We start from the raw sequence: 144,179 nt of genomic DNA on the forward strand, positions 1-144,179 counted from the left end.
AAGCAAAAGGTCATGTTTATTAATGTAGACATTTAGGCAAATGCTAACTTACTTATACTTTTTATTGTTTTATGTTATAAATCTGACTTAAGATTTCCCAGTGGCATTGTCTCATCAATAAACATTGGGTCCTGTTTTTTCCATCCTTTGTTCACTGTGTGGTTAAATCATATTATTTTTATGTTATCTTGAAATCAAGACTATATTAGCCTCATAAATAAGTTGGATAGCTTTTGCTTGTTTTGCTTGTTTTACTGTTTCATATAAATTTTTCTAATTAACTAACTATACTTTGGATAGTTGGTAGAATTTCCTAGTGCTGCAGTTTCTTGAGAGATGATGGTCTTTGACTATCACTTCAATTTCTGTATTTCTTTCTCAATTCTTTATTTCTTCTGAGTTTTAATGTTAACGTTTCCTAGGAATACATCTATTTCATCTCAACTTTCAAATATTTTAGTAGTAGTGGTTCATAATAACTATTCTTATCTTTCCTAGGCTTTGTACCATCTATTTTTATTTCTTCTTCATCATTCTGTGCTTTGTACATTCTCTTGTCAAATATGCAGTTTCAACACGAATCTGCTCATTTTTTCCTTTTCAAATAATCAGTTTTGATTTGCTGTTCTTCTCTTGCTTGCTTGCTACTGCAGTGATTATTATTGGTACTGTTCTATCTTTCTTTTGTCAAGCTGTTTTTTCTTTGTTTCTTTGAGTTCTGTATCACTTTATATATATATAATTCTTTAGCTAAATGTTTAACACATTTGATTTCAACCCTTTTTCCCATCTATTTTGGCCAAATCCTCCATGACTTCATTTTTAATCTCTGTGTGAGTATTGGAATTCAGAATATGATGAACAGAAAACCAATTCATGTTAAGAAATAATGAGAGATGATAAGAAAATACCACAGTTCTGCAGCTGGAAAGCTGTTAGGTGCCAAGGCAGTTCCTCCCTGTCCCTCCTTAGGGGACATAGCCTCTCTTTCTCCACACATCTTTGCCTTCTTCTGTTGTGTTTCCCCCTGCCAACCCAAAAGCAAGCTTTCTTATACATATTTCCTTTAGCCACTCTCTTGCCTTAGTTATGTTTAACTTAAGGTCTGCTATACCATTCTCTCTTTTTATATTACACTCTCATCTAGCATCTTCATCCTTATCTTTCCCATTGAAGTTTAAATCCTGATAGTCATAATGGCCTTTGGGCATTTTACAGTCCACATGTCTTAAACTGAATTTATGATCCTATTCTCAACTTTATTGCTCTATTATTTTTTGTTTCATTTGTCGGTACACCATAAAACAGTAAGGTAAACTAGAAGTATGCAAGTATTCATAGTTTCTAGTAAAAACATATGATATACCACCTTTTCCATCTTCCATTTGAGAACAGATATAGGATTCAGAAACAAATATGCTGCCCCTCCCTCATTCCATTCCCATAAAAGACACATGCTTTCCATAACTAAAGAACCAGTAAGATTGAATAGAATCAGAGAATCTCTTTGTACATGATATTTCAGGTAACCATTGTCAGTACATTAAAATTGGTACCCTGCTTACTCTCACCTTGTTGACTGTGCAGTTATTGTTAAGATTGCATGAATAGGCTTTCCTGCCTTCTGACTTTCAGTTGGTTTGTCTGAATGAGAGTCATTCACAGAAAAAAACATTAAGATGTAGGAGGAGTATGAGAGTGGGGTAGTCTTAAAGGGCTGTCAAAGATTAACTATATTCCTCTATTGAAGGGCACAATACCTGTCAGCATTCAAAAATGGTCTTTTCCAAGCAGAAAAGGTCAAAAGCTATGTACATATGACCATGTAAGATGATGTTAAGGGAAATGAACCCCAAGATAGGGACACAAGTGGTTTTTTTCTTTCTTGCTATTGTTTTTAATGTAATTATCATGTACTATGTGATTTTTTTTGTTTCTTTTGTATGTTCTTCCCCCATAGTATAACCCGTTTTCACTGTATTGATTCCAGTGTCCTGCATCTTGTATATACATTTTTCTAATTTGGGGAGGGGAAGAGAAATAATAAAATGCTTAAATATGGGTACAGGATGACCCATTGGAACAATGAGATGTACAAGACACTATGTTGAAAATGAACTTTACATTTTCAGGGTGGGGGAGGAGGAGTTGGGGATGTGGGGAGGGAAGGGATGGTAGGGGAAAACAAAGGAAGAGGTAACAAGGCATGATAGGAAATGTACTCATTACCTTACTCATGTAACTGTAATACCTCTGTACAGTATTTTTACAATAAAAAATATATAAAGATGTTCTTTTCTGGCTTAAGCATAAAAATGGCTTTCTAATTCTTTTTATAGGTGGGGAAATTTTATATTCTTGATTTTTTATTTAATTTTATTTTATTGTGAAGGTGATTTACAGAGGGGTTACATTACATAAGTAAGTTAATGAGTACATTTCTTGTCAAACAGTGTTATCCCCCCCCTCATTTTTCCCCACTTTTCTTCCCCCCCCCCTCCCTACCTCCAGTTCCTCTCCCAAGTTGTAAAGTTCATTTCCAACATAGTGTTTTATAAGTATCACTGTTGCATTGGTTCACCCTTTGGCCTTTGTCTCACCATTTTGTTATTCCCCTTCCCAGATATACATATATACAAGATACAACTTACAGACCTTTAATCATACACTATGACTTATAAATTTACCCAATATTGCCCAAAATATTATAAGCTTTCTGTAGATATTCCTGTTTGAGTATATTAAGTAGTCTTATTTTCTTCCAGGACTCTGACAATATAGCATGAGTCTTCTTCCTAGACGCCTTATGGCATCCACACGTCCTTCATTCCATTACCAGTACTTATGAAATGTTTACCTCCTCTCACTTATTTTCTCTAGCTTTCATTGTACTCCCATCTAGCCTTACAATAAATGAATTGATATGTGCAGAATACTCTCCACTTGACCTTAGCTATAGTACACTAATCATTTTAGCAAAAGAGAGTTTCTCCTGCCACATCCACCAGCAGAGTCAGAAACAGGATATAATGAGATGCTGGCTTCCATTCCATCAGAGCAAGATGGTTTCTGAAGAAAAGTTCTTGTTTCAAAAGCATTTGTAATTTCCATCTGTCATGGAGATTGATTTATTCTCATCTTTTACCCTTGACTTGAAGAAATTTAATCTTACTTTATGGCAAAACATTTAATTCTGTTTTTCATCCATTCTTGTAATAATGTTATTTCATTGTATTCATCCTAGTTAATGGAAAACTATATTTATTTGAGTAGAACTGCACAGAACATCCCTTTATGTGCCAGTAGAGAACTCTCTGTAATAGAAGATTGGTCTTATGTACTGAGTCGTAAATCTGTGAAAGGCCACTCAGTCAATAAAAATATATTTGACTTTTGACTTATTACTAAGCTCTTTCTGGATGGCCAAGTACCTTTGTGAAATCAAAGTTCTATGTCTAGAGCATTTTTCAGAACTAAATAATACTTTCAAAAAAATTGAGAACAGGGTACCAGTGGCTTAGACCTATAATCCTAGCTACTCCAGAAGTTGAAATCTGGAGGCTCATAGTTTGAGGCCAACCTTGGCAGAAAAGTTTTCTAGATTCCCCCCATCTCCAAAATAGCTAATAAAGCAGAGCAAGAGATGGTTTTGTCTCAAGTGATAGAGTATCAGCCTGACAAACATGGAGGTCCTGAGTTCAAACCCCAGTACCACTAAAATGAAAGGAATATGGCAGCCAAAATTGGTCTGACATACTGTTTTTCTGAATCTGAACTAAGTCATAGATGTCATTGCCTCCCTGTCTAAATACATGTAAGTCTGTCCATTAATGCTTCTTAGAAACCTTGGAAAGTTTGGCAGAACAATCTAACACCTATCTGGTTTATGGTCTCCATATTTTTTCCTTAAAGAGAAAACAAATATAACTAGGAATGTAGCTCAGTGATAGAGTGCTTGCCTAAACTGTGCAAAGCCCTAAGTTTTATCCCCAACATCCATACATTCATCCTCTTGTCTTTTATCGTAACTTATGTCTCTATAGTTCTTTGACGATTACCATTATCCATCCATTTTATGTCCAGGATTTCTCATTTCTGTTAGAAAATCATATGAGTTGAAATGCTTGTCCTAATATTTTTAAAGTAAAAAATCTACTATTTCTTCACCTGTCTGAATTTGTTATTTATTCTTAGAAAAATTATAAATAAATAATTTGGGACTTGCAGAAATGTTGCATAAACAGTGTGGTGCAGCCAGGTGCTGGTGGCTCATGTCTATAATCCTAGTTCTCTGGAGGCTGAGATAAGAGGATCACAGTTTAAAGACAGTCCAGGCAGAAGAGTCCATGAGACTATCTCCAATTAATCACCAGAAAACTTGAAGTGAAGTTGTGGCTCAAAGTAGAGTGAACAGAAAAGCTCAGGGACAGCTCCCAGGCTCACAGTTCAAGCCCCATATCTGACCAAAAACAAAAAAATGCAGTGCAGGGGCTGGGAAGGTGGCTCAGTGGTAGAGCGCATGCCTTACATGCCAGAGGCCCTGGGTTCCTTTCCTCAGCACCACATAAGCAAAAAGAAAAAAACGGGAAGTGGCGCTGTAGCTCAGGTGGTAGAGCACTAGCCTTGAGCTGAAGAACTGAGGGACAGCGCCCAGGCCCAGAGTTCAGGCCCCACAACTGGACCCAAAAAAAAAAATGCAGTGCATTTTGATATACTTCTATATGCAACCATCTCCTAATGTTAACATCTTATACAACCATAATCCAACTGTATTAAAAACTAAGCAATTAGTACTGGTACACTGCTATTAACTAATCAATAGACTGTATTCTTATTTTTATCAGTTTTTTAAATTAATGTACTCTCTCTGCACTGCATTATATTTAGTTATATATTCTTACTCTCCTCCAATCATGTAAGATTCTTTAGTCTGTCTACATCTTTCATGACCTTAATGTCAAGGTCATGCATTTTGTAGTCTGTCCCTCAGTTTGGGTCTATTTGATACTTTCTTGTAATAATATTGAGAATATACATTTTTTAAAGACATGAGCAAGTGATATGTGCTTGTCCATGTAGGGATACATGATGCTATTACTGCCATATTAACCTTAATTACTTGTTTTATGGAGTGTCTGTCAGATTTCTATCCTATAGTGTTGCTATTTTCCCTGTGCAGTTAATATTTGGAAGCAAATACCTTGAAACTATGCAAATATGCTCTTGCTTTTGCAGCTTATTATTGATTAGAATTCTTCTGTGAGGAAGAACTACTTCTTTGCTTTCTTTTATGATTTTTTGTGGTGCTGGAGGTCAAATCCAAGGCCTTCAGCATACCAGCAAGGACACTAGTGAGCTTACCAGTGAGCCCTTGGTTTTCTGAGGCAGGGGCTCATACTGTATCTTAAGCTGACCTTGAACTAATTATATAGTCCAGGGTAGCCTCAAATTGGAGATCCTCCTGCCTCATTTATTTATTTAAAATAGCTGTATTGACATATAATTGACATGAAATAAATGCACATTTTAAAGAGTAGGTTTTTTTTTCTAACACAGGTAAAGCTTTTGTCACAGCATAATGAGCATGCATATCCATCAATTACTGTACAGCGCACAAACTGACAGAAGTTTTCTTAGGCATTTTGATACCATCTCACACGTCTACCAACTCCTGTCTGATCTCCCTCTATTTTCCGTCATTATAGATAACTTTGCAGCTTTAAGTATTTTATGTTAATGAAATAAGTTTATACTTTTTCATTTTTCTTTTTTTCGTGCTCTTTTCTCTGCATTTTTCTTATGGATTTAGTGTTTTTTTATGACTGCATTTTTCTCATTTATTGAATCATTAGCTACAGACCTTTCTTTTATTATTTTAGACATTTCAGAGTTTAAAGTATGTATCTTTAACTCTTCACTATTTAGCTTGAAGTGATACTATCTCACGACATTAGACCCTTGGTTTGTGTACTTTCATTATTTATTGTCTACTACTTTTGTAGTTTAGTTCTCATATATTTTACTTTCTCATATTTTACTTTCCCACATACCATTACTAGTAATATTAAAATCGTTGATTATCATTTAAATGATTTATAGACAAAGAAAAAGATCTTATATGTACTACTGCTGGTATTCTTTATTTCTTCATTCCTTTGTCTTAGACCTAAATTTCAAGATACTGTCTTTTTTTTGTCCTTGATGGATTTTTTCCATTTTCAGAAGACTTTTGGTAGTTTTGAAATCTTTCAATTTTCTTATATCTTAAAGAGTCGATATCAACTTTATTTTGAAAAGAAAATGTTATATAATATATATATGCAATTCAAGGATGATAGGGTTTTTATTTCATTTTCTGTGGATTAATGATGGTATCTCACTGTCTCTTCATATACATTATCTTCATTGAGAAGTCTGCTGTGACCTTTAAGTTTATTTTTCTCTCCTACTGTCTTCTCTCCTTTAGAATTCCATTATAATATAGTGAGATAGTTACATTGTCAGATTACAGTTACTTTAGTCATTTTAGTTTTATTTTTAGTTCTTTTAATCTGTTTCCTTTTTTATTTCCTAAACTTCAAGTGGTTGTACAAGGAGGTTAAAATTTAACATGTCCATTTATGTGTCCAATGCTTGACAAGTCATCTTTTCTCTCATCTTCCGCTAGCCTACTTGTTCCTTCCCCCATTTCATGTTTCCTACTTCCTTTATCATGTACGTGCATTGAGTATTGTGACTGTATTTGTTCCTGGTTCCTTTTTCATTCATCCATTCCTCTCTCAATGGTCCCTCCCTAATTCAAATTTGTTTCAGCTTCTTGATATTTAATTTGTTAAATTGTTAATAGTTCAAAACATGTACTCCGTGGAGTTTTGTTCCTGCATAGATTATACTTTAGTCAACTTAATCATGTATATGTGCATATGCCCCTGTATGTGTTCATGTAGGAAGTTGTATTTTTGGTCTAAATATACATGTGAGAGAAAATATGCACCCTTTGTCTGTCTGGGCCTCACTTCCTTTAACCTTCCTAGTAAATACACAAAATTCCTCTGAGTGGGGGAGGGGGACATGTTTCTATCCATTTGTCCATTGTAGGTGATCTAGGCTATTTATGGCATTATTTTCCTCTGTTTCATTTTATTTCTGTTGTTATGTCTTCAACTTCATTAGTCTTTTCTTCTACAACATCTAATCTGTTATTAATCAGTTCTACTGTAATGTTCATCTCAAACCTCATCACTTTCGTCTCTAATTTGGTTCTTCATGAACATGTTAAATACAATTACAGTATTTTTTTGTATTATTGGCTGCTAATTCTACAAACTATTAATTCTGGGTCATTTTCAATTGGTTGGATTTTTTTTAATCTTCAAATGGTTGTACAAGGGAGTTAATTTTTTGCCTTTTTTTGCCTTTTTTATATTTTAATTTGTTGTAAAACTGTTGTACAGAGGAATTACAGTACATAAGTAAAGTAACGAGTATACTTCTTGTCAAACATTGTTACTCCCTCCTTCATTTTTCTCCCATTACCCCACACACACACCTTCCCTTCCCCCCCCACCCCGCCACTCCCGAAGCTGTAAAGTACATTTCCAACCTAGTGTCTTGTGAGTATCACTGTTGCATTGAGTCACCCTTTGTCCTTGTTTCACCATTTTGTTATCCTCCTTCCCTTCCCCAAATCAGATAAACATATATATAAGATGCAAGGTACCAGAATCAAAAACAGTGACTACTGGGGATAAACCAAAGGGAAAAAGGGAAAAAGATAAAAGAAAAAGAAAGAAATTGATACAGGACATTGACAACAACAAGGGCAACAACAACAAAAAAAAGACCTCTTGTTTTCATATCTTGAGTTCATTTTGATTAGCATCATTTTGTGTGGTCATGTGTTCATAGCTATTGAGCTGTTGTTATCCTCTGCTAGGACTATCCTAGACATATGCTGATTATTACAAATGAGGGAAACCATGGAGCCTATGTTTCTTTGAGTCAGGCTTACTTCACTTAATATAATTTTTTTCCAAGTCTTTCCACTTTATTACGAATGGAGCAATGTCATTCTTTCTTTTTTTTATTTTTTTTATTTTATTTTATTTGTGAAGATACTGTACAGGGGGGTTACAATTACATGGGCAGGATAATGCGTACATTTCTTACCAAGCATTGCAGCCTCCTCCTTTTGTTTACCCTTCACATCCCTTCCCAGCCTCCCCCCTCCCCCCCAATCCCAATCTTTCTCCTTCCCCCCCTTCCCCCTCCCCCCCGCACCAACTTGTACTTCTCATTGTTGCAACAGGTCCACCTGTATCTTTAAACAACTGGTTTTTCCCCATCTCCTCCTCAAGTTATACTGACATCAAATATAGTGAAAGCAGGGGTTATACTGTGGGGGAGGGACATACAAAGCAACAAAGAGATAATCTTATAAGTGCATTAGAAACACATGCATGAAAGAAAAAAACATTAAGATACATATCTAAGGGTTCAATTTCCTGACATCACATTATCTGACCTTTTCTGCTTGACTCATAGATATACTAGATATTGCAAATAAGGGAAACCATGGGACCTATGTTTCTTTGGGCCTGGCTTACTTCACTTAATATAATTTTTTCCAAGTTTTTCCATTTCCTAACAAATGGGGCAATGTCATTCTTTCTGATGGAAGCATAGAATTCTATTGTGTATATATACCACATTTTCTTTTTCTTTTTTTTTCTTTTTTTGTCGGTCATGGGGCCTGAACTCTGGGCCTGGGCACTGTCTCTCAGCTCTTCAGCTCACTGGAGCCACAGCGTCACTTCCAGCTTTTTCTGCTTATGTGGTACTGAGGAATCGAACCCAGGGCCTCATGCATACAAGGCAAGCACTCTACCACTGAGCCAACTTCCCAGCCCCATACCACTTTTTCTTGGTCCATTCTTCTATTGAGAGATATCTGGCTTGGTTTTATATCTTAGTTATGGTAAGTAATGATGCAATAAACATATTTGTACTGTTAGCTTTAGTATGGCCTTGCTTGTGATCATTTAGATAAATGCCCAGGAGTGGGATTGCTAGATCATACAGGAGTTCTATGTTTAGCTTTTTGAGGAACCTCCACACTGCTTTCCAGAGTGATTGAACCAGCTTAATGTGTCAATTTTATGTATACAATGCATCTTGATCAGAGTCCCCATTTTTGTCATTCTTCATATACACACCTACCCTCCATCAATTGTCCTTCATCAATCACAAGTTTCTCACTTCCTTTTTCACATATGTACATTAACTAATATGATTGTGTTCACCAATCTTCCCTCTTTCATTTATCCAGACCCTCTCATTAGACCCCGACTCTCATTCAAGAAATGTTCTGGTTTCCTGATACAACTGGTTGATTCTTTTAATTGAGTTCAATGAGGATTTGCTTGCATATGTAAGACATAATACATGGAAATCTTGCATACCCTTTGTCAACATTCTCTCCGTGGTAACATATTGCTGTAAAACTTTAATAAAAACTCACAACCAGAACAAACAGATCTTGTTCAGTTTTCCCAGTTTGATTTATACTTAGGGGTGTGTGTGTGTCTGTGTGTGTGTGTGTCTGTGTGTCTGTGTGTGTGTGTGTGTGTGTGTGTGTGTGAGTTCAGTACCATTCTATTGTCATCATTCACATACCCACTTTTACAATGAAGGTGCAAATTCCTACATTGCTCATTGAAGCCCTTATGTTGCTCTTTCATAAACACACACCTCTATCTTGCACTCACTTTACCCCCATTCCTAAACATTACAACAACTAATCTGTCCTTCATGTCTGAAATTTTTCATTTCAAAAATGTTATGGAAATGAAGTCATTGACTATGTAATCTTTTGAGATTGACTTTCTTTACTCAACATAATCTCTTAGAGATTTACTTAGAGTGAATCTAGATATTTACTAATATTTTTCCTCTTTCTATGTTTTATTTTTCTGCTTCTTTGCATATCTGATCATTCTTATTGTATGTTAGTTCATTTTTCAACAAAACAACTTGTACATCTCATTGTTGCAATGGGTCCACCTGGTATGTTAGATACTGTGGGTTTCTGCTTGGTCTTCCTGGGCATTTTCCAATGCCTTTAAATGTTCTGCAGTTTTGTTCTAGGATATATGTAATTTACCTAGAATAAAACAATCTGATACTTTCAGATCTTGCTTTTAGAATTGATTTACTGAGCCATAATAGTGTTTTGTTTAAGTCTACGTACTCCTCACTACTGAACAAAGCACTTATGAGTGTTCTGCTCTATATCTATCAATCAGTCATGAAGTGGTTTACTCCCTACCCCTGTTTAAGTACCATTCCATCTTTCATCATCCTCATTTCCTTCATATATATGTAGTTATCTGAAGCGTCAAAGGTATCCCTCTTCATTTCTGCATTTCTGCAGAGGTATCCCTCTGCATTTCTCTGTGTGTGTGGTTCTCTTTCCTGTCTTTCTATCCTGTAAATTCATATTAGTTTGGTCCCCTCTGACTTATTAGATGCATTTCTTCAAGCTAGTGGGTGGTTTCTACTGAGCTCCAACCAGGTACACCCTCTCTACATGTAGTTTGGAAACACTCTGAAGGCAATAAACCAGAGAAGTTTCAGGATTCATCTTATTTATGTCCTGTTCCTGAGAGACTATTGCTATTAATTGGTATGTTTGGTATTGTATGTGTTTTTGTGTATGTGTGTGTTTCAGGGAAGAGAGTGTTGTTATTGTTGTGTTGTTGTTGTTCAGGGAAAAAAAAAGGCAAATCTGACCCTATTTCCTTCACTTGACTTAAAGCTAAAGTGTATGATTTTTTTTCTCATCAAATTTAATATATAATATATGAGAATATAAACAAAATTAAGTTTTCCTGTATTTTCACTTTATTACTCAGTGTCAAAGTAAATCTTTCCTCTGTTATTCTTATTGTTTCACTTACATGTTTTTAAGGTTCATATCTTCAAGATTTTTGAGGGGCTGGGAAGGTAGCTCAGTGGTAGAGTGCTTGTCTTGCATGCATGAGGCCCTGTGTTCAATTACTCAGCACCAAATAAGCAGAAAAAGCCAGAAGTGGTGCTATGGCCCAAGTGGTAGAATGCTACCCTTGAGCTGAAGAGCTAAAACACAGCACCCAGGCCCAGAGTTCAGGCCCCACGACCAAAAAAAAAAATTAAAAAAAAAGATTTTTGAAGCTTGCTTTTCCTTCCTTCCTACTTTCCTCCTTTCCTTCCTCCCTCCCTACCTTTCTCCCTTCCTACTGTCCTTTCTTCCTTCCTTCCCTTATTGTGACAGTCCCTTTATTGGGGCTTGATCTCAGAGACTGGGCACCATTGCTGAAGTTTTTTTTTCCTAAGGCTAATGCTCTATCATTGAAGCCACAGATCCACTTCTGGCTTTTTGGTGGAGCTAAAAGTCTCACAGACTTCTCTCCTCCAGCTGGCTTCAAACCACCATCGTCAGATGTCAGCCTCCTGAATAGCTAGGATTACAGGTATGAGCCACATGTGCTCAGCACATTTTAACATTTTTTTCACATATCTTTTTCTTTTTCCCTCTCTTTTTCTACTTTGCTTCCTTCTTTTCATTAAAAAATATATTTTCTGAGATTCTATGCTTTATGCTGAAAATAATGTCATGAAAAGGGTAGATAATATGTTTGATGTCTTTAAAATTTTGTGATAGGAAAAGTAATACATACATAAAATTGTTATAGCTAGTAATTTTGCTGCTATGAAGAAAATGCTATGTATTTTGAGGTGATACTTGAGCTAAAATATTGTATCAGAACAGTATTTCCTCTAGTACTGAACAGGATGTTGCTGAGTATTCTACCCTAGACTGCATGAGCTGTAAAGAAATGAGCAAGATCAGCCATTAGAAAAATTAAAAGGAACAGTGCAGGAAGAGAGAACAGCAATTGCAGAAGCTCCAAGATAAAATATGTTTCACTTGCTCAAGGTCAGAAAGCAGGACAACATGACTGAAAAATAATCTTTGAAGAAAGTAGCACAATATAAACTCAGATGTCAAATCACATAGGCGTAGAGGGCTAAATCTTAGGTTATATCTCTCCTCTTTCCTCTCCTCTTACTTTTGAAATTTTTTCTTTATACCTGACCTACTTAGAAAACTCCCTTTGTTACTGCTTTTGCTGAACCTATATGTCAGTCTCTCTTTTTCTCTCTGTGTCTCTGTCTCTGTTTCTCTCTCCTTCATGGTAGGTTTGTTGCATGTTCAGTCTCTTTTTTTATTTTTTATTTTTGTCAACCATGGGGCTTGAACTCTGGGCCTGGGCATTGTCCCTCAGCTCTTCAGCTCAAAGCTAGCGCTCTACCACTTGAGCCATAACACCACTTCTGGCTTTTTCTGTTTATGTGGTGCTGAGGAATCAAACCCAAGGCCTCATGCATGTGAGGCAAGGACTCTACCACTGAACCACCTTCCCAGCCCTGTCTCTATTTTTTATAACAATTGCTAAATGTTCCTTGTATTCCATGTAGCAGATGCTAGTCATAAACTTGTACTTTACTTGGAAAAGTTTGAAATAAGTATTTTCCAAAATCTAAAACAACTGTGTGGCCACTCTCCATCTGTACTTCCTGGGATCTTATATCTTATAATCTCTAAAAAAGAAAAACATGGGTGCTGTGAATGTGGCTTACTGGTGGAGTGCTTGCCTAACATGCATGACATTCTAGGTTCAATTCCTCAGTACCACATAAACAGGAAAAAAAAAAAAAAAGCCAGAAATGGCCCTGTGGCTCAAGTAGTAGAGTGCTAGCCTTGAGCATAAAGTTCAGGGACAGTGCCCAGGCACTGAGTTGAAGCACCAAGACTGGTAAAAAGAAAAAAAGAAAAAGAAAAACATGGCCCATTATTCCACTTATGCCTGCTATGAATTGTCAAAATTAAATAGAACTAAGAAGCTCTATGAGAAAGTTGTAAGGAAAGTTGTAAAGGATACCAATCAAATTCGTAGCTTTTAGAAGTCACAGTCCATGTTCAACACAGCAGTAAGAAAAGTACCCTCCTAAAGTATAAATAAAGCAAGCTTTGTCACTGTCTACTTACAGTTTTGTGATAGCTACTCATTGCAATTAAAATAGAAATCAGAAGTAACTGTGACTAACATGGTTGACATGATTCCTTCCTTACCTGTTTCTGCAGACTCACCTCCTGCCATCTGCCTCCTCTCATACTCCAGATCCACTCCCTTCCTTTTCATCTGTTCCTTCAGTTTCTGAAGAAACAGCATTTGTCTTGCCTTCAAGTGTTTCATGGGCTGTTTTCTTTCTTTGGAATGCTTCCCTCCCAATTCTCTTCTCAAGGCCAGCTTCTTTCTCGGCATCTTGCTTAAATATCACTTCCTCAGAGAACACTTCTTAAGGAGATCTTCCTACCCCTCATATTTATGCCTCTTGGACCCTTGTTTCTTTCATCACACCTCATATGATTTTCACATTTTTGTTCTTTTTCTTATTTTTTTATTGTGAGAATTCTGTACAGAGGAGTTACAATTACATGGGTAAGATAATGAGTACATTTCTTATCAAGCATTGTTGCCTCCTCTTTGTTTTCCCTTTCCATACTCTCCCCCCTCCCCCCCAACCCCATCCTCTCCCCCACCAAAGTTGTAAAGTTCGTTTTTCGACATAACGACTTGTACATCTCATTGTTGCAATGACTTTTTTGTTCTTGTTATTGTTTGTCACCTATATGTACCCCTACAATATAAGCTTTTAGAGATCAGGATCCTGTTCCTTATACTATCCTTAGAACAATGACTGATTGATAATAGACCCTTTAAAGAAAGATTTAAATAATTTCATTCAAGTTTATACCTAATTTGTATGTTTTGATAGATGAAGAAATAAACAGAAGCAAAATCATAAAACAGAATAAGTTTTATGGCAGTACAGAAGTTTAAACTCAGAACCTAGAGCTTGGTAGGATAGTGTGCTACCACTTGGGCCCATGCCTTCAGCCCCCTTACCTTCTGATGATTATTTTGGAGGTAAAAGCTAGTAAAACTTTCTGCCCAGCAAGGATCCTCCAAATCTCAGCCTACTGAGTAGCTAGGATTGCAGGATGAACCACTGGTTCATTTCATATTTTTGTTGAATATAATTTCAATTTTAATTATTTGTAACAATCTTGTATTTTGTAAAATTAATGAAGACTTGCTAATGTAAAATGTCCCAATGGTTGTATGATATATTCATGTGAAATATACTGAGACTGCCTAGAATTTTCTTAGAAAAATAGAATTTTTGTAGTGGAGAAGTACTCGGAATGTCTGATTTGGCTCTGGTTGAAAATATGAGATAATATAAGATTTTTTTTCTTTATAATGCAGCATTAATCATATAATACTACAAAGTAGAATCACTTTTTCTATAGTATCTAACACTCTTTCTTAAGATTTTTAAAAATTGAAGTGTGTTGTATCCTGTTTTGGAGTGTGTTGTGTTGAAATGTTTGAAGTTAAAAGTATTCAAATTACTACTGCAGTTATCTGTTGAAGTGTTTATCCTTAAAATGCTAGAATTATTTCTAATATATCTTTAAATTTATTTAATGTTTTATTATCAGTAAGAAATAACTTTAATATCTAAATTTGAAGTGTGATGGCTTCAGGATTATCTTCTTACACATTTTGGTGAATTCATTTTATTTGCATCTCTTGTTTTTAGCATGGAAATTTACTGCATGTTTTGTAGTTGTCTGCTGTGTTAATAGATGATTTATCTATAAGCATCTGTCTTTCTGATTTGATAGCCAGCAATACTGTCTAGCCACAAGCTAGAGTGAATATATGCTCCCAAACATTCCATAATCTATTTCAAAGATTATAGATAGTTAGGAACTGGTTTATTACCTGATTCACTAATTGGACTCATCATTATTTATCTTGAGAATTACAAAAATAAAAATATATCCCAAATGATCTTGGAAACAAAATGCTACATTGAAGAGTAAAATGTTCAGTTGGTACCTATATATAGTTAGAAATAAAGAAATCTTTGTCTTTTTATTCTGTGTCAGTTGACATGGGAATGTTTTCATTATCATTAGGTTGATTTACCCAGAGATAACATTACTTGCAGCATTTTATCTCCCAATGTTTAAAGCTTTCTAACCTAACTGTAGTGTTACAACCTCAAATTCATTCCAGATTCCCAAGAGCTTCTCCAGTCTGAGTATTCTTCAAAGTCAGATGTAACACATTAAGTTGTTTAGTGTTAGTGTCGAGGTCATTGCCTTGCTTGTTTTCTCTTCTGGGGCAGAAATAAATGTTTAAGCATTTTAGTCACCAAGGATAAATTATAAGCTAAAGAAGTCCAAGGACATTTACATAATAAAATGAAGTAAAATACTTTCTTAAAATTTTCTGTTTAGTGTTCTAGGCATTTTTGCTATGAAAAAGCAAAAATTCATGTTAGCAAGCACACAAAAACAGTATCTAGTTTGAATACATGGACTTTATATATTTCTAGATTAAATGTTAAAATTTGTGTTTCTGAGTAAATATACAATTATGTAGATTGCCTGGAACAAGCATAATTGTGTCCTTTCTCAGTACTATAATTGCTGCATATTACTTACATGGTGTCTCTCAATAGTGTCCAAAGTTAAGACATTTACATGGTGTCTCTCAATGGTGTCCAAAGTTATGACACAAATTTAAAGTGAACGTGTCACATATTATTTATTTTTGAACACCAGGACATCTAATAGATGTTTTTGAACTAACATGTACTTTTAGTGGCTGAGTATTAAAATACAAAGATATACATAGATAGATGGATATATAGATAGATGGATATAGATATATAAAAACTCAGAACTCACATTCACTCAGCTTACTTACATGGCTGATGCTCTGCCATTTGAGCTATGCTGGTTCTTTGGAGATGGTCTCTCAGATTTTTCTGCCCAGGCTGACTTCAATCCCAGGTCTCAACCTCCTGACAGTCACCAGCTCTCAACTCCTTACATGCAAAGAGTATTTTTTAGATCACCCAAAGAAAATCAACAGTGATATTTTATGTAAAAAGGATCCCAATTTCACCATCTTATAGTCACTAATGTACTACAACCTTATGTGAGATATTCAAATGCCACTTCAATGTCCTTCAAATGTCCTTTAACTCACTTCTCTTCATTAACAGTGAAGTCTTAGAAATCTCTCCACATTGCTGCAGAACTATTTCTGCTTAGTATTAATCTCTTCTATAGTTTAAATGTTTATTTTATTTATTCATTCTGTAATTAACTTAGGCACTTGTCCATTTTTCACTCAAATGGTCAAAGACAATAGTTTTACTTAATCTTACCTAACTTTTTGTGCATAGATAAAAATTTCTTGCTCCAGATATACTGAAAAAAAGGAATTATTGTTTCAAAGAATATACATATTTTAAATTTGGATAGATAATGGTTGTATGAGTAAAAAATTCAGTATTTTTATTCCTTTAGTATTTCTAATTAAAATGTTAAGATAATGCATCATTTTTTATGCTTACTTGCCTTTTTGCATTTCTTCTCATGTGTCATGTAGATAGGATGACTTCTGAGTACTTGCATACCCAGCTGTTCTTTGAGGTAGGGTCTTGCTAACTTTTTTCCCAGACAGGCTTCAAATAATGATTCCCATGATCTCTGCACCATGAATACAAAGATTATGGATTCAAGCCACTAGTATCTGGCTTCAAGTGATTTTTAAGGCTGCTGAGTAGAGTTACTTTTCAGTAAACAGAAATTTTAAATTTTTATAATCATACTTATTCATCTTTTTTAGTGATTTTTGTTGTTGTTGTTTATAGTTTGTTGTTTCTTTTTGTTTTTGTTTTTGCCAGTCCTGGACTTGAACTTAGGGCCTGGGCACTGTCCCTGAGCTAGCACTCTACCACTTGAGCCACAGCGCCACTTCTGGCTTTTTCTTTTTATGTGGTATCTAGGAATCAAGTCCAGGGCTTCATGAATGCTAGGCAAGCACTCTACCACTAAGCCACATTCCCAGCCCAAATGTTTGTTTTATACATTTCTTCTAGAAAGCCATCGTGAACATAGCACAAAGAAATATATTCTTTTATATTCTCAAGATATATTTATATTTTAGTTTTTTATTTTATTTATATCATGAGTTACCTGGAAAGCACTCTTGTGAATTTTGTGACTTATGGAAGTAATTGTTCTTTTTTCTTTTAAATTGGGTAATTGTTCTTTTTTCTAAATCAGTATTCAGTTGTTTTAACACTGTTTATAGAATTTGGCATTGTTTTTCAATTTATTTAAAAATGCTTCCGCTGCTGGGTGCCAGTGACTCATGCCTGTAATCTTGAATACTCAAGAATCTGAGGAGTGAAGGATCACAGTTCCAAACCAGCCCAGGAAGTGTTGAGAGACTCCATCTCAAAAAAAGCCATATATATATACATATATATGTATATATATTATATTTTTATTTATGTACATATGTATAAAAGAACAAAAGTTGGGCTGAAGGTGTGGATCCTGAGCAAGCAAATAAGACAAGCAAATGTGAAGTCCCTAAGTTCAAGTCCTGGTAAATAAATACATGCATACATACTATATATACAAATACACACATAAAGACATATATGTACATGCACACATATCATAAAGATACATATATACACATACATATACAAACCACCATTATTTTGAAGTAAATTATAATATCTGTTTCATTCTTTGTACCTGTTCCCTTTTATACTTTTTGCCAGTATCTATACCAATACTACAGTCCTTAGAATTGGATTGGGCAATTTTCCCTCTTTGTATATTATTTGAAGTCAAACTTTTTCTCATTGGTTATGAATTTTCAGTTTGGGTAAATAATCTTATTGACTTAAAGTACTGTCTCTTATTCTAGTAGATATTCCTTATTTGAGAATTATTTGTCTTTTATGCTTTGAAACAATTTTTCCAAAAAGATTTTGTCTTTCATTTCCAGTTTCTATTCAAATTCAGTTCTTTTGCATGTACTTATACTGAGTTTGAGTTATTTTTTCCAGTTTCTGCTGCTTCCCTCCCTCTGTATTTTAAAAATACATACATAAACAATCTTTTGCCTTAAATTGATTTATTTCAACTCTATTTACTGCCAGGGAAAGCCTTAAAAATAATATAGTTTATTGTAATATTAACCTTTTCTGACCTGATAAAGAAATATTTCCCCTTTACTTAGATAATATTCAGTCACTTAAGTTTTATATGTCATGAGTTTGTGTTTGTCTCCTCAACTTTTTTTAAATTTTATTTTATTGTAAAGATGCTGTACAGAGGAGTTACAGTTACATGAGTAAGGCAATCTGTACTTTTCTTGTCAAGCGTTGTTACCCGCTTTTGGTTTTCCCTACTATCACTTCCCTCTCCCACTCCCCACTCCCCCCAAGTTGTAAAGTTCATTTCCAACATAGTATCTTGTGAGTACCATTGTTGCAATGGGTCATCCTGTGTCCTTGTTTCAGCATTTTGTTATTCTCCTTCCCCTCCCCAAATTAGATAAATGTATATACAAGATGCAGGGTACCAAAATCAAACAACAGAGGATATACCATAGGGGGAAGGATATACAAAAGAAACCAAAAAAAATGCATATTACATTAAAAACAACAACAAAGAAACCTCTTGTGTCTGTATCTTGGGGTTCATTTTGCTCAGCATCATCTTATATGGTCATATGTACATAGCTTTTGAGCTTTTCTGCTCATCTGATAAGATTATCCTAAACATATATTAATTATTGCAAATAAGGGAAACCATAGGACCTATATTTCTTCGGGTCTGGCTTGGGATTGCATTCAACTGAAAGACTTCTGCACAGCAAAGGACATAGTAGCTAGCAAGATCGATAGAAAGCCCATGGATTGGGAGATCTTCACTAGCCATACAACAGACAAGGGCCTCATATCTAAAATATACTTAGAACTCAAAAAATTAAATCCCCCAACAACAAATCCTCAAAAAAACAACTGCTCTATTAATAAGTGGGCTAAAGACTTAAAGAGATACTCATGTAACTGTACCCCTCCGTACAGTATTTTTACAATAAAAATATATTAAAAATGGCTTAAAGAGAGACTGAAGAGGAAATAAGAATGCCAAATAGACACACAAAGAAATGTTCAACTTCTTTAGCCATAAAAGAAATGCGAATCAAAACAACATTGAGATTCCACCTCACCCCAATTAGAATGAAAACTAGTAACAACAGATGCTGGAGGGGATGTGGCCAAAAGGGAACCCTACTGCATTGTTGGTAGGCGTGTAAACTTATTCAACCACTCTAGAAAGCAATATGGAGGTTCCTCAAAAGACTCCACATAGAGCTCCCCTATGACCCAGCAATCCCACTCCTGGGCTTTTACCCAAGTGATCACAAACAAGACCATACTAAAGCTACCAGCACAACCATGTTTATTGCAGCATTATTCACCATAGCTAAGATATGGAACCAACCCAGATGCCCTCAGTAGATGAATGGATCAAGAAAATTTGGTATATATTTACAATGGAATTCTGTGCTTAAATCAGAAAGAATGACACTGCCCCAATTGTTAGTAAATGAAAAGGCTTGTCTCCTCAACATTTTAACTCCTTCAAGTTAGATTATTTCTCCTGTTTCTCATATACTATACTTCTTCCTTCCTTCTTACATATAACACATTCGTTAACTTCATATATATATATCTTTTGTCCATATCTTCCATAACAGCTTCCAAAACTAAAATTTTATTGCCCTCTGTTTTTTGCTTAGTCATTATAAAACCTTGTTTCTGTATCATTTTTGTTTGTATTTTTCTTACAGTTTTAAAACTTATTTTTAAATAATTCCATGCTTATGTAAGTTATAATAGTACAAAGATTTCTCAGTTTCAGTAATTGTTAACATTTGTCACATTTGCTTTGTCATTCTCCTTCTCTGCCACTTTTATGTATTTGTGTATATTTTTAGAAAAAATTGCTGTTAAATTTCAAACATTGTATTGTTTTGTTTGCGCTTTTTCTTGGCTTGTATACTTTAAGTCAGGTCTAACCAACTCTGTCCATACTTGTCTGGTAAACCAAGTTCAGCAGGATAAATTCTCACTTTGAATTCTATGGGGCATTAATAATTACTGGCCCCAAACTGTCTTTCAATACTTTGTGAATGATGTTTTTAAATTTACAAACATCTAGGTATTTGGGTTTATCATTTATAAGGCATTTTATTTTTATGAGACTTTGATCAGATGGTATGTTTTCTGTTATTTTAGTTGTTTGGAAATTAACAATTTTTATAATCATCTGTTTATTTACCAATAATTTATTAAGTGCTTATCATGTGTCAGACACTGAACACTTTACAAATATTAATGCACTTACTTTTTTTTTAACACTGCTGTATGGTAGGCTCTATTATCCTCATTTCACCTATGAAGGAACTGATGGTTAGCAACCTAAATCACACATGAATCAAGTAGCAGAGCTTGGATTTTAGTCCTAGCAGTGTGTATTTAGAATTCATATCCTTAACACACCATGCTAATTTTTCTAATCTCATATCCCACTTTAAAAAAAAGTGTCTCTACCATTCTTATGGATTTATATAGTTACTTATATATAATATTTTGGACATGTTTGTATAATTCAGATCTTACATATCTTTATTAATTTCTTAAATACCTGAAATTAATTTATTTCTGATAAATGCTCACATCAAATAAGGAAATGTCTATTATGGCATGATCAGTTTCTTACTGTAATTTATTTTATGACAACTATTTTAGACTGTTGTTAGCTATATCCATTTTCAGCATTTTTTCCTAGTAATGGATTTTCTATTTCATACCTTTTATCAATATATTTTATATAATAAGGGAAAGTAACAGGAATAAACCGTAAAGTCCAAACAACCTCATTATTTTAACATGAAATGCAGACTCTCAGTCACTGTGTGTGTGTGTGTGTGTGTGTGTGTGTGTATGTGTGTGTGTGTGTATCTTGTATCAGCAAGAGAAAGCTTCACAACAAAATCTCAACCAATAGTTTATCCATTGATGGAAAAGATTTATTAAAAGAATCATTTTTAAAATATTCATAACATTGTGTTTTAATTTATAATATGTAAATGTACATTAATTAAGTCAATAGCTCATAGGTCAAGGCCTTTCTCAATTTGTGTAAATTGTCTTTATGCTGTTAATCTAGTATCAAATATTTCCTTTTCCTTTCTTTTCTTCTTCTTTCTTGTCTTTACAGAGTACTCTTTTTTTTTTTACAACAACAACCCTTGAAAGAATGCAGAATTAATCAAGATTTTATGAGTAGTCCTAAGATTTCCCTCATTGACCTTAGTTTTTTGTTGTTGTTGTTGTTTGAATGGTTTTTTGTTTGGTTTGTTTTGGGGTTTGGAGCTTTTTGTTTTGTTTTGTTTTTGCCTGTCCTGGCACTTGAACTCAGAGCCTGGGCACTGTCCTTGAGCCTCTCTGTGCTCAGGGGAAGCACTCTACCACTTGAGCCACAGCTCCACTTCTGGCATTTTCTGTTTATGTGGTACTGAGGAATCAATCATACCCAGGGCTTCATGCATACCAAGAAAGTACTCTACCACTAAGCCACATTCCCAGCCCCTGACCTTAGTTTTTAAGAGTCTAATGTTAAAGTTTTGTTTTCTTCATAGTTTTCATAGATAGAAGTCATTGACTTTTTATGGGTGAATTAATCATTTTATGAAGTATTTTATTAAATTTCTAAATCAGACCCAAAATATGTCTGGCTCACAACAGAATTGATGTTGGAAATTATATAACTGGTAAGAGCAGAGATAAACATTCCAGCTGTTTTCAAAAGGAAATGCAGTTTTGATTAATTCAGTGATTTGTTTTAGTGGCAGTCAGTTAAGAATTTTTTCTGTAGTTCAAATCAGTTCTTCAAGTAAATAAGGGACAAACCACAGAAAAGCTATTCTACATCTGAAAAATGTCATTATCAGAAAACAACCATATAGGAATGAAATTGCTTTTGCAAGTTCTGATGCCTATATGTCAACAATGGTTTGTTAATGATATCATGGATATTTCTTACTAGATCTGTTCTCACTTTAGATATTTACCTTGTAATGTGAAGATTGTCATTTTTTTAAGTTATATTTTTTGATACTAAAGTTCTCTTCTGTCAGACTACATTGTTTCTTATCTAATTTCAATAAATGTGTGTAAGATTGAAATTAATATTTTGAAGTTATTTTTATAAAGTCTTTCTTGCTTTTCCAGCTTATATAGAAAGAATAGGACCAGGTAACACATCCATTTCAAGGAACTATATGTTTCAACTATTTGAAAATGTTACATAAAACATTCAAAAATTAAAATATATTTTAAAACTGTAAAAAAAAATAACATGCATACTCCAATGTGTTATACCAAATTGTACCACTTTAGAAATCACAAAATATAAACTGCTGTTAGTTTATGTGTTTATGGACACTGGCTTAAGCTTCCCTACTGTTTTTCATGTAGGCATTTGAGCTTCTCATAAGTACTTACCATTCTCATTGATGAATTTAAATTAATATCATTATATTCTGCTCTTATAAAATGATTTTTTATAAATGAATATCTTTTCCTGTTTTATATAATGGAAGCACCATTTAGATTGTGTTTGACAGTAGTGAATAGTGATAAAAAATTAAAATTTTTAAATTAAAATTTTTTAAAAATTAAAATTTAAGGAACCAATCCTATCTATTAATTTTGCAAATAAAGAAACTGATGATCACTCTAAATGTAGTGTTCAGTTATACAACAAAAAATCCGCCATATTTCTCATGCTGAGTTTGCTGATCTTTCTGTGATTTCTCATATCAGCTTAATTCCTTGTTTACATTATGCCATTTATCCTTTAATAACACAGTTTGTATACAGGCATTCATTTATTTAACAAGCCATTGTCTATGTTCCAGGCACTCTTCTAGACACAGGGGATTGTACCTCTTACAGCGAGAAATTTTCCTAAAACAAAACAGAAAAATGTAGATTATATTCAATCTCATTCAATTTTGATTGACTACACACCTGAATTTTGCCATCTTATGTGTATTTGTGTGCTACTCTATGGTTTTTATGTTTGTTTTCTTTTGGGGGGTGCACAAAAAGTTCTTTTCTATTTTGAAAAAATAGTTGAGAAAAACTAATGCAACATAAATCATCTTATTTGTATGCCATGTACCTGACTGTGTATTTGGCAGTGACAAACAGAAAGATAAATAAAAACAAAGACTGCATGTACATTAAAACAGAGTGTAAAAGTGTTGCAGCACTAGGATAAATGAGGAAAGAACCGATAACTCCTAGCAGGAGAACAGAAGATGGCTTCAAGAATGTGTAGGTAATCTATGCCCTGGGAAAACACATGCATAACCAGATAGTTGTGAACATTGAAGTCATTTCCAGTAAACTGTAGTGCAACTGGATACTGTAGTATCTTGGGGGAGAGGGCTGAGGCATTTTTAGTCATCAGCTGCTGATTGAAAAATGGAAGGGAAGTAATAAAATTTGAGGACTTCTTATTTTAAGCCCTAGGTATTTTTCATGCTTCTTCCTCATTCTTGTTCTTAAGTATTTTTTCTATGTAGGGACTGTATTTTATACTTCCATATCTTATGGTGTCTAGCTGCGTTCTGAGCCTGACAAGGGGAAGTGTTTGCTTATTGACCAGTTGTGCTCATCATTCATTCAATAAATATTTCAACTGAAGCATATGTACAGTTCTGTACTACATGGCACAAGAAGTCAAAAAGATTTGTTGCAAGTCTGTTGTAAAAGAGATACCAAACGCAAAGAAAAATCTAGCAAATATTTTTGTCTGTTATGATGACTATACTTATAAAACTTACATTCTTATCAAAGGAGACAGACAACCATAGGATAAACTATGTGTGTATGTATGTGTGTGTGAGAGACAGAGAGAGACTGCGATAACTCCTGTGGAGAAAAATTGTAGGTTAAGTGATATAAATTATTGGGAATGGAAAAAGAAAATAAAGTTACTTAATTTCTCCTGCCTTAGAGTCTTCAACTCTAGAAAAATAAATACTGTACAGAGGAGTTACAGTTACATGAACAAGATAATGAGTACATTTCCTATTGAGCATTGTTGCCTCCTCCTTTGTTTTTCCCCTACCACCCCTTCCTTCCCACCTCCACAACCACACACCCCCCTCCACCTAAATTGTAAAGTTTGTTTTTCAACATAGTGTCTTATACCATTTTTATAAATATTAGATTAGTTAATAAGTATGAAGTAGTCCATGTGGTTCCTAGAAGACAGCATACGTGTTAATACTGTGTATCCATTTAGCTAAAATAACATTAACACCATAGTCATTTTCTTTTCTTTACTTTTAGACCTCTTTTATTATTAAAGATATACTTTCCAGTAGTTTTAAAGTGCCTTATCTAATCTCCCTAACCTATATCTTGCTTCTTTTGACTTTTGCTTTCAATGCACTCACATCTAAAATTCCTTCCTTATTGAAATGAATCATCATCTTTTATAGTATCTTTTCTAGATAACACTATTAGCTTCTCTAGATGCCAAGTCATCATTTTTTATTTTAGGGATCAGGCAGGCATCCATATCTTCCTGTGGAAAATATTTACTAATGCTCCTTCACTTATCACATCTCAAGGTTAAAAGGTCTGACAAAATGAGACATTTATGTTTGCTTATTAGCTAAAAATGAGTACAATAGTGGAAATGTTATTAACAGACAGAAATATACAGTCTTTGACATTAATCTTTTAGAACACAGATTATTTGCATGGACTGGGTGGCATTTTAACTCCCTTGTCAATCTGTGTTTGCCTATCTAACCTTTATGTGTCCCCAGATTCATCTTGCCGCCATCATCATCATCTTTTTTTTCTTTTTTTTTTTTGTCAGTCATGGGGCTTGAATTCTGGGCCTGAGCGCTGTCCCTCAGGTCTTCAGCTCAAGGCTAGCTCTCTACCACTTGAGCCACAGTGCCACTTCCAGTTTTCTGGTAGTTTATTGGAGATAAGAGTCTCATGGACTTTCCTACCCAGGCTGACTTTGAACCACAATCCTCAGATCTCAGCTTCCTGAGTAGCTAGGATTACAGACATGAACTATGACACCTGGCTCACCACCATCTTTAACAGCTAAATTAACTCTTTGTGCTCATTTAGCATCTCACACTTAACTCTGCCATAGCTGGTTCCATTCCATGTTAAACAGACTGCCCTATTCCCAAGCTTCAAATGTCCAGTCAGTAAGTTCCTTGAGATGGGGAAGGACATGGGATATATTTTCCTCATGACAAAGCAAAAACAAACAAACAAACAAAAAGCTAGGAAATCAAAGCTGGCAATCAAAGACTCCCAAGGTGAAGGAAGTACCTTGTGGAAAAACTATCATGTAGGATGTGACCCTTAGTTCCTCCCACTTAAAAACTTGATCCTGCCATTGCTGTCTATAGCCATGTGCCTCTGGGTCTGACATAGCCCATCTGTAATTGCAAAAGAAAAAAAATATATTTGTATATCAAATAACTTAGTTATACGTAGACTTATTTTCTATGACCAAAGGATTTATACCTGCCATCCAGATCAAAATCTAATTATATCAGAGTTTGAAAAACATCAAACATCCATAAAGTTGTCCAGTGACTATAGAAACAGACAAAATAAGGTAAACAATTACAAGAATTATTTTACCTAAACTGAAGAAGAGCCTAGTCACCCAGAAGAGTATGGCAACATCCTCTTGAAGTCCAGGAGAAAACAGGATAAAGAAGTAAAAGGTCTCAAGTCTACCTTTGAAAGACCTTCTGAAAGATTTTTCTTACTTGATAAAAGAAAACAACTTTTTTAATCCTGGGGGAAGGGAATCAGTAGCATTTTTATATATCTTAATAATGAGTAGATTATACAATTTGCTCCCATAATTCTTTTATCCCAAGCCCAGTTCCTGAGATAATGGTAATGTGATATTGCTAATAATGTTGCTAAAGGATTGAAATCGAATGAGTGTTCTCTGTATTCTGTCCTCTAACTCAAGGATCACCACAGTTTCAGGATCAATTCACTAGTATAAATAAGGTACCTGTGTGTTCATGGTTTTAGCTGCCTTACTGGTGTCACATACATACATAATTAATAATGAATGAGAATCTATTGCACATTCAACTTCCACTCTTTTAAAGAAACTATGAAGTATAGATTAAAGATTAGTAAAAAAATTAGTTGTACCTCTGATCAAGGACCACATTGAGTTCTTCCACTCTTATCTCAAGCTCCTTTCTCTTTCAGAAACTGAAAACCCCAATGCCCACAGAGGCCGGACTGGTGGGAATGAAGCAGGCAGCCACTGCAGTGAATTGGAAAGCCAAGTCCTTTGTGGAGGAGCAGCCACTGCTCTGTTTCAGATAATTGTTTCAAAGCAAGAATGTTGGCCTAGTGTTGCCACATTATCGAGTTTCTCAGGTAAAGCCTGCTTTTTCATGTGATATCTCTTGACTTAAATATTGTCAATTAATCCTCCTACATTATTATTTTTAAACCATGTACAAGCCAAACACTTTTGTAAGTGGAATTGGCCATAATTCCTCCTGTTCATACCTCATATGATGCTTTTCTTTATTGGAGACTTTATTTTCTGAAGGATTTGCTTTTGTTTTCATATATCTTCTAAAGTACTCTATGTCTCATTTTGTGATATTAAAGTTCCCTACCTCTTTACTTCGAGGAGTTTACGCATAAATTTTCATTGGTTACTACATTTTCTCTGCCTTTCTCAACATTCCATTGAGCAATCAGTCAGTGGTGTGCTAAATAGAGTCTCCAAAAGATACATATGATTATCACTCAACATCTGGGGTGTTATTGCCCCCTGATTTTCTAATGTGTGAGCTCCATAAACACAATAAAAAGTCACATATCTTGTGGTATACAGAACACTCTTCCTCTTGTTTCTGCAGAGACCTTCTGAGATGTTTCATTCAGATGTTTTATTAGACCACAGCTCTCCTCGAAGTTTAATTGTGTTTGCTGGAGATTGATTGGATTTAAGTGATTCTAGATATTTATATGATTTCAGACACAATGTCTTTGGTGGAGTTTCTCAGTAACTAAGTTGTCTCATTTTTGCTTTAATAGAACCAAGACTTAGTGCCACTGTGGCTCAAGTGGTAGAGCGCTCCACCTTGAGCTGAAGAGCTCAGGGACAGTACCCAGGTCCAGAGTTCAAGCCCCAGGACTGACAATAAATAAATAAATAAAGAGAAGCAAGACTTGCTCACAGTGGCTTAAAGACTTAAATGAAACACCTAAAAATATAGACGACTAGAGGAAAACATAGAGGACAAATGGTCAGGAAAGGTTGTAGGATTTTTTGGTTATTTTTTTTAATAAAACCTCAAAAGCATAGGAAAGAAAAGCAAAAATGGAAATGTAGGATCACATTAGACTGAGAAGTTATTCTACAGCAAAGGAAACAGTCAACAGAGTTAGAGGCAGCTATAGAATGCGAGAAAATACTTGCAAACTTAACATCAGTCAGGGGTTAATATAAAGTAAAAAAGCTCATAACTCAAAAGGAAATAAAATAACCTATCTTAAAAATGATCAAAATCTTCAAAAGACTTTTTCAGAAAAAGCACACATACACATATATACCTATGTATATGTATATATGTATAGGTATAATCACATATACATATATACACACATGTGTATATATTATGATTAGTGATCAGCCTCTAATCAAGAAAATATAATTCAAAAACACAGTGAACTATTGCTTTACCCTAATAAAAGTGTCTGTTATCATGAAGAGAAAATTTAATAAGTGCTAGTACAGATGTACAGAAAACAGAACCTTGAACATTTGCTGGGAATATAAACTAGTATAGTTATTATAGATAACAGAATGGAAACTCCTCAAAAACTAGAATAAAATTGCCATATGTCCAGAAATCCCACATCTAGGTATATATCATAAGGAAATGAATAATATATTGAAGAAACATTTGCACTTCCATACTTTTTGGAACACTATTCACAGCGCTAAGAAATGACATCAACCTAAGTATCAACATATAGAATACAGATAATATGTTATACAGTAGCTCACCTTATTCACCATTTTATTACATGCAGTTTTGACCAAGCTTGGTCAGTAAAGAAATAAAAATCAAAAATTTATGTTAAGTGAAGTAAATCAGCCCCAGAGAAACAAAGGATCCATGTTTTATCTTATTTGTGGAAGGTAAATTTAGCTTATGAACTTATTTTAAAAACAGTGGGTAGGGCAAGGAATGTGCCTTAGTGGCAGAGTGCTTGCCTAGCATGCATGAGGCCCTGAGCTCAATTCCCTGGTACCACATAAACATAAAAAAAAAATTTTAAATAAACTAGAATAAAAATACTGGATGGTATATAGTAGATTCAAGGAACACAAATAAGGTAATTCCTTAGAAAGGCAAGGTCAAAGTTAAGCAACAACAAAATACCACGAAGTAAGTGCTCTAAAAGGGTGGGGTTGGGTCAAGGGTAAAGAGATGGACAAATGAAGAGAAAAGTGGGAGAATGCACTCAAAAATCCCATGTTAATTCTACAAAGTTAAAAGCCATGGGTTTAATTCCTCCGTACCACATAAACAGAAAGAGCCGGAAGAGGCACGGTGGCTTAAGTGATAGATTGCTAGCCTTCAGTGAAAGAAGCTCAGGGACAGTGCTTAGGCCCTGAGTTCAAGCTCCAGGATGGGCAGAGAGAGAGATAGCCAGAGAGAGAGAAAGAAGAGAAACCCTAATTTTCAAGATTTCTAGGTAACAGATTAATTTATCTTTATTTGGTACTGATTACTCCAAATGGTTACTTTCATTCATTGCTAAATTAATTCCAGAGTGGTAAACATTTTTGTAGTAAAATAGTATACTATGCATATTAGCTATTTTGGAATATTGCAAATATAAGCATAAAATTCACAATTATCTTAGTGCAGTTTAGGGAGAAAAGCAATATTGATTTACTTCATTTTTCCACATTGATTTGACCTGCATACATTAAGCTGCATCTTACATAGCCTAAATACTAGTAATATAAAGACAAAAGATGAAAAGCACCCCCTTAAACTTGCTTACTTTACTTTTAATAGTTTATGCAAATACAAGCAAGCATTTTTAATCAATATTCCCCAAAAGAGAAATTTCATGCCACAGGAAAACAAAGATAACAAACTGTGCTGAAATACTTGGAATTATTTCAATTAAACATATAAGTTTTACATTGGAATTATAGTGAGCTTATTATTTTATTGACATTCTAGGAAAACCTATTACTTTTTTGGGGGGGCCAGTTGTGGGGCTTGAACTCTCGGCCTGGGCACTGTCCCTCAGCTCTTCATCACAATGCTAGCACTCTACCACTTGAGCCACCGCATCACTTCCAGTTTTCTGGTGGTTAATTGGACATAAGAGTCTCACAGACTTCCCTTGCCCAGGCTGGCTTTGAACTGGGATCCTCAGATCTTAGCCTCCTGAGTAGCTAAGTTTACAGGCATGAGTCCAGCAAACCTATTATTTTTTAAAATAATTCTCTAAATTGTTTTTGAGATATATATTTGAGACTGGACATTGACTATTCACTTTCTCACTTTTAAGAAAGAAGATATTTTTGGGGCTGGGAAGGTGGCTCAGTGGTAGAGCGCTTGCCTTGCATGCCTGAGGCCCTGGGTTCGATTCCTCACATAAGCAAAAAGAAAAAAGCCAGAAGTGGCGCTGTGGCTCAAGTGGTAAAGCGCTAGCCTTGAGCTGAAGAGCTGAGGGACAGCGTCCAGGCCCAGAGTTCAGGCCCCATGACCGGACCTAAAAAAAAAAAGAAAGAAAAGAAAGAAGACATTTTTTTAACCTATAAACAAAGACTCTCCTTTTCACATCCTTCTGTTTTTAAAGTTACAGAGGGAAATTTTAATTTGAAATTCTGTGTCTCAACTGTTTTTGTTTTTTTATAGTCACATAGAAGGGAAAGGGAAATGGGAAAGCTCAGCCATGTTTTATAATTCATGTGAAAGAAAAGAACTAAATACTAGAGTGGGAAGATGAGAGAAAAAGTGGCATTTAAAATAAAACTAATAGGGACTAGTTTAATAAAGTAAAAGAAGCTAGGCATTCCAAGTAGAAAAGTAAGAGTGACACCAGAGGTATTTTAGAAACAATCAACAGAATAGCCTTAATTTTTCTTTCTAATATTTAGATCATCTACATTGATAGTTTGCAATGCTCTATATCATTTTCTGTAGTTTGCCAAACCAAGAGAAATAATAACAGTACTAAGCACCAAGTTTATGATCATTTCCAATAAAAAGCTCCCCTAGTTCTTTTAAGGGTTTGGAGATTACTCATTAGCTGTTCTATAAATATAACATTTAAGTTCTTAGAAATAATATTCTTCCTATAGAAGTATAACACTTTTTCTGTAAAGAAATTTGAAAATACAAGAAAGCAATCAAAAAAATAATCTTCCTACTTACCAAAGTACATAGAGATGTAACTGGGAGGATAGTGCTATTCTATTCCTATATTGAATAAATAGTGGGGGGTTTTGGGGGGAGGAGGGGGCAGTTGTCTTTATACAAGATTCCTACAGAACAACATCCAGGCTCCAGATACAGCTGCCAAGGAGATCTTGTTATACTGTTGGGACAGGCCGTCACATGGCAGGGGTTCTAGCTTTCCAACCTTCTGTTCTGAGATGGGAGTGCTTTGAAGGATCTCATCTTTGGGCTCTACAATGTTCCTGTGGCAAGAGCTTCTTAGGGCCAGTCTTAACCACTTGGTCCCAGGGCAGCATGATCTTTACTGTGATGTCCAGCCAGTACTCCCTGTCTGAGTGGTACATAAAAATATGAAATGTTTCAGAGATTTGCATGTCATCCTTGTCCAGGGTCCCTCCTAAGCTTCTCCATATCATTTCAATTTTCATATATATGCTGCCAAAATGAGAATAAATAGTAGCATTTCTAAAAGCCAAGCTTATCATTATTATGTTAAGAATATTTTTTCACCTAACAATATCATGGTTCTTCCTAGGTGCTATTAACTATTCTATAATGTGATTTGAACAGTTATTGATAACCAGCCATTTGGAACTATAGCTAGACAATTAAATCTTACCTTATTTTTTTCTAGAACAATACTATTGTAGAAATTGTTGCATAATCTCTATTTTAATGAGGAAAAAGTTTTAAATTTGCCTGGGTTCACAAGATGATAAAGGGTAGGGCAAAATCCAGACAGTCCAACTCTAGAGCTTACACTCAACCAGTAATACTACATAGCTTCCCAGTACTGTAATTAGACTTCATTTTTATTTCCAATACAGTCTTGGGCTGTCATAATAATTTTGATTCTGTGTGTGGCATCTTAGCCTGGACTCATCTGCCTGCTCATCCCTATTCTCCATTGTGCTTGCTTTCATTGGATAGCTGGACTTCCCTTTATTCATATGGTCTTTCCTCAAAGGAGCTAGTTTGGGTATGAATGGCAATGACATTTCAGTAAATAAGGGTGGAACACGGAAGGGCTCTTGAGATTTAGGATCAAAACTTGAGTTGTTTAACATCTATTATATTCCATTGGCCAAAATGGATTACAAATCCAGCTAAAATTCAAAATGAGAATCATAAATCCCGCCTCCTAATGAAAAGAACTGCAAGATTTTTGAGGCCATTTTTAACATTTAGTTCTCTGAAGGCTTCTATGTTATTAGATATTTATCTTTGTGAGCATATATGGTGTACAAGCCTTTATCTTGAGTCTGAGGTCTGGCCTCATTCTTGGGAACCTGTCCTGTATATTCAGAGTTTGAGAAAATATAGACTTCATGCAAATATATCCTCAATCATACATTGTGAACTTCTGCACTTTTTTACTGGACTGAAAGGGCAAGAACATGTGGAACTAGAGAACTTCAGTTACCAAAGAAGAAAGGATGTGCTTATTAAAGGTATGTTTTGGAAGAGGTTACTACCTAGTGATGATACACATTAAGTGAAAATAAAAGCCAGAGTAAAAATGGGCAAGATAAGTATGCTCATAATAAAAGTGGATGACTTGAATAAATAGGTGGAAGATGAAACAGATACGGGAAGATTGAATAGGGAAATGGCTAGATAGAATGAAAGAGATACATGAATATCTGATATAAGAAGAAAAGATAATTAAAGGGAACATGCCATTTTACAGTTAATCTAACAAGCATAACTAAACAATAGCAGAAAGGTTATGGTTATATTTATTTTCTAATCAAGGGGTAATTTTGTTGTGGCCAGTTAAATATTACTCTCCAAAGAGCTAATGGTAAGACTAGTTTTCATCTAATCTTAACTGTTGAATAGATATGAATTGTTTTTGGAATTTAAGTATACAAACAAATTTTACCTGAGCTTTCTCAATTAGAGAATATGAGGTATTCATTCTTTTAGTGTAAAACTGAAAGGACTTTTTGTTTATCTTCAAAACTTTAATGAACAAAGTTTATAATTGCATTATGTAAGTTTATAATTGCAGTTTATAATATTCATGCTTTAAACTCCATTTTCATCATGATAAAGAATCACTAGATGGCAATTCTATTCCGGTGTGTATCTGTGTCCACTGAACACAAGATCAATGTGCATTTTAATAGAATATACTCATATTACCCCCAATTGTCCTACTGTTAAGCAAGTACATTTGACTTGATTCAGATGTTATGACTGATTTTCAGAAAATTTATGAAGCATAGCTATTTATTAATTTTGTTATAATTTTGATATTTAGTCTTCATGATGTTTGAGATATAATTTTAAAATATATAAAGTAGTGAGTTTTTTCATTGGTTGGCAAGATTGTCGGTAAAACAGATTAAGAAAAAGGTCTATTGTATTAATTAGCAATCTGTTGAAATATGTTTAATTTTTGTGTTTTTGCATTTATTTTAGTGATTCCTTTATCAATTTATTTTATATAACCACTTAATAAATAAAGCTGATAGTTTAGCTGAAACTTAAAATTAGCATAGGATATTTCATAGAAACCCTAGCATAATTTTTCTATAATATACAATTTCTGAAAATGAATAAGCACTTAGTATATTCCAGGATTATACTAGAATTGAGAATATATACAGAAAAGGTCCCTGTTCTGAGAGGATCTACATTCCTATGGGGAAAGGTAGTCAATAAATAAACCAGTAAATAATAATAGAAATAACCAGAAAATAGGAAGTATTAGTGAATTAACCAAGTGTGAGAAGGTACCTTAGATTTATATGATAGTTTTCTTGAGGACATTAAATTACCTTTGAATGGCAAGGAGAAGGCACTGCAAAAAAGAAAATCAAGTCATTAAAGTTCAATTCACCAAATGCCAATTTTCAGAAACTAGTTTGTGTATTGAAAAGCATCAGGGAAGATAAAAATATTGGTAGAATTGTGAGACATAACTCTCAGAAAACATGTGCAAAAACATACACACTTTTTGACTGTTATTGTGATTGTTACAGAACTGTTTATGAAGTAAACACAAATTAAGTCCAAAGCATAAGGTCTACCCTAAGACCCGAGAAGTAGTGAGGTAGAGGTAGCTTTCATAACATAATATCTTTTATACGCTAACCTATTTTTGTTGGGCTTTAATGAAACTAAATGATCAAGCAGGTCTCAGGGGAGAAGGGAAGATGTTGTGGAATATGTGGAATATGGTTTTAAGGCAGAGTAATTTTAAAATTTTGAATTTGGAAAACAGAAGAAATTGTTCAGTTTTTATTATAAAAACTATAAAAATAAAACCTAACTGCTACTTTGATGATTAGCCTATTTAAGAGAAGTTAGCTATCAGGATCTTAGAAGCAAATAGAACAAACTTTAATGTTAAGCTAAAGAGAGCCTGGGTTTCAAAAGTTAGAGAAAAAACATGGCCTATATTGCATTCCCAAAATTAGCCTCTGGAACTTTAAGGAATGGAAAATATATCTGGAGCCCTAAAATCCCAAATTCTCTTTTTGAAAATAATTCTGAGTGAATTAAGACAGGCATAGATTTGTGTACAGGGCTTCCTCTCAAATTTATTTGTAATTATGAAAGCTTGTCATAAAACTTAATTCCCATAAAATAAATAAAAATAAATAAGTTTAAACATCTATCAAATAGCCGGGCACTGGTGGCTCACGCCTGTAATCCTAGGTACTCAGGAGGCTGAGATCTGAGGATTCAGGTTCAAAGCCAGCCCAGGCAGGAAAGTCCCTGAGACTCTTATCTCCAATTAACTACTAGAAAACCAGAAGTGGCTCTGTGGCTCAAAGTGGTAGAGTGCTCTCCTTGAGCTGAAGAGCTCAGGAACAGTGCTCAGGGCCAGAGTTCAAGCCCCACAACTGACAAAAAAAAAAAAATCTATCAAATAATTCATCCAACATTAAAAAATCATGTTTTGGGAACATATCTAATGTCACTAGAAACAGCCCCCAAACAAAAAGTTATAAATAGTTGTCAAATATTTTATGGATCACTATCAAATATTGACAAAGAAAAAATACACATTTTATGTATATAAGATATTAGGAATCAGTATGACTCATTTGAAGAGCAATTTCACATGCCTGTACTGTTAAAAATTTGCAACCTCTACAACCCAAAATCAATATCCTCAATATGCCAGTACATAAAAAGTGGTAGAGGAATATATTAGAATACCATTCAGATGTTTAAAATTAATGGAATGGCCTATTTATCTGCAAGAGACATATCTATGTATTTATATAGATATGTTGATATAGTTACATCTCAACAGAAACATCCTTTAAGGAACTGCTGACTCTTTGAAAAGTAAGTTGCAAACGGTCATGCTTTCCCTTGTATGTGGAAGCTAGAACTAAAAAATATACATATACATCTCCATAATATGTGTGTACCTTATACACACACCTATGTAAACATATTTGTAATTGATTTGTAGGACCGTTTCAAGAGATTAGGCGTATCGGGATGAAGAAAAGAGAATAATAGTGGGAAAATAATATCAGGCTACATTACCTCTACATATGAAGATGGTATATGAAAACTCACTGAAAGCCACTGAGTAATAGGGTGGGAGGGAATGGGAAAGAGAAATAAAGGGGTTAATCCGCTCAGTATACAATATTAAAATACAATGTACAATACATGTGTGGGTCTTCTGAAAAATTAGCATCCACTTTTTTAAATGAGTGCTAGGAATAACAGGTCATGTTAAGGGGAAGGTGCAAGTAAGAGAGGAAAGGATGAACAGAGAAGGTGAAAAAAGGTGAAAAAGTTTGAAGTAGTTTATGTATGTGTATGAAAATAAAGCAATGAAACCTATCAAAATTGTTTTAAGATAGGACGGAGGATAAGGAAGAATGATGGAGGGTGAGTTTGATCAGTGTACATTACAAGCATGCATAGGAATGTTACAATGAAACTCCCTTTGTACAACTAATATATATATGCTAGTAAAAAATGTTCTTGGAAGAGTGGAAAAAGTAAGTTGTAGAATTACATAAATTTTTTTAAACACATAACAATTCAATATAAAACTAAAATAAAAACATAGCCTGGGGCTGGGAAGGTGGCTCAGTGGTAGAGCGCTTGCCTTGCATGCTCGAGGCCCTGGGTTCGATTCCTCAGCACCACATAAGTAAAAAGCCAGAAGTGGCGCTGAGGCTCAAGTGGTAGAGCGCTAGCCTTGAGCTGAAGAGCTGAGGGACAGTGCCCAGGCCGAGTTCAGGCCCCACGACCGGACCCAAAAAAAAAAAACATAGCCTGGAAGAATACCAGAATCCTGATGATAGTCATATCTCGTGCAGAAGGGAGGGGAATGGCTCTGAAAAGAAAATGTTTCTCAGTCTTACAAAAGTATTTAATTTAGAGCCAGGCACTAGTGGCTCATATCTGTAATCTTAGCTACTCAGGAGGCTGAGATCTGAAGATCAAGTTTGAAGCCAGCCCAGGCAGAAAAGTCTGTGAGACTCTTATTTCCACTAAACTACTCAAAAGAGCCAGACATGAGTGGCACTGTGGCTAAAGTGGTAGATCATTAGCATTGAGCATAAAGAGGCTCAGGGACAGTGCCCCATGCCCTGAGTTCAAGCTCCAGGACCAGCAAAAAGAAAAACCTGAGAGACTGGGAAGGTGGCTCAGTGGTACAGTAATTGCCTTGCATGCCCTGGGTTCGACTCCTCAGCACCACATAAGCAGAAAAAGCCAGAAGTGGCACTGTGGTTCAAGTGGTAGAGCACTAACCTTGAGCTGAAGAGCTGAAAGACAGAGTTCGGGCCCACAATGGACAGAAGAAAAAAAGCAAGCCTGAAGATGCTTGCATTTTAAGTTTACAGTGGTGATACATCATTGTTGATTATCATTAAAGTCAGTTTATGTGTGCTGTAAAATTTCTAAAAGCAAATGACTAAATTATGTCAACATTTGCAGTAGTTGTTATTCTGCATTCATGTTTCAGTTTAGGGTTTTTTTTAAGTTGTAAAGGTGAGTTTGTAAAGGGTTACAGTTACATAAGTAGGATAATGAGTAGTACATTTCTTTTTGAACAGTGTTACCCACTCCCTCGTTTTCTTTTTTCCTCCACACCTTCCCCCCCTCCCTCAAAGTAGTAAAGTTTATTTCAAACATAGTGTCTAGTATCACTGTTGCATTGGTTCAACCTTTGTCTCACTATTTCTATGATTCTCCTTCCCTTCCACAAATTTGATAAACTTATATATAAGGGTACAGAAATCAAAACAAGGCATAAACCAAAGGGGAAAAAAAAGAAATAAAGAGAGAAATAACTGCAAACAGCACACATTTCTTAGTGTTCATTTTGATAAGCTTCATTTTATATAGTCAAAACCTACTGTTGAGCTATTGCGATCTTCTACTAAGAATATCATAGACATATTCTAGTTATTACAAATGAGAGAAACCATGCAGCCTGTGTTTTTTTGGGTCTGGCTTGCTGTACTTATTATAATTTTTCCAAGTTTGTCCATTTCCTTACAAATGGGACAATGTCATTCTTTCTGATGGAAGCATAAAATTCCATTGTATATATATCATATTTTATTGATCCATTCATTTACTGAAGGGTATCTGTGTTTGTTCCATGTCTTAGCTATGGTAAATAATGCTGCAGTAAACATGGTTGTACTGGTAGCTTTAGTTTGGTCTTGTTGTGGTCATTTGGTAAATGCCCAGGAGTGGGACTGCTGGGTCATAGGGGAGCTGTATGTTTAGTCTTTTGAGGAACCCCTATACTGCTTTCCAGAGTGGTTGAAACTGTTTACAATCCCACCAACAATGTAGTAGTATTCCTTTTGGGCCACATCTCCACTAGCATCTGTTGTTACTAGTTTTCTTCATAATGGCCATTCTAACTGGGGTGAGCTGGAATCTCATAGACACATGAAGAAATGTTCAGTTTTAATTTTTCATCTTAACTTATACACTGAGGGCTCTCTAGGCAAAACATTACAGTATACTGTGGATACAGAAGTACCTTATTCTTCTAGTAAAATACTTTAATCTAAATGGCTTTTATGTAACAGAAAATTACTTCTACAATTCTAGACACTGAGAAATCCAAAATTAAGACATTAGCAAATCTCATGTCTAGTAAGAGCTCATTTTGTGGTTCAAGATGTCTTTTTTTCACTTAAACTCATATTGTAGAAGTGGTCTCTCTCAGGATCTTTTATAAGGGTACTAATCCCATTGATGAGGGTTCTACCCCATTCCCAAATTAGGTACCTCCAAATAAAGGCACTTTGGTGTTAGAATTTTAACGTGAATTTTAAGAAGACATAAACATTCACACTATACCAGTTATCATCTATGTACCTCTAGCCCAGTGCCTAGTACATAGTGTGAATGAGCATGAACAATGGAACCATGGTACAATAAGAGGAATACAGAAATGATGTTAAGCTTGTGACTAGTGGGCCTGGTGATGCAGATCACCACCTTGACACCTCATTGGGACTGTTAACTACTTGGTACCTTTCTTTATATCCTAAATTGTCCCCCAATAAATATCTGCTATTTTTTGTATTGCCTGACAATGTCATACTCATACACACAGTGTTCCAGATTTTCAATTGAGTACAATACTTGCTTTATTGCAGAACCATTAACGTGTCTCAGACCCAAGCTACAAATAAGCCTGAATACATGATGGTCTTTACTGTGAGGCAATATCCATCTTTCCAAATGAAGAGATTGGACAAAAGAGAAAAAAAATATCATGTACAACTTAAATATGTAGTCATTTAGGAAAGCACATTAAATAGCTATGTTTCTGTTTGTCCTATTTAATTTTGTGAAGATATATGTTCATATTTGAAGATACATTAATTTAACATTTAAGTTTTATGAATATAAGACTTCAAAGTCATTTAAGACAGTTTCTAGAGCCTGCATGATTGCTTTCTTTTCAGTTGTTTACAATATAGCAATTTTTGAATCTATGCATGATCTTGTCATTAAAATTTTGTATCACAATCCACAAGTACCACTCATCCAGCACCAGGTATTTTTTATTCATCTTTTAGTGCAGTTTTGTGTGACTACACACTAACTACTAAATTGGTAGTTGAATGACTTGTTTTCAACATAGCACTACCGTAACTACATTTTCCATAGTATTAAGTGCTATATCTTTTTTTCATATACTTACTTTTTTATTTAATATCTCCATTAAGGTGACTTCATTTTTTGGGGGGGTTCCGGTCGTGGGGTCTGAACTCTGGGTCTGGGCGGTGTCCCTCAGCTCTTCAGCTCAAGGCTAGCGCTCTACCACTTGAGCCACAGCACCACTTCCGGCTTTTTTCTTTTTGCTTATGTGGTGCTGAGGAATCGAACCCAGGAGGCATGCAAGGCAAGCGCTCTACCACTGAGCCACCTTTCCAGCCCATAAGGTGACTTCTGTAAATATTCCACAGTGGCATTGATAACTCTTGTCTCAAATGGTATGTCTTCTCCATGAATGAAAGGATAAGAGAAAAGTTTATAACAGAAGGGATTTTGTAAAATATTGATTGTAGAACACCTCTCATTCATATAGTTACTAGTATTGAAGGAAAAATCTTCTTGTATATTTGTGTATATAATACAATGTTTAATATAAATATATAATGGAAAATTTTACTTTAAAAAAAAAAAGCCCAATCTTCTTTAGGCCAATATGAATAGGACCAAATGTTGAATCAAGCCAGGTACCAGTGACTTAGCCCTGTAATACTCACTAACCAGAAGGCTGACTGGAGGTTGAAACCAACCAGGGCAGAAAAAGTCTGTGATACTTCATCTGCAATTAATCAACAAAAAGCTGGGTTGGGTGGCACAGCTCAGGTAGTGAAGTGCCAGACACGAGTAAAAACATGCAGTGCTGACTTCAAGCCCCAGTGTCATCAACACATACACAAAAGAACACTGAATCATAGCTGTATATAGTCTTTAAGAATAATTAGAAGGTGATTGAATTAACGTTTTCTGGATGATATGTCATAAGAGGTGATAGGCACATTTTTATTTCAAGTTATAGAGATGCTCTGTGTGTTTAAATTTCACTGCGTGTGTGTGTGTGTGTGTGTGTGTGTATGACATGTCATAAGAAGTGATAGGCACATTTTTATTTCAAGTTATAGAGATACTGTGTGTGTTTATATTTGACTGTGTATATGTGTGTGTATATAAAATGCCATAATTTGTAGCCTATCCCTAGGAATTAGATGTATGTGTTGAAGACCAAATAAAATGGTTTAACTGTAGTAAAGATATTCATTAGAAGAAAGCAAATCCATATTGACATGTGGTTTTGGTGTCAAAAGATATATCTAAGTGATTGAGTACACATATGTATTTTATCTCTACAGTGTCTCAAATTTCTACATATTTACATATGTTTCAGGCATTATTGGAACTTTGAAGTCATGAAAACATCAGCTCAATCAACCTGCAACACCTTGGATTCAGATTGGAAGATAAATAGAAAGTTTAAAGAAATTGGCCTATGAAGGCGGTAGTACCTGGAAACATTAACTGACTCACACTGTAAAAATGAGACCAGGTTTGAAACAGTAGAGGTTATTTCAGTCCAGCGTCAAGGTTCAAGACAAAATTTACAACTAAAAACTTTACGCTCCTCCCTCCCCCACTCCAGACAGGTACCAGAATCAGTAAAGTATGATTTTCCTTAGTTGGAGGCACTCACTTTTACTCCGGTAGATCATGGCTAGGAATTAAACATTGGTAATTTAATGTAGATTATAATGGGAAACTGATCATTTCACAATGGCAGATTTCAAGGACTTAGTTCCAAACTGAGCCGAAGTTTCCCAATGCATTTTGTACAGGCTGGGAAAAACTGTGCTGCATTGGCCCACTTTTGAAGGCCATCATGTTCTGTAACATAAGGATATCATCTTAGTGCTGATATCTTTGGAGAGTCTCAAGCAGACACAGAAAATGAATGGAGGCAAAGAGTGTGACGGAGGGGACAAGGAAGGAGGTCTTCCAGCTATTCAAGTTCCTGTGGGTTGGCAGCGTCGTGTGGATCAAAATGGAGTGCTTTATGTCAGGTGAGCCCTTATTTATTACTTGAGTCAGAGCCTTGGTTGCAGTCCCAAGATCAAGGAGGTAGAATCTGTTCTTTTTTGAGGGAACAAAATATTGTGACTGACACACATCTCACATGAATTTGAATAAATTACCTCTGTGCTAGAGGTACATAAGGTTCTTTATTCTGTAATGTTTTGCAATGTAAATCGTATAAGATCACAAGGAGGGGTTTTTTTTTGCATTATTTGTGTTTATATAAGGTGTCATTTTGCTTCTCTATACTAAGGAAAATTATGATGACTTCTTAAAAAAACAAATATTTTTACCACATTTACAAGAGACTGTAAAACACTGAAATAGACCTAATATCATGGATAGTATCACCTTGTCCTTAGAGTTCTTTATATCTACTACAGTATTTTAAAATACTAATGTGTTTTTCTTTATAGGCATTCTTAATTATACCACTTAATGCTTGATATTAACTAAAAATAACCTCCTGGGTTTTTGTAGGTTTTAGCTTATTTTTTGCATCTGTTGGCAAAAACAAAAAAGAAAATCATGATGAAATTAGCTCTTCATTCTTACAAGTAAAATCACAAATGCAAATGCTTCCTCTTAAAATTTGATAGCGTATATCTCTTTAGAACAAGTTGGATGAAATAAACTGTTAACAAGACAGTGTCATCTTGTTAAGTAATTGGCATGGCAGTTCATTACTTTGTAGTTGTTTCAATAAATGTATGAAAGGCCAGGATATGTTTAGTTTAAGGTGTGATTTTTAAAATCTATTAAGACCAAAACTTTTTAGAGATACTAAATCATCCCATAAAACTGATGCTATCGGGGCTGGGAAGGTGGCTCAGTGGTAGAGCATTTGCCTTTCATGCCTGACGCCCTGGGTTCGATTCCTCAGCACCACATAAGCAAAAAGAAAAAAGCCAGAAGTGGCGCTGTGGCTCAAGTGGTAGAGCGCTATCCTTGAGCTGAAGAGCTGAGGGACAGCGCCCAGGCCCAGAGTTCAGGCCCCACGACTGAACCAAAAAAAAAAAAAAAAACCTGATGCTATCACCCTCAGTGTGGCTATTTATACCCCAGCATCAGTAGGATTCTCAATCTGCAAAGATAATATTTGTATGAATGAGATTTTCTTTTTATATAAGTAAGTCTAAAGGATTTCAAGCCATAATAACTCAGAAATTTGGTTCAAATTTGAGTTTGTTTTATGTAAGATATTTCTGGAAGCAAATTTAATTACTAGTGGAAATTCTTTTGTGATATATTTCTTCCTTCTGAAATAGTAAGGATGTGCTCTGTATTAACAGGGTAAAGGGATAAGAAAGCAGGAAATATGGGGACATCATCCCATTGTAAATAAGATGGAGGAGGACATGGGGAATAATCTTTTCAAAGTATGCCTATTGTCAGTGTGGTTAATCAACTGCCAAAGATATTGTCTTATAAATACAATACTGAAAGATACCACTGGTTTATATTTATGTTTATATTTATGTTGTTCAGTAAAGATATGTTGTTTGTAAAGATAAAACATATATTCAGCTTGGAGCAAATAACTTTAAGTCTTGAGAGGTTTTTTAACTTCATCTTTGTTCTGATGAAAAATAAATCAACTTTTTACATTGCTTTGAGCAAAAACCACAAACCAAGCTAAAATCCAAGTCTGTCAGTTTTGTTCATCATGTTTTTCCAAGTCTGAAAATGCTTCATCACCCAGTAGTATGTATTCTCCAAATTTACTTTGGAAACTAACTTTGCTAGATAAGATAAAATGGTTTTGAATTAAATTGAGCCAGCATTGGTCTGGTTTGTTTGTATATAGCCAATGAAATTACTGCTTGAACATGTGTGGGAAGCTAACCCACCTTCTGTAATTCCCTTCGCAGTTTGCTTGTAACTTTTACGTTAGTCTCCAGCTGCTCTTGCCTTAGGATGGCATTGAGGCTAACATTAAATTCTACCTGTTTGCAGTCTCCTCTACTTTAAACCTTATCCTCTATACTTTAAACTTGCAACTATTTTGCCTTAACATTTATTCCCAAAAGTTAATTAAGGAGCTCTAACTGAAGGAAAAACTTCAGCTGACTGAGAGGAAGTATTTTGAAGTGATTGGAGTATTCTGATAGATTTAAGAATTTTTATCTCAGGTCTAATACTACAATTCATTCTCTTAGGATTCAGTTCGTACAGTTCTTTTAAGAAAAATGTTAAGCAGTTTCTTTTCTCCAAATTCATTAATTCTTCATGTGGAAAAAAAATCACTAACATGCATGTTTTAATCTTTATCTTGTTTAATTAAGCAGACCTCCAAAAATATCTTGTTTCTTTTCCCTGCTGTTGTAGAACTATGTCATAGAATTATTTTTCTTTGCACATCATCTAAAAATATCCTTAAATCATTTGACCAAATCAAGGATCTTCTTTTAGATTTTGCTTGGTGCCTAATCACTCATGTAGCTGTCCATAAACAAAATATGAATTGTCTTCATATGCACAAAGTTACTACCCCTAACCAGGCACCAGTGGCTCACACCTGTAATCCAAGCTGCTTAGGAGGCTGAGATCTGAGAATCATTCTTCAAAGCCAGCCCAGGCAGAAAAGTCTATGAGACTCTTATCTCCAATAAACTACCAAAAAGCTGGAAGTGGCTCAAGTGGCAGAGAGCTAGCCTTGAGCAAAAGAAACTCAGGGAAAGTGCCCACAACCCTGAGTTCAAACCCCAGGACCAGCACAAAAATAAATAAACAAACATGAAATAGAGAATATTAATTCTGGGTGAATTTGATCAAAGGCTTAACGTTGTACTAATAAAAGGTATCTTCAAATGAAGATTACATAATAGGTCCGATGCCCTGTATTCATATGATTTTAAGTTGTAAAATTACCTGTTAATAAAAGTTCTAAAATGCTAATTACCCATTTTAAGCTAATCCCTATTATCAATTAAAAAAATCAAACACTTGATTTTCTGAAATAGTACCAACTTTGTATATTTGAAGTTAATCAATATTCACTATTTTACTGGTTTGTGATCTGAAGAGTAGTAACATTTTAGTACCTACTCAATTACCAGCTCAGAGACCTGTACTTACCTTTGGCCACCTAAGACTCTATTCCTTCAAAACTTTACCATGGTTTGTCCAGTCTGCTTTATTCCTCCCTTTCTGTAAGATTTGACTGCGCAGTATAATTTGAATTGGACCACATTCATTCTCACTTCACTCCTTATAAACAGGAGAAAGAAACCTGTTTTTACATAGGAAGAGCTACGTTTTAGATTCTGAGAAAATCAGGGAAGAACTTGCTAGCTCATATTTGGTAAACTTTGGTTTAAACTTTAACATGTATCTAAATTTCAGTTTTTCCTCAAATAGCTTGAAGTAAATCTTGTAATTTAGAATAATAGCGATTACTTCTATGCAGTTTTCTTGTTTCTTTCTTGCCTGTTTCTGTCCTTTCTGAACAGTAGTATTTTTCCTGTCCTGATTTTTGAAAAACTGTAGTTTTATTTTCTCTGAAGATCTATATTCTCTGGGAAATATTTTGATTCAAAGAAAGAGCAATGGTGATAAAAGCTGTAATTTAGCAGCTAATACAATATTGACAAAAAAATGTTTTTACCATAATGGGAAAATATTATCTTCTGAAGGACAGTAGGACTGAAAAATGTTCCTTTTTTCATATAATGTGCAGTAAAACTTATTTCCTGACTTTTTAAACTATTTTTACAGTCCCAGTGGATCTTTGTTATCTTGCTTGGAGCAGGTTAAAACATACCTGCTTACGGATGGAACATGCAAGTGTGGCCTGGAGTGTCCTCTTATTCTTCCCAAGGTAACCATTTCCCAATAGAGCTGCAGCAGTTGGCTTTGTTTTGTTTTTTTAATCTTTCAGGTTTTATATATTTGTTTTTCTCATTCGGCATTTTATTTTTATATGAGTTCTACAATCATCTCTTCATTTTAATTATTTAATCCAATGCTCTTTTATATACATTTTGGAATGTTTAAAGATTGTGGAAAGTAATTCCAGTTGTTTTCAAAGGTGAAAAACCTATATTCATATTAGATATTTTGTTAAAACACCAATGTATCTTTTTATTAAAGGTACTTTGTTTATTAAGTCAGTGGGAACCTAATAGAAATGTGGTCATGTAGGGGAGGGGAGGGATAATGGGAGAAAAACAAAGGAGGGGGTAACAATGCCCGAAAAGAAATGTACTCATTACCTTACTGATGTAACTGTAACTTCTCTGTACAGCATCTTTACAAGAAAATAAAATTTAAAAAATAAAGAAATGTGGTTGTAAAAAGAAGCCAAAGGAGAAATGGATATGCAGAGATGTCATAAATTTTGGGAGGGAGGGTTTGTTTTTTGTCGATCATGGGACCTGAACTTTGGGCCTGGGCGATATCCCTCAGCTCTTCAGCTCAAGGTGAGCGCTCTACCACTTGAGCCACAGCACCACTTCCAGTTTTCAGAGTGGTTTTTTAGAGATAAGGGTCTCATGGGAGTTTCCTGCCCAGGCTGGCTTTGAACCGAGATCCTCAAATCTCAGCCTCCTGATTAACTAGGTTTACAGGCATGAGCCACCGACACCTGGTTTTGGTTGTTTTTTTTTAAGCTGTATTGTGACTGTTTATTGTAACATCAAGAAGTACCTAAAATTGGAAACATTACCAGATACTATACTTTTCCACGTATTTATCTTGGCCATCTTAAAATTATTATAATTCTCATTATTTACTTTGCCATTAAAACAATGAGTTTAAGCAGAACCTACTAAGTTATATAAAGTTGCTTTCCTTAAATTTAGAAGCTTGAGAAAGTATAATTCATTTTTTATGTCTTCATCTCTAAAACTTTCTCTTTTTTAAAAAGTCTTTCATTAAATGTTTTCACAGACATATTCTAAACAAAAGCTGTGCTTTTTCCAGGTGTTTAATTTTGATCCTGGAGCTGCTGTGAAACAGAGAACTGCAGAAGATGTTAAGGCAGACGAAGATGTCACAAAATTATGCATACATAAGAGAAAGATCATTGCAGTGGCCACACTTCATAAAAGCATGGAAGCCCCACATCCTTCTCTGGTGCTCACCGGTCCCGGAGGAGGAACAAGTATGTAATATAGCTAAAGGGTTAGGAATTCTCTCCTAATCTGCTCCAAAAGGAGTTGGTAGAACTCACATTGCCAAGTATTTTCCCATTCCACTTTTGAAACACGCACAATACTTTTAAAGTATTTTATTATTTTAGTACAATGAGCAAATTCATTCTGAAAAATTACCACAGGTGACTTCTCAAAATTTCTTATCTAGATTATCTACTTACAAAATCAGGACTAATAAATGCATACAAATACTATACCCATGCATAGACCTGAGCTAACAAAAGTGAAAATGCCATTTTAAAAAACAAATACAACCATTTGCTAAGTCTTCATTGAAATGTGTGGTATCACCTTTATGATACAACTTAGCATGTTGTTAGAAGCTAGCTGTATTAGAAACCAAACCAAATAAAATATTCTCTGGATATTTACTAAAAAGAAATCACCTTACCAAAAATTTTCTTATAAATTTCCACAAAGCATACACACACACACATGCTGCCTTTTTTAAAAAACTTTTCCAAGTTGTGGAAAAATTACAAGTGTAGTTCCTTCACTACTCATATACCTTTCCATTGGATTCATTAATTAAGTTACACGTTTTGTCACAGTTCACATCTAATGTCTCATCACAAACGCTAGCTGTGTTGATATATACCTGAAATCTCAACTGCACAGGAAGTGGAGATAGGAAGATCATGTATCAAAGCCAGCCCAGGCAGAAAAAAAGAAAATAAGGAAAATACTATCTCAAAAAAGTAATCTAGGCATGGTGGGTTATCAGGATGAGTAATCCCAGTCACCAAGGTGTCAAAAGTAGGGGGTTCAGTCCAAGACCCAGGACAAAAAGTACATGACCCTATTTTTTTTGGGGGGGAGGTTCTCAATCATGGGGGCTGAACTCTGGGCCTGGGCACTGTTCCTCAGCTCTTCAGCTCAAGGCTAGCGCTCTACCACTTGAGCCACAGCACCACTTCCAGCTTTTTTTGCTTATGTGGTGCTGAGGAATCGAAACCAGGGCTTCATGCATGCAAGGCAAGCGCTCTACCACTGAGCTAACTTCCCAGCCTCATGACCCTATATTTAAAATACACTAAAACAAAGAGGGCTGGGAATCTATAGTTCAAATGGTAAAGTACTTGTCTAACAAGCCTGAGGCCTTGAGTTCAAATCCAACATTATCCTAAAATTAAAAAAAAAATCATCACACCAGACATTCGCCTTCATGTAATGCAAAATGTAACGATCACATTGAAGAAAGAAAACACTGATAGAACACTGTGGTCCGATATCCTATCTATATTAAATTTCTTCAGTTTTCCTAATAATGACTCTTTTGGTTTTTTAAAAAAGAAAAGTTTAATCCAGGAGGTAATTAGTTATTAGATTTCTCTTTACGCCAATTCCCCATTTTTTTTCCAGTCTTTCATGGTGTTGAAATTTTTGAAGAATTCAGTCCTGCTTTGCAGGATGTTCTTCTACGTGGATATGGCTGATTGCTTTCTTACATTTGTGTTCAGGTTAAACATATTGTCGTAGGCCTAATGTGAATGATGCTAGATCCTTACCAGGAAGCATATATTGTCAGTGATCCCACATTTTTCACATTGTGTCTGCTTGCTTTGCTTACAATTGCATTTATCTGCATTTTCCACTGTTAAATTATCTCAGTGGAATTACACTGAAATGAGGAGCTTCTTTCTTTTCAAAGGCTAGATTGTGAACTCTCTCCAAAATAATGCAGCCTGCTGAACACCTGAACAATAATTTAGAATAAAATACAGCTAAGCACCAAAGCATTTGTTGAAGAAGGACAGTTGATCTATAAAGCACTGAAAAATAGAGATGGCAAGTATAAACCTGTAATAATCATAGGTAGCTTTATGACAGAACTCAGATTTGGGACATCCTTGAAAATAACAATTCAAACATATGAGGGAAATAGGAAATGCATTCTTCAAAATGAGTATAAGATAGCATAATTAGGAATGATAAGCACACTAATCTGACTTAAGTGGAAGATTAAATAGGTGTAAGTAAATTGGGGCCAAGCTATTGAAACACTTGGATGCAAAAAACAGCAGCCATACCATACAGATAATGAAATACTCATACTCAGAATGCATGTGAGGAGGGAAGAGGAAGCAAATGTGACAGTTGTTAACATAGATCTTCTCTCCAATAATCTACTAACCTTTAAACTTCTGAATTTTTTTTTGATCAGTCATAGGGCTTGAACTCTGGGCCTGGGCACTGTGCCTCAGTTCTTCAACTCCAGGTGAGCATGCTACTACTTGAGCCACAGCATCACTTCCAGTTGGTGGTTAATTGGAGATAAGAGTCTCACGGACTTTCCTGTCCTGGCTGACTTTGAACTGCAGTACTCAGATCTCAGCCTCCTGAGTAGCTAGGATTACAGGCAAGAGCCACTGATGCCTGGCTTGATTTTTTTTTAACCATAAGGATATGTAAGAAAAAAAATCTTGTAAGGAAATTTTCTTTCACCCAAGTAGTTTTTCAATTAATCCTAGCTATTCAGGATACAGAGATCTGAGGATCAAGATTTGCAGCCAACCTGGACACTCTTCTCTCTAGGTAACCACCAAACAGCCAGAACTGGAGGTATGACTCAAGTGGTAAAGTGCCAGTCCTGAGCAAAAAAGCCAAGAGAGCATGAGGCCCTGTGTTCAAGCCCCAGTACACTCACACATTTTCTCTCTCTCACACACACCACACACACACACACACACATACATCTGCAAGAATGTAAAGATTACTTGATGGTAACAAATTATTTTAACTTTACCATTATACTGCCACCTTGAAGTAGCTTGGCTTCATTTTTGCACATACCTAGTACAGGTATTTGCACATACTCTTCTCTTCTCTGCTATCCATCGTATAGTATTGCATTATATTGAGTAGTTTTGCCTGTTTCTACAGGGTCTGCTTTGTTGTCTTTCTAAAGACCTTAACATTCCTATACATGCAAGGTTCATTATTTTAGTTCAATAAGTAGGATAAGCAATGATAGATACATCTCCATCCTTTTTAAAAATGCTACATTTTATTGGATTAATTACTGCTGTCTTACTATCTTCAGACATAGCACTTACTTGTTTCCTGACTTTAAATTATGTTACCATAACACCTAGGTTTAAATAATTAAAAATTCAGAAGACTCACGTAATATTTACCTCCCTTTAAATATATACATAAACATTTATTTTGTTTCTATTTATGTTTTTAAATGAAAGTACCTGATGGGGTATTTTAGCATAACACTAACTCTCATATACTTTAATTTCTAACTATCAAATAGTAGCAGACTGCTTTTGTTTGCTTAGTGTTCTTTATTTTAAAAATTATAACTGCTGATCTCCTGGGATGGAATAAATCATTTCTAAATCACCATTTTTGTCTAAATTTGGTCAGTGAAACAAAGAAATGCTAATGTCTATATCTTAATCAATGAACTACAGATAAGTACATACTTTGTCACTCAATAAAAGGTGCAGGCAGGTGGTTTTTGTCACTAAGGACAACACATTCCTGTGAGAGTGTTAGACATGTTTCAGCATATAGCCATGTTCTCACTATATACCAGGCACAGTGCCCCACACATTTTAGTACATTTCTACTTTAACTTAAAAGTTTTAAAATGTCTCTTGCACAAGACAGTAAATTTCAGTTGAATTTATCTTCTGCCTGATGCTATGTTTTTGGTTCTCAACATTTCATACGTTAAAACTCTAAAATTACAAAACACACTCTACAAGGTTAAAATCAGAAAGTTGACATGTTCAAAAAGAATACATGCTCGTTGCTTTCTCTTCCTGTTGGACTGTACCCTTCCTAGACTTTTGCATTGCACAGTTTGAGAGCCAATGTTTTAGACTTTATTATTGTATAATTTCACCTATATACTATCTAGCAAGTAATAGGAGTATATTTATCTGAACGAGGTGGCTATTTTTAATTGAGTATACCTCTGACTGCAAATAAATCTTAAGTGTACTTGCTAATATGCTCTCAGTCTCAAAATAGGTATGATAAATAGACAGTGTGAATGGTCCCACTTTCACCTCTAGTGCCTTAATAGACACATTGCCGTTTTCTTACAGAACTCAGCTACAATCCATCATCCTTTCAAACACAGCTGTCTGAGCAACCACCACAAACTGATAGGCATTGACATATGAAATGAATTTTATTTGCCATGTCTGTTTTAGAAGGCACAACTTCATAAAATAGTTAAACATCCTTGGAGGCCAAAAAAACTTAAACATAGAGTTCTGACACGATAGAATGAAAATTCTGTATGATGAGCCAGCTTGCTTTTGTTGCCTATATTCTGTCTGATCTCCAAAAGAACTGAAAAGATTCCAAAAAGCCAGAGAAGGGAAACGTTCTTCTGTAAAAAGAGAATACTCAATTGGAACTCAGTACTGATTTTAGGAGTCCAACTAAATTTTAGATGAGATTTCTGTCCTAATAAAATAATTGCAATCTTTCCTAACTCACCTGACTATAGCTGATTTTCAGTAAGTGCTGATTAAGAAATTATGGTATTACTGTATTAGAGACATGATATGAAACTACATATGGTTGCAACATCACTACATTTAATTTTGGTATCACTTTCATTACAAAAGATTTAGAATTCCAGTCACTTAATTTACAAAAATGAAGAGCCTAACTCGTATAGGAAAACCATTGAGATAAGGAAATCTTACCATAGTTGTCCTGAGAACATTTTGATAAGACAAAAACAATACCGAGTAACAACTTTTCTTGTAGCACATAGTGATTTGTTTTTATCACAGACAGAAATTTGCCACAGGGGCTGGGAAGGTGGCTCAGTGGTAGAGCGCTTGCCTTGCATGCCTGAGGCCCTGAGTTCGACGCCTCAGCACCATATAAGCAAAAAGAAAAAAGCTGGAAGTGGCGCTGTGGCTCAAGTGGTAGAGCACTAGCCTTGAGCTGAAGAGCTGAGGGACAGCGCCCAGGCCCAAAGTTCAGGCCCCACGACCGGACCCAAAAGAAAAAGAAAAAAGAAATTTGCCACAGGCTGTGGCTCAAGTGGTGGAGCACTAGCCTTGAGCAAAAGAGTTCAGAGACAGCCCTCAGACCCCAAGTTCAAGCCACATGACTGACAAAAATAAAGTAAGGGACAACGTAGTGGTGTTTAGTATATTTAGAGTTGTACAAACATCACATTTATCTCAATTTTAGGGTATTTTCATCACACTATAAAGAAACCTAAACCTACTCACAATCACTCCCTGTTTTCCTCGCTTTCTAAGCTCCAGGCAACCATTAAATTACTTTTGTCTCAAAAAAAAAAGTGCCACACTAATTACAATTTTCCATTGTAACTGTATTCTCAAACATTTTAAATCCAGCAAGATAGTAACATCACCGTTTCTGTCTAGGCTGTCAGTCTGGATTTTGCATGTTTGAAATATTATTAGAATGAATAATATCAGGATTTCTATACCTGTGCTTTCCCAACAGAAAGGTGGTAAACAGCATAACAAACAGTTAATGAAAGCCTTTTGTCATCTATGGGAGACTAATATACATTATTTAAATCATAGTTTAATACTGCTTCCTGGACCTTTTCTATAATTGTATAAACTCACAGCTTTTATTGGCAAGGTTGTATTTCCAGATGCCCTTCTTTCCCACTCCTTTCTCATTTCCTTTCTTCCCTTCCCTTCCTGCCAACAAAACAAAAAAGCAAGAAAAAGAATTGAGGCTATTAACAGATTTTTTTTCTATCTCTTTTACATCTCAGATGCAACTCCAGTAGTACCTTCAAGGGCAGCAACTCCAAGATCAGTAAGAAACAAGTCTCATGAAGGAATTACAAATTCTGTAATGCCCGAATGTAAGAATCCTTTCAAGTTAATGATTGGATCATCAAATGCCATGGGAAGGCTTTATGTACAAGACCTGCCTGGAAGCCAGCAACAAGAACTCCACCCTGTCTACCCCCGGCAGAGATTGGGCAGCAGTGAACATGGACAGAAATCTCCATTCCGTGGCAGCCATGGAGGCCTGCCCAGCCCCGCATCATCAGGTTCCCAAATCTATGGAGATGGCTCAATCTCTCCAAGGACTGACCCACTTGGAAGCCCTGATGTTTTCACAAGAAATAATCCTGGTTTTCATGGAGCTCCCAATTCCAGTCCTATTCACTTGAATAGGACTCCTCTTTCTCCACCTTCAGTAATGCTACATGGTTCTCCTGTACAGTCATCCTGTGCAATGGCTGGAAGGACTAATATACCTCTTTCCCCAACCTTGACTACAAAGAGTCCAGTAATGAAAAAACCAATGTGTAATTTTTCAACTAATATGGAAATACCACGCGCAATGTTCCACCACAAACCACCCCAAGGCCCACCTCCCCCTCCTCCACCTTCTTGTGCTCTTCAGAAAAAGCCATTAACATCTGAGAAAGATCCACTTGGCATTCTTGACCCTATTCCTAGTAAACCAGTGAATCAGAACCCTGTTATCATTAATCCAACCAGTTTCCATTCAAATGTCCACTCTCAGGTACCTGTGATGAATGTAAGCATGCCTCCTGCTGTTGTTCCTTTGCCAAGTAATCTCCCTTTGCCAACCATAAAACCTGGTCACATGAATCATGGGAGTCATGTACAAAGAGTTCAGCATTCAGTTTCAACCTCCCTGTCCCCTTCTCCAGTGACATCCCCAGTGCACATGATGGGGACTGGAATTGGAAGGATTGAGGCATCGCCCCAAAGATCACGCTCATCTTCCACATCATCCGATCACGGAAATTTCATGATGCCACCTGTAGGACCGCAGGCCACTTGCAGTGGTATAAAGGTTCCACCCCGGTCACCAAGGTCAACAATAGGGTCCCCAAGGCCATCAATGCCATCAAGCCCTTCTACCAAGTCCGACGGACATCATCAATACAAGGATATCCCTAACCCATTAATTGCTGGAATGAGTAATGTACTAAATACTCCATGCAGTGCAGCTTTCTCTACTGCATCTGCAGGAAGTGGTTCTGTAAAGAGTCAGCCTGGTTTGCTGGGAATGCCTTTAAATCAGATCCTGAACCAGCACAATGCTGCCTCCTTTCCAGCAAGTAGTTTACTCTCAGCAGCAGCCAAAGCACAGCTAGCAAATCAAAACAAACTTGCTGGTAACAACAGTAGCAGCAGTAGCAATTCTGGAGCTGTTGCCGGTAGCGGCAACACAGAAGGACATAGCACTTTAAACACCATGTTCCCTCCTACTGCCAACATGCTTCTCCCAACAGGTGAAGGGCAAAGTGGTCGAGCAGCACTAAGAGATAAGCTGATGTCTCAGCAAAAAGACTCATTGCGGAAAAGAAAACAGCCACCTACCACAGTGTTGAGTTTGCTCAGACAGTCTCAAATGGAAAACTCCGCAGTTCCTAAACCCAGACCTGACGTGCTAAGGAAGCAGGGTCAGGGTTCATTTCCCATCAGTTCAATGTCTCAGTTACTTCAGTCTATGAGTTGTCAAAGCTCTCACTTGAGTAGCAATAGTACCCCAGGTTGTGGGGGCTCAAATACTGCTTTGCCTTGCTCTGCTAACCAGCTGCATTTTACAGATCCCAGTATGAACTCCAGTGTTCTTCAGAATTCACTGACACAGAACATACCTTTAAGAGGGGAAGCCGTGCACTGCCATAATGCAAACACTAACTTTGCTCACAGTAACAATCCAGTCCCCAACCACCATCTTGCAGGTTTAATAAATCAGATTCAGGCTAGCGGGAACTGTGGGATGCTCAGTCAGTCGGGCATGGCTTTAGGAAATTCATTACATCCCAATCCACCTCAGTCAAGAATTTCAACGTCGTCCACTCCAGTGATACCAAACAGCATTGTTAGCAGCTATAATCAAACAAGTTCTGAAGCAGGTATGGTTTTATTAGAAAAAAGTACCCAAAGGTACTAAACTTTTCTATGTTTTTTAAAAAAAAATTGTACCAAAATATTTATTATGATAAGAAATTATCCTCCCTCCCCTATTGTGAAAATTCTCTTCATTTCTTTAGTATTTATAATTTTATTTACAGAATTCTGGGGATTTTTCTTGGAAAGAATAACAGCGAAGGGGATTCCATGTGTTTCCGTTATTTGTTGTCAATCTGTGTCATTTTGCATATTGTTTGACTTTCATTTGGTTTGATAACTATTGGACTGTAGACTGCAGAAGAAGCCATTAGAAGGCAAGGTTTTCTGATTTGAGAGACATATCCTTGGTCTATGCCATTACAAAAGCCATTCTCCCTAGTTTTTGTTTGTATTCAGGTAAATGAAACTCACTTGGAAAACCCAAAAAGGCAAAAGTAAATGGATATAACTTTTCTTGCTGCTGAACAGAAATAAGGGAATGGATAGGAAAAGGTAATAAGAAGTTGTATGAAGTAGGAAGCTGTCTTCTAATGTGTTTTCTTATCCTAGTATGCTATTCTTTATTATTATTTGCTTGAGAAAATTCAAAAATGGATATTGGCTACTTCCTTTTTTTAAAAAGTAATAATTTAAAGTTTCTAATAAAAAAGGCATGAAAACCTGATTTCCAGAATTTTTGATCTTGAAATTGTTTTAAATTTTCATATGAATCTGAACTATTGCTTTTAGCATTGACATAAGGTTTTGAATCCAAATTTAATGTAAATCTTCATTTACTATTATAGAAACAAGTTTATTTAAGCAGACACATTAGAAAAAGAGCTATTTAGTTCAATACAACCCTCAAACATCATTATAAAAAATGTACAGAAGCCCTGAAAGGTAAATTCATTGAAACATCAAAAAACTTGACTGTGAAAACATCAGAAAACTACTCAAATCAACAACAATGACTTTAAATGACAGGGAGGAATAAAAGAAGATTCCAAAGCCATTTTTTTTTATATTTGAAAACAGAAGGCAAGATTGTTTGAGGATTAGAAGTGTAGCTTAGGAATGGAGTGCTTACTTCACATGCACAGACCCTGGGTTCAGTCCCTAGCAATGCATAATAAATAATAAAACCTTGATTGCTACTGAAAATGAGAAAACTGCTGAAGTCTTTACTGATAAGGTATGGTATCAATATGTGTGGAAGAGGATGAGCTGCATGTCTGTTGCTAATAGTAAAATTGAGTGCTTTCCCTCCTGATGTTGCCAAGTTACACCTGCCATACTTCACAGTTTGTATTCTGTTACATTGTGATGTCAGCACTTAATGAAGAACAGTTCTGTCACCTCCTGTACCAGAAAGAATATAGATTTAGGAGATATTTGAAATGATTTAGTGCCTTCTCAATATAGTTAGTTCAAAATATCTTATAAATTTTGTTTCTAATATATTTAATAGGATGATTGAAAGATGCATAAGGGGCTTCCAGCTTTTCACTAATTCAATTCCATTTTAGATCCTCCAATACAAAATTTATTTTTATTTATTTAGAAGATTAATATTTCATAAACTCCATGACTATTTTTAATTGTACTATATTTGTTGAGCTTACCTTCAGTCATTTTTGGTGAGACATTGTTAGTCTCATATCCTATAGTTTTGAGTACGCCTTACCTAAATTTACTTCATTTCAGGCCTGAATTTATATGTAAAGTATATGTTTTATTAATATTGTATTTTGATGCATCTGTAATGGGAAAGAGCAACTTTACTTATATTCTTTTTTTTCTGATTGTCAAGCACATAGAACCTTATAGTCTTGGTCATTCATTTTCTTTTTTCTTCTTCTTTTTTTTTTCTCTTTTTTTTTTTTTGTCAGTCATGGGGCTTGAACTCTGGGCTTGGGTCCTCTTCAGCTCAAGGTGAGCACTCTACCACTTGAGCCACAGCGCCACTTCCGGTTTTCTATTGGTTTATTGGACATAAGAGTCTCACTGACTTTCCTGCCCAGGCTGGCTTTGAACTGTGATGCTCAGATCTCAGCCTCCTGAGTAGCTAGGATTACAGGCATGAGCCACTTGCGCCCAGCTGGTCATTCATTTTCTTGTTCCATTTTTCAGGGTAAAACATCTGACCTGGATTAGTAGTGCATGGAGTGTCAAAGCACATGGATTAAAAATATTAATATAAGAAAATCATTAGCATTTAAAAGCTAAAAGGAGTCATGATAAATATCTAGGAATGACATGAATGTGACCAATCATGTGTAAGCAAACAGGAAGGATATGCTTGATAAAAATCAAAGTCAGTACGAATGTTTTAAATATTAGACCTAATAAAAGTAAACACTAATTAGTGTATATAGATCTAATGTGCAGTTGGTTGTGAAAATGGGTTGATTTACTAATTAATGTAACTTTTGATGAGGTAAATATTGAGAAAGTCTTTAATGCCACATTTCCTTTTGCTATAAAGTGATTAGCATCTACTGAATATACTGTCAATGTAATTACTTGGCCAGAATATCCAGTTACACTGACATTTATTCATTTATTCTCAGACTGAGACAGCAGATGGTAGCACAGGTATCCTTGTGAGTTTTGTTAGGCATTCCTAACACACAAGTAAACATTAGGAGAAAGACAAATTTATTCTTTACATACTGCATATGGCTATCACTGAGCACCTATTGTGTGCCCTGTAGTATTTGTAAAATGGGTAGTTATCTATAATGTATGGAGTCAGGATGAACTCAGGTCTTTCTGGTTTCACATTCCATTTTCAACTGTGTAAGTTTTTCATCTAAAACAGTTAGTGTTCAAAAATGTTAGCATATTAAGGCATGTTAGGAGTTGTATTTGTGCATTCTTTCCTCGGACTTGGGCATCATAGCGTATAGTTCAGATTAAGTGTCCAGTAACAAAAGAACTGCCCCCTAGGCCATTATTACTTCACTTAGATAGGAGTGAGTTTCCTAATGGATGACATGTCAACATCCTTTTTTTGTTTTTGTTTCGTGTGTGTGTGTGTGTGTGTGTGTGTGTGTGTGTGTGTGTGTGTGTGCGCGCGCGCGCCAGTACTGGGACCTCAGTGCTCAAGCCTCTGCCTCCTGAGTAGCTAGGATAACAGGTGTGAGCCACTTGCATACTGATACCACTGGTTTCAGTATATCATTGAGACATGCATGTATAAATTCTTATCATGTCTTTTCAGTCAACATCATGGAAAACAGTGAAAGAGGCCAACAGACAACATGGCGTATATACAATTGGTGATAGCCAACACACAACAATTAGTCTACTCAATCAGTGCCTTCATGTACTCTCTAAAAAGCAGTTCAAAAGTATTACATTAAGTCAAGCACAAGTGGCTCATGCCTGTAATCCTAGCTACTCTGGAGGCTAAAATCAGGAGAGGAGAAGCACATTTGAGGCCAACCCTAGGCAAAAAAAGATCAAAAGATCCTATCTTATCCAACAAAAAGCTGAGCACAGTGGTTCACACCTGTCACCACAGGTACACAGGAGGCATAAATAGAACAATCATGGTCCAGGCTGGCTTGGGCAAAAAAATGAAACATTATTTCAGTAATAACCAGGGCAAAAGGTTTGGAATCATGACCCAAGTGTAACAGTACCTAACTTAGCAAGTACAGGTCCCTGAAATCAAATCTCCCAATATAAGAAAAAATATTATATTAAGAAAAATGACTTTCCAGGCACCAGTGGCTCACACCTGCAATCCTAGCTACTCAGGAGGCTTGAGATCTGAGGATTGTGGTTCAAAGCCAGCCCAGACAGGAAAGTCACGAGATTCATATTTATAATTAATCACCAGAAAACCAGAAGTGGTACTGTGGCTGAAAGTGGTAGAGTGCTAACCTTGAGCAAAAAGAAGAGCTCAGGTACAGCCCTGAGTTTAAGCCCCATGACCAACCAAAAAAAAAGGGGGGGAGTGGGGAAAGAAAGAACAAGAAAAATGACTTGCTCTGAAAATGCTTCATTCAGCTGATAATTTGCTTTTAAAACTTATTTTAGAATTCTTAGTCCACATACTGATTTTTTTAGGCTTGCCTATGATTTCTGTATGAATCTATATGAGAAACATACTACAAATCAAGTGTAGGAGTTGGAGACAAAGATTGTGACCAAAATTGGCTAAAAGATCCAAAATACTTAACAAATGTTTCTAAAACTTAATATGGTTTTTTAGTCATTCTATTTGGTGTTTTAAAATTCCCTTTTCTGTAAGACTTCTAACATGTACAGTGTCTTCATTTTTTTGAATATTAAATTATAAATTAAGCTTAATGCTTCCCTGTAACAGATTCAGTCTCCAATAGTAGGATGCTTAGAGATGTGCCTCAAGTTGAATGGCAGTACTCTGGCGCATCTGGCAACCAAACCCCAAAGTTCCTAATCCCTAGTCCAAACATTCAGCTCACTGAACATAGGAATGTTCTAGAAATCCATCAGTTCTGTACTTTTAATAAAACCTTCAATTTTGCAGGAGAGACAAATTCAGCATGTACCTGGTGTGTGTCTTATAGTGCTCTGGTATAAGAAGGGATCCAAAATCAAGTGCCCTTGCCTAGCAAACTTCCAAAACGCTCATGCTTTCTAGGCATCTTGGCTACTGCACACCTCAACTTACCACAGAGCAAATCATCTATACCAATAATCCAGTGGCCTTAGCCTGCCCAACATTCACACAATAACCTTTTCACTGGCCCTGTGATTGTTTTTACAATTTTAAGGAGAAAAAAAAAGATTTCAATTACTCTGCTAACATGCTTGACAACACTTCTTTCACTATGATAAAGTAACCAAACACAGCCTTTTTTTTTCTTTAAAATGATTTTATATTCTATTTTTTTCTAATAAAAGACATTTAATTGATTCTACGAAGCACATGAAACTATAATCTGAGGGACCAGAGCATGGGTGTGTGAAAGAAGAGAAAATTATGCAAGTGTTTATTTCCCTTAACTCTTAAATATATACATTGACTAATAAGAATGTAAATAAACCTTTGAATAAATATATGTCATGAGTATTTATATGCATATTCTTAAACTGCAAAAGAAAGTGTTTTCTTTCAGCACAAAATGGATTTGACTGAAATTCAGCACAGCCATTGAAATGGTAGGTATATAAAAAGAAAAACCACAAAGAATACTTTGGGCAAAAGACTACAGGGTGTTTTTTGTTTTGTTAAGTTTTGTTCTATGTATTTATTTATTCTCAGAATGTGCCAGTAAAGAAAATAAAGGGAAATTGTCATCTCCTACCTGTCCTACATGTGGGGACAGGTACAGGAAATTAAGGAATGAAAAAGTTCAAGGGCAGATTGTACTATGTGTTAGCCTCTCAGGGTATAGGAAGTTTATGTAGACATAAGCTTTTAGTCATATACAGACTAATGTAGACCAGAAAAAAAAAGACAGAGGCATCTTGAAATTAATGACTGAATTAATAATAATTACTATCGAAAGTATTTCCACCCAAACTTTAAATGCCTAGATTTTATTCCCATTCTGATGCGTATGGTTATAGGTTAAAATTTTCTCTGTGTTCTTATTCTTGAACCAAAGAACTAATATAAATTTTGGATTGTATGATTAAAATTCTATGCCTATTTTCTTGAATTTTTGCAAAATGAGCCATTTCTTTGCTGTAAGGTTTTTTTTTTCCACAGATAGTGTGTTATTGTTTAAGCAAGTCTCCTAATAGCAGGATCATATTGCTTGTTTTGTTTATATATCTCAGGTTTAACATTTCCTTGTGTGCAAAAAAAGTTGAAAGTATGTTAAATTCAGACATGAGTCTATGTGATCAAAGATGACTAACAACTCAGGGTGACATGATATATTGGTTATTCAATGATCTGTTTTGTACCTTTCAAATAAATTGTCCCAGTATGCAAAGTGGGAGAATTTTTTTCCATTGCAATACATTAAGCTCACTTTAAAGTCCCTGGAAATCTTTCAGTGCAATAACTAGGCTCTTATTTACTAAAACCACATGGTCCAAAAACATTTAAGAAGTTTCAAAATATACTCAAGATTGTAGGGAGTAATCTCAATGCCATGATAATTTGGCTTATAAAACTGCTAAAAAAAAAAAAAAAAGTACAGTATTCCTTCAGTACCATCAAAATGGATTTCATTTTCATTTATGTAACACTGAATTAAATTTCTGACCTTCTTGGAATTTAACAACACAGCAAAACAAAATGTGGAAAAATTATTTTCTTTTTGTTATATTTGGAAATCCCAAGTAACCGCTTGCCTTTTTATAGCTTTAGAAGTATAACTAGAAGTTGTAAGCATGACTCATGTGGTAGAACACTAGCCAGTGAATGAGAGAATCAGATACCAAGTTTGAATCCCAGTCTCCAGCAACAAAAGAAAGAAAGGAGGGGGGGAGAAAGAGAAAGAAAGAGAGAAAGAAAGATAGAAAGAAAGAAAGAAAGAAAAAGAAGTAGAACTAGACAACAGGAGTCACAAGATGTTGCTGAGACTTCTGGGTTTAGAATTAGACCAAGGAAAGTCAGAGTTCTACCCATGGCCAAGTATAGGAGTGAGTGCTTAGCACAGATACCCAGAGCAGGACTCCTAGTTGCACAGCTTCCTAGGGGATGTCTTTCACACTATAGTCTGATGAATATGGTCCCTGAATACAGCTTCGCCGATCATCCCCCAGAGACTGAACACCTAAAGCTGTGGTTTTTAACTTTTTTTTGTTTCTTCCCACAATAAGAAACTGACATTACAGTTTCACAGTAGTCATGAATTTTTAACACTGAAATATAAAAGTTTGATGAAACTGTACTTAGAAGATACAATGTACTTTGATATTTTCAATCCCATTCTATACTCCCCATTTATTCTAGTTCATTTTTTAGTAACAGATACTGTGAAATGACCTAGCACTTATGTATATAAGTTATCAGAAAGTTTCCATAAAATAATATCTAATCCTTGCAGTATTCTCTGTGCTTTTGTTTCTATTCTATTTCATTTATCAAAATAAATACAACTTGGAAATTGGTTCTGTACTACTTTAGAATAGTAATTGAGGTAATTGAACGTTTATTGAACATCTAATGGACTCTTAAGCATTGCAGGTACCACAGGGTACAATACATAGAAGGATGCAAAGTTGACAAAATTTATTAAAAACATTTTCTGCTCATTAAACAATAAGGTAAAACTTCAAATAGAGATACTGATGAAGCATTTAGCTGTCAAGCAAGAGTCTTATTTAACCCTTCTCAATTTATACCCCCTCAAAATAAATATTTTATGTGATAAAAGAGATGTTTGCTTTAGAATGGGTGAATTTGATCAAAGTACATTAAATGCCTTTGTAAAATCCCTTTGTACCATTATTTTTTAACTGTGAATTTTTCAGCATTTTTAAATTAATTCCAGCAAGTTGCAAAGCAATTTTATGTGTCAAGAAAGGAAACAGGCTGAAGGTGGAACTCAGTGAATAAGACCTTAGCTGGCATTCACAACACCCTGAGTTTGCTCAAATAAATAAATACAAAAAAAAGTTTATGACTTAACAGAGGCCTTATGATTGTGCTAACACTGACAAGACTGACCCTCATCGTCATAGCTACACATATACTATACTCTGGGATCTAAGTGGCATCTTTTCCACTTTCCTTCTCCCACTCATACTGAGTGCAGACAGCACTTGTGTGATCCTGCCATTGCTCTTTCCCCATCTTCTCTACCCTCTCCTACATGTTTTGGTTTGGAGTCGTCTTCTCCTTCCCTTATGAAAAAAACAAAGAATCAGTGTACTCTATGTCCTGCTATTGCCTTTGGAAGACTGCTAGGAATTTATATCAGAATTCAGAGAAAAAAAGAGGCTAACATGTTTCTATAAAACACATTACTGTGCTCTTTAGTAAAGCTCTTATTGGAAGACAGACCTCATAAAAGTTATCTTTCAATTTATTATTATTGTCACCATTAGAAATTAGTCTTAAATACAGATGAAATTTTTTATATCTGAATAAGATTATATTTTCTGTTCTCTGAAAGCATTTTTACTAAAGGTTACCATTGATCCTGTTGGCAATAAAAGTACACTTAGAAAACAAATTATAAAGGTCCTGTGGTGAAGGAATACCTTCTACAGTATTCACTGCTTAGGTTCTTGAATTTTATGGATAAAAATCAGTATTTGGTTTGTTGGTTGTAGGGCTGAACTGGGCTCAGAGTCCCTCAGCTCTTCAGCTCAAGGCTAGCACTCTAACACTTGAGCCACAGCGCCACTTCCAGCTTTTTCTGCTTATGTGGTGCTGAGGAATTGAACCAAGGGCCTCATGCATGCACAGCAAGCATTCTACCACTGTGCCACCTTCCCAGCCCCTAATACAGTAACTTTTACAGAGCACATTGACAAATAGGGAAAAGAAAACTAAATATAGGCAATTTCTATGTTAACTTTGTTTTAAAAACCAATTCTAAAAGTGAAGCAAATAAAACATCTCAAGAATTAGTAATATTAGGAATTAGGGAAGTATCCTTTAAATATCCATTTATAACTGCTATTTCTGTATGCCCACCCATGTGTATCCACACACATGCACATATGCAAATTATGAATGTGAACAGAATACTCTTGGTGTCTAGTCTGTTCCAAGGAAAAAGGCACCCATTTTTTTCTTCATCAGATTCAGCTCAACTACCTACATCTTCAGGGCTCACAGCTTGTGGTCTTGTACCAGCTTAGCTTATTGGGGAAGACTTTCCAGTCTTTGCTCCAACTGCCAGTAAAAAAAAAAAAAAAGTTGCTTATGGTATCTTTTGTAAAATGATCATTTTTCTAACTTCAATTTACTAACTTGTTCCAGAATATCAGCCAGCTTTTGATAATTTAACCACTAAATGTTTAATGCATTATTTACTTTATTAAAAAAAACTCATAACAACTGCCCTTGCCATTAGATTAAATACAAAACATCTTGGCTGAAAAACTAAACTAAATGAAACACTGCTTTAACATACAAAACATTTCCCACAGGCTTCAACAGAACATAAGGTTTTTATACAGAACTATAAAATATATTCTCCAGATAATGCCTATTTGAGGCTGAGTGGTTCAGAAAAAAAGCAATCTCTAAATTTCCCTCCATTTATAAAAATACACACTAATTTAGGTTCCTCCTTGAATAACTCCAAGAACTCAAAGTACTTTGGGGGCAGACCTCCTCTATGATTTAAATTCTTGACTCCTTGGGAGCCCTCTAAAGTAACTTGTCATCTTCTAGTCATCTCTTTTCTCATGTCTCTTGGCAGTGGACCAGTACACTGGAGAGTCCATTTTCACTTTCTCCATGTACACTACCACATGCATGGCATCCAATTATCTAATTTCTAGCAGTTTAAGTTGTATTATCTCAATAGATTTATTCAACCAACAAACACTTTGAATTCCAACTATGTCAAATGCTGTGTTAGGGCTTGGAAATACACAAGGAAATAAATGACTCCTACCTTTAATGGTTTAGAAGAATGCCTTCAATTTTTTTTTTTTTTACTGTCCATAACAGCAGGTTCAACCATGGTCAGAGATTCCTCACTTTTTCTTTGTTTTGGGGAAACACGACTCTTTGTTGTACTTCATCCACCTTATCTCCTTTTATTTTGAAAAATTATTGTGCTTCTATTTAGAAGCACTTTAAACTCCAGCTCTCAAATGCTAAATCAAATGTTACCACTTTGGTAGTTTTCTTTGACACCCTAGGCTTTATAATCGTCCCTGTGTTACATTTAGCTGTTATAACTTAGCATATTGCATTACAGTTAACAGGAGCTAATGTACAAAGAGACTTAAATTTTTCTAGTTATAATCATCTCAGTAAATATATACTTGGGAAAAGAAAAAGAATGACAAGATTTCTGTGTTGTTACTATAGGTAAACTGAATTCCTAAAGAGGAAAAACTAGGATTTTTTTTTACTTGTATCAGATTTCTACCCTTTTGTCCAGCCAGTATACCTAATTGTTGTCTTGAAAACTAAAGAAAATAATAAGTATGTCTTCAGCCACATGATCTTTATATTACTTGTACAAATGCTTATAATAACCACCTTTCTTGTTTGTAAGACACAAATGCACATTGAGATTCCCCAAGAATGCTTAGATAGAGGGCTTTTTAAATAATGTTAACCTCAAATGACAACTTACTTGTCAGGTGCAAATTAAAGATTAAAAAAAATAACCGCTAAGGAAAACTTTCATCTACAAAGCTTTGCCATATGTGTTTGTGTGTGTGTGTGTGTGTGTGTGTGTGTGTGAGAGAGAGAGAGAGAGAGAGAGAGTGTATGCACCCTAGAGTATTTTGAAAATGTGCTCTGCTTATGGTCAGAGAAATGATGATCTCTACATTTAAATATGTCATTATTATTTAGCAGGCAGAAAAAAATAGACAGTGATTGCTAGTAAATAAGACTTTTTACTGGCTCATTCTAAAAGATTGGATTCAAATACAAATAATGCACTAGACCTTGTATGGAAATAGCAGCAAAATTTAAGAAGCAATGAAATATTTAAGGTGTTGATTGTTTTCTGAAAAAATCTGAATTAATATTTAAAGAATTGTATACCATATGCCTACATCAGCATTTGGTATGTCCTCCTACCCTAATCTCTGTGAACATAGTCATTATTTCATGATAATATTTCATAAATATTTATATATTTTCAAAGAAGGTTGTTTTACCCTCATTCTTTAAATAAAATACTGAAAGATTTTCTTAGAGCCAACTATGACAGATGGGAAAAACTATAAATCTTTGCTAGAGAGATTTTTCAGAAAGATATGTTGTCCGTGCTTATTTGTACTTACCACTGTTACACAGCACTTCCACTAATGTCAGCACTCCTACCTGACTAGTAATAGCAGTAAAAATGATAAGAACTCCTTTATTTTTACACCTTACAAACTTTTTGCTTGTTTTCTATTCTCACAATAAGCATGTCAATGATCTAATTATTTTCTAAGAACACCTTGACACCTTGGTTTATTTTCCAAAACACACACACACACACACACACACACACACAAAAGCAAAACAAAACATAACTCTATGTTATCTGGGCCTGGTGATTCATGGATGAAGAAACTAAGGCAGAAAAATCACAAGTTTGAAAGCAGCAAAAGCAGTTAGACCTTGTCTCAAAATAAAATAAAAAGGACTGGAATATAGCTTAATGATACATTGCTTGACTAGTAAGTGATAAGGCCCTGGGTTCAATTCCCAGTTCCATAAACCCTAAAGAAAAAACAATGGCAGCAAAGTATATGTAGAAAGATGTACATTTCTGTTATATACAAAATAATGGAAAGTCAAAACAAATGTCAAATTTTCATCAAAATGGTTTGATAAATATGGTCAATTCATATACAACGCAGTTAAAAATTGAATTTTAAAGTGTGTATATCAAGAAGGGAAAAGTACTGTGCTATCAGGTGATGACAAGACCAGCATCATAGTGTTTTAGCACTGCAGTTAGTACTATGGAAACATTCCTGTATATTTGGGTGAGGCTTAATGCTACTTTGATCGAATTTAAGGTTTATTTTGATGGCACCAATTATTTCTGATCTTTGGTGACATTGGTAGTCATTTTAAACATTTATATCTGTTACTTTAAACACACATATTTAAAACATGTTTACATATGCTTGCATGCTTAAAATAAAATTATAGTTGAAAAGATACTTGCAAGGTATTTGTCAAACTCATGTATTACATGAAATAATGTACCACTTTTAAGGAGACTTCTTTTAAAAAGAAAATTAAGTTCTTCAATCAAATATGATTTTTACCTTCCCTCCCTCATCCACCCTTTGGACATCTGGATCACAGCATAGATTTCAAAGACTGCTATTTTCTGGACTGTCCCAAAGAGAGAACTTAATTTAGGTTAGGTAGGACCCACGTATTGGTTCATTTGAGGTTTGCTGGCTTTTTCTTTGTTTTTCTCCAGAAGATTCTATTGTGTAGCTTGAGTTAAGAAACACAGTACAATTATAAATAATAACAGAAATCTCACATATTTAAATATGAAATTCTCTGAATTTTTATTTGAAGCATAATACCTGCGAAAAGGATGCTATTTTAAAGGCTGATCTAATTTAAGGAATCCTAAGTACAAAGTATCTTTATTAGAATGACAGAAATTATTAATCGCTATTTTCTTCACTATTAAAAGAAATGACAAATAGAGTGTTGGTGAGAGATGAACACTGTCACACACTATAGAAATGTAAATAGAAGGTTTATTGATCTACTTCACTAAAAGGTAGCTTGAAAATAAATATTCAGAGCTTTCAAAATATAGAAACCTTTTGGTCCCAGGCAGTCCTTTTACAACAATTGCTCCTTAGAAAGTAATTGGGGAAAATAGCAAGATACATCAATAATATCATAATGCTACCTATAATAGTAAAAGATTGAAAAATGTTCATGATTATACTATGGCATAATAATGCATGATACTGTAAAATGATTGTATAGCTATATATGAGTTAACATGAATGATATTCACAGTGTATTCACAAATGAGAAAACTAAAATATCATTATAACATGATTCTACTTTATTCAAAATGTATGTGATAATATGATTATACATGTATATCTGGATATGTAAATACATCCAGAATGTTATATGCTAAAATATGAATAGTTACCATAATAACTGTCTTTTATTTTCTAGTTATGCTTTTATTCACATTCTAGATTTGAGGGAACTTTTGCTCATTAAAAGCAAGGTTAGAAATAGCAAAAAAAAAAGCATTTTAAATGAAAAATGTATGTTGAGAAAATGAAGCTTTGTTGCCTTATTAACATATAGTAATTATACAAAATAATGGGTTTCACTGTGGAGTGTAAAATGTTATTTTGGTCATTTCCTTCTCATCATCCTCTCCCATCCTGCTAGCTTCATTCCTCTTCACAAATAGTCCTCCAATGACTTTTATGACTTTTTAAAATCTAAATTTCAAATGAAAGAAAATGCTAAGTATTTGTCTTTCTGAAATTGATTTATTTTTTCTAAAATGGTCATTTCTAGCTCCAAAAAATTGATGGAACATGATCTCATTTCTTTCATGAGTAGAAATACTTCATTTTGTTTATATACCACATTCTTTTTATTCTTTTTTTCAACATTCTGTATATATACCATATTGTTTTTGTTCTTTTATTCAGTAATGGGCCTAGACTGATTTTATAATTTGGTTATTGTGAATAGAGCTTCAGTAAAAATAGGTGTGGCAGATGTCTCTATTGTATGCTGTCTGATTTATTCAAGTGCATATCCAGGAATGATATGACAGGAAGTTCTATTTTTAGTTTTGTGGAAAATCTCCATACAGGCTTCTATATAATTCTATAATTCTATATGGGCTTCTATAATTCTTCTGTAAATGACTGCACTATTCAACCAACATCTGCATTTCTACTAGCAATATATAAGGATTTCTTCCCTCCAAACATACTTGCAAGCATTTGTTGTTTGCTTTTTAAAATTTAATTTTAACTTAATGTACATTTGTAGTATGAGGAGGTTTTGCTGTTGTTTGCTTTCTTAATGATAGCCTTTGTAAATGGGTTACTGAATCACGGTAGTTTGTTTATTGTTTAGTGTCCATACTGAGGAAGTGAGGATTGAGCTCTCGGCCTTGTGTCTTGCTTGGCTTTTTTGCTCAAGAATGGTGCTTGAACACTTGACACACACTTCCACTTCTAACTTTTTGGTGGTTAATTGGAGATAAGAGTCTTGTGGATTTTTCTGCCTAGGCTGGCTTCCAACTAGGATCCTCAGATCTTAGCCTCCTGCATAGCTAGAATTACAGGGGTGAGCCAGCAGTAACTGGCTCAATGTAGCTTCATTTACATTTCTTTGATCCTGAAACCTGTTGAACTTTTTTTCATGTGTTTATTAGCCATTTGTAATTCTTTTAAGAACTGTGTGTTCAATGGATTTGTCCTTTTTTAACTGGATTATTTAGGGGTTTTCATTTTTTTGTTCTTTATATAATCTTTGATACTAATCCCTAGTCAAGTGAATAGTGACAAAAATATCCTCCTTTTTGAAGACTATCTCTTCACTTCTGTAAATTCTGTTCAGAAAATTTTTAATTTAATGCAATCCCATTTGTCGATTCTTGCACTTGTTTTCTGAGCTATGGACATCCTTTATCTTGAAGTGTTTCTTTCCCCCATTTTCCTCAAGTAGTTTCACAGTGTCAGGCCTTACACTGTTTTTTCAACTATCTTGAATTAATATTTGTGCAGGTTGAGAGATGGGAATATACTTCCAGTCTTTTACATATGGCTACTCATTTTTCCCAACATTGTATAAGTTGTCTTTTCTGCAATAGATATTTTTAGCATCTTTGTAAAAAAAAAATCAGGTGGCTGTAGTTGCTGGCATTTAGTTCTGGGGTCCTCTGTTCTGTTCCATTGGTCTACATTTCTGTTTTGGTGTCAGTACTGTGTTGCTTTGTTACTATGGCTCCAATATGATTTAAACTCAAACATTATGATGTCTGTAGTATGACTTTTTTCTAAGGATTGCCTTGGCTATGCTTTGGCTACTGTGCTTTTATATAATCGTTGGAGTAAGTTTTGCTCTATTTCTATGAAGAATTTCCTTGGAATTTTGATGGAGATTGCATTGAATCTATAGATTGTTTTCAGTCATATGTCCATTTTCACGATATTAATTCTGCAAAACCATGAATATACAAGGTCTCTTCATCTTGTCTTCAGTTTTTTTTTCAGTGTCTTATAATTTTCATTATAGGGGTCCTGTACCTTATTTTTCAGGTTTATTCTGAAATGGGTGTTTTAGACTATTGAATGGAATAATTTTCCTCATTTTACTCTCAGCGTGTTCATTATTGGTTTATTGGCAAACTAATGATTTTTTTAATTTTTTTGGTAACCTGCTAATTCACTGACAGTGTTTGTCAGACCTAAGAAGTTTATTGATGGAGCTATTGGGAACTTATAAGTATAGGGTTATATCATCTACAAATAGGGATAATTTGACATGTTGTTTTTCTATTTGTATTCCTTTTCTTTTCCTTGCCTTACTAGCTAGGAATTGAAGCAATATATTAAGTAAGAGGGGAGAGAATGGATAGCCTTGACTCATTTCTGATTTTAGAGGGACTGCTTTCGGGTTTTCGTGTAATATTAGCTACTGTTTTTTGTTGTTGTTTGGTTGGGTTTTTTTTTTATATAGTCATTGTGATGTTGAGATTTGATTCTTGTGTTTTGGGTGCTTCAGGACTTTCATCATTAAAAGAGGTGGATTGTTCTTAAAGGGTTTTTTTCCCTGTATCTGTTGAGATGATCATCTGAATTTTATATTTGATTCTATTCATATGTTGTATTGCATTCATTGATTTGAGTATGTTGGGTCATCTTTGCATCACTGGAATAAAATCAACTTGATAAGAGTGAATGGTCTTTTTAATGTGTGTTGGATCTGGTTTCTAAGTATTTTTATTTAAGATATTTAAATCCATGTTCATCAAGGAGAGTAGTTCATCATTTTCTTGTGTGTGTGTGTGTGTGTGTGTGTGTGTGTGTGTGTGTTTAGCCAGTTTAAAGATTAGGTAATAACTTGCTTAGTAAAATGAGTTGGTAGTGCTACTTTCCTTTCTAGGTTATGAAACATTTTGAAGAGGTATTAGTTCTCTAAAAGGCTGATAGAGTTCAGCAGTCTGTCGGTTTCTGGGCTTTTTTTTCCTGTTACTTTCATCTATCCAGTTGAATAATCTACAACAGATTCTCCCATCTTTACCTTGTTAGTTATGAAAAACAAACCATTTGATATTCAACAACAGCTATTTTTTAATGTACCAACCCTTCTCAATATGTTTATTTTCAAAGTATGTTAAATCCCATTATCATCTCTGGTACAATTAATCCATTTATAGTCAATGGATGTAACATGTAAGAAATAAATTAAACTATGTCTTAATGTCTATAATTTATAACTGGGTTTCTCCCTCTTCTTTTTTTTTAAATTTTAGGAAGTTCCGGCCCATCGTCCTCCATAGCCATAGCAGGCACCAACCATCCTGCCATTACAAAGACAACATCTGTTCTCCAAGATGGAGTCATAGTCACCACTGCAACTGGAAACCCACTGCCGAGTCAGCTGCCTCTTGGGAGTGATTTTCCTTTTGTTGGCCAGGAGCACGCACTTCATTTTCCATCCAACAGCACTTCAAACAACCATCTTCCACACCCCTTGAACCCCAGCCTCCTCAGTTCTCTACCTATCTCTTTGCCAGTGAATCAACAGCATCTCCTAAACCAGAATCTATTAAATATCCTCCAGCCTTCAGCAGGAGAAGGCAAGTCTGAGATCAACCTCCACCCTTTAGGTTTTCTCAACCCGAATGTAAACGCTGCTTTAGCTTTTCTCTCCGGTGACATGGATGGGCAGGTATTGCAGCCTGTTCACTTTCAACTTTTAGCAGCCCTGCTTCAGAACCAAGCCCAAGCAGCTGCCATGCTTCCCCTGCCATCTTTCAATCTGACCATCTCAGATCTTTTGCAACAACAAAATACCCCTTTACCCTCATTAACACAGATGACAGCCCCACCAGACCATTTGCCAAGCAATCAGTCAGACAACAGCAGAGCTGAGACCCTTTTAACCAACCCCCTGGGGAATCCTTTACCAAGCTTTACAAGCAGTGACACTACTTTTAATCCCCTGTTCCTCCCAGCTGTCACTGGGGCCTCAGGATTAATGGCCTTGAATCCCCAGCTGTTGGGAGGTGTCCTGAACTCGGCATCGGCCAACACCGCTAATCATCCAGAGGTTTCCATAGCAACCTCCTCCCAGGCAACCACTACCACAACCACTACATCATCAGCAGTGGCAGCACTGACTGTCTCAACACTTGGTGGGACAGCAGTGGTGTCAATGGCAGAAACATTGCTGAATATATCTAATAATGCTGGGAATCCACCTGGGCCAGCTAAACTCAACAGTAACTCTGTGGTGCCACAGCTACTTAACCCTCTACTGGGGACAAGTCTGCTTGGTAAGTTAAATTTTTTCACAATTTTTTTTAAAAAAGAAACGTTTTTCTAATTCTATTTTCTCCTTTTTAAAAACTCCATTTTGTCACACTATTTTTTTAAAAAAATGTTTTTGTTATGTCACAGCTTGCTTAAGGAACTAAAAAATAACACCACCCACACAAAACCATAGTTAAACAAACATGAAAATGACTTTTTCCTTTTTCCCCTGTTCTAGCAATACTAAATGCCATTTTAATCTGCTTTCTCTTATCTCCTAATTCTGATGCCACTTAAATCTAGCCTACCCCTCATCTTTTAAACCAAGTATTCTTTTCCAAAAAAAATAAATAAAGCACAGGTACATCTTTAAAATAACTTACATCTCACTTTTAGTTAGTGTGGCATCACAGGGTTAGTATGAGCAGCTGCACTGTGGATGGAAATAGTTTGAAGATGTATTTTCCAGGTGAATCCTAAATAAACAAAATTAAATACTTAACCAGAAAAGCAAGAAACAAGGCAAAAAAAATCACTCAAACCTAAAATCCATACACATTCAAGGACAAAGTCCCTCTGCCTGCTGCTAGATATCCTCAATCAGAATTAATTTTTCAGACCTCTGTACCTTTAAAAAAAGTCATTTATATGCATTATTCTATCACAAAAAATGTTAGAATATAACGTCAAGTACATTAGCTGATGCGGTATAAGCTAGAATATAATGTTTAGAGATGCTATCCATAAAAAAAGACTGGAAATTGAAATAAATGTTCATGATGCTTTTCAAGGGCATCTTCAATATGTAAACTCTTTTACTTATTTATGTTCCTACATTTATGGATACCTTTATAGTATGCCACAATTAGTTTTGTCTTGTTTGGAACTCATTTTAGTAAAATAACCTTTAAAAACTACAGATTTATATATCTCAAGTTATAAGACAATCTCTATTGTCTTCAAAGTAAGTACTGTTATAGTTAAAATAATTTCAGTAATTTCCCATTTTGAATTTTACATACAAATTATTTATTAATGCTATTCACTAATGTTATTAAATTAATGTTTTAATGACTATGTCAATGAATTCCTTGATATTATTAGTTGTTTTTAAATTTTAATTTTAGATGACCAACCTTTTACTCCCGAACAAAATATACATTTCTAAACTAAATTTGTAATTTCACTTGGTGGTATTTATTCATTATTGTGTTTTAACAATGAAATTCTATAAATAAGACTTGAGAAATACATATAATTGATAAAACATTTTAGGACAAATCTCAATTTTCCACATTGACCTTCTAATAAAAATATGCTAATAAAAAATTAATGCAAGGAATCCTATGTTACTGAACCTTAATGCATAAGATTCAACTAATGAGCAACTAAGGTTGCTAATGCATAAGGTTCAACTAATAGAGCAAAATCTCAGTAACTTAAAAGCTAATTAGGTGAGATAAAACTAATAAAGGTACTCTTTCCTTACTACTTACTACTTTGACAAAGAAAGAAATTGCCCATTAAAGTTTAGCTGTTAGCTTTTGTTTCAGGTAGGCATAGAATCATGGAAGAATCGCATTGACATGCTTTTATGTTTTTCAAACTATAGGTGATATGTCATCGATAAACAATACTTTGAATAACCATCAGCTGAGTCATCTACAGTCACTGTTAAACAACAATCCGATGTTTCCTCCAAGTCAGCAACAGCAGCAACTTCTCCAGGGCTACCAGAGTCTTCAAGCCTTCCAAGGACAGTCTGCAATCCCCTGCCCGGCTAACAATAATCCTATGGCTTGTCTGTTTCAGAACTTTCAGGTACTCTCCTTCTGTAGGTGACTTTAGTAGCAAATAATGTCTCGGTTTATTTAAAAATGTAAATGAGGGAAAGGGGTGATGAATATAGGTTATATGGTTTTTTATCTCTATGCACCACTATTTTTCCATAATACTGGGTATTATTAAACATCCTTCTTTCAAGTGAAGTTACTTTTATTTTGTCAGAAACAGTGATCGCTTGCAGCTGTAAGAGCTAGTGTTAGCCTCTGGAACCCTTTTGTGTTTCACATGGATCTTATGATTAAGACCCACTAAACCCTCTTCAGCGCCATCCTCCCCCGCCCTCCCTGGCTTAGCCTCATGGTCTTCTCTTAGTTCCACAAAGTGAATGAATTTCTGATATATTACAGAGTGAGATGAAAGGGGAACATTAAATAAAGATAAGGAGAAAATATAGAAGATTTTAAATATATATGTACCCTCTTTTTGATACAGAGACTTACTATGTAGCCCAGACTGGCTTTAATTTTGTATTTCTCTTGCCCTGGCCTACTGTGTTCTGAAATTACTAGAGAGAGAGATCTAGATCTATAGTGGGTAGTGAAACAAACCAAGAAGTGAATAGTAAAACAAGTAGCAGGCATAAAAATTTTAATCTCTGTAACTTTCAAAGGTTTTCTGTTTGGGTGATGGTGATACTTGGGGATTGAATTTAGAGCCTTGCACTTGTTTGGCAAATACTGTGTGCCCCAGTCCTTTTTCTTTTTTTTAGATAGAGTCTTTTGCTACCTTTCCCCTAGCTGACTTCACTGATCCTCCTATCTCTGCTTCCCAAGTAGCTGGGATTATAGACAGGTACTACCATGCCTGGTTGATCAAAAATATTATAAATGAAGTTAAAGTACCAACTAGCAGAAAATACTTTCTATAAAAGTACATGTAAATAATTGACCCTATACTAGAAAAAGACCACCTGTAAACCAAGGAGGAAAAGGTAATTGATTAGTAACCCAAGCAATGCAAGGAACCAGATAATTTATAGAAAAATGAAAGAAAATATTTTTAAACCATAAGAAGAGTCAGTTATACAGATAACAGCCCCATGTACATCACATTGATGACATCCATTGCTTTCAACGGCATGAGGAAATAAATTCTCACAAATTGTTGTTGAACCAGCATTGAGCTTCATACCTAGTATAATTCAGTGCATTTGGATGATTATTTGGAAGTATATAAAGTTTTTTTAAGTATTTGTATTCTTTGGCCGGCAGTTCAGCTTTGTGTTTCTATATAAAAGAAGTTGTCAGATGTGAGCCAAAGAGCACATACCGAAATTGTTCATTACAACATGGGTTGTGATGTCATAAACTCTGATCCCTGTCTATCAATAGGGGTATAGTGATATGTTATGGTACATCTGTTTTTCTAATAGTTTTATGGGGGGGTTGTAGATACGCTGTTTTTGTTTTTTGACAGATTGTGGTTCCAACTCAGGACTTTGTTCTTGCTAGAGTTGCTCTCTACCACCCAAGCCACTCCCCAGCCCTCTTGGATTTCATTATTTTTCAGATAAGTTATGAGTTTTTGCCCAGGCTGATCTTGGTTGCAATCCTTCTATGTACATTTCCCACATAATTGGAACCACAGTCACATGCTATGATACCTGACTTATTTGTTATGATGAGGGCTTGCCAATTTTCTACCCAGGTTGTCTTTAAACTTCAGTCCTCCCAATCCTCACCTTTTAAGTACCTAGAATTATAGGTATCAGCCACCATGCCCAGTCCTACTTAATAATTTAAAAGATTACATAGACATAGAAAGATCTTTAGTATGATACCACTGTAGTACTTTACTTCTAGAACAGAATTACACTTTAATTCCATGGAATTAGAGTAGATTAGGAAAGAAGACAAACTAGACATTCACCTACATACTTTAATAGATTACAATGTCTTTAGTAGCCAAGGATTTGGCTCAAGTGATAGAGTGTCTACCTAGCAAGCATGAAGCCCTCAGTTCAAACCCCAGCACTATCAAGGTGGGGAGGGGGGAATACCCTCATGATGCTCTCCAGTACTGGTTACTTCTAAGACAGGAAATAAGATCAAATTTGAATGGGAAAATGGATTTGGGGAGGGATTGAGAGGAAAACGCTTTTTTTATCATTTTGAACTTAATATATATGTAATTTAAAAAATTCAGAAAGGAAGATAAACCCAAGTATTTACCAAGAAAACAAGATAGGGCTTGAAGATAATCCATTGGGCTTAGCCATTCAGCCAGGGGTTGTGACTGTGGTGGTAGATTCATTCTGGATGGAGCTTTCAGAGCAGCAGTCAGACTGCAGGGATGGCCTGGTGAATGAACGTTACGAACGAAACTAAGAACAGAAGACAAATAGGGCAGTGCTCCTAGGGACAAGTTAGATTGAACATGAACACACTTTTTTTTTTTGTCGGTCATGGGGCTTGAACTCTGGGCCTGGGCACGCTGTCCCTCAACTCTTCAGCTCAAGGCTAGTGCTCTACCACTTGAGCCACAGAGCCACTTCCCACTCTTTCTGTTTATGTGGTGCTAAAGAATCGAACACAGAGCCTCATGCATGTGAGGCAAGCGCTCTACCACTGAGCCACCTGCCCAGCCCCTTGAATACATTTTTAAAAACATAGATTCCGTGCACACAATCATATGTTAAAAAGAAGAACCCAAAAAGTGAGAGGGGCAACACAAGTAAGACAAGGAAAAACAGAGGAGCTAGGATCTCAGGAGAACTGGTGAATGGAGAGTTCACTCACCAAGAACATAGGAGTACTTACTCCAGGAAGCAGGAGCCTCTTACCATACACTTAGGCATCATTATAGAGCATGTCCACTTTAAGGAAGCAAAGAATACTGGAGTCCAAGAAATCATGAGAATTTTTAGCTGTAATTCCATTTTCTCTATTAAATAAGGTTACTGACCAAGATCAGTAGTTACAGTAGATGGTAGAAGAAGTAGAAGACGATTTGAATAACTGGAAAATGAGACTCCTAGATCTCACTACATCACAGAACTAGAGGATAAACAAAGGCCCTCAGTGCAGGTGGGAAGCCATGGGTTCCTATCAAGATACACCTTTACTGCAAGACACATAGTTGAAATGATCCAAGTTTGGGATTTTTATCCCTTACATGTAGACAAGGGGGTAATACAATAAAGTGGTTTATATGCTGTCTAATAGCAAGTTCTGGTTCAGTGGGAAGAATATTGAAGCAGGAAGGGAAGGATTTTTTGGAGAGGGTCATTTGGAGTAGCAAGAGGGGGGGAGAGGGAGGGAGAAAGAAAGGGAGGAGAGAGAGAGGAAGAGAGAGAGAGAGAGAGAATGAATGTGCAGCTTCATCTTGGAGCCTGGGCACTGTACCTGAGCTTTTTTCCCCTCAAGGCTAACACTCTACCACTTGGCCACAGCCTACTTCTGGTTTTTTTGTGGTTAATTGTAGTATCATGAACTTTTCTGCCCTGGCTGGCTTGGACCAACATCCTCGGATCTCTATCTCCTGAGCAGCTACGATGACAGGTTTGAGCCACTGTCATCCAGTTTTGGAGCAGTAATTCTTAAATGAGTGTTAATGAAATTAGAAAAAGCTCAAGGATTTTTCAGGCGTGCACTCATCCTTCCTGTACTGAAATTTTATATGCTTGCTCCCCTCACCTCTTTGCAGCTGAGAATCACTTTTATAGTTAAGCCCTGCCATCGTGGACAGTGTGAGACTGTCCCTCAGCCAATGCCCAGATAAGGCTGAGGGGAAGATGTTACTACCCCAGCTGAAGACTTCAAAAATTTAGTCTCAAATCAAAATACTTCATTTTAAAAAGTGTTAATTTTTTCCAAGTAATGGGGTTTGAACTCAGAGCCTAGTGCTTGTTCAGCTTGTTTGGCTGTCAGATCATTTAAACCAAGCCTCCTCCCTGGCTTTTTGCTGGTTATTTTAGAGATGTAGTCTCATGGATTTTTCTGCCTGAGTTGGCTATGAACTGTAATCCTTTAGATCTCAGCCTCCTGAGTAGCTAGGATTACAGGCGTGAGTCCTTACCACTTGACTTACTTGGCTCATTTTTATCTCATATTACATTTCACTTAGTTAAGTGAAAACACCAGTATGTTAGAAATCATTTTTCAATACTTACTTCCTCTGATTTGCTTATCTATGCCTTGAATCTTACATTGCAAAGGCCTTTAAGTAAGTAGAGTCATCACCTGAAGGCTCCTGTGTTCAACCGCCTCAAATTTCATTTCTCTAGAGAATGTTTAGCAGTGATAAAATGAAAGTCTACTGCATTATTTCAACCAAAGAAACAATATCCAGATACTACTAAGGTGTATATTACTAAGACATAAGCTTTTCTATGCAGAGTACTTTTCTTTTCTTTTTGAATCTTGCTCTTTATCTTCCTTTCTTGTTAGACATTTGCCTTTTGGTAAATCTTAAAATTATGGTCTTTCTCTTTGAGGCTTTTAATGTTTTTCCCCTCTCTCCTTCTCCCTCTCTTCTCCTCTCCCTTCCCCCCTTTCTCTTCCTCTCTCCCTTTCTCTGCTTTCTTTCTATTTCTTCAAGGTGAGAATGCAAGAAGACACAGCTCTCCTAAACAAAAGAATAAGCACTCAGCCAGGGCTCACATCAATTCCTGAGAATCCACATACAACACTCCCACCTTTCCAAGATAGTCCCTGTGAGTTGCAACCAAGGATTGACCCATCTCTTAGTCAGCAGGTGAAGGATGGCCAAAATGATGCCTCTGTGGATGCCATTTACAAAGCCGTTGTCGACGCAGCCAGCAAAGGGATGCAGGTTGTCATCACCACGGCGGTCAACAGTACAACTCAGATCAGCCCTATTCCAGCCCTGAGTGCCATGAGTGCCTTCACTGCCTCAATTGGTGATCCATTAAATCTCTCCAGTGCTGTCAGTGCGGTCATTCATGGACGAAACGTGGGAGGCATTGATCACGATGGCAGGCTGAGGAATGCAAGAGGGGCTCGGCTACCCAGGAATGTAGACCATGGTAAAAACTCCAATGAAGGAGACGGGTTTGAGTATTTCAAGTCAGCAAGTTGCCACACATCCAAAAAACAGTGGGATGGGGAGCAAAGCCCCAGAGGGGAGAGAAACAGATGGAAGTATGAGGAATTCTTAGATCATCCAGGCCATATCCACAGCAGTTCTTGTCACGAAAGGCCCAACAATGTCTCTACACTGCCATTTCTGCCTGGGGAACAGCATCCAATACTGTTACCACCACGAAACTGTCAAGGAGAAAAAATTCTGGAGGAAAATTTCAGGTATAATAACTACAAAAGAACTATGATGAGTTTTAAGGAGAGACTAGAGAACACTGTGGAACGATGTGCACATATTAATGGAAACAGACCTCGACAGAGTCGGGGATTTGGGGAGCTGCTAAGCACTGCAAAGCAAGACCTGGTCCTAGAGGAGCAATCTCCAGGTTCCTCGAATAGTTTGGAGAATTCTCTGGTCAAAGACTACATCCATTACAATGGAGACTTTAATGCCAAAAGCATGAATGGGTGTGTGCCTAGCCCGTCGGATGCTAAAAGCATTAGTAGTGAAGATGACCTAAGGAATCCGGACTCCCCCTCTTCAAATGAGTTGATACATTATAGACCAAGGACGTTCAACGTTGGCGACTTGGTCTGGGGCCAATTCAAAGGACTGACTTCCTGGCCTGGAAAATTAGTAAGAGAAGACGACGTTCACAGTTCATGTCAACAAAGCCCCGAGGAAGGGAAGGTATACCAATCTTTATCCATTGTCAAATACTAACCTTTGTTCAGATATCAATTATTGTTTTTTGTTATCATCACTTTGGATTCTTTGGATTTGCATTTAAGATTCTTCATGACTCATTGAGGTCTCACAAGCTTCTGGAGCATAAAATGAAGAGGGGATGGTTATAGTCACCAAAATGTCATATGGACAAGGGGTGAGTTATGAAGCATTTATAGATCCCACTAGATTCAGGGTGGCTCTAACCCAAGGACTGGATTTTCTGAATTTTGTCAACTCTGCCTTCCTTCTCTGCAGGTACCTAATTCTTCATTCTATAAACAGAGAAGGAAGGTGAGAGTCTGGCTGGGGAAAAATATGGTAGCCAGTGGAGGTACAGGAATGTGTCAGGAATAGGAGACCTCCCAGTGACTGGAAGTGCTGAGGGACAGCTCTCCTCCATGCACTACACACTACATTCATTTCTGGATGCCTAAGATAACATCTGAGTTCAGAATGGGCTTTCTCCTTTCAGGAAACGTTCTGGGCCTTATAACATATAGAAAAGTGTAATCCCATAGTCTGGTTCTACTTAACACAATCTGATCATATCAATTAAATGAAAACTTCTCCAGGAAACTACCATTCAATTTAGAAGAAATTAGTAGGGCTTTACTTATCTCTCCACCCCCTCACCCCCAATACAAATGGTATAATTGGCTCACAGGCAAGAAATATACAAATGTTTAAAGCAGATAGAAAAATTTATGTTTGAGCAGAAGGAAATGATGTTCTCCTTATATGATAGAGAAATGTAAATTTTCATCCTGTTAGATAGTAAAACTTAGTCTTAGGAAGAAAAATATGTATGTATGTATATATATATATATATATATATATGTTTCTTAAAGAGAACATTCTATAACACTGCTTCAGCTCTGTCCAAACTTTGGTTGGCATTTAGGTTTAATAACAGGAAACCAAAAGCATTTTTCCAGCACAATAAAAGAATTGTCTTTGTTCGAAAGACAAGGAAGTCTTTAAACCCTTGCTTCCAATGCTCAATATATACTTGTCAGGGACACTCTGGGCATACTGTTTCTACATTTGATAAGAAAATGAATTCCATACTCCTATTCACAAAGTACTTTATTCTCTATACTCAAACCAGAAAACATTTTTTAGGTTGATAAATGTGAATATTTTTGACAGCTTATTCAAAAATAATTAGAAGCAGAAAAAGTGAGCTTTTGTAACATAAATGGACCTGCTACAAATACAAGATATAGACTGAAATGTCTTACAACTTCTATGCAAATGAACCAAGTCATTTTCATGTGCCATTAAAAACAAACAAAAAACCCACCTTAACTAAAGATTATGGCCCCCTTTTTCCTTGAAAATAGTCTTCCAATACTAAATGTGCTTTTAACCCATTTATATTTCACACACATGCACTTTAACACATTTATCATTAAAAAATGACTGAATCTTCTTATTTAGGTGTACTCATGAAGTTGAGTTGTCCAGTTAGACTTTCTTATAAAAAATTCTAACAGTCTAAAAGCATTTATTTTGCTTTACTCAAATAAGCAGCTACTTCCTATTCACTATAAAGTCACAGTACTATAAAAATTCAAATTCTTATTCCTTATTTTAGACAATAGCTGAATTCCTACCACAAAGCATGAAACTAACTGCTTCTGAAAATTCAACTTCTTCTCCTTTCATAGTCTAGTATTATGATTTTTGCATTCTCAAATTAAGAGGTTGATATTAAGATACAAAAAAGTATTCTTAGAAAATAAATGAAATATAATTTAAAACATATATTTTGAAGTAGAAACTGAAAATGTGATACAAATTGGTGATAGTACACAAAATATTTATCATTTCAATATACGATCCTTAAAGCTCTAGGGCAGTTAGCATAAATAAAAAAAACTTTGCATTTTCCATACAACCTACCTCACTTTTGCACATAAAAGAAAAAAAAATAGCCGGGCGCCGGTGGCTCACTCCTATAATCCTAGCTACTCAGGAGGCTGATATCTGAGGATCATGGTTCAAAGCCAGCCGGGTCAGGAAAGTCTGTGAGACTCTTATCTCCAATAAACCACTCGAAAACTGGAAGTGGTGCTGTGGCTCAAGCGGTAGAGCGCTCTCCTTGAGCTGAAGAGTGTGGGGACAGCGCCCAAGCCCAGAGTTCAAGCCCCATGACCAACAACGACAACAACAACAAAAAAAAAAAAAACAAGACAAACATACGGCTTCGCAACACTGGGTTTTTCTTCTTAGTTCACAAAACAAAGGAAGGACTTCCTTATACTTTAGTGATGCCCATGTTGCCCTACAGTATTCTCCTTTTCATAATATGAGAGAAGGTAAAATTTCAAACTGATCTCTCTGACTTCAGGTCAAGGGGCCATTATTAACATAGTAGTGACCCAGTTCTTCAGAAAACGATTGAACTATGTTCAATAACTGAAACAAAGCCTGATCTATTTGAGAGAGATATCTAGTAAAACAGTTTTTAATTAGTCCTCTTATCAAAGTGAACCAATTATGATGGAAGTTTTATTTACATAGAACCCCTTAATGCTCAGCAATGTTAGATAAATAAAGCTTTAAAAATAAGGTTTCACCAGGTACAGGTGGCTCATGCCTCTCATCCTAGCTACTCAGGAGGCTGAGGTCTAAAGATCACAGTTCAAAGCCAGCCCAGGCAGGAAAGTCTGTGACATTCTTTTTTTTTTTTTCCTTATTTATTTTATTATTTTTTTTGGGGGGGGTCCGGTCATGGGGCCTGAACTCTGGGCCTGGGGGCTGTCCCTCAGCTCTTCAGCTCAAGGATAGCACTCTACCACTTTTTTAATTCTATTTTATTTTATTTGTGAACATACTGTACAGAGGGGTTACAATTACATGGGCGGGATAATGCGTACATTTCTTACCAAGAATTGCAGCCTCCTCCTTTGTTTATCCTTCACATCCCTTCCCAGCCTCCCTCCTCCCCACCCCTCCATCTGTGTCATTCTTATCTCCAGTTAACCACCCCAAACTCAGAAATGGAGCTTTGGCTCAAAGTGGTAGAGCACTAGCCTTGAGCGAAAAATTCAAGGACAGTGCCAAGACACTAGTTCAAGCCCCACAACCAACAATGGTTATTATCCAGGTAAGCAAAGTACTAGTCTCCCTTCTGCATACTAAGATACCTAACATTTTAACAAAATCTAGAGGCTAACATCATAAGCAATGTATTTATTTATTATAGTAAAGTCTATTAATTCTACCTTGCTGATGTGTGATGTGTAATGTGGAGCCACTTCCCCTACTGTTTGTAGAATTTCAAAAGAAAAGTTTGCCCCCAAATTTTCTTACAGATTATCATTTTTAAGCCGTTCTGCCCTGTTAGCTTTCATACTATTTCTATTTTCACTGAAGTAAATTTATCCAAGGTCTTGTCATATGATACCAGATGAAATCTATGTTAACTCGGGGTTGGAGGCATGGCTTAGATGATAGAGAACAAGCCAATGAGTGGAAGCAAGCATCAGATACTGAGTTTGAGTCTGGGTTTCAGACAAGAAAAAAGAAAAAAAAATCTATGTTGCCAGACGCTGGTGGCCCACACCTGTAATCCTAGCTACTCAGGAGGCTGAGATCTGAGGATCATGGTTCAAAGCCAGCCTGGGCAAGAAAGTTCGTGAAACTCTTATCTCCAATAAACGACCAGAAAACTGGAAGTGTTGCTGTAGCTCAAGTGGTAGAGCCCTAGCCTTGAGCTGAAGAGCTGAGGGACAGTGCTCAAGCCCAGAGTTCAAGCCCCATGACTGACAAAAAAAAAATCTATGTTAACTCAAGTTTTGAAATACATTATCCCAAAAGAGGGAAGAGGTGACATGCTTCAAAAAGAAATGCACTCATTACCTGACTCATATAACTGTAACTCCTCTGTGCATGGCCTTTACAATACATATGTGTGTTTGTGTGTGTGTGTGTGTGTGTGTGTATGATTTCCTCTCTATCCACAACCTATCATTTGTTACTATAGTTTATAGACTTTTTTTCTCACCAAGCCACTCCAAATTTTTTCTGAAAGAGATAAAGTGGAAAAAAATAATTAACAAGATTGCCACTTTAAAGCTACCTTGACCCATTGCACGCGTTTGTGCTGTGTGAACAATCTCTAGTCTAAGAGAAGAATATTAATCCTACTCAGACATTTTAACAATTAAATGAGATGCCATATGTTGTCCAAGAACATAAAAGAGGCCTACTAAAGTTAACTTCTTTCCTCTTGTTCTCTATTTAAGACAGTTATGTTAATTTGAATGTCACCAATTGTAGGACTCAGGTAACTGATTGTAGTTATTTATGCATATTCTGTATGTAGAGAATTTACTAACCGGGTTGAGTCCAAAAGGATTGTAAAGAATATATTCAGTAAATGAAACAATTTCTAACAGTTTTCATGAACATTATTATAGAACATACAAATTTGGCATATGTGATTATAAATTACTATCAGCTATTAGTTTCAAGTAGGAGTTTACCCTGGTCAGAGCATTTTAAAGCACTCAGTTTGTTGAGTAAAAGTTTCTCTTCCCTCAGTGTTGATAAAAAAAAAATATCAACTCTGCTGGGTGGCTCATGCCTGTAATCCTAAATGCTCAAGAGGGTAAGATCTCAAAATTATAGTTGATAGCCAGCCTACGAATGAAATCTGTGACACTCTTAATCTCTAACAAACTAACAAAATCCAGAAATGGAGCTGTGATTCAAGTGGTAGAGTGCTAGCCTTGAGCAAAAAAGCTGAGGGACAGCACCCTGACCCTGAGTTCAAGCCCTAGAACCAACACACACACACACACACACAATCAATCAATCAATCAATCAATCAATCAGCTCAGGCATTCTCCTACCTCACTAACTCTTCTCATTCCCCACCCATGAGTATTAATTAGTAAAAATTTTGAAAATCATCTATAAAACAAACTTGGCCTGAATCACATGTATATACCTAGTATTGAAGCACTTTGACAGTTCTGTAACTTTTACTTTAGTGACATCTCCTTACCAATATTTTTCCTTGGTTGTCAAGTTTCTAATGAAGTATGTTCTAGAATAGTTATGCTGCTCTAAATATACTCACGAAAGGTTCTTTCTGAATCACAAGTTTTTTATCATTTATGGTTTCGTGGTCAAGAATAACACCTTAGTGTTAGACTCCAGTATGCAGCCAGGGCCAGACAGATGGCTTTCCAAACTCAAGGAATCCTTGAAGAGACAGTTGCTACCCCTGGCACAACATGTATGTGCCATAATGGCAAAGTTGTTGAAGCCTTTGTTACTTCTTGGGGAAATGGTTATCTTTATGTAGTTATTTTAGTAATTATTCTTAAATAAAATGCTTATTTTCTAGAATATATTTCATCATTTTCATCTGCCACTCCTGATCTTCTGTGAATTAGCCTAAGACAGTTCTTCCTCAAGTAACAATAATCAAAACACGAATTCTTCATGATTTTCTTTTTGGTTTTTGAACACTATTCTTTGTTCTTTATATTTCGTTGGTCTTACAGCTGATGTCTATTCTGACCTTTAAGAAAGGTTACCCACACCTCCTTAGAATCACACTTTTTTTCCATATGATTGTATTTGATAGGTAGTAATAAAAATGGCTCCTTGAGTAGTGTTTCAAAACAGACAAAACTCATCCATAGTAAAACTCATAATTGAATTCATGCAGGGCAATGTACTTTCTGTATTTTAGTCCCACATCACACACCTTTGAGTAGTGTAGTGCAGAAACAAAGGTGGCTTCCTTCATCTTCTGGAGATGTATAACTTAAGAAATTGTACCTGCTCTGGGTAGTGGAAGCTTACATCTATAATCCTTGCTACTCAAGAGGCTAAGAATGAGGACATTGAAGCCAACCAAGGAGAAAATATTAGAGAGACAGCAGCTCTAAAATAATCAACAAAAACACCAAACTGGAGGTGTGTGTGACTCAAGTGTATGGAGAGTCAGTAGAACAGGAGCAAGTGCTAGGCTCTGAATTCAAAGCCCAGTACCATAGTTTTTAAAAAAAGAAAGAAAGAAAAGGGCTGGGAACTTGGCTTAGTGATAGAGTGCTTGTCTCACATGCATGAGGCCCTGGGTTCGATTCCTCAGCACTACATAAACAGAAAAAGCTGGAAGTGGCACTGTGGCTCAAGTGGTAGGTTGTTAGCCTTGAACTGAAGAGCTGAGGGACAGTGCCCAGGCTCATAGTTCAGCCCCCACAATGGACAAAAAAGAAAAGAATTGAGCCTAGGGACCCACTTTGGGAGGTATGCCTTTCTGTGGTATTTAAACATTCTTTGAAGACTATACTTTCTGTGCTTGATTATCAGTGTTTGCTAATTTGTAATTTTTGGTACTATTGTTACAAACCAATATGTTCATTGTACTCAATCATTATCCACAATATTTGGGCTGCATTATAGCTGGTAGTGTGACAGGGGCAATCAATGCTCTGTCAGCACCAAGAACTCCTTGAAAAGAGAACAGAATGGATTTTGAATGTAATAAGGAAGATAAAATCGAGTCTGGCTAAGTCAATTCCTAATCAAAATTTGAAAGATAATAAGAATGAAGAACTAGATAAAACCAAAAATGTGAATATCAAGAAAAAGACCAAACAGTGAAAAGATAGAGTAAGTCTGTATGTAGACTTTACTGAGAGGAATTGTAAAATATCATAAACTATTTTTTCCCTCATCTAGTTTAAATAGGAGTAGGAGTCCTATCTCCTTTAACACAGGTAACTGAGATCTAGCAGATTACAGATTCACAATGTTCACTTGTCAATGTAATTTTTATATATAGATAGTAACAAATGGAATCTCAAATCTGAGGCAAATGCATGCCTCTGTGACAGGAACTACTATATTCTTAGAAATTTGAGTTTATCAAAAACATGTGATTCTTCTTATGTATTGTGTGAGTTAATAAATGTTATCACATTTAGAATGGACTTATTCAGCCCCTATAGTATAATTTAGTAGTGCTGAAAAGCAGCACTATCCTAAGCAAACAGGAGAAAAAGCACAGGAAAATGCCTCAGAAAATGTCACTGGCTAAGGCTGGAATAGTGTGCATCTGGCTAGTTTATTTGAAAATACCATGATTCACTTAAAGGACTTCTCCATGACTACTATTGCTGGAAGAATCGATTTGTCCACTTTGTCACAATTGAATTAACTTTTTATCCTAAATTCTTCATAAGATGTCATTAAATCCAATTCTTTCTAAAACATTATAATGATTATACTGAAGTTATTTTGTTTGAAGCCACATTCCCAGCCTGATTTCTTTATTTTTTGTTTGAAGCACTTTTTAATATTTGCTATTATTTTAAATATTTACTATTTAATAAGTTTTTATAACTAATATATGTTTTGTATTTCCTTATTGCTTCAGAACTATATTTCCTACATTTCAGCTAAACCTGCATGTTATCTGCACTTTTACTTACTACAAAATATTCTTTAAATTCATTTCTTAATTTATTCAGTCAACTAATATTTTATTGGCCATTTATACACTAGACACTCTTATATATACTTGAAAACTGAAATGATTTATTGTTTATTTATATATATATATTTATTTATTTATGCCAGTCTTGGGGATTGAACTCAGGGCCTAAGCCTGTTCTTGAGCTTCTTTTGATCTGTGCTAGCTCTCTACCACTTGAGCCATAGCACTGGCTTTTTCTGTTTATTTGGTACTGAGGAATGGAACCCAGGGCTTCATGCATGCTAGGCAAGTACTCTACTACTAAGCCACATTCCCAGCCTGATTTCTTTATTTTTATTCTACAATATCATATTGTGAAATGATAGTGTGATGTTAATTTTGTTGTTGTTGCTTTGAGGTTTTTGGGTTTTTTTTGTTTTGTGCCAGTCCTGGGGCTTGAACTCAGACCACTAGCCTTGAACTCAAGAGCACTAGCTTTGACCTTTTGTTCTTAAGGCTAACATTCCAGTTGAGCCACAGCTCCACTTCTGGCTTGTAGGAATGTGTGCGTACACACACATGTGCACACCTAATTGGAGATACCAGGTTCACAAACTTTCCTGCCCAGACTGGCTTTGAACCACAGTCCTCAGGTCTCAGCTACCTGGGTAGCTAGGATTATAGGCATGAGCCACTGGTGCCTGGCTAATTTGTATTTTCTAATATAAACTTTTGGATGTAAATATTTAAAGGTTCATTCATGTTTTGTTAAAATGATTTCACATGCCACCAGTGGTATAAATCAGTTTGGTGTTTATAAACCACCTTCATGTTCGTGGCCTTTTAGATCCTTTCAATGGTCCATAACTTTGTCCATCATTACCTCTACTTTACCAAGAAGAAAACCAAGGCTTAGAGCAGTAGCACTAATAAGGTATGAATAATAGGCATCCCCAACGATAGCCTTCTAACTATCCACCATTCCTCCAGCAACAGGATATTGTAGAAATAGAACGGGCAAGTCACAAATGGAAAGGAGAGCTTTGGGGTTAGCTGTTATGAAATAGGTGCTGTGGCTCCATCCTTCAACCTTGGTGTGATAGTCATGCCCTAGCACTTAGTAAAAATAAGACTTCATAAAGAAAAGTGTTATCAGGGTTTAAATGCCTATAGGAAATTTTGGCATCATTTAGTTGATTCGCTCTATTAAGATGATGTAGAATCATTGACCCAGGTTCCTGTATCATGTGCTCGCCCTCATTTTGTAGGATCATTGTGGCTTTTTGGAAAGCTTATTGTTTGTTGTAGTACTGGGGTTTGAACTCTGTGTCTGGTGCTTGCTACTTAGGCACTCTACCACTTGAGACATACTTCCAGCCCTTTTAAAAAGGTTTTTATCTCCTGTTGTCATCGATATTGTTACTTTTGAGATATACTATATTCCACTGTGTTGGCCCCAATCAAAATTAAATGACTAAGTATTTAATTTATGCCTTATGAACAAAAGATTAAACCTTGTTCAAAATAGTTCTTCATCCTTCATAACATAATAGTATGAGGTTTGGAAATATTTCTAAACCCACTCAACACCTCTGAGACTATATATTGAAGGATTGTTGTAAGAATTTAAAAATTCAACATATATGTATTGATATATAAGGTAATATGAAAATTACAAATACACATGGATGTGTTTATGCACATTCTGGATACCTTTTTACAATTCTTGAATGACAACTATAAAGAACTTGCATCAAGATGGCCATTACTATTAATATCATTATTGTTAAGATGAAGCCATGTCAGCAGATTACAGCTAAGCATTAACTCATCTCTCAATGAGTATTAAGTTAAATAATTTATAAAATTCCTAGCTCATAAAAATACAAATCTGATATTGTAATAACAGGTATGAGTTTTTAAGTATCTTGAACTATTTGCATATTTATTGTAAGTTTTATAAAAAAGATCGAGTATGTATAACCTTTTTGATGTTACATGTAGATACTTGATTTCCCAGTACTTTTTTTGTGTACAAGTTAACTAAGTAGTTTATAATAAATCCTCATTAAATCCTTTCGCATGATTTCTATTTGATAGGAAATAGATTTTTTTCTTTTATGAAGTAACTTTAAATCTTTTTTTAATATTGTACAAATATATGAATTTTTCTCAGGGGAGAAAATATTCTTCACATGTAATGTATAATACAGTAATGCACTAAAATTCTCAAAAAAGTAAACATTTTTCCTCTAGATATGTATGATCCTGCCACACAGCAGAAATACACAGTGGTGTGTACCTTATGTATATTTCAGAAGCACTATCACTGCTTTCGTTTTCAAGGTCATTGAATCCTTTATGCATAATATATAGTTCCTTATGACAGCAACTGAGATCTTCAGCGGCAGAATCAAACGAAGAAACTATAGTAGAGAATTAGGTCAGAAAAGGTTCCTAAGAAATCTGTTCAAGAATAGAAGTTTGGGCATGTTATCACCTAAACTTCAATGAAACTGGAATTTGATTTTAAATATCTTAGCCTTTTTTTTTTTTGCTAGTCCTGGGGCTCAGGACCTAGGCACTGTCCCTGAGTCTCTTTGTGCTTAAGGCTAGTGCTCTACCACTTGAGCCACAGCACCATTTCCAGCTTTTTTTCTGAGTGGCTTATTGGAGATAAGTCTCATGGACTTTTTCCTCAGGCTGGCTTCAAACTGCCATCCTCAGATCTCAGTCTCCTGAGTCGTTAGGATTACAGGCATAAGCCACTGGTATCCATTGTCTTACTGATTTTTGAGTGTGTGTGTGTGTGTGTGTGTGTGTGTGTGTGTGTGTGTGTGTGTATAAAACATTTGAATGCATGTTGGAGTTAGTATGGTAGAAAGACTAAATGCTTTAGAATCAGAGGCTGAGTTTCAGTTCTGGCCTTGCTTACCTTAAAAAAATATACAAGAAATGTTATTTTTGCCCTTGCTTATTTCTTACATAAATATAAAATAAAATAAAATAAAAATTGAAGACATAAAAACATAGTTTTACCTAACTTTTTTTTTCTTTTAAATTTAAGACCAACAGGTTATATCTTTCTGGTATATTCTGATGTCTTTCTTTGTTTCAATGTGAACCTATATTCCATGGCCTGATCAATCACTGATATGTCACTACACCAACTTGTATCAAGTAGGCCTTTATGAGAAGGAGAACCTTCTTCTTACTGATAAAAACTCTGTTTAAATACAAATGGAAACTGAAGCCAGAAGTGGCACTGTAGCTCAAATGGTAGAGCGCTCGCCTTGAGCTGAAGAGCTGAAGGACAGTGCCCAGGCCCAGAGTTCAAGCCCCACGACCGACAAAACAAAAAAAATGGAAACTGAGTGTGATGATGCTTGCTTGTATTCCAGCACTGAAGAGGCTGCAGCAAGAGTATGGCAAGTTCAAAGCCAGCATGAGCTATATAGTAAGACTTTGTCTCAAGAAAATAAAACAAGGGCTGGGAAGGTGGCTCAGTGGTAGAGCACTTGCCTTGCATGCATGAGACCCTGGGTTCGATTCCTCAGCACCACATAAGCAAAAAGAAAAAAAAGCCGGAAGTGGCACTGTGGCTCAAGTGATAGAGTGCTAGCCTTGAGCTGAAAAGCTGAGGGACAGTGCCCAGGCCCAGAGTTCAGGCCCCATGAAAAAAAAAAAAGAAAGAAAAGAAAACAATATAGATAGAATCTTTCCTATCCCCTTAATATGAGGTAATACAAAATAAAAGCTGATTACTAACATAAAATGTGACCATGTATCTGGGAACATTTTGGAATTGTTCCGTTGTTTTGGTGTAATACTGGGGCTTAAATTCAGGGCCTCATACCCTGGCTCAGCTCTTTCATTCATGGCTGTCTGATACTCTACTACTTGAGCCATACCTCCAGCTCTGACATTTTGCTGGTTAGCTGTAGATAAGAAGCTCTTGGATTTACCTGCCTAAACTGACTTCAAACATTGATCCTAAGATTTTAGCCTCCTGTATTTCGGATTACATGCCTAAACTATTGGCAGCCAGCTTGAAGCTATGCTTACACAGCAAACAACATTGTTTTTACTTAGATTCATTTTTACAGATGATATAAAATAGCAAATGTTTTATAAAGCTGTTTTAATTCATTAGTAGCACGCAAGTTTTCCTCTCTATTGTTCTCTTGGAAATGGTAGCAAAGGCTGAAGATACATCCTTATATACAAACCCCACAGCTACACTTGGTGGCTGAATTGTGGAAAAAGCAGACTTTACAGACTGTCAGGGATAAAGCAGGGCAAGCCTGGATCAGGGCAGAGCAGGAGAGGGGAAATGCCCACAAGGTATCAGCAGCACCTTTTTCCCACAGCAGTGCAAGTTATTCCGGGCCTCTGCCTACTTGTCTTGTGGCCTCTTCAAAGCCTAATGCATCCCATATAGTAAAGCTGTTCTCTTTTAGGGTGTGTTCAACATGTTTTTCGAGGGGTTTTGTTGTTGTTGTTTTCATGTCAGTACTGAAGCTTGAACTCAGGGCATTGTTCCTTAGGTTTTTTTTTAACTCAAGGCTAGCTCTCTACCATTTTATCAACAGCTCTACTTCTGGCTAATTTGATGGTTAATTAGAGGTAAAAGTATCATAGGCTTCCTTTTTTTTTCTTTTTTTCTTTTTTTTTTTTGGTCGGTCATGGGGCTTGAATTCTGGGCCTGGGCACTATCCCTCAAGCTCTTCAGCTCAAGCCGAGCACTCTACCACTTGAGCCACAGCACCACTTCCAGTTTTCTAGTGGTTTATTGGAGATAAGAGTCTCACAAACTTGCCTGCCTGGGCTGGATTTGAACCTCAATCCTCAGACCTCAGCCTCCTGAGTAGCTAGGATTACAGGCGTGAGCCAGGCTTCATAGACTTTCTTATCAGGCCTAGCTTTGAACTGTGATCCTCAGATCAGCCTCCTGAGTAGCTAAGATTACACACAGGAGCCACTGACTACAACATTTTAATGCTCGCAGCAAGTCTAGCAGGAAGGTAGGTATTCTTGTCATATTTAGAAGGAAATAACAGGCTTACAAGCTGTATTTCACTCAAATTCCGGTCTGTTGTTCTCAAAACCCCCTCCCTGACCACCCTACTTGTCTTACCCTGATGGAAATACTATCAGCAATTGCTGAGGAGCCAGTGGAGAAAGCAAGCCAGACCTTCGTAAACTAAAGGTTATTTAAATTCCAGGTTTTATTTTCAACATATTTTTTGCAAAGTGTTGATAGTTTCAAAGCCAAGTAGTGTTTCATTTCTCCTATAGTGCATCTGGGAGCTCCAACGTGGACTGCTAGTTAGCAAGGACAGCTCATGTGACTGGGCCGAGAAGGTTAAAGCTCTACTCCCCTCTCAGAACCTGCAGCTCCAGCAGGAAGGTAAAAGCCCGTGTTTAATAACTACAGGTCTGGGTAATGTGGTTTGGTCTTCATACCTTCACTCAGGTGGAGCCCGAGAAGTTGAAGACACTAACAGAAGGTTTGGAAGCCTACAGCCGAGCCCGGAAAAGGAACAGAAAGTAAGCATTTCTGTTTTTCATTTTATTTTTCAAGAATATAATTTCCTGATTTTTTTCCTTCAAACGGAAAGGAAATCTCAATGAATGGGTCCATGTTGTGACCTACTCAACTCCTATGAGTACTACACCTCTTTAGTCGTTATCACCAAAGAGAACCATTATGCACAAGCCAAATTAGCTATTACCAAAAATCTTTTTTCTTTGAAATTTACATAAAACCATATGTGGGATTTGCTTTTCTCATTAGCTCCTTCCTCACTCTCTACATCTCCATCCCACTTGTTCAGCAGGAAAGAAGCTATGATTGATATTTCTTTAAGCGATAATTAAATATGCTCCAGAAATTTAGTAAGTCATTTACAATTCGAATGCTTTTGGGGGAGGGAATATTTCCCGTTGTACATACATAAATTTTTCTGACAGATTAGCCCTTAGTCAAAGTGATGCTTTGTTACAGCAGGAGTATAGACTTTTAAATAAGTTTCCTTTGCAATTATAACAAGACATTGGACTTTAAGCCATTAATCCCCATTTTTCTGGATTTTTATTTTCTTAACAAATTGTAGTACAGATAATATGAGCAGGCAATATTTTTAGGAAGTTGCTGTAATACAATGTAGTTTTGTGTCATTGATTTATATCATTTATTAAGGTAGAGAACTACAAAATATAAGTTACAAAATAAAGATTAGGATGACTAATGGTATATCTTATATAAAAGACTAGCAATAGGATTTAGTAGTAAGATAAAGCCAGTAAAGTCAATATTAAGACTGGATGAAAGCAGAGAAAGTGCAAAATGCCTACACCATAAAATTGTCAGTGGACCAGTTATTCAACAGTATCCTTTATTTGGTATAAGGAATCCCTAAAATGTTTCTACCATTGAAGCATGACAATTACTTCAATTATATGCCAAATAACTGGTAACACAGAAATGAAATGAGCTCGTCTAAATATTTAGATACACTGCCCTGAAGTGAACTGAGTTTCCCCATACATTCATAATTATGCAGTTTTTGAAAGGTAATGAGTAACAAACCACAATTTTAAAGTTGTTTCCTCAAAGCCAGATTATTCTTTGTGGCCAGTTAATAGGGACATTGTCTAAAGGAATTTTCCTCATGATAAAATAACCATACAACTTAGATTACAGATTGAAGAGGTAAAAGAACATATTGAAGCACATGCTTTATTTATCATGCTGTTATCTGAGCATACTGCCTTATCTTGTATACTTCAAATACTTGTATACAGCCTTGCCTTGCCTTCAGAATACCTTACACTTTGCCCATGTAATTTCAAATCTAATATTTTATTCTCCCAATCACAAGACTAGCATGTATTGTGGAACATTCAGACCCAGATAGCTTAAATAATTAGTTGAAAATTACATAACTGATAATGATGTATTGAATCAAATCTTTTCTTTATTCGTTTATATTCCCACTCTGAGGAAACTAATTTAAAAGCACATTGCTATAGTCCTTGATGCTTACTCTTCAGGGAAAGTGGAAATAGCAATGACAGCAAGAGATTGTATTTTGAGATCATAGCAAAATGAGAGTAAACTCTTGGAAAGGAGGAGTTCCTAGAGATGAGACCTGAACCAAACCTAATATACTACATAGGTATTAGTTAGACCAAAGGATGCCAAGGCCAAGATGGGGTGGAGGACAAAAGAAGGCTTTTTGTTGTTGCCATACGTGTGTGTGTGTGTGTGTGTGTGTGCGTGTGTGCGTGTGTGTGTACATGCTGCTGGTACTAGGGCTTGAACAAAGGGCTTCGGGCTTTCTCTTAGTTTTTTCCACTCAAGGGTAATGCTCTATCATTTGAGCCATACCTACACTTTCAGCTTTTTGCCCATTATATGGAGATAAGAGTTTCATGGACTTTTCTGCCTGAACCTGGCTTCAAACCAGTCTTCAGGTCTCAACGCCCTGGATAGTTAGGACTACAGGCATGAGCTACTGACTAGCAACCTGCAGAGAAAGGTTTTATATCATATCAGGAATAGATTTTAAGAGAAAATACCATATACAAAGTCCAAAGACATAGAACCAGAGGAATAGGTAGGAAGCAGATTCTGAAGGGCTTCATAAGACCCATAGTCTTCATCTCTTTAGAAGTACCTGAAAAACACATATCCTTTGAGGGTAAAATGTATTCTTTTCTTTTCTTTTTTCTTTTTTGTGAGTTGTGGGGCTTGAACTCTGGGCCTGGAGGCTGTCCTTGAGCTCTTCAGCTCAAGGTGAGCACTCTACCACTAAGTAACCCCCTTCGCCCCCACCCCAGCTCATCACCTTTTCATTTAAAAAGAAAGAAAAAAAAGAAGTGTCTGAAGAGGGCAGATAATAAGACTTTTCACTTTAGATATGTGTGTATAGGATCAATTTCAAGGAATATTATTGATCATCTTATGCCAGTAGACAAGAGATGATGACCCAAACTCAGAGGAGTCATGATAATAAACAGGAAGGAGTGTGAGCAAGACATATTTAGGAGGGAAAATTAACAGAGCATGGTAGTTGATTAGAATCTGAAAGAAAGAAAATAACTATGGACAACTCTTGGATCTTTAGCTTGGGTGACTCGATGGATGTGGAAATGGAGACTGAAATGGAGCTTGCAGGAAGGAAACCTTTGGGTCCCTGTTTGAGTTCCTGTGAGATGACTCAGACACAGTTCTGAAATGGGAAAAGTAGCACTTGACAAATGACTGCGATCACACAGCAACACTTTAACCCAAAGTTAGTTAAGGATTGAATGCTAAGACACTGGAATAGTTCATAGAGAAATGAAGACAATAGGAAGAAGACCAGAAAGGAAGAGAATCAAGGAGGAGAGGAGGAAGTAAAGAATAACCTTTTCCTGGATGATAAAGTAATCAACAGAGATCCTTTAAGGCAAGAACTGAAAAATCTCCATTGGATTAGACAGTTTGGAGGCCACTGTGACCTTGGTGAGAGTAAGTTGAATACAGTGGAGGGTGCACCCCACAAAGTGCCTCATGGGTGAAGGACAGAAATGGAAAGCAGAAAGAGCAGGTGGATTATTCATTCTCCTTTTTACCCTTAATATGAAAAGTTTCTGAAAAGTAACATGGAAGAATTTTTAAGATGACAAAGACTTAACTACATTTGACAAAGATTTCACTGCATTTGTACACTGAAAGAAAAAAAGAGAGGGAAAGGCTTTAAAAAACAAAGCAAGGTGTCATATAGAGCAAGAAGGTTGATTTTTTTTGAGGGGTAGGTTGTTACTGGGACTTGAACTTATAGCCTGGGCACTGTCCCATCACTGAAGCTATAGCTCCTGGCTTTTTGGAGGTTAACTGGAGATGAGAGTGTCACAGACTTTCCTGCCCAGTCTGGCTTTGAACTGTGATTCTCAGATGTCAGCTTTTTAAGTAGCTAGTATTATAGGCATGAGCCACTGTGCCCAGCTAACAGGTTGATTTTTTTACCTAGGTTCAAATCTTATTACTGCTTCATCGAAGCTGTGTACATCTGGGTATGTTGTGCAATCTCTCTGAGCCTAAATGCTTTATTTCTAAAAATAAGCATTAATTTCTTCAGAAGGATCATTATAACATTGACAATAGTGAGAGAGCTTTAACACACTACTTGACAAATGATAGTTAATAGATAACTATTTTTATTATAAGATGTAAGTAAAAGAAATGAAATTATGTAATATTTTTCACTAGCTAAAATATTTTGCCACATTAAATGCTTAGAGCTTTAGGTATTTTAATCCTTACGGTCTTATAGCAAACTGTACAATAAATTAATATTTTTAAACTGACATACTAATTTTTATATCCTAATCATTAGAGTTAGTAACATATTCAATGCATTGCTCCAGGTAATTTTGTACTTTGAAGCAGAAATAGCTTTACTACACACAAAAAATTATAACTTTCTGCATATTTAAGTGAGGATCAAATTTTCTGTTGATATGTAAAAAAATGGTAACCTGATGTTTTATGGTGCTGTAAAAATGATTTTAAAATAAGGCACACTTTAATTTCAAAGCCAAAAAATCATACTTAGCTTGTTAAATATTCTTAAATCTATCTACTGTTTCTGAGGATTAGATTTCCAGAATCTAGGGTTCATCGTTCAGGTCTCACTCAGGTTTGTTTGACCCAACCCGAAATGAGCCACAGTCATTCTGAAGTGACAGCGTTATAAAGCAATTTGTAATAGTTCCTTTGCATTTTTTGTACCATTCACAGATCTGTACCTGGCTTTAAAAAAATGCTAAAGATAAGGCTACAGTGTGACAATACAGGCCATGGAGTTGAGAAGTGGCAATTATGTCTATTAGTAATTAGATGTGATTATATGAACTTCTATTGCTTAATCAAGTAGGTTTTGGAGTATCCATTAGTAAAAATGTTTATTATTAAATGTCAGCAGGGAATAGAAAAATAGTAGAAGAAACTCCACAGGAAGGCCCTCTAAACTGGAAAACTAAATTTGACTAAGTGTTCATTTCATGAACTCATGGAGCTTTTTTCTTCTTTGTACATTCATTTTTCCCTGACCTGACCAGTTACTATAAAAACTAGTCTGTTATCTGAGAGATTCTACCCTTAGTTCTTGATTCTTAGGAAGTATTCAAATGTCATACCTCACCTATATATGTTATTCTCTATTCCAAAAGTTGTTACTTCTCTTCATGGTAATAGTTTTATTTTAAATATCTACTGAATTATGATGGGAAAAATCCTAAAACTAGAACTTTTCATTCAATAAGTTATTGAGTCATGTTTATACTTTAATGATAATGTTATTGTATTTTCTAAGTTGGATACAAATGTCTTAATATGTATATATATATATATATATATATATACATATATAGATACAGATAGATATATGGAGCTGTAGCTCCACTTCCAGCTTTTTGGTGATTAATTGGAAATAAGAATCTCAAAGATTCCTGCATAGCAGTAGCTGCAAACTTGATCTTTAGATTGCAGCTTCCTGAATACTGGAATATAGGCATGAGCCACCAATACCTGGCAAAACTATTGTATTTGAAAGTTATTTGCAGTTAAGTATCTATTTTATTAAACATACAGTTGCAATGTATTTCATCCATTCTGTATCATAAACTATCACATATAAACAGTTGTGATACTTAAGCTTGTTGTAAGGATGAAGTGAGATAATATATAAAGAGTTAACATGTTCTTGGTACATGGGAATTTTTTACTAAATAGTAACTGTCTTGTTATTAATATTCAGGTGAGAGAACCAATTTCTTTGGAAATGTTTTCTGTAGAAGGAAATAGATTTATTCACAGCCACTTTAATAGTTTTTGATTGAAATATTTTACCTTCTTTTTAGCTGCTTAGAACATTTTAGGTATTATCTGTTTTAAACCTGTAAGATTTATGATAAAAAAATACATAAAGGTTTAAGTTTGTTTTCAAACTTATGTGCATACTCCTTAAGGATGTACCTATTGCATTACTCGTTATTGTAGAACAACTTAGATATGAATAATACTATCAGGACAGTTATTAAATAGCCTTTATCTTAACCTTAGCCAACCAAAGAGTTCTGGGCATGAGTTCCCTTGCAGCTACTTAGGATCATGCTTAGGAAAACTGCTGAGACTTACTCCACAAGATGACCAAGGCCACTCAAAACTGGAGTGGGTAGGTGAATGAAAGAAAGCTTAGTACATGATAAATATTGTATACCAGTTGGAAGGAATTAACACTGTAGAGCTACTCAAACAATGCTTATTCACAATAGAAAAACTTATTTTAAAACAATGCTTAAAATCAATGATAATGAGAAAAAGTGAGTATATCAAGATCTTTTGTTTGTATAGAAAATAAGCTATTTGTGGATAAAGGGCATGTGGGAGAAAATGTGAAATCAGTGAGCAAGAGGTAACTCCAGATTTGATTATTTTAATGCAAATAACAGTGGAAATATCTAATCTATTAAGAGTTCATTCTGGGGAGTGGTTATGCTATTTTGTCTTTATTTCACTGCATTAACTTTCTAAAAAATCAAATGAGAAAAATTTTAAAGCTGAGTGAGTTCAAGGACAGCAAAAGGTGGGTATGGAGGGAGGGGCCCATACCATGTCTCTGCTGACATTTGCTTAAAACCAAAAACACTAATCTTTCTTTCAGTTCAACTGACTTAAGTGCACATATGTTTTCCAAAACATTAGGACCATTTATGCTAGCTTTGTAAAAATATGTTTAACAAATATGTGAAGCATTAATGGTGCCTCAAAGTATACATTCAGAAGTAAAAGCCTCAGAGTTCTGTAAGGAATGGAAAGAAATAAGATACATAAAGTCTCTACCCATGATGTATTGAGGATAAAACCTAGTTAGTAAGGGCTGTGGCAAACTTAAAGGCTTCATCTAATGGCATTCCACTGAAGTTCAAAATGTTTTTAAACACAGTATGCTAGCCAAACTAAATGGAGCAGTGAGCCAAATTCTCCCACAACTGAAACTTTCCAGTCTTCATGTAGATGCTGAGATACGACTTAACTCTTGGAAAGCCAAGCCAACAGCTTGTTAGGGAGAGATATACCTCTGCAGCATATCTGGTACTTGTCCTGACAGGATAAATAGGGTGAATCCCATTAGTATTCCAAATAATTGTGTGTGTACAGGAGTAAAACACATTAACAAGATGAAAGAAAGCTATATAACCACAGAAAAGGATAGTGTGATTTGCTTGAATGTAATAATTGGCACAATAGCTTCAAAGATGTAAATTTCAAAACTGGTCATTGTATTATGTTATTCAAACCTAACATTTGTAATGTGAAGAAAAAGGCAATAGGAGTGATAGGAACCTTTAGACTATCCTTCTTTATCTGTTCAAATAGTTACACTATTTTAAGTTGGGGAAAATGTGGAGACCAAGCTTGAAGTCTAAAGTGTAGCAGATTAGTAAGCTATTTCCCACCTAGACAGTGCACCAGAAGAATTTCAGCTTCATTTGCTCAGTTTCAGAAGCCAGGATGCTCTAGAGAGGGCAGAGGGAGCTCCCTAGTGGCAAGAGCCTGCAGTTCAGGCCCTCTGCCCTTCTAGCCACACAGCCCAACAGCCAGCCAAACCATTGTGCAGTAGTAGCAGGCTGTCTTCCAGGAGGATGAGCTGCAATTGTGGGAAAGGAGATCCTTGGCCCAATATTCTTGGAAAATCACCAGCTTCTGGAAGTAACATATATGGAAGGAGGAGTCTAAACTTCCCCTCAGTTATGTGTTCAATTTTTTAAAATAGTTTTGTGACTGTAATCAGTATGCTGTGAATCCAAGAGTGCTGTTTTGTCAGCGAAGTTTTCCAAATGTGATTAAATTGACTTTCTCTGATGGAACTAGGACTTTTGTTTTCTGATGAGAAAATTAAATAGAGATTTTCATTTCTTTATTAATCTGGTATGTTGTTTTCATTAATTTCAGAAGTGGAAAGCTAAATAACCATTTAGAAGCTGCTATTCATGAGGCCATGAGTGAACTGGACAAGATGTCTGGGACTGTAAGTTAATTTATTTTTCCATTATACTATGTTTCTTTGAAAAAATAAATTGTATTTTCATTTTTATAGTCTCTTAAATATTGTCAAGCACCTCATATACGAATGCCAAATTACTAGAATAAGAAAAAGGACTAACATCAGAAAAGATTTAAAGTCATTTAAGAAAAGAATAACCTAGCAGTATTAACTGTATTTTTTTCGGAAATGAGCACTTCATGTTTTCCTACACAATTACTTTAAAAATGTAAGCAGTAATATATTGAAGTTAAAATCACAGTCAGAAGACAGCTTTCTGCATCAACTTTGTGATTATCAGAGAGACATTTTAAAATGTCCCTCCATATTCAATAATGAAAATTTTACTGTCCACTGAACAGAAAAGTAAAACTAAAAAGTAGGGTTAAGATAAAGAGTATACAATGCTTTCATTCTCCTTCATATTCGTGTGTGTCTGTGTGTACACGTGTGCATGCGTGTGTACACACGTGTGTTGGTCCTGGGATTTGAATACAAGGACACAGCCTGGATTGCTGTCCCTGAGCTTTTGTGCTCAAGGCTAGTGCTCTACCACTTGAGCCATAGCTTCACTTCCAACCTTTTGAGGTTAGGTAGGGATAGTAGCTCACTGGCTTCAAACTGTGATCCTCATATCTCAGCCTTCTGAGTAACTAGGATTACAGGCATGAGCATGAACGGCACCTGGCCTTTCTTCATATTTGATACATAATTTAGTTGCTATATTATAACTATGAATTTTGCATTTGAAGAAGTAGATACTTTTTTACATTTTATTGAATTGTATATGATAGAGTCTTAATCACAGATATACTCATGTAAAGATTCAAAATATAATTTTACTTATCTCTCTTAATTCTCTAAGATTCTCTAGCAATGATATGTGATGACTCTTACCTGACATCTTGAGTTACGATTATCTGAATTCTATCAGCATATCCAGTGGCCACTGAATCGATGTTAGATCTTTGCGATTGTTGGTATTGGTATGAACTTTAGAACTTTATGAACCTTAGAGATATTCTAATATAACTCATTCACACCAGGGTAAATTGAGGCCCTAAGACTTAAATTTTCTGGTAGGATTATACAAAAAGTCCCACTTGGGAGTTATAATGTCACTTAAGTCCTGACAAATAGAACTTGTAAAGAAAGTAAATCATGTGTAACAAAACGGATAACCTTAGTGACATGAGAATTGCCAAAGAAGTGCATGAGTCAGGGTAGGCCACCTGCCGACATTGAGTCTTAGAAACTCAACATAGGAAAGCCCACTGGCTGAGGGAGGGGTGAGGGTGAAGAAGGGATTGGGGGGTGAAGGGTTTTAAATGCAACATTTTGAAATACCATGTGGCTAAATGACCTACATTTTCAGGCCACATTTGGTCCACAGATTATTAATTTGCAGTCTTGGATAAAGATTTCTTTGCTAGAATACATAAAGATTTCACTTATATCTTTCGGTTATAGCTATATATGGAGAGTATGAGAATGAGGTAGTTTGATAAACTCATAAACATTATTTAAAATAATTTTTGACCTAATAGCATTACCCTTCACTATTGTCAAAACCTCTTTTTGCAGTGTTGGGATCAAACTCAGGGCTGTGCACATGCTAGTCACGTGCTTTCCCACTGAGTTATGCCCCCACAGTTCATACAGCTTTAATTCAGGGCCTTGTTAGGCAGATACTTTACTACTTCAGCCACATACCCAACCCTTTCTCCTTTAATTTTTCAAATAGGATCATGCATTTATTCCTTGTCCTGCCTGAACCACAATCATCTTATTTATACTTCCTGGATAGATGAGATGACAGCTTTTCATTGATTGAGGTAGAAGGGTCTCATTTATTGCCTGACTTGCGTGGTCCTCCTTCTTTCCACCTTCTAAATAGCTAGGGTTACAGTCTACATGTAAACATTATCTTTCAGTCATATAATTGGCCAACTTGTAGCAACCCTCAAGAGCTTATGATGTACATCTCTTCTTCATCAAAGTTCCGTGACATCACATTCTTAAAAGTATGTACACCATGGGAATTGGACATAGACTTAAGTCCAAATGCTGTTTGCTAAACACTTGCTATAGCTTCTGTCTTGGACCCATCCTGCTTTTGAGTCTTGCCCTTGCTCCCTCCCATGAAGGGTCACATTACAATTTAGAGCATTTGATTATTTCTCCTGTGCTGCTCAAAATTTATCTGTCTTAACATTCTGATATATACAACCACTGCTCATTCTGCCTTACATCCTCAAATGCAGTTATTGCCTGCATTTGCATACAAGATAAATTGTATTGTCTTTCTCAGAGGACACAAGCTCAGTCCTGCCAACTGATGGAAGTGATATTCTGTTTTCTATCCTGATTGTTCTTGTAGGCAAACTAACATTATTGGGCTGAGCTGTGAGTGCATGTTCTTATACTCTTGACATTTTATAGTAGTGGTAAAAGAAGTAGGAAGATAAAGTGAGACAGAAAACACATTTGGTGGGCTGGGAAGGTAGCTCAGCGGTAGAGTGCATGCCTTGCAAGCATGAGGCCCTGGGTTCGATTCCTCAGCACCACATAAACAGAAAAAGCCGGAAGTGGCACTGTGGCTCCAGTGGTAGAGCGCTAGCCTTGAGCTGAAGAGCTGAGGGACAGCACCCAGACCCAGAGTTCAGGCCCCATTACCGGCAAAAACAAAAAAAGAAAAGAAAAAAAAGAAAACACATTTGGTGTGGGGTTGCCTACTTTTACAGATTATAGTGAGGGATCTCTAAGGAAAGGAATTATCTTTTTCTTAAGTATACAATATAGGTAGCAACTGTATATTGCATTTCTCACACTTGAATTTCTCCAGTTCACTTTGTGTTCTGTGTTGACTGGACTCTCAACCATACTTTCCTGTTAATCAGTTTCTGGTATCCCCATCCTTTGTTCTGACTTTAGTCCCAATGAGGTCTTTTTTTTTTTTAAGTAAATGACTTAAGGTATCAGTGACAGAAAGTAAAAGCCTGTTCCCTTGTCAGAAATAATATAATGTTTAGCCAAGTGCCAGTGGTTTATACATGTAATCCTAGCTACTTTAGGAAACTAAGATCTGAGGATCAGGGTTCAAAGCCTCCCTGGGCAGGAAAGTCTGTAAGACTGTTATCTTCAATTAACCACCAAGAAGTGGAGATGTGATTCAAGTAGTAGAGCACTAGCTTTGAGCAAGAAAGAAGCTCAGGGACAGTGCCCAGGCCCAGAGTTCAATCCCTAGAACCATAAGGAAAAAGGAAGGGAGGAAGGAAGGGAGGAAGGATGAAAGAAAGGAAGGAAGGAAGGAAAAAAGGAAGGAAGGAGGAAAGAGAAAGAAAGAAACAAAGATAGAAACAAAGAAAAAGGAAGAGTATATGATGTTTATGATTTCAAGTTCCATTGTATTTTTCCACTTTTTATTTTTCAGGTTCACCAAATCCCACAGGGAGACAGACAAATGAGACCCCCCAAGCCCAAAAGGAGGAAGATCTCCAGATAACAGAGAGTACTCCACTATTGCACAGTGTTTAAGAAAGGAACGTGCACAGATATATCTGTATATAGGTATTGATATGGCCACTGTTATATCAATATTTAAACTATGACAGATAGCTACCACCACCACAGGGTGCTAAAAGAAAGAGTGATACCAAGTTTGTTTGTTTTTTTTTTATCAGAAAGAATACTGAAACGTTGGAAAAACGAATTGAAATCCCTGTATGATGAGAGTGATGAGATTACCAAGAAACTTTTTTTCTATAATACTAAAATTGTGATTATAAGAAATAGTCCAAATGTTTCTGAAGAATTTTCAGTGTTGTATATAGAAAATGCAGAATTTCATGGTGATATCAGAAATGTAAATATTGTACAATATTGTCATGTACAAGCGTACCTAATGCACACTTTATCTTTTATTGTACAAAGAAATAGTGTACAAAATTCTTTGGTTTCTATGGAGTACACCGACCAGAGACTACCAGTGTAAAGTGATAAATAAAAATACAACCTAAATGCTTTTCTATGATAATGTAAAAGATGCTGTTTTTGTATTTGACAGCAGAGAAAAGGCATGATGATGTAATATCTGAATCATGACACACACCGCACACCACTGAGTGTCCATTTCTATTGTCTATTTGGAATCTTGCCTGGGAGCACTGAACTCAATTGTGGATGTCTGGGACCTGCAGTCTTGCAGACTTCTAAAGGGATTAGGGTTCACAGGTCTAAATTAAGAATTCAGAAACTGCAACCATTTGTTGCATATTTTTTTTACCTAAGTTTTAAAATAGAATAGGTTTTATAAAAAAAACTTAGATGGAATATTTTACTCAACCATTTCTGTAGTTAATATTTGATAGCCACCTGTTGAATTAAATAGCTTACCACTATTGTTGCTAAGAATTAAGGGGGTTTTGTTTTGTTTTGTTTTTGTTTATTTTGCAAACAGTATCTGACAAAGTAACTTTCTGTTTCCACACATGGAGGGAGGCAAAAGTTTCACTTTGCAATAATTAACAGAGGGAAGAGGGAAGATAGTTTGGGGGGTCTCCCCCTTTCTTTTTATTATTGCAGGCAAAAATAAATCCCAGTCATCAAAGCAGAAAAAAAGAAAAGGAAAAGAAAACCCATTTTATATCCATTCATCAGTATTATTTAACACAGAAGTTCAGGTGGCTTACAAAATTATTAGCAAGGGTAATTTTTTATCAGTATTATGTAACATATCAGATTTATTTTATTTAAAGAATTATTTATACCATTAACAGATTCTTATATATATGAATGTGGCTGAGATGTGCAGGTTAAATCTATTAACCAAATTATTTATATTATATTAAGTAAGAAAAAATGTGAAACAAATGTAGAGAGAAAATACTACATTACAAATATACAAACCTAAAACTGTGAGCCATTGTAAAGTACAAGGTAATCAATAAGAAATGTAGCACAACATAATTTTCTCTTTTTTTGACAGTTCTTAAGGTGGTGGTATGCCCTTTCTGCCAGATAGTTCAGAGACGTTTTTCAGGCCACTTCAGTTAATGATTGTCAAAAGAAGGGAACCAATACCTTTTTCCTTGGAACCACCAGCCCTACCCCTAAACTCCCTACCAGGAACACTGCCTGGCCTCCAGCCCCGAACTGACTCCAGCTCAGAGCTCAGCTGTTGGAGGCTTTCCTGTAACAAGCTCGGGATCCCCAGATGCCACCACCTCCCCACTTCCCTTCTCCCATCCAGCCCCAAACTTCTTCATCCCATCGTGTAGCAGAGTTCCAGTAACTCAGGAAAAAGGAGACCGAGGTCATTCCTCAAGTATATTCTTGGGGCTGCAGCACAGAGCACACCACCCAGGCTCACTTTTGATAGCAACCGTTCTTAGCTCTTCCTCTAGGTCTCCTGTATCTCTCTGCCCCTTCTGCTCCCATCTTTACCCTTACCCTTAAGCCTGATGGAATGCAACTGGACGCCCAGGCTTCATGGCTTGAAAGTCCCAGGAGATTCCTTCAGGGGGGTAGGTTTATTGCCTTTTGCTCATTGGTGGGATTGCCTACCTAGTTCTTCATGCAGTCACATGAAGTAATGTTTTGTCTACTTAGTACATTTTTGTTATACGTTGATATGTTGGTTATGTTTAAGCCATTAATGTTCTTTTTTTTCATACCAGCCTGCTTTTCTCCTGTTTTGTATACACAATTGTTTATTCACAGATAAACTCATGTGTGTTTGTGTGTTGGGTATGTGTGTGTGTGTGTGTGTGTGTTATGTGTTGATCTAACATTTTTAGCCTTTGCCATTCTGTCTTCAGAATGAGTGTGTGTCGACCAAATCTTCTTTTGTGTATTTTGAGCAGATTCAGTTTGTGCTTCGCCACCACATCAGTAGAATATGTGAAATGTGTGCCCATGATTCCATGGGTTGCTTATGGCTTGCTGTGGGTGCTAGGCGTAGATGTCTCAGTCTACATGAGGTTCTTCTGGTCTCTCTTACAGTTATATGATTTCATGTAAGCAGTGAATGTAAATATTGTTAGCATTTTAGGTCATGCAGTGCTGTAACATTTTTCTTTAAATGTTGCACCTACTTTACAATTAAAAGAAAAATGGTCACTCATACTTTAATTCTGCCCATAGAGCCATTTCTTTCTCTTTGTATTAAACCAATTCACTTTTTAATGAAGGCTAGCCCTTCTGTTAGTAAAAATTTTATGCCCTACAATAAACTTTTTTAAAAAAGAAAATCCAAGAATGGAAACAGAATGAAATTGTTTTGCTCCTTTAAAAAGCATAATAGTCCCTCTTAGAAAAGGAAATCAGATTTTATTTTGTATCCCTTAACAGTCCTAGGAAGCACAGAAAAATAAAGTACACATTTTAAGTAGTTCTTAAAGATTATTTCAAAGGAGTGAAAATTAACAGAACAGTTCTGGTGTGGTTTATATTTTTTGTGGTATTAAAAGAAACACAGAGTTTTTTAAAAGAATAGTTCTGGTTTGTACTTTACAGTCACATTATAAATGGAAATGCTTTAAGAATAACATCTCTCCTGTTATTGATCCTCAATGATGTACTGATCCTCAATATCATCCCACTTGATATCAGGGCCACATCTAGCCTTTTTTTTTTAGACCCTGAGTTTTCGGTTTTGCTCTTTATTTTTTAAGTAAAGTACATCTTTGAACACAATACCACAGACTTGTGGGAGGAGCAGAGGCCTCCCATTTTACTTTCTGTAAGTTTATGAAGACTCTCAACATGAATTGATTCTCTTTTCTGTTCAGGTCATGAAGCAAATTGCCATTTGCTTGGTAAGCTTCCATGCAACCTGCAATGTTCCCTTGCAAGTCATAAGCAATTTTGCATTAAGGTTGCTTAAGTTGTTGGTGTCAGTGTTCTTTCTGAAAAGAAAACCAACATCTAGACCTTACCAAAAATCTGCTATCTTGTTTATTTTGCCTATTTATGCTCAAATGGTATGATGCAACTCGTGGTTTTTTAATGTAGTATATAAGATAAGTTGTGCATTACTTAATCTTTTGGGGGATATAAACAAAAGATATCCACCAGACATAACTGTAATACTGAATTAGTTTATCATTTTCTTTCATTCACTCTATTACATTTGCATTAGCCAAAGAGATAAGGACATTAGTAATTCATATGTATAAGCAACCCAGACATAAGTATTAAATCAGTGAGCCAAAAAGCAATAAGCAATTGAAACATGGGAAATTCTGCTAACAGTGGGGAATCTGATATAGAATATATATATATACTATATAGCATTATCTTCAACTATGAAAGATTAATTTGTATCTACTGTAAATATGTATTATCAGCCTTATGTGCTTTTATACACACTGTGTGTGTACCTCAGTGACCTTTTATAAGCCAGAAAAATGGTTGATTTGATAATTTGTTATGTAAATACAAAGTTGTCTATAAATGGGAAAATTTAATGCCATATGGCTTCATAATATACGAATGTGTTTTGTAACATCATGCCTTCATGGATTAAGTGAAATACACTGGATTGTCTGCGTAGTAGAGTAGCAGTTTACATTTCACCCACATCTCAAATGTATATTTTGGTCCAAATGGTTATGCTATTAGAACATCAATGTGAAAAACACATCAAGTTTGATCTCTCCAAAACTCCATTTTATACTCGACTGTTCAGTTTCATGCTAAATGTGTTGAATTAAGAAATTATTATCAATCTATGACAAGGATCTACTTTTTAAAAACTCCCAAATTGAATTACCATACTTGAGAACAACGAATATACATTTTTTAAATATTAGGCATGGGAAGAACTGCTTTTCAACTTTTTCTTTTCCACTGTCTCCATATATCTGGAAAATCATAACACATGGCTTCAGAGAGTCACACCATGTAGTATATCTCAGTAGGTATTACTGACATGTGGGGCCTGATCACTTTGGTTTGAGGGGGCTACCCTGCGTTTCACAGAATATTTAGTAACATCTTCGTCTCAACCTACTCAGTACCAGTAGTATCCTCCCCCAAACTGTTAGAACTAAAAAATGACTCCCAACAATACCTGGTATCTCCTGGGCTAGGAGGGCATGGGTATTCATAGTGGGAATCTAAAAAGCAGTGCTTAAATGGAACCAGTTAAGGAACATGTCTACCAAAAAAAAAAAAAAAGCACTGATTTGTATGCTGTAATCAATGGGAAAATGATTTGTAGCAGTAACCAAAATCTATGCTGAAAGTGTAGTTCCCAGTCCATTCCATTCATGGTTAAGAAAATGAATGCATTATCATCAGCTCTGCTTTCAACTCTATGCTTTAGGTCATAAGACCCAGAATAATAACATTTGAGAATTCCCAGGTAGTGGCTAAGGAGAGTTACATAGAAGGTTGTGGATGAGTTTGCAAGATTGATAGCCTATTCTGAGTAACACAAGGAACTTCAGAGAGGCTTCTGTGCTGTAGCTGCCTCCTGTGGGACAAGATGAGGAGTTTGCTTAGAAGACCTCAGTATCTGTATTCTTAAACAGTCCTCTCTTAAACAGCATGGTTTAGTAATTTCTAGCTACCCTATCTAGGTATTCAGAAGATACTAGGGTTTTTTGTTTTTTGGGTTTTTTTTGTCGGTCATAGGGCTTGAACTCTGGGCCTGAGCGCTGTCCCTGTGCTCTTCAGCTCAAGGCGAGCACTCTACCCCTTGAGCCACAGTGCCACTTCTGGTTTTCAAGTGGTTTATTGGAGACAAGAGTCTCACGGACTTTCTTACCTGGGCTGGCTTTGAACCACGATCCTCAGATCTCAGCCTCCTGAGTAGCTAGGATTACAGGCATGAGCCACCAGCGCCCAGCAATACTAGGGGTTTCTTTGCTATGTTTATTGATTTCATAAATATTCCTGAATGCCATCATTTATGAAACTCTGTGTGTAGCAATAGGGATATAATAGTGAACTAAACATTTATAATCTCTGCCCCCACAGAGCTGACAGAGGAGACAGCCAAGTAAACATGTAAGTATGGCCAACAATGATAAGAGACAGGATAGGAGAGCTCATCACCCAACAGCTGGCCATGTTTAAGGGGTGGGGGCTTGAAGGAGGATGGGGGGGAAAGACGAAGAAGAATTAGACAAAGGAGAAGTTTGTTGCATGAGGGAGGGTGGAGGAGAATGTGTTAACAGATGAAAGAAATGGCAGGCACCAGCTTGGAGGGTAGAGGAAGCATGAGAGAAGACAAGTGGGGAGCCAAAGGGGCCTAGATGAAGCTGGTCAAGAGGTTTCTTTTACAGTGAATGCTAGGGGATAATTGTAGGCAATTAAAGTGTAGTATGACCAGTTGGTGTTTTAGAAAGCTTATTCTGATTACAGTGTTAAGAACCAGCAATTAAAATGGGGCAAAATTGAAGAGTATTTATTTCATTTGAAGTGCAACATTTTAAGCAGCATGCTACGCCCCCATTTTTGTTGTTGTTCTTGTTCTTGTTGTTTGTGGGGCTTAAACTTTGAGCCTGGGCACTGTCCCTGATCTTTGATGCTCAAGGCTAGTTTCAGCCACAGCTCCACTTCCAGTTTTTAGTTGGTTAATTGAAGATAAGAGTGTCACAGACTGTTCTACCTGGGCTGGCTTCAAATTACAAGCCTCAGATCTCAGCCTTTTTACTAGTTAGTGTAAAGTCTGCCCCAGGCCATGTAGGCCCAGTGCAGACACCTCCCTATCTCTTGGCTAAGTTTCTGCCTAGTAGTTGTGTTACCTAGGTAACTGGCACACCTGGAAGCAGTAAAAACATCCCCCTTCTGCTAGGTCACATCCTAGGCCACCTCTGGTCAAATCTCCCATCTGACCATAGGCAGGTCCCAGGACCTGAGGTCAGATCCAGTGTGGCCACACCTTTCCCCCACCTGGCCACACTTTTTCCTGTCCTTGTCCTAGATAAGTCCTGGGCCGGGGGCGGGCCACCCTTTTTGGTCATACCTGCCTCTTCACCATGCACAGCAGGGGCAGCAGTTCGGTAAATAAACTTCTTTTCCTGCCTGAATTTCGTGTGGTGGTCTCTTCATCGGTTACCTAATGAAACCTACCTAGTTAATATTTTTACAGTTACTGTTAGGATTACAAACATGAGCCACCAAGGCCTGGCCCTCAATTTTTCTTTAATTCTTTAATATTATTTTTTTTTTTGGTCTGTCTTGAGGCTTGAACTCTGGGCCTGGGCACTGTCCCTGAGCTCTTCAGCTCAAGTCTAGTTCTCTACCACTTGAGCCACAGCACCACTTTTGGTGCTTTCCTTCCCAGGCTGGCTTTGAACCATGATCCTCAGATCTCAGCCTCCTAAGTAGCTAGGGTAACAGGCATGAGCCATTAGCGTTTGGTTATATTACACTTCTTGAACAAGTACCACCCTGGTTTTGAGGCATGTCTATAAATATATGTGTGGAAATTAATTTTTAATATAGGTTGACCATTCCTAACCTGAAATCTAACTGCTCTAAAACCCAAAAGTTTGTGAGTGCCAACAGAATGCCACACATGGGAAATTTCACACCTGATTTTATGTGATTAGTCAAAGTCAAAATCTGGCTATGATTAAAATTTTGTTTTAAGTTATCTACAATATATATATATATATACAATATATATATGCATACATAATATATATATATAAATATATAATATATATAATACATAAATATATATAAATATATATATAGTGTATTTGAAACTATTTGGGCTCAACATGGGTTCCATCCCCCAAATATCTCATGTATATACAAATACTATAAAATCCACAGTGAAATCCAAAACATTTCTTAGTGCTAAATATCTCCAATAAGAGATATTCAACCTGTAGCCATGCTATTTAGTGCGCTTACAGACACTGCCTACAACACACTTTCTTGTTTCTTCTACACAAACAGAAAAGCAAAAATGTTTCTACTTTAATGATCAAAGGTTGCAAAAGCTTAACATGCAGCAGCATTTTGCTAAGGCAATAGTAAGCAAAGCTGCTCATCAGAATGCACAGGTAAGTATAGGTCAAGTGTGGGCCTCTGGGGTGATCACCTAGCCTTGGCTCACTCCCCTGGGAAACAGGAAGCTATCATGGAAAGGGCAAGTTGCTAGAGGTACCAGGTGAGTATGATGACTCGTAGCCCAGGAAAGCTGGGAGTCAGGGGGTTGCAGCCCAGAACAGGCCATCTGGCGACTGGAATCACTTCCCAGCAGCAGGGGAAAGCACCGTGGCCTTTCATCATCCAAGCCAGCCTATGCTCACATCTGTGCTCTTCAAAATATCCTTGACCACAGTCACCTTCCATACTGAACCTGAGGACTTTTCAAAGTTATTTGTTGGTTTAAAACAAAAGCAAAAAAGCAAGTCATGCAAAAACAGGCATTCAATCCTCCAAGCCAGAGGTCAGCAAATAGTCCTTCCTTCTAATATGGGATCCTGTACACAGGAAATGGACCATCAGCCAGAAAGCAGCTTGTTATAATGGTTACACATGGAGGCCCTGGACAATCCCAATCTGGATATATTCAAATCAAGACTGGACCCTAATAAGTTATTTTGACTCTAGGCAGCTCCCTAAATCTGTCTGTATTTTGCTTTCTCCCCTAGAAAAATAGAATAATAATAGCACTGCTGCTTGGGCTTGGTTAAGGATTGAGTGAAATAATGTTTACAGTGCAATTTGCAGTTGAAAGACTTCCCTCTCATAAGATGCTATCAAACATGGGATGGGGTCAGATGCGGGGGAGGTAGAGGGGTTTAGGAGGGTGGTACTATTGCTGGATCTCTCTGAAGGTACCAGAGCATCCGCCTGTCCAGGGCTATGCTACCAAAAAGGACCCTTCCAGGAGACTTTGTCTCCTCTGGCTCTCCTGTCTAGCGGAAAGTTTTTAAACAACCACTCGGTGTTTCCTGGATCAATTGTGTTATTCATGATGCCACACACAGAAAAAGATGAGTAAAATTATTACCCAGTAAACCAATGTAGAAAATTCTTTCTCCAGGAAGTTAAGTGAGTTGGCTGTGTTAACCGGGGGTGCAAGAGATGCAAGGGATGCATGAGAAGGGAAGGAGGGAAAGGGGCAGGGGGCAAAGGAAAGGCCGTGAAAGGACCAGAGGCGAAACAGGGTGGAACTAATGCCGGAGACTGACTTACAGGGAAAGGGCAGAGAGGAGTGACCTTGGAGAAAAGCTCAGAGCCTGGGGGAGCCTCCCACTGCTCCCAGTTACCTGGGTTACTAATGCTGGGCTGGGTCTTCAGGGGAAGGGGCTATGTGTGTACCCAGGAAGAACCGTGAGAAAGGGGCCATTTTTTCTGAGGGGGCGGGGCTAACAGTTCCATCACCTGAAAAATGGGGATGAAAACAGAAGCTACCTTATAAAACTGAGGACCACACACATTAATGTAGATGAATACTGAAAGAGTGTCTGGAATATAGTAAATACTACATAGGTTGAGTTATGATTACTATGAATATATGTAATGCATAACTATTTTTAGCTTACATTAGAAGCTGAGCCACACTTGGTTCTCTCCATGCACAGATGAAAATGGCAAAGCAGTCATGGATCTTAAAGGCAGGATCAGTCTTCTGTGATTGGACACTTGAAAGCATCTTTGTGTTTATATTTAGCCATGTGTTTGGTTTCTCTGAGTTAAGCAGTGGTACTCAGTCAGATTGTGAACCACCGGGGCTGGCAATGTGGCTTAGTGGTAGAGTGCTTGCTTGGCATGCATGAAGCCCTGGGTTCAGTTCCTCAGTACCACATAAACAGAAAAAGCCAGAAGTTGCACTATGGCTCAAGTGGTACAGTGCTAGCCTTGAGCAAAAGAAGCTCAGGGACTGTACCCAGACCCTGACTTCAGGCCCCAGGAGTGGCAAAAAAGAAAAAAAAAGATTGTGAACCAAGCCAGAGTGAGAAAGGTCCCAGAAGATTTGATTATGAGGGGTGAAAGTGTGTGTGTGTGTGTGTGTGTGTGTGTGTAAGAAAGCGGGTTCTTAACTATCTTGGATTAGTTGTACCTAAAAGGCTAGCATGAAAATAAAAAGATAATACACTAAAGAATGATTTAAACAACTAAGAAAGGTCTAATATTCCAAAATGACACTATTTTTAAGTGTTACTAAGGCTTGCTAGTTATGTAATTATTTATTTTTATTATCTTTAGTTGTACAAAGGTATTGTCATTCCACAAAGCAGCTCATGAATATAATGCATGTTGGTCAATGTCACTCTTTCAACATTCTCACTCATCCTTCCCAACCCTTCCCTCACTTAATGTTGTAAGGTATACCTTGAATTTTGCCTGCGTCCCCCTGACTTCTTTTCTTCATTTATTTCTTAATGGACATGTGTATGTGAATACTGGGGCCTGCAGAGTATGAAGATTTGGATCCATCTTGCCAGAAGAGGGGGCATAATGTGTTCATCAGTGAAGCCCTGAGCAGGTCTTCTGTGGGGTTTCCTGCATTGGAGCTCCCAAGTTGCCATGGAATATTGCATGTAGGGAACTCAGCCAGGAGGACTGGTTCCCCGAGGCTTTGGTCCCTGGACTGTGACCAGCTCCAGACTTTGAGCTCCAAGTTAATCGCAAACAGCTTTCATTGTCAGATATCCTTAGGAAATCTCCTCTGACCTTTTTCAAGTTTTGCCCCTTTTTTCTAATCAAACAGGGATTACTTTGAATTGTTAAGTTCTTCCAAATTCCAAAATAAGCACAGAGGTCAGGAGCTTATGATTTTAGGCAGATTCTCACTTTTCTGGTTTGTTTGGCAAAAAACTGGGAAGCACAATTTCACAGGAGCTAGGGAACAAACATGCATGAATCAGAGTGAAAAGCAGAGCTGCCATCTTTAGCTGACCAGGTGAGTTTGGGTCATGGCACTATCTAGAATGTGATGAGGATGGCCACCATCATCCTACCCTTACAGGACATAAAATGCAGCATCAAAGACAGATGCTGAATGCCTTACTAAAGCACGTGAGTGTGAAGACTTGTCGGATTCTAGGGTACTGTATAATTTACTGTGAGAAAGGTCACCCTGATTATGATTTCAGGGTGAATAATTTTTTCCTCTCCTCCTGAGAAAATGTCATCAGGACAAATTTGCTCCACTGATGCCAGGTAAAAATCCAATTGCCTTCTAAAGAGATCAATCACAATATCTGTCACAATATCTGTGACCTCTAAAATTAAGGCATAGAGAATGGCCAGACCGGCCAGCAACCAGAAAGCTGAAGGCTTGTAGTTTCTGCTCTGTTCCTGCTCATACAATTGACTTTGGACAAATCATACCACTCAGTAGCCTAACAATCTGTTGATTTTGTTGTTTATTTTTCTGTAGCTTCTAACTCATGATTCTCCTGCTTCCCAAGTGCTGGGATTATAGGCCTGAACCACCACAGCCTGATTGGCCTAATGACTTTGAAAAACCAATAATGCTTTTAGACTAATATTCTAGGATGCTATTGAAGAGGGTTTGTGATTAGCATGTTCTCACCAATCTTTGTTTACTGAGGAAACTTCTGCTAGGGTTTTTCTGTGCTGTGTAAGCTCTTCCTACTAACAGAATCCTCAGAATTTCTTTCTTCATGTAACTTCAGTCACCACACACTTAACATTGTCTTTTTATTGTACTGAATTAAATAAAACAGATGGGAAAAGAAGACCAATTTATGCCTACATTTTGTCCCCGTTCCTCATAGTGGGGTAGTGCCTCCCTCTGGATTTTCTCTTTCCTTTTTTTTTTTAATTACAAAATGGCATATGAGGCAAAAAAGGTAATATTGTTAAAGATAAGTTTGAGAGGCATCAAAATCCTCTTCAGTCATCATAGTCTCAAAATTTTCTTAGCCAGGAATTGCAAAACTCCTTGTGAGCTCAGAGCAATTATCTGAAGAACTGACAGTTGTGGCAAAGATGGCAGGGAAAATGGAAGCGGGGTACCTGGTGTCACATCATCCCAGGGGACAGGAAAGGTGACACCTGTCAATATGACTCACATATAGGCCACTTAGATGATGGCATGCAACTCACATCTTGTTCTGGTAGTATGAGGTTTACCCACCTTTGAGATTAGAAATAGGAAGAACCCAAGTAGCAACTCCTACTCATATTCACCAAGTCTGGGTCCACATGACCTGGGTACTTTTTCCTGGATCATCAAAGTGGTTGTCACCAAGGTGTTGGGTGCAGTTAGTGTTGGAGGAGTCCCCAGGAAGGCCTCTTCCCTTGGATATCTATGTGACTGATGCAGGCTGTTAGTTGGCCACATGCTTCCAGATGATCAGTTTGTGTTCAAGGTGTCCTCAAAATATAGTGTCAGTGGTTTGGGAGTGTGGCTTAGTGGTAGAGTGCTTGCCTAGCATGCATGAAGCCCTGGGTTTGATTTCTCAGTACCACATAAATAGAAAAGCCAGAAGTGGTTCTCTGGCTCCAGTTATTGAATGCTAGCCTTGAGCAAAAGAAGCTCAGGAACAGGCCCTGAATTCAAGCCCCAGAACTGGTCAAAACAATAGCAAAAACAAAAACCATAGTGTCTGAGTCTAAGAAAAACTTCACCAAAGAAGCCTCACCTGTAAGCTGCATTGCCTTTGGATCCACATGCCAAGATGTCTAAGAAAATTCAACTCCATCTTTTGGTACAGTAACAGAAGAATCTCAAACATGTTTAACAGCATCATACAAGTTTAACTAAGTATATGATTGTAACACGTTTTCTTTGCTGGTATAAATACTGCTACGATAAAAATAATTGCTAATATTTTCAGAGTCAAATGGTGTACTACCCTTCCATTCTGTAGTAAAGGTTCTAATATTTCCCTGTTTTATATCAGTAATCTAAAATTTAATTTTCAAATCTGCTTATCCACAATGCATAGGGAGAAACTAGTAGCCCCAAGATAGTAGTAGCCCAGGTAGCTCAAGACCCAGGCACTCACCTATAGCTGTCACATTTATCCAGCCCACTTTACATATAGAAGTTGCAGTTCCAACACATGAAATCAGTTTTTCAAAGTTAATAAATAGACATATAAGATACATCCAGCCCCATACAAAAAGAGGATTTGTATACCTTATAACACTAAAGGGAAAAATATTCTTGGTAACTATATGGAAGTTTGGAGGGAGGCGGTTAGATTTGAGGGAAAGGTGCTATGGTAACCCCTTTAGGAGACGCTATGGTTTGAATCTGGAATATTTTCCAAAGGCCATCCATTAAAGGCCTGACCTATGGATGACACTACTGGGAAGTGGTGGAACCTTTAGGAGATGAGGCCTAGTGGGAAAACATTAGGTCGTGGAGATGTGCCTTTAAAGGGGATTTGGGACCTATTCCCTTTCTTTTTCTCTCTCTTTTGTTCTCTGGCCATGAGTGAAGTAGACCCCACCATGATGAGCAGCTGCCTCACCATGACCCCTAAAGCAGCAGAGGCACCTGACCATGGACTGAAACTTCCAAAGCGATGATCCAAATAAATATTTTTTCCTTTATAAATTGCTATGTCCAGTATTTTATTATAGTGATGGAAAGCTGACTAGAACATGGAGTAAAAGGGAAGCTCCCTAGCTAGTTTTCACTGAAGAAGGAGAAATGAAGAGTCAGTATAGGTAAGCAAGAGGTAGTTACTCTGCTCTCCCAGTAGAGGGGTAGGAAGAGATTTGGGGCAAAGAAATTTTCCTTAAAAAAAGATGTCTTTGTTGTAAAGAGATTTACTAAAGATGTTCTACATTGTGCAACAGAAACTTTTCTTGTGCCTCGGAAGATCAAATTGCAAAAGAAAAATGTATTTAGTGTAATTGGATCATAACACTTTACTACTACTTTAGAGTCTGAGTTTTACATCAGGAATGGCTCAGAATCCACCTGTGTTATAGAGGGGGACCTGGCCTCTGAGTTTTAAAATCATGCTCTAGAATAAGCAGCGCATGTTCCAAACAAAGTGATCAATCTCATTAAATAGTTTCAGTCCTCATTAGAGCATCTTCTTCTCAAGAACTGGCATTAGGCCCAGTCTGTTCCAGGAAGATGGAGCTTCCTGCATAGAGGATGTACTGAATGCCATGCCACATTTCAAAGGCAGAAACAAGCCAGCGTTAGTAGGACTAGATTCTGCTTTGAATGGACTCTTTACTTGGTCTGCCTACTCTGGGTATGAGGCATCTAATGTGAGAGCAGGTTTCATTTGATCTAGGTACACATGAATTTCTCAAATGAAAAATGAGAAATTCAGAAAAGTGCTGTCTCAACTTTTGACATTAGCTTTCTCTGTGTGAGAACTACATATATTTTACTGTTTGTGCTTGTCAAAGGACCTCATGGGCTACTTCTGGCTCCTCTTCATAATGGAAGTTGCAATCGCTTTTAACCTCTAGCTAAATGTATAATCATGGTCCAATCTAGGTAAGAACTGGGCTTCCTGTTGTTGTTGGCTGATAGCAACTACTACTACCTCTTGTCACAGATTCTTAAAGGCCTTTGCATAAAACACAGTCACTGGCCAGGCACCAATGGTTCATGCCTGTAATCCTAGCTACTCGGGATCATGATTCAAAGCTAGCCTGGAAAGGAAAGTCTTTGAGACACTTAAATAAACCACCAAAAAGCCACAAGTACAGCTGTGGCTCCAATGGGAACTTCAGCCCCAGGACTGACACAGCAACAAAAAACATGATTACTCTTTCAATGTATTGTGCAATGAAAGAAACCATCATGAAGGAAAAAGGAGAAGACCAAGAGGATGCAGACGTATGAGAGTCCTCCGCTAGTACACAATGCCTGCTGAGTCAACACAGAATTACTTCTCTTCACTCTCCCAGCCTCAGACAGTTGGACCGAGTTGGGTACCTGATTTGAGAAAGACAAGCCTACATTTTCTTGCCTGATTAAACTCAAAAGGATGAGTAGGGAACAGTTAATTCCTTCTTGTAGGAAACCCAAACCAAGAGACAAAAGTAATGACAACCTCAGCAATGAGCTAAAACTCAAGTTGATAAGAATAAAAGGGTGATTACTGGGTCACAATTGTGTGTGCCTACAGCATGAGGAGCAAAAGTAGTGGCTAGGAAAGAGAGAACAAGACAATAGTAGAGAGCTAGTTGTTAGTCTTGCATGCCTGTAATCCCACCATTCAGGAGGCTGAAGCAGGAGAATCATGAGTTGGAGTCCAGCCTAGGCTACCTTGAAAAAGAAAGAAAAAGAAAAAAAGAAGAAAAGAGAAACAATCAGTATAAAAACAAATGAGAGAGTAGCCAAGAATAAGAGAAAACACTCTCTCCACGGATTCTCACTGCCATACTGATTCCTTGACATTAATAACATTTCTCACCTAATCCCATGTGATGAGTACTATGATTATTCTCATTTGGTAGAAGAGGATACAGAGGCCAACTCATGGTGTAGTGTAATGAAATAAACTAAATAGGCTGGCTCCTCATTTCATTCACCATGCAATACTGCCTCATGAAAGAGAAATGAGAAGAAAGGTTTTCCTTAAACAATCCAGGATCCAGTTTTTCCTAAACCCCAGCACTTCCACTTTATTGGATTCTCCTAGGTCATTTGAGCTAATCAGATCTTATTACGCTTAATAGGTTTCTGTTCCTGGAAATGAAGAGAACCATAGCCAAATCAGATGAGAAGCTTAAGGATCAAGGCTTCCAGGTAGGAATGATTAAAGATCTTAGAAACAATGAATTGTTAAACTGAGGACTGTGATTTAGTGATAGAGCACTTGGCCTTGCTAATGTAAAGCACTGGGTTTGGCCTTCAACACTAAAAAAGAAAAAGATCGATGAGCTACTGGTCAGTTAACTAAACAAATTGGTAAAAGTAACACATTTTCCATTGGCAATGCCTTTCCCATTTGCTCATCCACTAATGGCCTAGGTGAGAATGGGCCTGTATGGCTCCTCCTTTCTGAGTCTCAGTTTCTCCATCAATAAAATGGGGCTGATGATAAAAGATGGATGAAATTGAGCATAGCATGACTTGGGGAAACCTGGGAACAGTCTGTATTACCATGAGAGACTGCCCCCAGTGGAAGCTACACTCAGGATGTTGAGTCAGGTTTTCCAGAGACAATCTCTGAGAGAGATACTTGAGTGGAAGAAGTGTGTCAGGTGTGCTCTCAGAACAAGCACCTGGGAGAAAGGACAGCACCTAATGAGCAGAGGAATAAGCTGCTGGAAAGGCACCAGCCAGTTCCATGAGCTGGGCTGGCCCTACAAGTGTGCAACATGGAAACAGGTACCCCAGTTCCCGTAGGGATGCCACTGGGACTGGGATGCCCTACTGGAGAGGTGGCTCCCTGCCATGACAGCAGTTCCTCAGAAACAAGCTGCTGTGAGCTCCTGAAGATGGGGAAGCAGAGTATTCTTCCTGAAAGGGGGATGGTACAGCACCTGACAGCATCTTCTCCACATGAGAACTGGACCAAGTAAGTGGGGAGAGGGACTGGGCTTCGAGAAACACAGAAGATAGTGGAAGTTTGTTCTGTGCTGATTTGATTTTCTTATCTGAAAACATCAGGAAATTAAGTAACTCCTACAAATACTGTATGGGGCATACAGAAACTCAATGAAAGCCTTTGATCGGTAGGGGGACAGGGGACAGGAGAAGAGAAATAGATGCTACTTGCAGGAAGGGTGGGCTAACAGGAGGTTGAGTATTATTCAAATAGATTATTTGCAGCTATGAAAATAGAACAATTGAAACCTGCTGGATTTGTTTGGGGAGTGGAGAAGAGAGTGTTAGAGCAAGTAAGGTTGACTGGTATGAACTGGAAACATGTGTAACAGTTTAACAGTGAAATCCCTCCCTGTGTCACTTATGTAAGCTAATAACGAAAACGTTTCAGAAGTGGAGCTATGGCTCCAGTGGTAGAGTGCTAGCCTTGAGAGAAAAAGGTAAGGGACAGCTCCCAGCCCCTGAGTTCAAGCCCTAGTTACCAGCATAGACAAAAGATTCCTGGGGTTGGATTTAATGTGCAGAAACTAAAGGAATGAACAGGTAACCTCCAGTTTCTTATCTTTTCTCTCTTTTGCCTTGTGCCATCCAAGTCTGGAGGGACTGGTCAATTAGATGCATGTCTCCAAGACTCCATGTGAAATCTGCATACACAGTCCTAAAGCCCCAGGAATCAGAACCTTGGTGCTGCATCACATCAGCAGCTGGCAGCTTCCAGTTCAGTGCTTCCTTCCACCCCCACCCCCCACCCCAAGCAGGGCCATGTCCTCTTTCTCACTTGCTTGTTTTCAAAGGAAATCTGTTTCTCTGTAACTACTTTAGTTCCAGTTCAAAATAGGCACAAAAACAAAACAAAAAGGCCTATCATCCAGTTTAAGAAAATACCCAAGACACCAATCAAAGCAAAACTAGGAAGGTGAAAGAAGTGACTCTAGCTTTCCTGATCTGAAAATGAGGCAGCTGCAATGGATTTGTGGTTTCTTACCCCCCCCCACTTCCCCCCCCAATCAAAAGAAAACTTTCTTGAAAAGTAGTATTGCCAGGAAGCAGAAACAGAGGAGGTGTGTAAGTACTGAACTGCCCAGGTCAAAAAGTGAGGTTGAGTTCTAGATCCTCTCTGAAGTGGGGCTTTGCAAATCAGTGTCTGAGACCAATGAGAGTCATCTCCAGCCCCTGTCTATGGATCTCTGAGGAGTTAGGGTTCTCACACACAGGCCCCTGCTGGGTCACCTGAACAAGAACTGAGGACCATGGACTATCCTTGCCTCTCTTATCTGGGAGCAGAGGCTCCTCAGGGAGATGCTGGGGCCTCTCAGCGCTCTCTGCTCCCTCTCCCAGACTCCTCCTTATGTGCACATTCTCACTGCCGGTGAGGGAGAGCTGAGTGAATGGAGAGGCTACGATGGTGGGCTTGCTGAAGTTCCTTCACCTTGAACAGAAGTGAATCACCCCCTGTCTTAAAAGGGGAAGAGCTTCTTCTCCCCAAGGTCTGCTACTCCAGGTGCCTTTTGCTTCCCCTTCTCTATCAGCCTTTTCCTGTCAGCAGGCAACTATGGGTGTCACTCTCTTCATAAACGATTGGGTGTCAGCAGGCAATTATGGGTGTCACTCTCTTCATAAATGAAGCACCTTTTAACACCTTTGTTGCTTTCTTTTTTTACAACTTTTTGAGAAGATGCCAACAATTGTCATCTCTACCTGTTTGCCTTGAGTACCTCATACTAGGCACTCAGCAGCGGCAGGTGAAGGTGCCCTTCCCCTGTCTGCCTCAGCTGTCTCCAGCAAAGGCAGCTCCACCCACTAAGGTTTTCTCCCTCGGAAGCCAGCCATCACTTCCCTAGCATCTCTCCATTCTCCCCATTCCCACAGCCACTGGTTTCATTCAGCCCAGCATTAATTCTCATTACAACGTGGGTTAACTAAGTGGCTTTTAGTAACTATTAGTGACTAATCACATCCTCTTTCCTCTCCTTGGAGGTTTTGTTTGCAGTGATTAGGACATGCCTTCACCAAAAGGATTACATTTGCAATTTAAAACTCACCATTGAGAAAGAGATATTTTTGATATTTTGACTTCTCTCTAGGCCTTTTCAAAAATACAACTCCAGAATTCTTTATATCTGTTAAGTGACTCTTCCTGACAGATTATAAATGATTTTTTTTAAAGCGGAACAGAGATCAGACTTTCCTTGTTTTTCATTGCATTCTTAACACATAAGAAAGGGCCTGGCTCCGGATAACCCCTCATAAATATTTATTAAATAATGTATTGTGATTAGCAACTGAAAGAGGGCCATTTCTGTACCAAAGTATCTCACACAGTCAGCTGTCCATGTGTTATGAGTAACTTTGGTCTAGGAGGGATTTGGAAGGGGCAACAGGCCCCCTTGTAGCACTTGTAGTCCTATGGTTTTCATTCTATACCTTTACATGTCATGGCTTATTTTCTCCTTCGTTATACTGAGGGCCTCCATACACCAGGTTCTAGAGCACAATGGTAAGCAAGACAATCTCTCCTAGCCCTTGATCTTTACCATCCCATTGGGAAATATAGCCCCCAGGATCCCCTGAATGGGCATATTGGGACATTCTTGTTGTTCCAGTAAGGCCACCTGTTCTAAGTATCTAAGGAGAGGAAAATTCCTTGCACTTCAATGGCCACTCCTTGTGTTTGACCCCCAATGCTGAGCTCCAGTGAAAATAGAACATTCATCAGACCTGTCCCCAAATGACTTTCAATCGTTTTCCTAAAACTAAAATTTCCCCCTGAATAGCAAAGTTTGGTGTGATGAAAGTTACTCCAAAGATAGCTGTTGAGGGAATTCTGAAAGGACTCTCAGAGGCTGAGCAGCAGCCCCATTGCTGGAATGAAGAAGCAATACCAATAAAAAGAACACTCCGCAGATGTAATCTCCAAGTGTGTGTACGAAAACACAGGACCTCAGTGTGACCTCAATGTGTTCTGTCTTACTGTGGTCAGGTGGGATGCCCTCATAGGCACAGAAAGAAAGGAAGAAATGATCTCTTTATACATAAGAAAAATTTTAATGTGGATTGGAGATGAAGTAGAGCCATACTGGCATCCCTGGATAGTGGGCCAGGAGAAGGAGACATATTTAATGAAATTATACTGGGTTATTTCATTCTACATAGATATGTCAGATTAGGCTGACTGTATCAAAGTTCCTCCTTCTCCTCTTCCTCTTCCTTCATTCTCTAGAGTACAGGGATTCTTGAAAATCCTAAAGTGAGCTCTGCCTGAGTTGTGTTTCTGAAGGCAATAGAGGTCCCAGCAGCCATTTATTAGCATGTAGCTCCAGGATTTGAGGGAAAAACATATGCTTCATAAGTGCTGGGTTCAACTCTGAGCATTTGAACAAATTAACTGGAAATTGGCATGACATATATCCTCTTCTCCTCTAGATATGTTTAGCCAGGGTCTTACTGTTCCCATATCTCCAAGTGCCTACCACATGCAGAGCAGACAGTCCATTATTGTTAGACCTTCACAAAATCAAAGGCCCAGAGCCTTGCAGCTGTGGCTGTGGGCACCTAGAAGCTGCCTGGCCAATTAATTTGAGCTCACCATTCATTTTAGGAACAAGGGTGCTTTTTTTTTTTTTTTTTTTTTTTTACTAATGACTAAAGAAAATCTAAAAAGAAAGATAGACCTATCTGACACCATTGCAGCTATGTGGTCCTTGGCACTTATGGAACTTTATCTTCTCCTGATCTCATTTGCTCTTCACACTCATACCAGCAAGAGGCAAAGACTCGGGCTCCCTTTAACACAGAAGTAGACAGACAATCCATGGAGTCCAAGGAGATGGCAGACCTGCGTGTGCTAGCCCTGTTGTCTTCCTTCTATACCTTTAATGCCAATAGTTACTCCTTCACCAGGTACTCTGTGTCTGAGAACACAATGAGAAACAAGACAACCTCTAACCTCAAAAGGCCATGGCATTTAATCCCTTATACTAACTTTCTTACCTTCTTGATGTGGCCACCCAGAGCCTCACAGACTGCTCCATACCTGTCAGCTGCAGACTGGGTTTATTCCCTTGCCTCCTCCTCAGCCAGCAATCTTCCCTACCTTCCTTTATACACTTTCCACAAATCAGAGCCAGAGGCATCATGGACATTGCTTTTCTCCTCATTCACATTGTCCCACATCCAACCCATCCAGTCCATTGGATGGACATTTATGGCAAGATTTCCAGCACTCACACAAGGGACTAGATTGGACTCCACAAACAGATTACTTCAGGATGACTTGCCCAAGGTCCATAGGCTTGTAGACCCTGGGGATGAAGAAGCATCCTGTGTTGCTGAGGGACAGAGAATGTGACTTCACTCAGGTATAGTCCTTCCTGTTCCTATGTAGAACTAACCAAAGGGGTGGCATCAGGCAATGATTTCAAATGACAGACATTTGTAAAATATCTAACAGGCTAATTTTTAGAATTTAAAAATTCTCTGTGTTTTACAATACTTTCCTTTTCTACTAAGCCAGAAGCATAAGACTACCATTAACTAGCTGTGGGGATTTTGGGCAATCTCTATGCCTCAGTTTCTCTTTTTGGATATGAGAGAATCAGACTCCATTCTCTCATTCCCTTCTTCTGCTGAGACTTGTTTTCCACATTTCATGAGGTCTTCCTCCGCAGGTACTCTGAGGAGAAACATCATAAACAAGCCTTACTGGTGACAATACAAACTTGCACAACTACATTTTAGGGATGCACACCTAAAATGGAAAGGTATAAGGGGGCTGAACAGACCAGACCTATTGAGAGGCTTCTGGGAAAGGGAGAGTGCTGAGCTGAGTTTTGAGGGAGGATTAGAGTATATTCGCTGTGAAGAAGGCACCACTGCAGCAAAGATGTGTGGGGAGCTCCGGCTGGTGCTGGTTTGCTCAGGCTACTTCCTGCTACCTTTGTCTTGCTGCAGTGTGCCAGCTGCACCTGAGAATGGTCCCTCCACAAATGTTGTACACTAGGCTCTTGTTGATGGACAGCTAAACCTGCAACTGTTGCTACACCCAACTCTTGAGCTGGGTGCTGATGGCTCACTCCTGTAATCTCAGGAGGCTGAGATCTGAGGATCAAGGATTAATGTCAGCCTAGGCAGAAAAGTCTATGAGACTCTTAAATTCAAGTGGAGGTGTATCTCGTTTGTGTGTGTGTGTGTGTGTGTGTGTGTATGTGTGTGTGTGTGTGTGTGTATTTCACATCCTGTGTACAACCTCCTTCAATGATCTCTGATGTCATGAGCCAAGCCAGGTTTCTTCGCTGCAGTGCTTTCTGCAAAGGCAAAGCACAGCTACCCAGCTACTAGCCTGCAGGTGGCAGAGTAAGGGAGGAATAAGGTGAGCCAACAAATATCCGTTAGGGGGCACCTCTGAGCATCAAGCAGCAAACGTACTTCACCACACACTGTCTACCCACTATTTATTTTTTATTTTTATTTTTTTTTTTGGTTCATCATGGGCCTTAAACTCAGGGCCTGGGCACTGTCCCTGAGCTTCAAAAAGCTCAAGACTAGCACTCTACACTTTGAGCCACAGTGCCACTTCTGATTTTCTGGTGGTTAATTGGAGATTAGAGTCTGACAGACTTTCCAGCTTGGGCTAGCTTTGAACCTCGATCCTTAGATCTCAGCCTCCTGAATATCTATGGTTACAGGAATGAGCCACATGCACCCAGCTTCCACCTGCTCTTCTTATGAGGATTGTGTCCTGCCACCAGCCAGGCTTATACAGTTCTACTGGACTGTGTAACTACCATGTTCAAAACTAGCTGAAGAAGGAAGAGGAGAGAGGTCTTGTCCTTAATTTCAGTGAGATCAGAGACCTATTCTTCTTATTGGCTTTGCAGAGCCTAAAAGGCGCTGAAGGTAAGCATGAAGCAGGTCCCTTGCATTTCACTCCCTAATACTAATCTTCTTGTCATGTACAGGGCAATGTTGATGAACATCCTCAGATCCAGACAGAGACTTAGCCTCCAGTGCAGCTCACTTAACAAATATTTGTTTCATGCCAACTGTGCACCAGGCTTTCTGTAGGAACTCTCAGCAGTCATAGTAACAGAGATCATGGATGGGTTACAATAGCCAGGAACTGAGCTAAATGCATCACAGGCATCATCTATTTAAGTCCACAACTGACTAAAGCATCAGCAACTCCTATTAGGCTAAAAGGACTCTGAAATTGCCCAGGCCAGGATAGTGAGTAACTGACAGAGCTGTCATTGAGCTGGGCCCAGGTGCCCTGCTTCACACCTGCTTCACAGAGAGGAGCAACGCTCGCAGTGGCTTAGTGCCAACAACTTCCCAGTGATAGACTGAGCAATTAAGTGTGGGAGACAGGATGTGAAGTTGAGACTGGCTGGTGCCAAGCCCAGTCACTTCACGTCTACCCCCAAGTATGTTCTACCTATAGAAGTGAGTTACCCCTAAAAACAGACAGCAGTGGGCTAGTTATGCTCACATAGGAGAGTAGAGGCCTAGTCCTAGAACTGTAAGACAAGAGGACAGACACTGGAGGGTAGAGAGGCATAGGCCTAGCCTTCCACAAAACCAAAGCTGGACCTTTTAGGCCTCAGCCTGTGCTTGCTCTAGAACTATAAGAAATACCTTCCCCCACCCCCAACACACACACCCAAGTACCAGTGAATACCAGTGCCTGAGGACTTTTACTTCAGGGAGGAAAGGAAATGAGCCCTCCAGATTTCTGGATATAAAAATCTAGGCATGAAAGAATAATTGTCCTACTAAAAATTTTAAGGTCTTTTTCTGGATGGACACATAGAACCATAGAACCTGATCTAAATTGACCTGGAGGTTTTGGGGATAGATCTCAGCTGGTAGAACACTTTTCCAAGAATAAGAAAGATAAGGGGGGGCTGGGAAGGTGGCTCAGTGGTAGAGCGCTTGCCTTGCATGCTTGAGGCCCTGGGTTAGATTCGTCAGCACCACATAAGCAAAAAGAAAAAAGCCGGAAGTGGCGCTGTGGCTCAAGTGGTAGAGCGCTATCCTTGAGCTGAAGAGCTGAGGGACAGCGCCCAGGCCCAGAGTTCAGGTCCCACGAATGGACCCAAAAAAAAAAAAAGAAAGATTAGGGGCTCCCCAACAAATAAGTAAATAAAAAACCTTGAGAGCCTGGTAGAAGCAAATTCTCTAGCCAGTGGAGTCTGTGGAAAGAGAACAGGACATTGAAGACCTAGATTAGTAGCAACAGTTGCAGAATGAACTAAGATTCTCCTAATTTCTACCTGGTTCAGCATACAGGTGAGGACTAGTCAAGACTCCTAGACATAGCCTGTCACCTTTCTCTTTTCCCACACCCTGGGCCCCTTAAATTTGTCTGCTAGGGCTCATGGGAAGACAGAATTGAGCTATCTCTGGTCTCCCTGTCAATTGACCTTCAATAAAACTCTGCCTTTCTTGCCATTGAATGGGGCCGTGAACTTTGCTCGGCATAGATAAGGCCACTCAGCCAGCTGGCTGCCCACAGGTTCCCTATACATCCCTTAGCTTTCCTCCTTCAGCTCACACCATCACTGATACAGGAAAAAGGAGAAGAGGAATAGAGGAAGAAGAAGAGGGATGAGTCAAGGCAAGGGAACTGAAAGGAAAAGTAAAGAAAAAGGAAAGGAGGGGCATTTCACCAGAATTTCACTCTAAGATCACTGAAGGACTCCAAACACATACCTGCCCTCTGGTGGTAGCCTCATTGTCATCTCTGAACGCAGAGGAAGATCACTGGTACTTTATTTTTTAGATGGGGCTTGAACCCAGAACCTGAGGGCTATCCCTGAGTTCTTTTGCTCAAGGCTAGTGCTCTACCACTCTGAGCCACAGTGCCACTTCCGGTTTCCTGGTGGTTAACTGGAGTTAAGAATCTCACAGACTTTCCAGCTTGGACTAGCTTTGAACCTTGATCCTCAGATCTCAGCCTCCTGAGTGGCTAAGATTATAAGCATGAGCCACAGGCTCCCTGCTTCACTGGCACTTCTAGAAAGAAAAAAGACTGAGGAACAGAGACAGAAAGTCAAACTCACAGTTGATCTGGGGAGAAGACAGGATAGGAGAAGATAGCTAGGACAGCCATAACAAAGTACTACAGGTTGTGTGGTTTACACGACATAAATCTATCTTCTCACAGTTCTGGAAGCTAGAAAGCTAAGGTCAAGGCATCAGAAGGTCTGGTTTCTTCTGAGGCTCCTCCCCTTGAGTTGTAGATGACTGTCTTTTGTGTTTTTCCATTGTCTTTCCTCTGTAGGGGTCTAAGCTGTATGTCCTAACTTCTTCTGATAAGGATATCAGTCATACTGGATAAGGGCCAACTCTAGTGACTCATATAGCCTCAATTACCTCTGTAAAGACTTTATTTCCAATTAGTTACATTCCGAGGTACTAAAAGACATTAGAACTTTAACCTGAAAATTTGGAAGGGCCATCTTGTAACAGAAGTGGTTCCATAACTTTGGTAAAATGGCTGAGTGGGAGAAAAGATAAACCATTAGTTGTCTGTGTGGAATGCTACAAGGGCCTCATGGGGTCTGGCACAGATGATGAGAGTACTGACCCCCCCTTGGTCATTCATGGACAGGACCTCAAGAGTGACCAGATCATCACAAATCCTTCTCCACTGTGAGCTATCAAGATCTTAGGAGCATGAAAAGAAAGGTCCTCTTTAATCTCCCAAAAGCTTGGCCCCATTGCCCTGAAGGGGAGAGAGCCATCTGCACAAAGATGCTATGTGGTCAGGCAGGGTCTGAGCTCAAGGCAGAACTTCCATAGGGCCCATTTGCCTAGCAAGTGAGAGACCAGTATAGCAAGAAGCATGCAGATAAATGTTTGCCTAACTTCTACAAAATGCCAAAGAGAACAAGGGGAAAAATAATAAAAGAACTTCCAGGGATTAGTCCCTGATGCTTCCTCCTCTTCCGCAAGAACATGCTCTGAACTTTACCTTGCCTTGCTGGCCTAGGCAAATGCAGTAGGCTTGGAAGCCATTTGGTTCAGTCTTGAGATCGGTGGAATGTCTGTGAGTGGAGGGAGTGCTCTTGTGTGCTGACCCCAGGCCCAGTTTGCTAAGCTCCTAACAGCTCTTTCACAACTCCTGTCTGGTGGATGCAAGCACAGTTGTTTCACATCCCATAAGGAAGGCTAGGAGCAGACCTGCTTTGATCTGCTTTCAAGAAACTTGAACATTTACGTGGGAATGGCTGATGTTAAAATAAGACTGTTTGGATGAAACATAGGCTCATCTGTGCCCTAAATTTGGTATTGACAATGATGCTGCAGCATCTGAGAACACTAAGCACTAAACAACAACCACAAATGTCAAAGTCCCTGCTTTATTCTTTGAATAAAGACAAAGTGAATGAAGGGTAGATTGTCTACACATTGCAACAGGCTTCTTGACTCTCCTGGACAATAGTCATCCTCAGACCCTCACACTTCTATCTGGCCATAGCTTTTAAAAGGTATGAAAATGCTTTTCCCAGCACAAGGCTGTGCATAGAAGACTTGGACCTGGGGCCTTTGTTCTAGGAAGAAACTTCTTTCTGAAACAAAGGTACCAGGATTGAGTCAAGGTCTGACTTAATCTAAGCTCTTCCATTCACCTCTCAGCCTCTGAGTCTGGACTTTTACATTTATAAGGGATCATGTACCTTACAGGGAATATTTTCTTGTTTTGTCACCCAAAACATTATTATTATTACTATTACTATTATATATGTCAATGTGTGTGTGTGCGTGTGTGTGTGTGCGTGTGTGTGTGTGCGTGCGTGTGTGTGTGCGCGTGTGTGTGTGCCAGTCCTGGGGCTTAAACTCAGGATATGAATGCTTTCTTTGAACTATTTTGCTTATAGCTAGAGCTTATTACCTAAGCCTCAATTCCACTTCCAGCTTTAGAGTAGCTAATTGGATATATGAGTCTCATGGACTTTCCTTCCAAGGCTGGCTTTGAACTGCGATCCACAGATCTCAGCCTCCTGAGTAGTTAGGATTACAGGCACAAGTAACCACATTATACCTCACCCAGAATTTTTTTTAACCTTTCCTTCCAGTAACAGTATAAAAGCCCCCTGGGTGACCAACCTCAATCCCCTACCTGTCCCTGGGTTTCAGAGGGCCTTGACTCTTCCCTTATCCCAGAAGCCTAAGGCCTGGACAAAGAGAGCATTTTAGCCTTCTAGCCTCTTCCCATGGAGGACGGGTCCCTGAGCCTTCAGATTCTTGTCAGCATGCCAGTCTGTCTTGCAGTGAGTGTAAGGGATGGACCACCATTAAACAATGACCTCGATGTAAGTAACAAGATTCAGAAGGCGGTGTGCCATAGATTATTTTTTCCCCTGTGATTTAGGTAGGTTTTGGTTCCACACAGGCACAGACAGAGATTTGGTCTGACAGCAGCAGTACAACATCAAGTCACACTGTGTCTTGGATTCAAGAAGCAGTTTGGCGGAACAATGAGTTTCCCAGCCTGCTAATTCATGGATTGCAAATACGCCATGTGATCTAGAACTCAATCATTCCCACAGTGGCTTCTTGAGTCCTCACCTTGTTGTGTGTTTTGAGATAAGTTGTTTCCCACAGCAGGTCCAGTCCACTGTGCCTAGGTAGTGCTTTCTGGGGCTTCAGTCTAGAAGTCACTCCTTCAAACCATCCAAAGATTTTGCAGGCATCCTACACTGATGACAAAGTACTTTCTGCTTTAAATATCTTGTATTTAAATGAAACCTGCCTGGCCCAGATAAGAATGACACTTGTCCCAAGCTAGACCAAGGAGAGAAAGATCATAGAATTGTGTTCCAGAAGTTGAGAAACGGAGTCTAACTTTGTGATATACTTGGCCATTGTTTGTCTGGAACAGCAGACAGCCATTTCACCTTTCCAAGAGAGCTTGTGTGAGGAAAAAAAACAACAACATGTGAAGGACCAAGAGGTGAGAGATTAACAAATACAGATCAAGCATCTCTGAAGCACATGGCCAGGGCTTGTCTCACCAAAGGTAAACCAGACAAACTCCATTGCTGCGCATCATCCAAGTATGGTGCAATACCATACTATGTCAGACTACCAACCCCCAGGCTTTCCAGTTATGTGAGCCAATAATTTCCTCTTCCTAAAACAGTTGGAGTTGGGTTATTTCATCATTTGATCAAAACACATTTGAGGCATAATGGTGACAACACTGTGATACATGTGAAGTCTGGGCCTGAACCTCCCAAATCATGTGACTGACTCATGTGAGAGACTCACGGGGGTATCCCACAGAAGAGACGGTTTCCACAGGTATCTTCAGGGTGGCCACTGACTACCAGCTCAGAAAAGCAGACAATGGGAAGTCCTTAGTAACATTTGGACATGTTGAATCACACATTCAACTTCAATCCTAGTTTTTCAGACACTGCTATTATTTCTAAACTTTTCTTTTCCTAGGATTCAAAAATCCTTTATATTCATTCACATACAGTATTGCAACCACTAGATGACAATATTATTATTGTGTGAAATATTTTAGCTCAGCTGTATAAGCCAGGGCAGCCAGGCATTTAAAAGAAACTGTAATGATTAGGTGAATGCATAACCAATCCTTAGAATGCCAACTCTATTCTGTGTGCTCGGGAAGCTGGGCTTTTTCATCTTTATTGTATACCCCTGAAACAAACAGTAATGTAGGGGGAAAGGTTGGCAAATGGTTTTCTGTGAGGTTAACTAGCAGAAAGAAAGCATGGCTCACACTCATTGAGGCATGCTGACCCTGGCTTTGGGTGGGTACAGATTTAGAAGAACTCTTCCTCTTCTGGAATACTAACTAGTATCTTAGAATACCTATATAGCATAACTAGTATATTATTCGAGTATTAACTAGTAAAAACTCAAAAGCCATATGACAAGAGAAGGAAAGCATTTTCATATTTGGGGTTTACAATACATGAAAGACCAGTTGTCTAGAAACAAATATTGATCAAGCATCTCTGAAGCACCTGGACACTGCATGACTGACCAAAAGTAAACCAGACATGCTCCATTGGTTCAGAAATTTACCAGCTACAGAGAAGCAGGCGTGGTGAAAGAGCATGCTTGTTTGGCAGGGGATTTTTATCTTTGGAATCAAACAAAAAATTATTCAAAGGCAAAGCTAAAGAATGAGTTGGGTGATCAAACCAGCTGACTCTCAAGTATGACTCATAGAACAGCTCTGAAGTCAGTTCCCAGAGGTTTCTGAAAATATCATCAGCATCTTGAAGCTTGAGCATCGACTCCTGAGATACCATTTTGAAGAGGCAAATTCGTTTGTTACACTGTGTAAATTCCAGTATCCTTTATTTATTTTGTTTTTTTTGTTTTGTTTTTACATGAGCAAAAAGATCATATGATTAAATGCTGGGCTTATGGAATTTTCCTCTAAACTGAATTTTCCTAAGGCTTCTGAGGATGCAGATATGTGTTAGATCACATAAACAGGAACATTAGAATACAGTGGCTCACTGCCTCTGCCTTCCCATTGCCTTAGGATCCCACCCCACCCCCACTCTTGATACTGTTGGAGTCTCTTCCGAAAGAGCATTCTCCATTTTTAGGATTGTCTGCTTGGAGTACACATTGTTAATAGCCGTCCATGATTCCACCTGGGGCCATTTCAGCCAAAATCTCTGTGAACACTGACTTCTCCTTGGTGCCCTATTTATCCTGCAAACATGGAACAAAGCCTTTCACCCCAACTCTGTATTACATTGAGTGCTCTGGAGACTTGAATCTCCAAAGTCCCTATCTCAAGGAGTTTGATGACCTGTCTGCAATTTCTTATTAATCCCACCCCTCAGCCACAGGCTGGGGTTCTGCCACCATGATGTCCAGCTCCCTGTATTGTTGGGAGCCAAAAGTTGATTCTCTCAACATAATAGGCTTAACTATCTCACTGGAACATCTTGAGGCTGAGTTTACAGAATCCCACCTTTTCACCATGCCCTAAGTAAACACGCTGCAGCTACTAACGACCACCTTAACACCACGCCCTAAATCCAAGCATATAAATACCCTTGTGTGAAAAATAAAAATCGGCAGCTTGATCAGAATCCTTGTCTTGCTGTCATTCTTCGTGTCTCTTGTCCCTTCATTCCTTCTCGCTTAGGTTCACTGCCCTTGTTGAAGTCCTGCAGGTCGGGACACTGTATCCTTCCTCTAGGATCAGAAATGAAGTCCACATGGTCTCTTTTCTTTCTGCAAATGACTGGTGAGTGCTAGCTGCTGGCTCTTCGTCCCACTAGATGGAGCATTGCCTATTAGCCAATACTTCAATTACTCACAAAACAAAGATCTGGTCAGGGTCTTAAGAAGTCAGGGTCTCCTGTCCCTTCTTCTGATTTCTTTTGTTACTCTTGCTAGACAGACACAAGATTCCTTGCTCCACGTCTCCAGCTCCATTTCTCATCTGGCTGATTTCAGAACAAAGCTTACATGTCATGAATAGAATGGGATCTGGGCAGCAGGCTGCCATTCTCCGGGCATGCCTAGGGGAATACCTGCAAGTGACCACACAGTGAGACGTATGTCACAGGCCTTCATGGGCAGGGCTGGTCAGCACAACTCAGCAAGGCCAGTAAAATCAAAGATGACACAGGATTCCTCATTAGGATTTCTTTTAAGAAGTCAAAATGGAGGCAATGTTCCAGTTCTGGTGTTTAAAGCTTGTAATATCTTAGTTCTTTGTACAATAAAGGTGTTTTTACAAAAGAGAAGAAAGGAAGTCTCTGCCTCAATAGTTGTGCGGTTACAATTTTAGTCACTAAAATTCAACTACTGTTGAAGAACCAAGTTCTCCTCCACTTCCTCACCTCCCAGCTCCCTTCTCCCAGCAACTTCCTCCAACTGTACATTTTATTTGAATATTTGAAGGAAAGAATATATTTATATTAAAACAAGCATGAATAGATTATGGAGTCAGATGCAAAACTCACATGAATTTTTAACAGAGAACAAGGGACTTAAAAGAAATTTCACATCTTACTGCTCCAGGGCATGCATTCATTCACTCTTCAGCAGCCAAGTTAGAGAAGTTCTGATGTGGGCCCCGGGGGAGACACCCAAAGCTTCCTCACAAAGGTCTGATGGTATGAGGGGCCACTCTGAAGACAGCATGATAGAGAGGGAACAAGAGCAGGTCCTAAGCTCAGCCCTGTATAATGACTGGACAAGCTGCCTCTTCATCCCCAGCATTCTCTGTGCTGAGGAATCCAGGTGTGTGCTCTGAGGTCCACGCCAGCTGTTCCCTATCACCACAGGGCACTTCAGAGAGATGAATCACCCCACCTCACAGGGCCTGCCAATCCTTCCCCACCCCATCCCACCCCCACCCCACATACCTTCTGACCAACTGTACCCATTTGCCACCTTCTGACCTATCTCAGCTCCCAGATGGCAAGCTCGGAAGCTTCTGAAAGCCAGGTCTCCCTGTTGGAGGACATGAAGCTATGGGCTGGATTCACGTCCATACCACTGTGGTCTCTTGGTGCCAGTCTGTCCACCACTTCCCAGATAGGCCAGTTAAGTGATCCATTTCCTGACAGAGCAGTCTCATCTGTTCCACATCAATGTCAGGATAAAGTGACTTCGTGGTCTGTCCAGAGAAATGTGGAAATGAGTTTCAGGTGGTGGTTGCTGACTTTGAAGACGAGGAAAGCTCTCGTGCCTGGGCTGCAGGGGAGGCTCACATAGCACTGGAAAGGGAGGCTCATGGCCACAGTGCAAAGGGAGTGGCTGTTCCCCAGTGGCCTGCATCTCCCTTCAGAAGGTTGAGCTGCTCCAAATGCCCAGGTCCTTCCTCTAGAAATGAACCACAGGTCCCCACCTGGTCTTTCATGTGGTTTACAATGCCTGCAGATCAGAGGTGTCCCTGCAGCCCAGGATGAAGTGCTAACTTGGAGACTTTACAGCTTCCCACAGATCACCTAGGCAACTGGAGGAAGGCAAGGATACCTCTCCCCTTGAGTGGAGGACAGGGTAACAGAAAATGGCCTCAACTTTTCTTCCTCTCAGTCTTAGCTTTCTGTTGCAAGTCTGTAGTATTGCTTTGAGTCACACAAACATTTTAGAGCAAACAGTAAGAAGCAGGGGAATGTTCTGAATTCTAATAAGTAATTTTCTCTGTGGAAGGCAGCAGCTCTCTTTTCACATTCCAAAGTGGATTCTGCTCTTTTATAGTTGATCCTTCCTTGTGCTGTTCCTTCAAGCTGGAGCTTGGCAGATGCTTAAGAGCCCTAATAGAGTCTGGGGCATTGATTGGGGTGACCCTTATATAGCTGGTTCAGCAGTGGCTACATGCTCAGCAGGATGCAACCAATATTTACTTATTGTTCATTATGGACCAGGCTCTGTAACATGTGCTTGGGATGGGGTGTGGAGCAATGTGGACAAAATTGAAAGGGGGGCTGGGCTCTCACGGGTAGATTACACTTATAATTCTAGCTACTCAGGAGGATGAGATCTGAGGTTTGTGGTTCTAAGCCAACCCAGGCAGGAAACTCTGTAAGACTCTTATTTCCATTTATGCACCAAAAAAAACAAAGGAAAAGCTACCGCTCAAGAGGCAGAGCACCAGCCTTGAGTGAAAAAGCTAAGGGACAGTTCCCAGGCCCTGAGTTCAACTCCTAGTACCAGTACACACACACACACACACACACACACACACACACACACACAATCTAAAGGGAAAGAAAAGAAACAAACTCAAGTTCCCAATTTTGCTGACTGTTGAAGTAGATGGGCAAGATAGTATAGACACATATACATGCTGTAACTTGGCTATGAGTAGGAGATAGGGTCAGAAACCTCCTTCCTCAGTAAGTGACACAGAAATAAAGATCAGAGCTCCCAACTGAGAACCAGCTTGTAGGAGAGCTTAGGGTGAGGGGTGGAGTATGTTTAAGGAAAGTAAGATGTTCTACATCTCTGGAAGGGACTGAGAGGAGGCAGGTGATGGCATGGAACACAGGAAAGGCAATGAGATGCAGCTGATGGGTTATAGGAAAGGAAAGGGCACAATAAAATTCACAAGTTTAAAAGACATTCAGAAGCTGTTGTGACAGAATAGAATTAGAAAGCATGGGAATCAGCTGAGCCTGTGGCTCATGCCATTAATCCATTAAGTAGGTAAAGATTGGGAAGATCATGGTTTGAAACAAGCCTGGGCAAAAATCAGTGAGATCCCATGTCAACCAATAGGCTAGTGTGGCTGTGTGTATTTGTTAGCCCAGTGAGAGGCATAAATTAGGAGGATCAATATCCAGGTTGGCCAAAAGCAAAATGCAAAACCCTATCTAAGAAAAACTAAAGCAAAAAGGGCTGGAAGGATAGTTCAAGGGGTAGAGCACCTGCCTTATAATGCTCCATGTTCCAGCCCCAGTAATTCTACCACCATCAAGAATAAGAAAGCACAGAAATGAATTCAGACTGACCATTGAGAGGCTATCATAATTGTTCAGGCAGAAGATGGTGATGACTTGCACTGAGATGGCAGAGAAAATGGCAAGAGGAGGATGATCAGGTAGAGTCTAGGGAGGTAATGGGTGATTATCTGTAGGCGGCTGCATGCAGCGGATGTGAGAGGAGAGTCCAGGAGGACGCATACAAATTTCTCTCCCATTCATGGTATTTATTGCTTTTGAAACACCCTTTTTTTTTTGTTTTGGCCAGTGCTGGGGCTTGAACTCAGGGCCTGGGCACTGCCCCTGAGCTTCTTTTGCTCAAGGCTAGCACTAGCACTTTACCACAGTGTCACTTCCAGCCTTTTCTATTTATGTGGTCCTGAGGAATCACACCCAGGACTTCGTGAATACTAGGCCAGCACTCTATCACTAAGCCACATTCCCAGTCCCTGAAATACCATCACTCCCTGAAAACCTAAGGAAAAGTTTCCTGTATCATGAGGAGGACTCCTCAACTCCTCTCACCTCAACTCATTCCTTCTCAGCTAGATTTACAGGTGAATCTCCTGGGAGTGACCTTAACAGGATCATATTGGAGAACAGAGCTGGCCACCAGGATTTCCTTCTAGGTCCCAGCAAGCTGGGAGCCATGCCTGCTGCCCAGGTGGGGTCAGTGTGAGCAGCACGTGGACAGCCTCTGGCCTTGGCTGCTATAGGAAGCAGCCCTGCCCTCCATTCAGTTCTGCAAGCCCTCTGGCTGTGGGTATCTATTACACTGATCTTGAACTCAGGGAATCCAACTCAAAATACCATGACTCTGGGTTCCTCCCAAGTGCTCTTCCACCCTTTAAATGAAAATAAAGCAAGACAATTAGCTTGCTGATGAGAACACACACTGCTCTTCCAGTTTTATGCAGGAAGTTGCTTAATAAACTCTAAAATAGTGACCTACAATGACCAGATTTCCTACATGGAGTCTGTGGCTTCCTGTCCTCCCTCCCCCTGCCTTTCTGTCCACACATCTTCTGAGATACAAGTGACAGCTTTCCCCCCTCACTTCCTTGCTTCTCATTCTTGTTCTTCTTCCACCACACCCTTTACTCTGAAAGACTCTTGTTTTCTCTCTAATCCATGCCTTTGTGATCATTATTGTTTTCTTCTTTCTGAAAATGTCTGCTTTCAAAAGGGGGAAATGAAGAGAGGCAGGAGACTGACAGAGGGTAGTAGAGGGTGTGAATGTAATTACAGGAGTTAAATGCATGTTATGAAAATGTCATAACGAAACCCATTATGTGTACAATTAATGTACAGTTAAAAATGGTGGTGTTTCAGAAAGTGTCCATACATGAACTAGGAAACATGAAGGCATAAATGGGGATGGGATACATGGAAGAGACAATGATGCATTGTACGCAGGCAATGATGTTTTGAATTGCAACCCTTTTGTTCAACTATTTAAAGATTTTTAATTAAAACAAAGCATAACAAAGAAACTCAATAAATGTCCATAAAGAATGAAGGATGTTCACTTCAATCACAGTTTTTTGTTCATCTAAAAGCCTTAAAAAATAGAGCCTAACTGTCTGCTGCCTCTTTAGTATGCTCTACAAGCTAAGAAATAGCTTTTACATTTTTAATGGCTGGAAGAAATCAAAAGGATATATCATAGCACATAAAAACTATAAAATTCAACTTTCAGATGATAAATAATGTTTTATTTGCACCCACCAAAATTGTTCCAGTAATAACACACCCACCTGTGGACCTCAGTTAATTTTGACCAGAGCCAAAGATATTATAGTTGAATTGTAGCCCTTTAAAAAAGATATATTGAAGTCTTAATGCCTCGTACATCAAAGTGTGAAATTTGGAAACTGGGTCCTGAAGAAACAATTACATAGACAAAGTTTTACTGAAGTAGGATGGTTTCCCCACCAAATACAACTGGTGTCCTTATGTGAAGACACAGATACACAGGGAGACTGCCATGTGATGATAAAGACCGAGGGTAGAACCATCGAGCTGCAAGCCCAAGATTGCCGCAAATCAGAGAAGTTAGGCAGAGGCAAGGAAGGATTGTTCTGTACAGATGTCAGAAGGATTGTGGCCCTGTAGACAACGTAAGTTTAGACTTCAAGCCTTACAAAACTATGCAACAGGAAGTTCTTGTTGTTCTGAACCATCCAATTTGTGTTATGTTGTTGAACACCTTAGGAAACTAACACGATGCCATCAAGACTGTCCCAAGACCTTCTTCCTGGGGGTCCTCTTCTACTAGCCAGAGCTTTTCCTGAAAAGTTCCTAGCTGATACTCATCTTTCTTCTCATAAAGGTGGTTTTTCCAGAAGTGAAAGAACTCTCTTTGATGGTGAACTATGTGACTCATGATGTTTGAGATGGTTTGCTAAGCCTCAAACTTCTTACTTCTGTCATGAGCCTTTTCATTTAGTCTTTAATCACCTCATCGCATAATTCTTAATGGGGTTATGGCCACTATGTACTGTTTGTGCTTATGTACCCCCTGCTAGAATGCAATCTCTATGAGGATAGATCTGTTTTGCTCACTGGCACATAGTAGATAACCAGTAAACTTTTGTGGAGTAAACAATGGAATGAAGACCTCCACTCCTGCCTATGAAGGAGCTAAAACATCTCTGCTTATCCTAGAGTAAGGGAGAGGTGGCAGAGTTGGAAACTGAATAAAGTGGTCAAGTGCTAGAGGCTAGAAGAAGGAAATCTTCATTTGCCTTGGGAATCCAAGTGAGAGATAATACCTTTGTGCTGGGCCATCTTGTGATCTCAAGTTCAAAGCTGCTTGAATGCCCTCACAAATTTGATTCTCAGTGTGCCCTCACTGGGAGTGACAGAGCCCACCCATGAGGTTGCTGTCTAGCATTTCATTATCCACTCTCCAAGGTTGACAAGAATGATGAAGAGATCTGATTGCTCCAGTCTAGAACGGCGAGGCTGAGCAGGGGCTCTGGAGAGACTCATGCACTTCATGTTTGGAGACAAGGATGTTCTCTGTCCAACTCTGAACCTGAGTGCTGACCACTCAATAAAGCTCTACCTTGTATAGAACCCCTACTACTGCAAGTTGAAGCTAAGGCTTGCCTTAGAACAACAAGCCCATCATAGAAACGTATGAACAACTTCAAGATAGAAATAGGTGCCATGGAATTGAGCAGCTAGGGAGGGTTTCTGGGATTCCGAGAGAGATAATGATGGTATAGTGAGGGAAGAAGCTAGTGGGAAGGTACCAGAGAACTAGAACTAGTCCTTGAGGAAGAGATGTGGGAAGGCATTTCACAGGGTATAGTGAAAGACAAATTGTGAGCAAAGATTTAGGTACCCACATATTTTCTTTCATATGTGGAGGTTAGACCTAAAATATAAACATCTATATAAACATGCACATGTTCTATATTCACATATGTTTACATGTATTCAAACTGACTATAGTATACACAGAAGTGAGAGTTCATGATCTAACCCCTTTAAACAATTAACAGTTTAGCCCAATGAGTATTGGGAAGCTGAAACTTAGCCCCATTCCTGATGCAGTGAGGCTAAACTTAATGGTGCAGGGCTAAAAGGAGAGAGATGGAACATGAAAAGAGGCATGGTATTCATAATATTCAGTGTTGCATACATGAAAATGGAACAGGAAACAGTGGGACAAATGGGGATGGGACAGGTGGGAGAGCAAGGGGGATGATGGTAGGAGTGTTTGATCAAAATGCCTTGCATGCATAAATGGACATGTTAAATTAAAACCTCTGTGCCACTCTTTAAAGATGATAACAGAGGCAATATGCAGCTGCAATTATTCAAGGAAAAAAAAGTTTAGGTATCAGAATACAGTTCGAAGATGGTCAAACTCTACTGTGCATGAACAGGAAATGCACCAACCAGCTAATAATTCCAAGAAGACAAGGAGTGGTACTTAGACCTTCTCACCTGGGAACATCTGTGTTGTGATGCCAAGAGAAATACAGCAGGTCTGGGCTCTGAGTTAAAGAGGGAAACACCTGACTCTTTTTCTGTTTGGATAAATAAATCCCTGATCATTTGGAAATGGGCACTTCGAATAAAGTATAGTGACACAAATGATATAACATTAGTCAATTTATCATTAACAATAACAGAGGTAGTCCTTAGTAACATTGGATTGATACATGATTCCCCTGAGCAGCTGACGTCATTTGCAGTTGGAAGAAGTTTCTCTCTCTTGCTCTTCAGCTGGCTTATCCTTGTTTCCTCCCTAGCATCTTCAGGGTGATAGGCTATGTAGGTGGCTGACCAGGAGGGGACCTGACTGAAAGCTTGTTTCTGCAAGCCCTCGCACAATAGCCTTTAGGAAATGGACAGTCAACATTTAATGAGGATGTGATTGCAGAAAAGGGTTGGAACTGAGTGATTTATCTTGTGACAGTTCTAGTGTAGAATCCATTTCTAAAAAGAAATGAACCTTAGCCACCAAAGATAACATGATGGAGTAAGTGCGTATGAGACTATTTAACCATGTTCAGTACTAGGCAACTGCTTTTTTATTATGACAATTATAGGCTAATTGAGAAGATGCCATAGAAGTTATAAATTATTGTTTTAGGTGTCACCCCAAGGCAGAGAATTAGAGATAATACATTGCTGGCTTAAGTTTCTACTATTAAGGATAACAAAATCTAGCCAAATGAAGTGCTTTCATTTCTCTCCATCTTTCAACTCAATTCATTTAACTGCTGTGACTCTCTGGGTCCTTTCTCCAAGACAGGCGTCATTTCAGTACTCATTTGACCCTTATGTGTTCAATTTCCACCTCTTTTGGCACTTCCTGGCAATCTTGGGCTCCCTTTGGGAGGAAGTAGGCCAAATGTGTATGCCTTTTTTGTTGCCTGTACCTTTTATGACTCTGTGCTTGTAGACAGATGTGAAGGTAAATAGAAAGTGGGGTATGGTGTAGGGGCCTTCAGGCTAAATCCTGTCTGATACATGTATGTGGACAGCATCACACAGTACCTAGTATGGAGCAGTAGTAAATCAACATATGCTATTCTTCTGTAACTAACCAAAATCTAGTGAAGGAAGGAGGGAAGATGGTAAAGAAGCAGCATAGACTGATGCAAACTTACATAACTTAACTACAAATGGATAGGCCATGAAAGAAAGACCTGAGGACATTTCTTGCTTGCTTTGTTTTGTTTCAATGAAAATGGTACATTTGTACTGCATAGAAAACAAAATTGTGTTGGACATTTCCAACAGCTGGCCTCCAATTTGATGGCTCTAAAGTCTCAGAGAGCTGTTTATGGTGAGCTGTTTCAAGGACTTTTAAGGATAATTTTGACTACACAGGAGTTGCATCTTACAAGCAATTAGACATCAGAGCTGTGTGCAGGAGGAAGATATGCTAATCAACTTGTTTCTAGACCACTGGCCACTGAGAAAGCTCTGTTCTATTCCTAATGGTTCTTTGAACTGCCTCTATTCTACATTCAACTTGAAGTAATTGGGTGGAAGACTGAGCATTTATGGGAAGGAAAGCAGTGTCAGAGCAGAGTCCATTGGTAAAAAGGAACCATATTTCACTTTGCTGATTTCCCCAGGTCCTACTTAGAATAAAAAAGAACAGGAAGCTAAGTGCTGGTAACTCATGCCTGTAATCTTAGCTACTCAGGATGCTGAGATCTGAGGATCATAGTTCAAAGGCAGTCTGAGTAGTAAAGTCCATGAGACTCTTATCTCCAATTAACTACCAAAAAAGCCAGAAGTGGGGCTGTAACAGAAATGGTAGGGTGCTCGTCTTGAGAACAAAATCTCAGGGACCAGTGCTCAGGACCTGAGTTCAAGCCCCAGGACTGGCAAACACACACACACACACACACACACACACACACACACACACACACACAAACCAGTCTTGGGGAGAGCAGGCCAGAGACCAGTGGCCGTGGTGCTGAAGACCACTTTGTCTCAGCCCCTGAGCACCAGGGAAAGGGCTCTCTTCTTTCCTCTCTTCTCTCCTCAATGGAAGCTACAATAGTAAATGGGTGCCAAGCCTAGCTTCCATCTTCCCCCAGCAGCTGTCTTCAGACTGAAGTAAAAGCACACCTGAGGGCATACAAACTGTTCAAGGGGGTAAGTGTCCATGGATGATTTAAAGGAAATCCACTCCCAGAGTCTTAACTTCCAGAGTACTATTTTCTACAATCATCTCATGAAAGATCTCATGCCTTGCTCACCCATGGTCATGTCACCAAGGAGTTTTGCTCTGGAGTGTTAAAACCTCCTCAAGCAAAAAAGGAGAGGATGGATATGCTGGGTTCTGGCGCTTCTTAATGATTCATCAAGGCATCTTTCCCCTCGGGACTTCCTCTCTTTCTCTGGCTCTGAGTATGTCTGTCAAGGGTGAAGCGTGGCCCACATTGAGATACTCTAAATTTAGAACAACTGAAGCAGTATAGGTTAGTGATGATAGACTTTTTTTCACATGATTTATTTCAGAGTCAATCTTCATTATCCAGTAATTAAGACTTACTTTATCAAACCAGTTCATGAAGTATTTATGCCAATTATAGCTACTCTTCATCTTATTTCATCTTAGGAAATGTTTAATCTTTTATAACTCCTAACAAAAATAAACTTCTAAACTAAGGCAACGAAGGCAACTAAGTTGCCAACTTTAATTTGTATAAAAGAGTATACAGTTGCTTAAAATTGTTTTAGGAAGTACTCATGCAAAAGTGTTTGAAAACTGAAGCCCAGAGTATTTCATGCTCCCATCATTAGGTCCTATTTATATAAGTTTTATGGTACTGTGTCGGATTCATCATTTTATACGGGAAATCAAGATAACAGAGAAGACACATTTTGAAAGGCCGAACCAGGAGTCTTTATTAGAATGCCAGCGACTGTGTGCACACAGGTCCCCAGAAAACTTGCAGCCTTGAATACACTTTACACTGTTAGCAAACTGAGCCATGGAGATAATAAAGCAAAGAAAGAGTAGAAAAACAATCCCAACAAACTTGATCAACTCTAACAACTGATGAGGGACACCATGGTGATCTGAGGAATGTCAGGAGACATGAGGCATGGGGCCAAAACAGCAGCTGAGCTGATCAGAGCAGGGGGAAGGGTCACAGAGAGCTCCAGAGTCTTGATAGTTTATGGCACAAGACTGGCAGGTCCAGCAACCTATTGTCTAAGTCCCCACCCCTGCCTCTAGGAATTCAGGCATGCCCATCATCTGAGAGTGGGACTTCACCTTCATCCATCAAGAAGACAAGATGGCACCAGGTAGACCCAGTAACCTTATTTCAATAGCCACTACTCACAGATGACTGCCATCACAAAAGTTCTGTTGGATAATGTTGATCTGGAATATGGGAACTGACATGGCTTTTAGGAACAGGTACATTTCCAGGAAAAGCTGGGGGATGCTTAAAAAATAGCAATCAATCTTTCTTAAAAAATAGTTCAAATTCATGATGCAATTTTTTTAAAGCCCACAAATTGGTTTACAGGGACAACTAAGTCTCAAGCTAGTAAATTTCTAGCTCTATCTTCAATGTTTCTCCTTATTTCTCCCCTTTCTTGAAATTCCTTACAAAGATATATTTTTTATAATATATATTTTTATTATAAAGATACTGTAGAGAGGGGTTATAGTTACATGAGTAAGGTAATGAGGACATATCCTCTCAAGCATTGTTACCTCTTTTATTGTTTTTCCCCTACTATCGCTTCCCTCCCCGCATCCCCAACTGCTCCCTCCTCCCCCAAAGTTGTAAAGTTCGTTTTCAACATAGTGTCTTGTACATCTCATTGTTACAATGGGTCAACCTGTATCCTTATTTCAGTTTTTTGTTATTTCCCTTTCCCTCCCCAAGTTATAAAAAAATGTATATACAAGATGGAGGACGCTGGAATCAAATACAGTGAAAACAAGGGTTATACCATGGGGGAAGAACATACAAAAAAAATCACATTATAAATATATTTAAAAAAAACAACAGCAACAAAGATAAAACCTCTTGTGTCCCTATCTTTGGGTTCATTTCACTTAGCATCATCTTATCTGGTCATATGTACATAGCTTTTGACCTTTTCTGCTTGTCCTAGACATATACAAATTATCTTTGCAAAGATATTTTATGCTCAAATTGTGGGGGCGGGCAGTTTTAAAACAACACTACAAATCTCTCCCATACACTGAAGAGGTTCATACCCTCTCTTCTTGTATCTGGATGGGATTTTGGTTGTTTTAACAATTACAATATGGTGACAGTGTCATGTGATTTCCAGGCCTTAGTCTTCTACCTTGTCTGCTGGCAAAAATTCCTCTTCCTTTTGGAATCCTGAGCTGCCACATGAGTTGTCTGACTACCCTATAAGACAAAGCCAGGCCAAGTGACCCTCCCACTTGAGCTGTTCATTGGCCATAATAACACAGATAGCTGACTTGAGAATGAAGTCGTCACCTTGGTTTGTCACTGTGACTCCAGAAAGAGGTTTAACAATTTGATTGGAAAGTGTAGAAAAACTTAGCTATCGATACTTAGAAAACTAGGCAATGGAAAAAATGAGGTAATTAATGATCCCAAGACAACCAATGTGGATTCATAAAGACATTAACAGTACATATGGCTCAACTGTGAGTACTTATAATCATAATAACATTAACACAGATAGTTGACTTAACCTAAACTGGTCATATAACTTCATTGCAAAATGGAAGGAGGGAAAATGTATATAAAGGGGTGCAAGTATGCAATAGGAATTGTCCAAAATCAAAGAAGCAGCTTCATTATTTAAGAGTTCTGATATATAAATTACAGAATATACACATAGGAGATACTGAAGGATGTATGTGTGCCAGTGATCCAACAGAGAGAGGGGGGAGGAAATAACTGCATGAGAGGAGGCCATGCAGAGCACTCATAGTCTGATGAACTTTTCACAGGGGAGTAAGCACATAGCAGGGGAAAGTAGCTGGCAAGTGGAGATGTGATTACAGATTTTCAAGTGGTTAGTACCATAACTTGAACTCAGGACCTCATGTTTGCTCAGCTTGCTTGCTCATTTGACAAGTGACCTACCACTTGAGCCTTGCTTCCAACCAAGTTTCTGCTAGTTACTTTAGAGATGGAGTCTGGTGGGCTTTTCTAACCTGGTTGACTTCAATTTCTGTGGACCTCAGCCCCCTGAGTAACTAAGACTACTAGCTACTGATAGATTTCACTATGAGTAGATTTTACTAGCTACTACAAGATTTCAGTTACTTGAGACACTGGTATCTG

General features: G+C 37.6%; 1 protein-coding gene across 1 annotated transcript; it reads left to right on the plus strand.

Moving 5' to 3' along the window:
- Positions 1-40,335: 40,335 nt before the first annotated feature.
- Mbd5 (methyl-CpG binding domain protein 5) lies at positions 40,336-102,985 on the plus strand. Its single transcript, XM_013030859.1, has 10 exons — positions 40,336-40,675; positions 44,406-44,508; positions 45,612-45,792; positions 51,585-53,720; positions 69,792-70,817; positions 72,407-72,615; positions 77,179-78,372; positions 91,332-91,405; positions 98,862-98,937; positions 102,386-102,985. Exons 1-10 carry the CDS (start codon positions 40,563-40,565, stop codon positions 102,455-102,457), a joined length of 5,184 nt encoding a protein of 1,727 aa, XP_012886313.1. The 5' UTR covers positions 40,336-40,562; the 3' UTR covers positions 102,458-102,985.
- The last annotated feature ends 41,194 nt before the right edge of the window (positions 102,986-144,179 follow it).

This window comes from Dipodomys ordii, unplaced genomic scaffold (genome assembly GCF_000151885.1).
Source record: "Dipodomys ordii isolate 6190 unplaced genomic scaffold, Dord_2.0 Scaffold5, whole genome shotgun sequence".
Taxonomy (NCBI): domain Eukaryota; kingdom Metazoa; phylum Chordata; class Mammalia; order Rodentia; family Heteromyidae; genus Dipodomys; species Dipodomys ordii.

Bases quoted from the DNA above. Each gene is read 5' to 3' on its own strand.
- Mbd5 (XM_013030859.1), top strand. From the start codon at position 40,563: ATGAATGGAGGCAAAGAGTGTGACGGAGGGGACAAGGAAGGAGGTCTT. The intron at 40,676-44,405 runs GTGAGCCCTTAT...CTATTTTTACAG, and splicing joins AATGGAGTGCTTTATGTCAG to TCCCAGTGGATCTTTGTTAT. The intron at 45,793-51,584 runs GTATGTAATATA...TTTACATCTCAG, and splicing joins CGGTCCCGGAGGAGGAACAA to ATGCAACTCCAGTAGTACCT.